Source organism: Tachyglossus aculeatus, chromosome 5 (assembly GCF_015852505.1).
Source record: "Tachyglossus aculeatus isolate mTacAcu1 chromosome 5, mTacAcu1.pri, whole genome shotgun sequence".
In the NCBI taxonomy this organism is placed as follows: domain Eukaryota; kingdom Metazoa; phylum Chordata; class Mammalia; order Monotremata; family Tachyglossidae; genus Tachyglossus; species Tachyglossus aculeatus.
Genome location: NC_052070.1, coordinates 37,083,785 through 37,192,595, shown reverse-complemented (window position 1 = coordinate 37,192,595; position 108,811 = coordinate 37,083,785). Strand labels below are relative to the sequence as shown.

General features: G+C 46.0%; 1 protein-coding gene across 6 annotated transcripts; it reads right to left on the bottom strand.

The window, feature by feature from the left end:
* Window positions 1-865: 865 nt before the first annotated feature.
* On the bottom strand, window positions 866-107,894 carry USP48 (ubiquitin specific peptidase 48). Of its 6 annotated transcripts, none has more exons than XM_038746147.1 (27): window positions 107,738-107,894; window positions 91,206-91,326; window positions 89,362-89,518; window positions 87,382-87,509; window positions 82,533-82,657; window positions 81,459-81,567; window positions 79,749-79,882; window positions 79,362-79,444; window positions 75,692-75,871; window positions 72,291-72,419; window positions 65,132-65,281; window positions 57,560-57,757; window positions 53,622-53,736; window positions 53,359-53,489; window positions 44,940-45,011; window positions 27,663-27,787; window positions 27,410-27,583; window positions 26,874-26,935; window positions 26,265-26,375; window positions 24,934-25,064; window positions 23,792-23,898; window positions 20,392-20,496; window positions 13,271-13,426; window positions 8,618-8,743; window positions 6,388-6,436; window positions 5,538-5,564; window positions 866-1,400 (listed from the first exon to the last, which is right to left on the bottom strand). In XM_038746147.1, exons 1-27 carry the CDS (start codon window positions 107,869-107,871, stop codon window positions 1,378-1,380), a joined length of 3,162 nt encoding a protein of 1,053 aa, XP_038602075.1. In that variant the 5' UTR covers window positions 107,872-107,894; the 3' UTR covers window positions 866-1,377. The 6 variants fall into 6 exon arrangements, 5 of the variants coding, with proteins under 5 accessions (XP_038602075.1, XP_038602078.1, XP_038602076.1 ...); XM_038746150.1 differs by having other exon boundaries at window positions 27,410-27,532; XM_038746148.1 differs by having other exon boundaries at window positions 72,291-72,416.
* Between the last annotated feature and the right edge of the window lie 917 nt (window positions 107,895-108,811).

The following is a 108,811-nucleotide window of genomic DNA, read 5'->3' as shown; positions in this document are numbered from 1 at the left end:
CTCCACCCCACAAAACCAAAACCCTGACCACAATACATCCCTTAAAGTAAAATCCCCACCGGACCAAAAGCTAGCATCCCACAGCTCTCAGAAACCACCCAGCCACACACTAGCATATACAATACACTCAATGGAGCAAACATTGTGATCAAGAAATACACTCCAGTCTGAAGTTACATTATTAAAAAAAAGAACAAACCCTTCGGTGTCCTTGTGAATACCGGTCAATGATCTGCCGCTAAAATAACCACACCATTGGTTTGAACGCCAAGATGGATAAAATTCCATTTCATTTGCGGGTTCCATACGGAGATTTCCAGTAACTTTTATTCGGTCTGAAGGAGTGGACCCTATCTGGTCATTGCAGACGACTGGCTCAGGAAATCCAGGATATTCCTTCAATGGACCCACGGGGGAAGTTGGTCATGGTGGAGGGAGGGACGGGGAGGAAAAGGGAGAAGGGAAAGCACTGTCTTGTGGTAGGTCACATATTATGCAAATACAACCCACCAAATCCCGACCTTTGTGAGGCAAATGTCAAGGTTAAGTAAGATCATCGGCCTTCAAAAACTTGATTTTCAGGGTACGACAGATTTCCGGGATCTTGGCAGTGGCATACTGGAGGAAGATGCTATCAAAAATTGTGAAAATTTCTAAAATCTATCGAACCGGAGAGCCTGCGGCCACTTAGAGTCGAAGCTTCTCCTAAGGTTTAAAAACAGTAAGTGGCCCCCGGGCGGCTAGAGTGGGGCTGGCCCCTTTCCTCTCTCTAGAAACTTATAACCACTGGCAGCTTTGGGGAGAGGTCTGCAATTGACCCTGGGGGGTGGTAAATAGTGTGAAAAAGCTAGACATGTCTTCACAATTACAAGTTGTTTACTCCCATGCTTTATTGAAAGTGTCCAAGTGGATCAAAGACAGATATTTGGAAGCAGGTGTATGCCTGGAAAAGGATCACTTTTTAAGACAGATCAGGATGTCATTTGCCTATGGGAAATACAAATCCTCTAGGGACGAATGCCTGCGATATGAAATCTGAGCAAGGAAATACAACAGAATCTTATTTCCTCCCTCGTCTAGAAAGTTCTGAATGTAAACATGATGTCCGGTTACTGCTACTAAACTTGTTCGGCCTTACATTTCATCTTTAAATATAAAACTGGAAACATTTTCCTTGAAGTTTGATGTCTTTCAGTGCAATCTGCTTTTATTTGACATAAGGCTTTTGGGGCAGTCACTTTTGATTGGATTTTGCTGCCTTCTGGAAGAGTCAAGCGACCATTTATTCTCATAGATCCACTTTGTCTTTAATGCCCTAGCATGTCAAACTCTTCTTCCCTTCTGGTCACTTCTTAGCGCATAGCAGGTTTCAAAACATTAATGTCCAAGTAGGCCAGTCCCTGGGGAAAAAAAAAAAAAAAAAATCCCAGAATAGAGTTTTAATGAGGCAGGACGGTTACTGTGCTTGGGGATTTTTTTTTTTAATGGTATTTGTTAAGCACTTACTATGTAGAAGACAATGAACTAAGCACTGGGGTAGATACAGGTTAATCAGGTTGGACACAGTCCCTGTCCCACGTATGGCTCACAGTCCTTAATCCCCATTGTACAGATGAGGTAACTGAGGCCCAGAGAAGTGAAGTGACTTGCCCAAGGCCACACAGCAGATAAGTCGCGGAGCCAGAATTAGAACCCAGGTCCTTCTGGTATTAAGCAAAGAGTTCCGATGGCCCGTCGTCAGCCCATTCACAGCCACCCAGAAGACAGTAAGATACAAGAAATCGCCAACTAAAGTTTGTGGGGAGCACATACCGGAGGAAAATGACATATATAATCTACCTACACTTCAGTAAACTTTGAATTCCACCCCACACAACCTCACCTGAAAGGGAGGGGAGCAGGGATTGGAACCTACTACTATAGGTGAGTGTGGAGCTGGCTTAAAAGGAAGCACTAAAATAACCACACCATTGGTTTGAACGCCAAGATGGATAAAATTCCATTTCATTTGCGGGTTCCATACGGAGATTTCCAGTAACTTTTATTCAGTCTGAAGGAGTGGACCCTATCTGGTCATTGCAGAAGACTGGCTCAGGAAATCCAGGATATTCCTTCAATGGACCCACGGGGGAAGCTGGTCATGGTGGAGGGAGGGACGGGGAGGAAAAGGGAGAAGAGAAAGCACAGGAGAAGGGGGGTAGCGCTAGCTGTTGGTGTCACGTCGATTTGCGTACCTCCTTGGTGGGGTACCCTTTTCTAGGCTCTTGGGAAGTACAGAAGCAGTGAGAACCAGCGTAGCCTAGCAGAAAGAGGATGAGCCTGAGAGTCAGAAGGATCTGGGTTCTAATCCTGGCTCTACCACTTGTCTGCTGTATATGTAACCTTGGACACATCACTTTACTTCTGCAGGCCTCAGTTCCCTCATCTGCAAAATGGGGATTCAACACCTATTCTCCTTCCTACTTAGTGTGCCCCATGTGGGCTTGTATCTACTCCAGCACTTTGTACACTGGTTGGCACATGATAAGCCCTTAAAATACCACTACTATTATTATTGTTGGTATCTCTCCCAAGTGCTTAGTACAGTGCTCTGCAGACAGTAAATAAATAAATTTATTTTATTTTGTTAGTATGGTTTTGTTCTGTCTCCCCCTTTTAGACTGTGAGCCCACTGTTGGGTAGGGACTGTCTCTATATGTTGCCAACTTGTACTTCCCGAGCGCTTAGTACAGTGCTCTGCACACAGTAAGCGCTCAATAAATACGACATTGATTGATTGATTAAGCACTCAACAAATACGACTGAATGAACAAAGAAATGACAAGTTTCCTGTCCACAAGGCGCCTCCACTCCTATAATGGAGAGTTATTAACTAAAATGACTGGTGAATGGAGCAGGCTCCTCGAGAACAGCGATCGATTCTAATTATTCTACCACCTTCTTCCAAGTGCTTAGTACAGTTTTTGGCACTCAGTAAGCGTTCAACACAAATATCATCAACTGACTGGATACGGAGCCATTTCCTTATTAGAAGAGATTGAAAAGAGTGAGAATTCTTCAACCTGGAAAGACGTAATAGTAATAACAGTATTTGTTAAGCGATTGCTATGTGCCAAGTACTGTTCTAAGCGCTGGGGTAGATACAAGGTGATCAGGTTGTCCCACGTGGGGCTCACAGTCTTAATCCCCATTTTACAGATGAGGTAACTGAGGCCCAAAGAAGTGAAGTGACTGGCCCAAAGTCACACAGCTGACAAGTGGCGGAGCCGGGATTCGAACCCACGAATTGAGAAGAGACAGGATTGATGTCCATAAGACCATGGAAGGCAAAGCCAGGGTGAACCCTGACTCGATGTTCAACCAAGCCCACAACTCCGGGGTGAGGGGAATCACCCACTGAAGCGTCAGTCAGGGGGAAAGTTCCAGAGAAGCAAAAGGAATCCTTGTTTCCAGGGTAAGTCGAGAGGGCAGAAAATATCGGCTAGCCAAATTCACCAACAAGCTGTCCAGAATGGCTCGCTAGAAGGGAACTTTAGAAACGTAAAGAGGAAAAATCGGGCTTGTGGAATGGCCCATCTCTACAAATGAGGTTTGATGTCAAAATAATAATAATAATGATGGCATTTGTTAAGCGCTTACTATGTGCTAAGCACTGCTCTAAGCGCTGGGGAGGATACAAGGTGATCAGATTGTCCCACGTGGGGCTCACAGTCTTCATCCCCCATTTTACAGATGAGGTAACTGAGGCCCAGAGAAGTGAAGTGACTTGCCCAAAGTCACACAGCTGACAATTGGTGGAGCTGGGATTTGAACCCATGACCTCTGACTCCCAAGCCTGTGCTCTTTCCACTGAGCCACGCTGCTTCTCGGGAGACCACCTCCCAACTCCTTCCAAGCATCGGAGTCGGTGGCAAATGGCCTGGAGGACACCGATCGGCCTGACCCAGGAATCCTGGAGGTTGGGATGTTCTGTTGCTCTGGCTCAGGATCACCTCGAGGGGCAAGAGGGCCCTGGGGCAATATACAATCGAGTGGCGTGCTCATAGGTGCTGCTCCTGCCCTTGACTCGAACCAACTGTCTTTATGGAGGACGTGGACGGAATCAGGAACCGAAATATCTCGGGCACTTTAGAAGGCAGAAATATGCCTCCAAGTGATGGAGATAAGCAAGGAAAATAGACTGTCAAAACAGGATGAAACTCAACGAGGGACAAGCACAAGTTAACAGGCCTAGGGAGAGAAAGCCAAGCAAGACGAATGACAGGATGGGGAAAGACTGCTAAGGTACAGCAGGAAACAACCTGGGAGGCTTTTTGATTCAGAGGCTGAAAATGAGTCAGCAACATAGTGTCATTATTGAAACGCCAGCATGGGCCCGGAAACTAGGAACAGAATTACGGTGCGTGCGGGGTTGGGGCGTGACCTCCCTCCTCCTCACCAGGCACCGACTGGGCTGGAGGTGCCGTGGGCCTCACGGTGAAAAGCTGGGTCACATTCTATGTGGCTTCATCAGGGGTGAAAGTAAAACCGAACTGGCCTTCGGCACGACCGCCACTATTCCGGTCCCGGTGGCGGCACCACCGAGGAACGGAAGGAGGGTCGGTGGGGGGGGTGTCCTTCCCCGTGCCCAGCCATCTCCTGCTCGTCCCCATCTCTCACCAGGACCACCCAGCCATCCAACTCCCCTTCCAGGAACGCCTGCTATTGTTTCCTGATCTATGGCTCTCGGCCGCCTTGTATCTGTGGTTTGCGGCGCTTCGGTTCCTTTGACCTGGCCACCCTTGGATTAGACCCGGATATTAGAGTGCTGGGTGGAAGGTGACAGAAATGACTGAAGCGATGGAAATTAGGTCCTGTATGAAAAAATTCAGGGAACAGCGATGGTTTAGCCCAGAGAAGAGGGTGCAAAGGGGCGACTGCCATCAAGCACATTACGACTCCTGAATAGCTGCTTGCTTGGTCCACTGGGGACCAAACCAGAGGAAATCGATTAACTCTGAATCATGGTTGGGCTTGAAGAAAATCTTCTCGAGGGGGATAAAACACTGGAGTAAATAACCAACGGTGGCTTGACGCTTCCAATTTTGAAAACAGGCAAATCAACAGTTTTGGAAGACTTATTCACCAGTCTGAAGGCAGAGGGTTGGAGCACAAGATCCTTCAAAAACCCCTTAAGGGTCCTTCCAACCATACTATTCTTCCATTTTATGACACCCAATAGCAAAAGGGAACATGGAGCCCAACAGGAAATGGTTAAGGAAAGGGGTCGCTAGCCCCTGCATTTTCCCCTTTCCCGTTGGACCAAAAGATTTCTTGAGGGACGGAAAGAAGGGTGCCTCCCCTAATATGCCTCACTGAGGGCACACATGCTCAGAGGAAAAAGATAATGCCAGAATAAAAATAAACTTAACTAAAATTCATTTTGATAATGAGATTTATATCAAATTGAATAAAAAAATCAAATTGTATACTTCACTTTAATACAAAATTACAGTAGGGTTTGAGTACACACAAGCGAAACAACAAATGCATCTTACCTTTAAATCCTTCTTCAGGCATACAAACTGAAAAAGAAGAAGAGTGAAAAGCCCTTCAAATACAGCAAATAAAAGTATGAGAGCCCCCTGTCTAGTGACCTGTTTTCGATAGGCTTTTTGACACTGTTCTCTTGTACCATCAATGAACTTCGAGAACTCTTTCCTGCCCAGTCCAGCCCACTCCTCATCGATATGAGTTACAATGGGGTGGGAATGGCAGGGGAGATATCCACGCGATCCAAACCATCGTGTCTGCACTGCAGGAGTGACTAGGGAAGACCTACTTCAGAGTCACTTGGGATGCTCCAAGGTCAGCGCTTTGAGGAAGGGCAGGAGGGAGGAGTGGGAGCCAGAAAATGGAACCTGCCTGTTGGATGATGGGGTGCCCCCGCACATGACTGCCCGCCGTTGAGTCCAGTCTTGTGATCAGCGGCATCATTTTCTGGTCAGAGAATGATTCTCTACCCAGAAATGATCCCGGAGAAGCTCCCCGGGATTCTTGGCTCCGGATGCCATTCCTCCAGTCTGACCCGTGAGGGTGCAGGGCATTTATGTGAAATCAACGCAGTGGCCGGCCTGGACGGGAAACCACTGGTAATCCTAAAGACCCACAGAACAAACTACGGGAATGGTCCCCGCTGTGAAGCATTCATTCGTTCAGTCCCATTTACTGAGCGCGGACTATGTGGGAGCCAAAGAACCACAGCCAAAGGTGGTGGCCAAGACCCTCAAGCCCGGCCTGGGAATAGTAGGGGGCCATAACTAGGTCATCTTTGCTCTACATAACCAGGGCGTCATCTCGATAGTTGATTAGACAACGAACACATTGGTGGCACACACTTCTTTTTACCTTGCATAACATCGTCCATTGCGGCATAATCAGCGATCGGTTCGTCAGCCTAGGAAACAAACCCAACACTACTTTTAGGCGAAGATGTGACAAAGTGACACATTTCCCCAGAGCTAAGACAGAGGTCTGCTGCCAAGGCCACTCATCTAATCGCTTAAATGGAGTTCTACAGAGGAAACAATACAATTTAGCTTGGCCCCTAATTCAAACAGGTGTTGTGAGCCTAAAATGAGAGAATCCTCCAGTAGAAAATCTGGAGAGAAAAGACGGCAGAATGAACTTTTTCCAAATCTGGATCCAAAGGGGATGGATGAGCTCATTGTCTTATTTCATAATCTCAGACAAAACCACATCCTTGGAGTTACTTTCTCTTCCACCAGAAATGCCAGTGAGGTTTAGAGAAGCTGCTGTCCCATGCCAAGTGCTCTGACTTTTGGACCACAGATCATCTTTCATCGACCTTTTAGCTAAAGGTATTGGAGGTGGGGAGGGGTAGGAAAGACCCTTGGGGAAATCTGTGGAATCTTAACATCAGCTTATTCCCAGATGGCAAATTTCTCTTTTCCTTTTAAAGTCCTGGTTAGTCACAATGATCATTTCTATCCTAAAACGGTTCATCGATCAAATCAGTTGTATTATTATTATTATTATTATTATTATTGTATTTGTTAAGTGCTTACTGTGTGCCAGGCACTGTACTAAGCTCTGGGGTGGATACAAGCAAATCGGGTAGGACACAGTCCCTGTCCCACATGGGGTTCACAATCTCAATCCCCATTTTACAGATGAGGTAACTGAGGCCCAGAGAGGTGAAGTGACTTCCCCAAGGTCACACAGCAGACAAGTGGTGGAGCCGGCATTAGAACTCATGACCTTATGACTCCCAAGCCTGCACTGTATCCACTACAGCATGCTGCTTCTCACTGAGTGCCTATTGTGCGCAGAGCACTGTACTGAACACCTGGGATAGTACACTGGCATTAGCAGACATGACTCCTGCCCTAGGGAGCTGGCAGTCTGGCAGGGGTGACAGACACTGAAATAGTTTACAAGTGGGAGAAAGAAGGGGAACAGGACAGGTAAGATAATTCTCGGGTATATGAGGTTAGTGCAGGAAGGCCATCGGAGGTTTGTGAGCACCTGGGTGCTGGAGTGGCAGGTGCGGGGGATGGACGGCGGGGATGTTCCCGGTGGAGATTAGGGGAAGGCCTCCTGGAGGAGATGGGCTGTCAGAAATTAAAGTAGGGCTGGGCACGTCCAAACCAAAAGCCTGGAATCTGATTAAGAAGTGATGCTGGGAAGGACCGGAGGGGATTATCTCCAGATGGCCGGCCCTCCAAGACCGGGCTAGGATTGGGGCCATCTGAAGAGCCCCCTGGGATGCACCCTCCAGACATCCCAGGAAGCCATGGTAGGAAAAGGTCCCTCCTCTCAATTTTCTAGTGCTTGCGGACTGTTTGAGGCCCCAGAAATGTGTCAGATCATCTTCAGCTGCACCGTGCCGGCACCAGTCCCCTCTTTTGGCTAACAAGAGCCAGGTTGGAGGCTGGGGCTACGAGACTCTGGGCAGGGAGCTCTCTTTAACCTCTGGGATCCCGGCTTCCCCTCGGTGGGGATCCCCCCAGTCGCCTCAGGAGGTGAAAAGTGCTCCTTCTCCCAGAGCTCCTCCAGCAGGGACGGCAGAGACCTGGCCACCCGAAGCGCTGGGTCTCCGGGAAGTCACTGCGGCCGCCCACCGGCCCCCTCCTCCTGCCAGAACGTGGGTTTCCCTGCACATTGGGGCCAGGGGGTGGTTGGGGAGGAAGGGGGAAGGGGTGTTCTCCCAACAACATGAGCCTGGACGGATGCAGGGTGGTGCCAGCACACAGCATCGCGCAAGGGGAGCGCTGCAACATAGGCGGTCTTCAACCCAGGGCTCTGAGGGGAAAGGTCCCCCACATATTGGAGAACTGGGTGGGCGGATTTACAAATTCTGCCCATCTGCCGGGGAAGCCCTCAGGGGACCTCCTGGTGCCTGCACCTGAAAAATACTCATCTAGAATTTCCATTTTGCATTAAATATGTTCTATCCTTTTGCATAAATACATTAAACCCATTAAATATGTCCCTTAATATAGCCAGCGTGACCCGGAGCAAGAACGTTATGACAACAGGCGAGGTTAGCCATTCTACTGAACACATTTATCATCTGGAGGAAATCTCCCACCCCAAGGAGAGCTCTGTTAGTTACCTTTAACAAAATGACCGATTCCGGAATGACGCCGAGGGTGCCGAGGGTTGCCGTGTCATCATTCAGGACCTTCCCATCGATAGACAGATTCTGGTCAAAAGGAGCCACCGAAAATGCATGCATGATCTGTGCCGATGGAATAAAACCAAGCTAAGTTTGGACAAGGCTTCAATATGATGAAAGCTGGGAATTTTCAGGGACATCCCATTATTTTCCAAAAGATGCACACCTCTGTTGGTAGTCCTACATTATGGATAACCATTCTGTTTTCTCCCAAGACTCTTCTAAGAGAGTGTGAAGCGTCACCCGGGCCCATTTCCTCATTTGCAGTACAGGGTCAATGTCTAGTGTTTGCCTGCATTTTACACAGGCATTTACATGCACGCTGCTCTTTACCACCGAAAGCATAAAACTAGATTATGGGTTATAGCAGTAGTAGTACGACTAGAAGTAGCAGCAGCATCGACTGAGTGCTCACTTGGTGTGATGCACTGTAGCGGGAGCTTGGGAAGTACAAAATAAAGAAGGGTCATGTTCCCTGCCCACACAAAGCTTACGTGGAGCTAGCTAGTGCTATAATTCTGCATGCAATCTAACTTACACAACCGAAAATTTACACAGCTGTATTAGGTGGAAAAATTCAATGACCTAGAATAGCCATCCAGACTGACTACAGCCTTATACATTTCATTTAAAGTATTTTGGTATTTAATCTGCATTTTACAGATGAGGAAGTTGACGCATTAGCGGAATGAAAAGACTAGTCCAAGGCCACACAGCAGGCGAGTGTTGGAGCTGGGATTAGAAGCCAGGATCCAGAGTCCCTCTTTTCACTAGGCCACTCTGCTTCTCCATATCACCACCAATGATCAGTAAGGGATTTATGAGGACAATTTCACTGTGTTTGTCTTTTCTAATATATTGTTTGGTAGGTATCTGAAACCTCTTGGTGACATAGTTTTAGATTTTCTTGGGGAAAAACCATCTTGAAAAATCCAAAAAATTTCCGATAAACAAGAGAGTGAAATGAGCTGGTCAAATTTCCTTCCATGGTCCTGAAGGAGAGCAAGGAAGCAAGTTAAATGGGGCAGTGGCTGGGATCCTGCGAGAATTTCAGAAATGCTCCATGCACCCCTGTTGACAATCCACGCATATGAAGGCGGCCTTTGCAAGCTCCCTGAAAACAACATCTTCCCAAACTGTTTCCTGGCCTTTCCGTTTCAGTCGGTTTAGATCGCAGTGATCCCTGAGAGAAAGACTGCGATAGAACTGTTTGTGAAAACATTTGTGGTGAGTTCATCCGAACAGCTGCTGTGTGTTGGAGCAGCTTTTCCCCGTAGGTGACGGGTTCACAGATGGGGAGGTTGGCTTGGCTGACTTGTTTCATCTTTCAAAATGGTAACTCCCCAAGTGAAAGAAGGCACTGCAGACTTTCTTCAGGTCTCCGCTCACAAGGGCTATTTTCATCCCTTCAGGTTTTTGCACCCCGAAAGGCGGCCGATTCTTTCAAAGATGGTAGGAGCGACTTCCCTGAAGGCTGACGATTCAATTATTATTCATGCATACTTAGTACTTACTGTGTAGAGCACCGTACTAAGCGCTTGGGAGAGTACAATACAACAATAAACAGATCCATTCCCCGCCTGCAGCGCCCTTACAGTCAGTAGTAAATTAATACTGAAGGGCTTTTTCTCAGAAAATGGAGTCCCCGAAGGGATTGTAGGATGCCCCATGATCACCCAGGCGCCGATGACCCATGGGGCAGAGTTACAATCTAACAGCCAGGCCCACTTCATTATGGCTATAATTTTTATTTTATTTTAACAAGGCAACGTGATTGAGGCTGAAGGGGACTCCAAAGAATGGATTTGCTGATTTAAGCGGGCGGTGGGGATAGAATGCCTGACTCCCCTCTGTACACAGAACAAGGGGGTTATGTGGACACCTTCCAGGACTTGGGGCGTGCTGACAATTGTACCTTCAGAGCTGGAGGTGGGCAGCTGCCCCACTCCTCTCCAAGAAGCCTTCAATGGGCCGGCAAGGAGCAACCTAAGGAGGAGGAGCAGCAAAGCCTACTGATGCTCAGGAAGTAATTCCCTCCTTTGAGTCCTCTTCAAGTGGAGAACAAGGAAGGAGAAAAAGCAGAGTCATTATCCTTCTACGGTCCCTGTGGGCTCCATAAATGACAATTCCTCAAAGGGGACTTTTGAAATCTTGCAGGGCTAAGCATCATTTTTTTCCCCCTATAGCCAACGTAATTATCAAGTTGAACTGAATAACACAATTAACAACCAAGTTGCAAACGGTGGAAATTCTCATACTTAACTCAGGAGGCTGAGATTAACCTCCCTCGGACTTTACAAGTACGAGAATGTCTTCGCTTCAACTTATTCATGATCTTTAAATAAACTATTGTAAGGCCGCTTTATAATTAATTCCTTTACAGCAAAACTTCCACCTGAGGTTTGTCATTAGTACTGGCAAACTGCTGTGTAATTGAGTACATTCTGAAAAGACCTGCACTCAAAGAACCCTTGGAATACAAAGCTCTTCAAAACGGATCCCTTCTGTTTTACTGCAAGGCAAGGTGTAGGAACATTGAGGTTTCCAAGCCTTACTTTCCCCCCCTCCAGCCCTCCCCATTAGACTGCAGCTGTTCCTACCATCTTTCTGGCCTCCACCTTCTTCCCAGCTCAGCTCCTCAGCCTCCCCCTAGACTATAGGCTCACCGTGGGCAGGGACCATGTCTGTTTATTGTTATATCTACCCCAGAGCTTAGTACAATGCCTGGCATATAATAATTGCTTAATAAATATAATAACAATAATAATCCTTATTGAGTCCAGGCCTGTGAGCCAGAGGACACGGGTTCTAATCCTGCCTCCGTCACTTGTCTGCTGTTTGACCTCGAGCAGGTCACTTCATTTCTTTGTGCCTCTGTTTCCTCAGTATTAAAATGGGGATTCGATACCTGATCTCCCTCCCCCTAAGGCTGGGAAGCCCATGTTGGGTAGGGACTATATCTGCCTGGATGATCTTGTGTTCAGTACAGTGCCTGAAACCTAGCAAGCACCTCACAAATACCACAAATATGATGTGGGTGCAGAACACAGCTTCTAGGGGTAAAGCTTAGTTTTTCTGAAAATAGCTTTTGCTATTTGGCCGATCAAAAACAAAAAACAACCCTGCCGCAGGACATAACAGAGAAAAGCAAAGTAGACATTCAACTTGGATTCATTTTAAATAGATACTAGTTAACGTATTACCCAGAAGGGCACTGACATCATGGGACTAGGATCAGATTGGCAATTAATAATACCTTGATTTAATAGCAAAGTGAAGCAGCGTGGCTCAGTGGAAAGAGACCGGGCTTGGGAGTCAGAGGTCATGGGTTCTAATCCTGACTCTGCCACTTAATAATAATAATAATAATGGCATTTATTAAGCATTTACTATGTGCAAAGCACTGTTATAAGCGCTGGGGAGGTTACAAGGTGATCAGGTTGTCCCACAGCGGGCTCACAGTCTGCATCCCCATTTTACGGATGCGGGAACTGAGGCCCAGAGAAGTGAAGTGACTTGCCCAAAGTCACACAGCTGACAAGTGGCGGAGCCGGGATTAGAACCCATGACCTCAGACTCTTGTATCTACCCCGGCGCTTAGAACAGTGCTTGACACATAGTAAGTGCTCGACAAATACCATCATCATCATCCACTGAGCTTTCCACAGGCAGGAAAATTATTTAGAAATGGAAAAACATTTGGCTCTTTCAACTAATTTTGTCAGGCAAAAACATCAAGCGCTCAGCGATTAACTAGACTTCGTCATAGGTATTTTTAATCTGCTTTCAAATTGGAGGCAAATTTATTTGAAGCTAGACTTAAATGCTGATCAAAAATAATGAACTCAAGTCACAGGGAAAAAGATGGCCAGACAATACTCCCGGTACTGGCTCAAACTGATAGACTAGGGGGACCCTCATGGGTTACTCAGGAATCAAAGCTTTAGCTAACGTCCTGAAAATCCTAAAACCACCGTTGGTATTCTATTTTCAATTCTTTACGGAAACATCTAGCTACTTTATAATGTCAGTTTTAGGTTTAGCAAGAGAGGAAATAACTGTGGCGTTTGTTACACACTTACTCCGTGCCAAGGACTGTACTAAGCGCTGGGGAAGATACAAGATATCAGGTCCCACATGGGGCTCACAGTCTAGGGAGAACAGGGATTGAATCCTTATTTTGCAGATGAGGGAACTGAGGCCCAGGAGTTAAATGACTTGCCCAAGGTCACTCGGCAGACAAGTGGCGGAGCCAGGATTAGAATCCAGGTCCTTTGACTCCCACGTCCATACTCTTTCCACTAGGCCATGCTGCTTCTCAATGAATCCTGTTGCAATTCTCTTTTTCACTTTTGCTTACCCTGGAACTTGCTCGAGGCCAACGAGAGACTTCCCACCAGCCACCAGATGGCCCAGGAAAACAATAAATAGGAATGACAATAATACACTGGATGAGTTTTAAAATACCCAAGGAAGGAGTCAAACAAATTGAACCGATGAATGCTATGAAATCCCCCGACATTAAGCAGTGTACATCTGAACACTTGTACAAGTACCGACGCTAAAGAAATGAACTCACACTCCCCTTACCTGGATTTTCAGTTCTTTTAGCGTCTGATTAGCTGAAACAAGCAGGGCTTTCTCACCCCGCACCTTCCTGTGCCGTGTGCTCCGACGAATGACCTGTTTTTGATAGACTAAGTAATTCTGATGGGATATCTTCTGCCGCTTTGCTCCCCCGTTGGCCTAGAGATGAGGAACAGAAGGCCATAATTTTTATTGTTGTTATTGTCGTGTTGATCAACTCTGCGGTACTGTATTGTCCCAAGCATTTAATACAGTGCTCTGCCCACGGTAAGCGCTCAGTACTACCGACTGACAGGTTTGTCTTGTGCCTCTCTCCCCGGGTGTCATATCTTTAGAGCCGTGCCCTCCCCAAAAAAGCTTGCTTAGCTGTCTGCTGTCTCCAGCGCTTGCCCCCCTGAACCTCAGGGTGCGGGACGATGGTTAGCAGGATCCAGCCCCAGCAGAGAGCCAGGTTGACGGGAGTGGAATGGGAAGAAGCAGGCGGGAGAGATGGAGTCATGCTGCAGTGTCCCTCCTCTCCGGGAAGGCACGAAGGGGTGTGTGTGAGACCAAGAAAGTGAGGGAGAAAGCACGTTCTCCGCTCGACCAGTGCCACTTTCCCTGAGAGAGCTCACCTCTTCTAACTACACGCGTGCTCTAAAATGACAGAAGACAAGTACGTTTATCAATTAATGAGACACAAAATTTGCCCCAATAATAATATAATATTTGTTAAGTGCTAATTATGTGTGAGACACTGTACTAAGCGCTGGGGTGGATACAAGTAAGCAGTCCCTGTCCCACTTGGGGCTCACAGTCTCAATCTCCCTTTTACAGACGAGGTAACTGAGGCCCAGAGAAGTGAAGTGACTTGTCCAAGGTCACAGAGCAGACAAGTGGCAGAGCCGAGAAGACTCCAATTGGGCAGGAAGTCTTCAGGGGAACATTCAGTACCGATTTCCTTCAGAAATGTACTATATTTCAAAGGTCTGAGTTTGGTTCTCTTTGATCCAGGGCGGTCGAAAAATGCATCTTGATGGCTTGGATGGCAAGGTGAACAGAGAATTAAGGGAGCACTGGGGTTATAAAAGCAAAATCAAATGTGCAGTGTGTGCAAGAGAGTAGGAGGTGCAGAATCCGTCAGGTAACCATCCCATTATAATTAGTAAAGTCAGAGAACTGAGAGATGGGAGAACTGGAAATTGGAGAAGATTCTAATGAGACCCACAGATATGAAATGAATGGTTGGAAAATGGTTAGAGAAGCAGCATGGCCTAGTGGATAGAGCACAGGCTTGGGAGTCAGAAGAGCCTGAGTTCATTCATTCATTCATTCATTCAATCATATTTATTAAGCGCTTACGGTGTGCAGAGCCCTGTACTAAGCGCTTGGGAAGTACAAGTTGGCAATGTATAGAGACAGTCCCTACCCAACAGCGGGCTCACAGTCTAGAAGGGGGAGACAGACAACAAAACATATTAACAAAATAAAATGAATAGAATAAATATGTACAAGTAAAATAGAGTAATAAATATGTACAAACATATATACATATATACAGGTGAGGGGGGAGGGGGAGGGGGAGGAGGGGGAGAGGGAGGATGGGCTCACAGTCTAGAAGGGGAGAGAAACAAGAAAACAAAACATGTGGACAGGTGTCAAGCCATCAGAATAAATAGAAGTAAAGCTAGATGCACATCTAACAAAATAAATAGAATAGTAAATATGTACAAGTAAAATAAATAGATTAATAAATCTGTACAAACATATACACAGGTGCTGTGGGGAGGGGAAGGAGGTAGGGCGGAGGGGGTGGGGAGGGGGAGAGGAAAGAGGGGGCTCAGTCTGGGAAGGCCTCCTGGAGGAGGTGAGCTCTCAGGAGGGCTTTGAAGAGACATGTGAGGACAGGGGAAGAGGCGGGACCCCTACATGTGAGGAGAAGGGAAGGGGGGACCCCAGCGTGTGAGGGGAGGGGAAGAGGGGTGACCCCTACATTATAGAAGAGAAGCAGCATGGCTCAATGGAAAGAGCATGGGCTTTGGAGTCAGAGTTCACAGGTTCAAATCCCAGCTCTGCCAAGGGTCAGCTGTGTGACTTTGGGCAAGTCACTTCACTTCTCTGGGCCTCAGTTCTCTCATCTGTAAAATGGGGGTTAAGAATGTGAGCCCTCTGTGGGACAACCTGATCACCTTGTAACCTCCCCAGTGCTTAGAACAGTGCTTTGCACATAGTAAGTGCTCAGTAAATACCTTTATTATTATTATTATTATTATTATTATTATTATTATGTGAGGAGAGGGGAAGAGGGAGGATCCCAGCATGTGAAGGGGGGAAGAGGAGGGACCCCTACATGTGAGGAGAGGGAAAGAGGTGGGACCCCAGCATGTGAGGAGAGGGGAAGAGGAGGGGCCCCTACATGTGAGGAAAGGGGAAGAGGGGGGACCCCAGCGTGTGAGGGGAGGGGAAGAGGGGGGACCCCTACATGTGAGGAGAGGGGAAGAGGGGGGACACCAGCCATTTGTCTGTTGTGTGACCTTGGGCAAGTCACTTCACTTCTCTGTGCCTCAGTTACCTCACCTGGAAAATGGGGATGAAAACTGGAAGCCCCATGTGGGACATGGTCTGTGACCAACCTATCCTGTATTTACCCCAGCGCTTAGTACAGTGCCTAGTACATAGTAAGCACTTAACAAATGCCATAAAAAAAGATCTATAAGGAAAGGGTTGAGCAATAGATTCCCTCATTGGGAGAAGAGTAGGCTCGGGGCAATTCCTCCCAGAAATCCAGGAATTAGTACCCGACTCAAAGTATTCACCAGCATGTGGAAGGCATTTCACAACTCCTGCCCTTGAACTTGTTCAGTAGAACGCAAATGGTTGCCCATCCACCTCCACATCCAATAAAACTCCTCACCACTGGCTTTAAAGCACTAAATCACCTTGCCCCCTCCCACCTCACCTTGCTACTCTCCTGCTGCAGCCCAGCCTGCATATTTTACTCCTCTAATGCTAACCTTCTCACTGTGCCTCGATTTCACCTATCTTGCCACTGACCTCTCGCACACATCCTGCCTCTGGCCTGAACGCCCTCCTTATATCTGACAGACAATTACAATTACTGTCCCTCTTTCTGAAGGCCCTTCTCCTCCAAGAGGCCTTTCCTGGCTAAGCCCCCCTTTCCTCTTCTCCCAGACCATTCTGCATCACCCTGACTTGCTCCCTTTGTTCTCCCCCACAGCACTTATGTACATATCTGTAATAAATTTATGTTAATGTCTGCCTCCCCCTCTCTAGACTGTAATCTCATTGCGGGCAGGGTATGTGCCTGTTTACTGTTGCACTATACCCTCCCAAGTGCTTACTACAGTGCTCTGCACCCAGTAAGCGCTCAATAAAGATTATGAATGAACCTTCTGCAAGATGAAAGCTACTCTCTAGGAGATTAACAAAACTGGAGTAGAACAGGCAGACTCATGAGATAATTCCTCCTTTAAAATTTATCCATAGTTGGGATTGATTAAAAGTCTAGTGGGGACCTCAACTATATGCTATTTGTTAAGTGTTTTTTCTGTGCCAAGCACTGTACAAAGCGCTGGGGTAGATACAGGATAATCAGGTTGGGCACAGTCCCTGTCCCGCAGGGGGCTTAGGTGGAGATCCAGTTCAGGTTTTGGAAAATGGACAGAAAGCTTGGGTTAAGTTCAAGAAGGAGTTGAGTGTATGAACTGGGAAATGGAGGGGGGCAATGAAGAGCTATTCTATTGGACCTTTCATCCTCCCTCAGCCTCACACTACTTACGTCCACATCTGTCATTTATTTATACTGACGTCTGTCTCCTGCTCTGGACTGTAAGCTCATTGTTGGCAGGGAATTTGTCCACCAACTCTGTTTTACTGTACTCTCCGAAGTGCTTAGTACAGTGCTCTGCACAGTAAGCACTCAGTAAATTGAAGGCACATCTCCTCTGCGAAGCTTTCCCTAAGTCCGCTTCTCATTCATTCAATCGTATTTATTGAGCGCTTACTGTGTGCAGAGCACTTTACTGTGTGCAGAGCACTGTGTGCAGAGCGCTTGGGAAGTACAAGTTGGCAACATCTAGAGACGGTCCCTACCCAACAGCGGGCTCACAGTCTACAAGGGGGAGACAGACAACAAAACGTATTAATAAAATAAATAGAATAGTAAATATGTACAAGTAAACTAAATAGAGTAATGAACATGTACAAATATATATACAGGTGCTGTGGGGAGGGGAAGGAGGTAAGGTGGTGGGGAGGGGGAGAGGAAGGAGGGAGCTCAGTCTGGGAAGTCCTCCTGGTAGAGGTGAGCTCTCAGTAGGGCACTCCCTACTCCCACTCCCTTCTGCACTGCTCTTACTTGCTCCTTCATTCATCCTCCCTCCAATCCCCACAGCACATATGTTTATATCTGTAATGTATTTATTTATCTATTTATTTATATTAACGTCTGTCTCCCCCTCTAGACTGTGAGCTGCTTGTGGGCGGGAATGTGCGTGCTTGTTTTACCGTACTCTATCAAGCACCTTAGTATGGTGCTTTGCACATAGTAAGCGTTCAATAAATACGGTCGAATGAATACAATGGATTGACTGATCACACATCAGCGGGAATTTAGACTACACATTAAAAGGTACTTTCTGAACTGTCAGGGTGGACACACTGGTACTAGGCCCAAAGATATATTTGCAGACTCATTCCTCGGAGATTTTCAGAGGGAAGTTTAGAGAGCTATTTTCTATGGATTCACGCAGAGGTTCGGAAATCTCTCCCCACCCGACAATGATCACTCTATTACCACCCCCAGTCCGCTGGGCAGAGGAGCTATTTTGGGGTCTTGGGGCCCGCACAGATACCTATAAAGGAACTACGTACAAAGACACCCTGGGGCATTCCAGCGATGGAGTGAAAGCAATACTGCAATTATCTGGAGCCTGCTTCCATCAACAAAATCGCTCTGATGATCATCTCTCTTTCTGCACCATCTCCAAGGCTAACACCAACTCACAGATGGCTTAGGGAAAGATGAAGTGCTCTGAAGGTGGAATGCTGGTACATTGAAAAGTACCTCAAGTGAGGTGGAAACCAAGAGAATTTATCATGCCTCTTTTGAATGTAGCTGAAAACTGCACGGTATTGGAAGCCTTCTGTATCCAGTACATCTGCACTAGACAACAGACTAAGCAGCTGCTCACTCTAACATGTATCCCCCCCCAACCCTTTCAGGAGGAAACTAACCATAATTAGTCTCCGTGCTGTATCATTAGCAGCAAAGGAAGGGAATGAATACATAATCCAAACGACAGTGCTAAACACCAACTTGAATGAAATTCTCTGAATTTGAAACATCTAGTCATTTGTGATCTACCTAAAATCAACACCTCCAGCTCTAAATCCACGTCCTATTTGTGAAACTTAAGTCTGACTGAATCTCGTATTAGCAGAGCCCATTCTAAGACCTCGGCTTCCTAGTGTTTGATGCCTTTTCACTGGCATCACCAGTGCACAAAACGGGAAAATTAGCCAACATGGAGTGGTTTCAACCCCAGGCTAGAAACAAAAGGGGAGAATTTGTTTCTTTCTTATAGATTATGTTAAAAATCTGAAGGAAACACCGGTAACCTTTGCGCTTTTCAAAAGTCATCTGAATAGAGTTTTAAAAATTAACTCGGAAAACTGGATCTGATCAAAGGGATCAACTGTACTTTAGCATTTCTGAATACCTTAAAATTCACCTCTTCCTCCCGTCTCTCCTGCTGCCAACCTCCTGCTCACGCCCTCCCTCCCTCCTTCCTGTCTGGAACTCCTTTCCCCTTCACACCTGCTCTCCCCATCTTCAGACCCGTGCTAATCACACCTCCTCCAGAAAGCCTTCCCTAACTAACCTCTCAGCCCCCCATCCTATTTCCCTCCCTTCTGCATTCATCACCAACACACTTGGATCCTTGCCCGGTTAAACCCCTGTGTATTCAACCCACCTCCACCCCGCCGTACTTGATAATAGTAACTGTGGTATTTGTTCAGCGTTTACTACATATCAAACACTGGTTTAAGCACTGAGAAAGATATAAAATAATGAGGGTTTCACACAGGGGTTCACAATCTACGTAGTAGGGGGAACAGGCATTGAACCTCCATTTTACAGATGAGGGAACTGAGGCTTGGATAAGTTAAGTAACTTGCCCAAGGTCACATGTGATGGATTCAGAACTGGAACCCACCCACATCCTTGGGCTCCCATGCCCGGGCTCTTTCCACTATTCATTTGTGATCTACTTAAAATCAACACCTCCAGCTCTAAATCCATGTCCTAAGTTTGACTGAATCTCATATTAGCAGATCCCATTCTAAGAACTCTGTTTCCTAGTGTTTGATGCCTTTTCACTGGCATCACCAGTGCACAAAATGGGAAAATTATGTACTTACGTACACGTATGTTCGTACACGTCTCTCTACAGAGTTGCTTCTCCCTACCTGTAGTGTAGTGCTTCTCCCCAGTTAGGCCGTAAGCATGCCTACTGACCCCGACAGTACTCTGTACAGTGTGCTGACACAATAAGCGCTCAATGAATACTGATTGACTGAGGGGGAAGTTGGGTTAAGGCAGCTACTTTTCCACATTTCAGATGGTAGAAGCCAGTAACAGATTTAGATATGGATGGAGCTGTGTGATCCTTAGCCTCAGTTAAGGTTCCAATCCCTCCAGTGCAGCGTGGCTTTCCTTATTCTAGACTGTGAGCCCATTGTTGGGTAGGGACCGTCTCTATATGTTGCCAACTTGTACTTCCAAGAGCTTAGTACAGGGCTCTGCACGCAGTAAGCGCTCAATAAATAAGACTGAATGAATGAATGAATGAATTCTCAGTGAGTATGGGTTTAATATAAGTAGAAATAAAGTTGATGTGATTCAAAGGCCCAAGGAGCTGGCAGACTGAGCATCACTTTATCACTCTCCTCTTCGTCGACGTGGTAATACCCAAGGCAACTGTTGTCCCCCAGTCCAGGACCATCCTCCTCGTCTCGGCCACCCTGAATGAATATCAAGTTAGCAACAGGACCTGATAAAAATCAGGCTGGGAAAACACGCAGTAGAATCTACAGAAGGAAGAGCAGGAATTAGTCCATACCTGGTTAAAATCTGGGTCTTTTTCCCCATCTGGTTTGGCTTCTTCTCTGTCTTCTTCAGTTTCCGAACTACTCACATTCAGTTCCGGCGCTGCTTCCTTCATTACCTGAAGGAAAATAGAGCCAAAGCAGAACATTCAATACCCACAGGGGAGGGAATCCCAGGAATGCACGCTATTAAGCTGAACAATCTGATTAGCCCTAGGAGCTGGGGAAGAAGAGGACAGAGAAGGCGGAGAGGAAGAGAAAGTGGAGAAGGAGGAGGAGACGAGTGGGACCTGCTCCCCCATCCCAAGTAGAGTGTGTTTTGTAACAGTCTAGAGATCAGATGGGGTTCTGTGTTTGTATCGATGATGCCACCAAGACTTAGAAATCTGCCAGACCCCAGGAACTTGAAAAATAACAAAAAAAAAGCAATCCAAAAATCCCCTTATTCCCCAAAAGCCAGAACCTTTTCTTAAAAGTTTCTCACTAAAAATCTGAGACTTCTTCCCAGAACCTAAAATCTCTACAGTCCTACAGGTTGAAGAGTGTCTAGTTTACTGATTTCCAAAATACGTGGCAGAGAAAAATGGAGTCCTCAGAGGTGCTTTGGGATGCCAAGGGCAATTAGCTAGCAAATGCAAAAATTAAAATGGGCTTTTCACATGACTTGACAATGGATATAGACCTTTTACTCTATCAGAATCTTTCAGCTCTTGGTGGTTAATTTTAGTATGTTTGAAATCTTTTTAATTGGCTGTCAATGTTCTCAAGAAATCTCCTTTGACAGAGAGCGTTCTGCTGTTCGGTCTGCTTACGCTTCAACAGGGAGGTAAGCCTGTCTTAGATGACAGGCACCTGGTGGGCAGAGAGCGTGTCTTTTGCTTCTCTTATACTTCCGAGCATTTATTACAATGCATCACACTCACGAGACGCTCAATAAAAACTCAGACCACTACTATCTTCCACCTTGTAAGAAAAGCAGAATGATATATAGATAGCTGAAGAAGAAAGGTGAGCACCTATGGCTAAAATGAAATGACATTTATAGATTTTCTCAATCCTAAGTGCTTTATTAAAATGGGCAAATAAAATGTTTGGATGGTTCTCATTAACTTTTACATAGTGATTTTCTCTTCGAAAGCTACACTACTGCTCTTTGAAAGCATTATTGCCAGAAGTTGCCTGAAGCAGCATGGCATAGTGGAGAAGCAGCACAGTGTAACGGATAGAGCATCTCTAACCCTGGCTCTGCCACATGTCTGCTGGGTGACCTTGGGCAAGTCACTTCACTTCTCTGTGCCTCAGTTACCTCATCTGTAAAATGGGGATTAAGACTGTGAGCCCCATGTAGGACATGGACTGTGCCCAATCTGATTACCTTTTATCTACCCCAGCGCTTAGAACAGTGCCTGAAACGTAGTAAGTGCTTAACAAATACCATAACATTATTTACACAATTTCTTACTGATAATTCACATTTATATGTACAACATAGTTCTCTCAAGTCGAATCTTGAACAAAATTTTAACGATAACATTTTATCGAATCCTGTCCCTTTAAAAAATGGATTTAGGAGATGACTGGTCCCAAAGATATGGTGGGAACCATCGGCCTGATAAGCCAAAAGCATTTTAATGCCAGCAACAAATTTTCATCCAACAATGGGCAAATCCCAGAACCTCAAGCTTGGGCTAATGATAATAATAATAATTCATTCATACATTCATTCAATCGTATTTATTGAGCGCTTACTGTGTGCAGAGCACTGTACTAAGCGCTTGGGAAGTACAAGTTGGTAATAACTGGTATATCTTAAGTCTGTCAGTCACTCGCATTTATTGAGCACTTACTGTGTGCTTGGGAGAGCACAATATAACAATATAACAAATTCCCTGCCTGCAGTAAACTTACAGTCTAGAATGCTTTAAGAGCTTACTATGTGCTAGGCACCAGACTAGGTTACATACAAGATAACTGGGTTGGACACAGTCCCTGTCCCACAGTCTTCATCCCCATTTTACAGATGAGAGAACTGAGACACAGAGAAGTGACTTGCCCAAGGTCACACAGCAGACAAGTGGCAGAGCTGGGACTAGAACCCAGGTCCTCTGACTCCAGGCTGTGGACAAAGTTGGGTGGATCCCACTTTAGTTTCTTTTCTCATGCTTCAACCCATCACTGCTAGACATGCAGTGAACTTAGAACTGATGCATATATAGAGGCCCATGGTAAAATCATTTGGTGTGAGAGAGAGGGTTTGAAATGGATGGTCCTTAAACAAGCCCGCAGTCCTCAATCTCAGCCCAATATTTCTACGGCGGGCAACCTTTCCCTCTCAGGTCACTTGTCCACTCCAAGATGGCTGGAACCCACTCCCCCTTCTTCTCTGAGGGAACAGTGGGACTTCTAGCCTGTGAGCCCGCTGTTGGGTAGGGACCGTCTCTATATGTTGCCAACTTGTACTTCCCAAGCGCTTAGTACAGTGCTCTGCACACAGTAAGCGCTCAATAAATACGATTGAATGAATGAATGAATTTACTCCTGTGCTCTGGAATTTATCGTTTAGCTCTCTGAATCCAGCAGCCGGACCTCAGCAACCGCTTAAGATGGTACAGGATTCTCCAGGAGTCGGGCCCCCGGGGCTCTCTAAGGCAGCGAAGGGTCTAGGGAGGCTTCTACAGGAACCTGGGCCGCTTGCTGGATGTATGCAACCCAGGCTGTCCGGGTGCTGAATTATGACAGCAGGATGACAAGTTCAGGGCTGCCTCGGGCAGAATGCAGCTAAAATCTAGTTGATACGGTGATGGAGATTGCAGGGGACCCAGAAATATGGTATCCCCCATATTTCAAAGTTATGTAGCGGTGTGGAGTTGGCTCACATCTGAAAGAAGACATTTGAGTCACTTTTCAAGACCTTTGTTTAACCTTTGCAAGGTCTCTAGATTGTAAAGTCCCTGTGGGCAGGGAACGTTTGTACCAACTCTGATGTACTGTACTCTCCTGAGCGCTTAGAACCATGGCTCTACACATAGTAAGCGCTCAATAAATACCACTGATCAGTTAAGTTCCAAACATACAACTCAACACAACTCAGCAGAGGAAAACAAACATCTGAATGAAATTCCTAAGCTTTGTCTCATCCGCTTCAGGTCACTGGCCCGTTCCAAGATGTCCCGCACCCACTCCCCCATGTTTTCTTTGGGTCTGAACTATTCCTGTACTCCAGAACTTATGTCATAACTCCCTGAATCCACCAGCAACACCTCTGCAACCACTTAAGGTGGCACAGGCTTACTCTTGCAATCTCTAATTACTGTTTCCCCCCAGGTTATCCCCATTGTTCCTCAAGAGGATAGTGCAAAGATCAATGCGAACTGAATAATCACTGGTCACAGCCAGGAGAGGGATCAGAAGTACCTTTTTATTATCCACAACTTTGTGTACATAGATGGTGGCTTGAGTGTACTCACGCAGGTCCCTCTGCTGCTGACACAATAGTCCTTCTCGGCACTCTGGACAGAGTTCTGAATTGTTTTGAGAAAGCATGTGATTAGAAGCTGAAGAATGACTGGTGATTCGTTTGAAAGCATTCAACACGATGCAGTCACAAATGTGATGTCATTCTCACAACGATTTTGAAAAGAACAAAAACCAAATCCCAGTAGTCTGAAAAACTGGGGGTAGTATTACTGCTTCTGAGGTATTAAACATCCCTTCGTGGCCAACAATGTTATGGTTGTTTATTAGTACATTAATAAATAAGCCAGCAGCCCCACAACGAGAGACTCGCCTCACGCTTCTACTAGGGTCCCGGTGGCCGAAATGCCTCTGGGAGGCCTTGAGGAGAGGAAGGGGCAGAGGGGTGGGGGAGATGTGAAGGGCACAAGTTCTTTTTCTCCCCTATCTGCTGGGCCTCCTGAATCCATTCTCCCTTCAGGTCCCATCAGCCTGCCATAGCTCAGCCACTGTTAGGGACCGGGCATTCCCTGAGAAAACATCTGTTGGTGAGTTCTAAACATGAGGAAGGGTACAACAATCATGGTCACCCCATGTCTCCACTTTCTTCCAGCCTTAGGTGAGGGGTGGGATAGGGAAGGGGAAGCACCCTTCCCCTCTTTCCTATGACAGTAGCATTCTCCAAGGTGGAAGGGAAAGTTGGGCAATACCCTAAGTACTATGACTGCTGAGATGCTTTGGCTAGCCACCTCTGACTGCTGTTTCTCCCATTATCCTTAAAGGGGGGAACTGTCTTTAATTTCAGAGCAAGTTCCCCAAGCATTGGGCAAATAGCAGAGGAGGAGCTCAATAAATACTGGAGCTGACGAACACGGCCCCAGGCTGAGCCCTGCCGAACCTTGACACCAATTATGCTCCATGGCACTGGCCTAGTGGAAATCCTAGTTCAGTCAGTTACGTCCTGATTTGTTTTGAAAGGGGCATTGCTCAAATAGTCCTTAAATTTAATTCTTTAATTCTAATGATTCTTTTTCCTTTTCTTCAAATCAATTTAGGCAAGTTACAGAAACCAAAGGAGGAGAGGGGAAAACAAACTCACTTACTAGGCTCAGAAGTGTACAGTGTTTTCGAGGGGCTTTTATCATCTGCTTCTGATTTGACGATTTTGATCACGTGATCCACGACAAATAATTTTTGCATCCTATCCCATTCATCGGGCCATATTAGAGCTATACTGTGCAAAGAAACACAACATGCCTCATGACACAGAAAAATGAAGAGCAACACACCTAAAACAAAGGCCTAGTCTCTAAAACAAGCAAAGCCACTCAATACACGAAATCCTGCTCGACTGTACGAAGTCCAGGAAACTGAGCTTCTAGGGATCTAAAATCACAATTCGATTTCCCAAGTTCCATGAACATTTTCAATAGGTACAGGCTTATCTTCAAGACTGCCCGAATCGTATTTCTAGGGCTGACTAGAAATCTCAGCATCGTCCCCGGTGGTGGGTCTGGGGTGGGCAGGAGGTCAACTGAGCAGCAATCTCTCCTAAATCATAGAATTATTTAGATTAGTTTCTTTAAAGTTCGAAGTGTGACAGCCTCTCGGATGGGTGATATCGGCTTTCTGCGAGCACACAGACCGAAGGCCCCCATCTGTTCATCTAGAGCAGATGTCAACCAACCCAAGGCCTGCCCCTTCTGTGTCGAACACTCTGGCCGCCTCGGCCCCTTAGAAGTGCTGTTCCAAGGGTACCTCCACCCTCGTATAATTGCACCTCCGCCCCAACTCTAGCTTGTTCCTGCTGCTTTTCACTTCTGGTCCTGCACGGCAAATGATGGCTACGAAATGAGGTGGCCAAGACTGAGCACGGAGGCTGTTGGCCCAGTTGGCCAGAGGTTTCGACAGCCACGAGAAGAAGTGTGGCCTGTACGTAAGGGTGAGGGGTCTGGTTCTAAGAATGAGGAGATGGTGGGCAGCTCATCACAAGAAGGAGCCGGGGCTTGGGTGGGAGTGGTTAGGGGATGGCAAGGTTTGAAAGGGAGAAGTCAGTCTAAGGAAGGGTTGGCTGGGTTGAGGAGCAAAAACAGAGGAGTGGAGGGGCTCGCTCAGTTTTCTTTAACTACCCAAGTTCTCAGAAAGAAACAGCCCACCCCACTAGCCAACATTTTGGCTAACTCTGGCTTGTATCCATCACAGGAGGGTAGCCAGGATTGGAGGGAGAGACCTAGTGAACCCCTCGGGGTGAGGCCATTACTCCTCCCGCAGTTCTTATGGCCCTGAAGATATAGAGACGTGAATCCCCGAAAAGAACAAACTGGAATCAGGCAATATCTGAAAATGTGGCCCACTGATAAGAAAAGAGGCTTGCAAAATCAACCCCACCAAGCACCACGCTAAGGAGCAAAACAAGTGAATGGGAGAAACTCACAGTTTAGAATCCTCTTTGGTCATGGAAGCAAAAGTAAACATAAGTCCTCCATGAGGACAGAGGAGAGCACTGTTTCCTATCGATGATACCGGGCTACATCTGGTAGGCCGTCTGCTCAAAAGGAATACGAGAAATGAATCAGAAAAGGTTTACTTCTGCAAATAAAAATCAGAGAGAAAAATCGGATAAAAAAAAAATCCAGATGATAAATTGAATGAACAGGGATAATTTGGAAAAAGAAAATGTGGAAAATATTCTAAAACCAGTGTTGGGAAATTTAGAAATAGCTTCAACTGCTGAACCACAGATTCAGAATTATCACTGAACTGGCTGGGGATGACTAGACTGTGAGCTCCTTGAAGGAAAGGATCGTGTCTACCAAATCCACTGTATTGTACCTCACCCCCCTCCTCCCCAAGTGTTTAGTACAGTGACCTGCACACAGAAAGTGCTCAACAGCTACCGCTGATTACTTTATAGTCACGCTGGTGAATAGATAGCGAAAACATTCAGTATTCAAAATGGTAAAATGAGGATAGTGTTCACATAGTGTTCACCTCTTTCCACTTCTGAAATGCCCAACCGAAAGTACACAAAAGAAAAATATACCTGACAAATTTCCTCCACTCTTCTACAAAAAACTGGGACACAATGTAGAGTACATTGGTCTCCTGAAAAATAGATTTCACATATGTTTCAATAATTTCAACACATAAATAAGATGAAAAAAATTCTCTGTAGTATCTGCTTCTTTCACAGCCATCCACCATATATTTCCATTTAAATATAATTTAATTCTAAAAACAACGCATTCTTTCGGGTAAGTACTGGAATGAAACGGCATCCATTTGAACTAATTGGTGTAGTTTTGCTAACAAAACTTCATGATACTGGCAAATGTGATGTTGACAATTTGTAACAACGGTAATCAAACCTAACTACAATCTCAAACACTGCATTTTACCCAAGAAATTTCAGAGGATTGCCATGGTGGAGGTGAAACTGCACAAGTTGAGAAACTCAGAGTGAAAATTAAGAGGATTTTATGATATCCTCACATATTTCATCGGAACATCCTTACAGAGGCTTTTTCCCTTCCTCCCCACAGCCAAGTGGTTCTCTCGTGATTTGCTAACTCTCTGTACCTGTGGCCAGCTACTAAGGCATGGTCTGCTTTTGTCCTGGAACAGGTTCTGGAGAGAAGCCTTCTGTTCATTTGCTATCATCTTATGTAAAGCTTCATTTTCTTCCCCCTCTCTTTCCAGAATCTGAACAAAAGTGAAAAGTTCAATTTCGTATATTTGCATCAAGCTCCATTCCTGTCAAAGAGCAAAGAGAAACTGATCCAGGAGAGTGAAGGAGTGAGGTAGTCTCACTTGCCAGTGGAGAGGTAAATACCTTGCATTGTGAACAGCACTCTTTATAATTGGGGAATTCAGGTGCCTTTGGAAAGTACTGTTTGAGTTTTCTCCAGGCTTCTTTAGAAACAACCCTTCTTTCATTTTCTGATATGCATAAATCACCTGCATGAAGAAGACCAGAACATTTTGGGTTTCAAGGAGAAACAGCCTGAAAGAAATACACCCGAGGAGCAGCAGAACAACCCATTTTTGCGAATTCCAAAACTGAAACTGAAAGAGAGAATTTATTGGGTCCCCCTTCAATTTTCTTTTTCTGAGTGTAAATCTCAATTGAGCTCGTAGATACAGCAGCTAAAGGAGCTAAACCCGGCATTCACTCTGGAGGCCTGAATACGGGGTTAGGATGTTGCTGGGATCGGTGGTGCTTCTGTCGGGGGAAAGATGGAGAGGGTGGAGGCCTCTTTTGACTGGACCCACTTCCCCTTCCACCCCAACTCCCATTCTCTGGTCCTGTACTGATCCAGAGCCCTCTTGGTTCTGAAGGCACCTTGAACATGGGCAACCTCAGTCACCTGTTTGGCCCACCTCCAAAACTGGCTGGCACCCCTTTTCCTGGGGCTCTGGGGTGCCTATCTCTAAAGCACCTATTGTCATAATAATAATAATAATGATAGCATTTATTAAGCGCTTACTATGTGCAAAGCACTGTTCTAAGGGCTGGGGAGGTTACAAGGTGATGAGGTTGTCCCACTGGGGGCTCACAGTCTTAATCCCCATTTTACAGATGGGGAAACTGAGGCCCAGAGAAGTTAAGTGACTTGCCCAAAGTCATACAGCTAAGTGGCGGACCCAGGATTTGAACCCATGACCTCGGACTCCAAAGCCCGGGCTCTTTCCACTGAGCCACGCTGCTTCTCTAAGCACTGTTCTTAGCGCTGGGGGGATACAAGGCGATCAGGCTGTCCCACGAGGGGCTCACAATCTTAATCCCCATTTTACAGATGAGGTAACTGAGGCACAGAGAAGTGAAGTGACTTGCCCAAAGTCACACAGCTGACAATTGGCGGAGCCACGATTTGAACCCACGACCTCTGACTCCAAAGCCTGTGCTCTTTCCACTGAGCCACGCTGAGTAAGCACATGAACCCTGAGGGTGTTTTACGACCTTGATCTTTGGCCTCTTATAAAATAGAAGCAGTGGGCACAGAGGTGCCAGGGCACCAACTGAAATGTCATAAACCCAAGAGTCACAGTGATGGTGGTTTCACACAGCGGCAAAGCCTTGACACTTCGGAGACAGCACACACGCAAACACCAACACACACACAAACAACACATACACACCCTTCATCCCTAGGGGCCAAGCCCAATACTCACCCGTGCATTTTCTACCAGCACTTAGTACAGTGCTCTGCACACAGTTAGCACTTAGCAACATGCTCATTTTCCCCCTCTCTCCCTTGCAAACTGACCCTTGTCAAAACCTAGAATGGCTCCATCTCTCAACCTTCAGACAGGGAATCCAGGCAGGGGAGAACTGTCTTTTTCTTTTCAACGGTATTTTTTTTAAGTGCTTACTATGTGCCAGGCACCATTCTAAGCTCTGGGGTAGGTACAAGCATATCAGGTGGGATAAGGTCTATGTCCCACATGGGGCTTGAAGTCTTAACTCCTATTTTACAGATGAGGTAAGGGAGGTAAAGAAGTGAAGTGACCTGCCCGAAGTCACACAGCAGACAAGTGACAGAGCAGGGATTAGAAACGAGGTCCTTCCAACTTCCAGGGCCTCACTGTATCCACTAGACCACACTGGTTTTCTATTTCATATTTTCTACAATCTCCCCAATTCCAATCCTTAAACCCCAAATGTGGAGCTATTCCTTTAATTCATTCATTCATTCAATCGTATTTATTGAGTGCTTACTGTGTGCAGAGCACTGCACTAAGCACTTGGGAAGGACAAGTTGGCAACATATAGAGACGGTCCCTACCCAACAATGGGCTCACAGTCTAGAAGGGAAAGACAGGCAACAAAACAAAACGTGTGGACAGGTGTCAAGTCATCAGAATTAATAGAAGTAAAGCTAGATGCACATCATTAACAAAATAAAAAGAATAGTAATTATGTACAAGTAAAATAGAGTAACAAATCTGTACAAACATATATACAGGTGCTGTGGGGAGGGGAAGGAGGTAGGGCGGGGGGGATGGGAGGGGGAGAAGAAAGAGGGGGCTCAGTCTGGGAAGGCCTCCTGGAGGAGGAGATCTCAGTAGGGCTTTGGAGGGAGGAAGAGAGCTAGCTTGGCAGATGTGTGGAGGGAGGGCATTCCAGGTCAGGGGGAGGATGTGGGCCGGGGGTCGACGACAAGACAGGCGAGAACGAGGTACAGTGAGGAGGTTAGTGGCAGAGAAGCGGAGGGTGCGGGCTGGGCTGGAGAAGGAAAGAAGGGAGGTGAGGTAGGAGGAGGCGAGGTGATGGAGAGCCTTGAAGCTGAGAGTGAGGAGTTTCTGCCCGATGCGTAGGTTGACTGGTAGCCCCTGGAGATTTTTGAGTAAGGGAGTAACATGCCCAGAGCGCTTCTGCACAAAGATGATCCGGGAAGCAGTGTGAAGTATAAAGTGGGGAGAGACAGGAGGATGGGAGATCAGAGAGGAGGCTGATGCAGTAATCCAGTCAGGATAGGATGAGAGATTGAACCAGCAGGGTAGCGGTTTGGATGGAGAGGAATGGGCGGATCTTGGCGATGTTGCGGAGGTGAGACCGGCAGGTTTTGGTGACGGATTGGATGTGAGGGGTGAACGAGAGAGCAGAGTCGAGGATGACACCAAGGTTGCGGGCTTGTGAGACGGGAAGGATGGTAGTGCCGTCTACAGTGATGGGAAAGTCAGGGAGAGAGGGCAGGGTTTGGGAGGGAAGATAAGGAATCCCAACGAGCCTAATGTCTTCAGGCTGCTGTTTTAGACCCATTTCCTCAGTGAGGGCAGAAAGCCACTGGACTTCGCCCTTAGGTATCCCCCAATTAATGTTGTAGATACATCCTTGGAAAAAAACAGAAAGAATCAACATCGGCAAAGATCCAATGTTACAAACACTCATTACACCCCACCCCAGAGCATGGGCTTTGGAGTCAGAGGTCATGGGTTCAGATCCCAACTCCGCCACTTGTCAGCTGTGTGACTTTGGGCAAGTCGCTTCACTTCTCTGGGCCTCAGTTCCCAAATCTGTAAAATGGGGATTAAGACTGTGAGTCCCCCGTGGGACAACCTGATCACCTTGCAACCTCCCAAGTGATTAGAACAGTGCTTTGCACATAGTAAGCGCTTAATAAATGCCATTATTATTGTTATTATTATCCATTAGAAGTAAAAATGATATACAAAAATGGAGGGGATGCTTTGGAAATGGGAACATGTTTAATCTACCAACTATTTGTTTAGCTCTTGTGGTGTGCAGAGCACCATACTAAGCGCTTGGGAAGTACAATTCGGCAACAGATAGAGATGATCTCTACCCAACAACGGGCTCACAGTCTAGAGGAGGGGACACAGACAACAAAACAAGTAGAAAGACATCAATAGCATCAGCATAAATAGAATTATAGATTTATACACATCATTAATAAAATAAATAGAATAATAAAGTCATAAACATATACATATACACGCAAGTGCTGTGGAGTGCAGAAGGGGTAGAGCACAGGGAAGGAGTCGGCGCGATGAGGAGAGGAGGAGCAGAGGAAAAGGGGGACTCAGTCTGGGAAGGCCTCCTGGAGGAGGTGAGCTCTCAGTAGGGCTTTGAAGGGAGGAAGAGAGCTATTTTGGCGAATGTGAGGAGGGAGGGCATTCCAGTCCAGAGGTAGGACGTGGGCCAGGGATCGACAGCGGGACAGGTAAGAATGTGGCACACTGAGGAGGTTAGCGGTGGCAGAGGAGCGGAGTGTGCGGACTGGGCTGTAGAAGAAGAGAAGGGAGGTGACGTAAGAGGGGGCAAGGAGATGGAGAGCTTTGAAGCCAATAGTGAGGAGTTTTTGCTTGATACGAAGGTTGACAGGCAACCACTGGAGATTATTGAGGAGAGGGCGTGACATGCCCAAAGCGTTTCTGTAGAAAGATAATGTGGGCAGCAGAGAGAAGTATAGACTGAAGTGGGGAGAGACAGGAGGTTGCAAGGTCAGAAAGGTAGCTGATGCAGTAATCCTGTCGGGTTCTTATCATCTTAAACTGCTGTACTACTTCCACCCTCACCAACTCTGAAATCCTTCTCTGACCATAACCTTCTCAACTGCCTTATTTCTCACACTCCCCCTCTCCGTAAATCTGTATTACTCCCCCACAGAGACCTCCGCTCTCTCGACCCCATCCATCTTTCTGAGCGCCTCACACCCCACCTCGCCTCCCTTTCTTCTCTACCCAATCTTGATGATCAGATTACTGCTCTCAACTTTACCCTCTCTACTCAGCTCAACTCGCTCGCTCCCCTTTCCCTTCGTCGCTCTCATACCACCAACCCACATCCCTGGATCACTGCCACGGTCCGCCTCCTTCGCTCTTATTCTCAAGCTGCTGAATGATGCTGGAGGAAGTCTAAACACAAGGCCAACCTTGTTCGCTTTAAATTTATCCTTTCTTGCCTTAACTCTGCCCTCTCCTCTGCCAGTTAAAACTATTTCTCTTCCCTTACTGACCCCATCCCCCATCACCCCCAACAGCTGTTCTGGACATTTAACATTTAACTCCCTCCTCAGGCCCCTTGTTCCTCCCCCTTCCCCATCGCTCACCCTCCACGATCTGGCCCCCTACTTCATTAGGAAAATTAACACCATCAGGTCTGAGCTTGCTAAAGTCAGGCAGGGATGATTTGTTTTTATTTTACCGTGCACCAGGCACTATACTAAACATTGGGGTAGATACAAGATAATCAGTCTATGTCCCACCCGGGGCTCAGTTAATTCCCATTTTACAGATGAAGTAACTGAGGCACAAAGTGGTTTGCCCCAGCTTACACAGAAGAGAAGTGGTGGAGCCGGGATTGTAATAATAATAATAATGATGATGATGATAGCATTTATTAAGCGCTTACTATGTGCAAAGCACTGTTCTAAGAGCTGGGGAGGTTAACAAGGTGATCAGGTTGTCCTACGGGGGGCTCACAGTCTTCATCCCCATTTTATAGAGGAGGTAACAGGCCCAGAGAAGTTAAGTGACTTGCCCAAAGTCACATAGCTGATAAGTGGTGGAGCCGGGATTTGAACCCATGACCCCTGACTCCAAAGCCTGGGCTCTTTCCACTGAGCCACGCTGCTTCTCACGTTGATCGGTTCATGCTGATCTCCAAATAAGGTTAGTTAAAATCCTTTCCACATCACTTAATATCCTACTCTCGTTTCTAGTTAATCTCACAGAAGATAAAGGAATTGCGCTCTGCAAGGTATTTGCATTTAATCAGCACCAGCAAAGAGGCTCTTTTTTTTACCTCCCTCTACCGGGCCCAAAGACTGTGTCTGATATAATTATGTTGCACCTACTCTGAGGATAGCAGAGCTTGGCACATAGTAAGTGCTTAATAAAAGCCACTTCTCTTATTATGAGCTTAGTGATATCAACGTGTCGTGCCCAACTTCAGCACACTTTAAAATTGCCAATTTCACCTTCAAATTTGCACAATGTTTTGCTTTTAATCTGCTTTTCGTTTTTGACCTCATGACTGCTTGATTTAATGGGCAGAATCTATAACCAGCACTGGGAGGTTGTATTGGGTTTATTAGCAATGTAAACCAACAGACGAACAAGTAGCAGGGCTCGCTGGCACTTTGGAGGGATTGCCCACGACTACCCAACAGCATGACCTAATGGTTACAGCGTGGTCCTGGGTTCTAATCCTGACTCTGCCACTTGTCTGTGTGACCTTGGGCAAGTCACTTCACTTTCTCTGGGTCTCAGTTACCTCATCTGAAAAGGGAGATTAATTCCTACTCCTTCCTACTTAGACGGTGAGTCCCACGTTGGACAGGGACTGGGCCCGACCTGCTTGTCTTGTAAGTGGCTGGCACATAGTAAGCATTTAAGAATTACCATTTTAAAAAAAAACAAGCAAACAAAAAAAATCACCTATAAGAAAACACTGTTAAAGAAAGGCAGGGCAACTTCATGGAAGGACCAAGTTACAATGGGTAATGTTATGAAATAACGGTATTACCCAGGGTAACATGGACTACACCTGAAAGCCTTCTTATTCTTCAGCATCATCATCAGTGGTATTTACTGAGCACTTACCATGTGCCAAGCATTGTACTAAGCACTTGGAAGAGTGCCATACAACAAAGTTGGTAGTTATGTTCCCTGTCCACAACAAGCGTAGTCTATAAAGGGGAAGGCAGACATTAATTTAAATATTCTTAAAAACTCTTCCCTCAATGTTCTTTTCTTCAAACTACTTCCACTTTTCAACCTTTTCATTGAACTCTCTCCTCCAGTTCCTTATTCTTCTTTTCAGTCCTTCTTAACACAACTCAGTGGCTAACTTCATTTTTAAGTGTACAAAAATCTACTCTGGCTTCTAACTCTTCCATACTCATATGCAGACAACTGGCCCCCACATTTTAAACCAATCGATGGCATAAACTGAGTGCAAAGCACTGTACTATATGCTTGGGAGAGTATTTTTCTTTGTCCTTTCCTTTTTCCTCTCCTCCTCCCCACCGCCCCCCGACCCTACTTCCTTCCCCTCCCCACAGCACTTGCATATATTTGTACAGATTTATTACTCTATTTAACTTGTACATATTTACTATTCTATTTACTTTGTTAATGATGTGCATATAGCAATAAGTCTATTTGTCCTGATGATTTTGACACCTGTCTACCTGTTTTTTCTTGTCTGTCTCCCCCTTCTAGACAGTGAGTCCATCGTTGGGTAGGGACCATCTCTATATGTTCCTGGCTTGTACTCCCCAAGTGCTTAGTACAGTGCTCTGCACACAGTAAGCGCTCAATAAATATGATTGAATGAATTATTATACTATAATAATGCTATATATAAACTATACTATTATACTATACCAATATACTAGCATACTATACTAATACTCTATAATAGCTATCTTAGAATAAAATAACCTTAGAATAATAATTTGTTAGGCACCTAATGAGTACCATGCATTGTAATAAGCACTGGGGTAGATACAAGACAATCCGGTTAGAACCTCTGGATTGTCAGGGCTTCTCAAGATCCTCTAACCAACCCCCTCTTCTAGGTTGGGCAACTCTTCCCAGAAAAGACAGCAATTAACCACTTTCTGCAAATTCTCCAGAGAGCTCCACAAATTCCTTTGGTGAGAATGAGATCAAGGCTTCATATCAGCACTTAGGAAGATGAATGTGTGTATTCAATTATTTATTTTGACCGCTCTAGTTGGAAATATTCTTTGGCTGGTTTCTCTGATGATAATGTAAGCTTCTTATTGGGGCAGAGGGCGAAGGGAAGAGACAGATCACTTCATATGCTATATTTCCCAAGCACCTAATTATTGTATCACCCCAGCAGGTACACAAAAAATTGTATCACTACTCTTCAAACTCCTTTCTACCCCAGTTAACTCTAAAGCCTTCTGATCCTGTCCCCACAGGAGAACAGCTTCTCATAAAATGTCACAGTAAGTGTTCCACCACATTAAGTGCTCAATAAATACCACTGATTGATTAGCTGACAGAACACTTGAAGACTGACATTTCTTATAGCTTTCTCTTCCCTTGGGCTGCAGGAGATGAGCTCTTTATGCATTGAATAAGGTCGGTTTCCTTTAACTCTGATTATCACCTCATCACTTCGGTTGCAAAACCTCGACTAGAACACGGAATTCTCTAAAAAGGTCTTGCCAATTTCATTTGATTTACATACCTTCATACCAAGTGTGGCTTTTTTAATACTCTTTTAACTACCCCATCACTTACTGCAACTGAGCTTTCAGCTAACGCTTTATTTTTGCTTTGCTCACTAAAAACAATATTTGGTTTTGTTCTCTGTCTCCCCCTTTCAGACTATGACCCCACTGTTGGGTAGGGACTGTCTCTATATGTTGCCAATTTGTACTTCCCAAGCGCTTAGTACAGTGCTCTGCACATAGTAAGCGCTCAATAAATACATGATGATGATGATGAATATCACTTTATATTTGTGCATTTTGGGCTTCCTTCTTAACAGATTAATCCTCTTGAACTTCTCCTACAATCTACATTTTCCCACATCTCTAACCTTAAAGCCTCATCCAGTTCTTCAAACCTTCCAGTTTGGTCAACGAGTTTATTTGAGGTTTTTTGTTGTTGTGTTTTTACAGTATTTGTTAAGCTATTACTATGTCCCAAGCACTGTACTGAGCACTGGGGAAGATCCATGTCCCACATGAGGCTCCCAGTCTTAATCCCCATTTTCCAGATGAGGTAACTGAGGCCCAGAGACATGAAGTGACTGGCCCAAGGTCACACAACAGCCAAGTAGCAGAGTCCGGATTAAAGCCCAGGTCCTCTGACTCTCAAGCCTGTGTTCTTTCCACTAGGCCACGTTGCTTCCTATTTTAGAGTGAGGGGGTCAATCCTCACGGGTTGTCACTTGATTTTCCACTCCTTACCGCCCATTTTGCCAACCTACAAGACCGTACACCTGGTTGCTCACCGTACTCAGAGAAGCAGCGTGGCTCAGTGGCAAGAGCCCGGCTTTGGAGTCAGAGGTCATGGGTTCAAATCCCGGCTCCGCCAACTGTCAGCTGTGTGACTTTGGGCAAGTCACTTCTCTGTGCCTCAGTTACCTCATCTGTAAAATGGGGATTAAAACTGTGAGCCCCCCGTGGGACAACCTGATCACCTTATAACCTCCTCAGCGCTTAGAACAGTGCTTTGCACATAGTAAGCCCTTAACAAATACCACCATCATCATTATTATTATTACTTGATCTAAACTGCACTTTCCCGTTTGCCACTCAGGACCAAATCGAAGGCTTACTACCCCAAACTATAATTTTTTTTGGCATTTGTTAAGCGCTTACTATGTGCCAAGCACTGTTCTAAGCGCTGAGGGACATACAAGGTAATCAGGTGGTCCCACATGGGGCTCACAGTCTTCATCCCCATTTTCCAGATGAGGTAACTGAGATACAGAGAAGTTAAGTGACTTGCCCAAAGTCATACAGCTGATAAGTGGCAGAGGTGGGATTAGAACCCATGACCTCTGACTCCCAAGCCCACGTTCTTTCCACTGAGCCATGGTGCTTCTCTATATATTCGTTAAATTGTTTCTACTTGATATATATCAGCATCAGCAGTGATATAGAAATCAATTTGATTAGACTAGCAGGATCAATTTTTTTCCTACAGTCGTGTTTACTTCTACCCACTACTCTGACTGCAAATCTGGTAATTGGAAGTTGGCTTTTCCTCCTTAACTAATAATAATAATAATAATAATAATAACAATGGCATTTGTTAAGCGCTTACTATGTGCAGAGCACTGTTCTAAGCGCTGGGGGGGATACAAGGTGATCAAGTTGTCCCACGTGGGGCTCACAGTCTTAATCCCCATTTTACAGATGAGGTAACTGAGGCTCAGAAGTTAAGTGACTTGCCCAAGGTCACAGAGCAGACATGTGGCGGAGTCGGGATTTGAACCCATGACCTGACTCCAAAGCTCGTGCTCTTTCCACTGAGCCACGCTGCTTCTCAAGACATTGTGCTACACTTGCCCCTCTAATTACCAAATCATTTCAAATATTAATCCCATCTCTCCTTTAAGATGATACCCACCCTCCCCAGCCTGGAGGAATTTTAGGAAAAAAAGGGTTTCTCCATGTGTTCTCAGCTAAGCCTTCTCTCTCAACTGGGAATCTTATCAGGTCAGGGATGTGAATATTTCAATAGCAAAGATTTATTTGTAGGATTATAGGAGTTTTAGGGTAATGCATAAAAATATTTCAAGGGTTTGGTGCTCAAACATCCTTTGAGATAGTCACGCCACGAATGCTGAATATTCTCAATCAACCATTCTTATGATAAAGTGCCAAGAACAGTCCCAAAATGGCAGATTAAACCCTCAAAATCCTTCCATTTCTTTTCTAAATGCATTCCTGAATTTACATAGAAACAGAATTTGCCACATTTCCCAGAAAATAATTCTGGAATGGTTTAAATCTGTGTAATTAATTCACATGTACTGAATTACGGAAGTATAATGGCATTTATTAAGCACTTACTATGTGCAAAGCACTGTTCTAAGCGCTGGGGAGGTTACAAGGTGATCAGGTTGTCCCACAGGGGGCTCACAGTCTTAATCCCCATTTTACAGATGAGGTAACTGAGGTACAGAGAAGTTAAGTGACTTACCCAAAGTCACACAGCTGACAAGTGGCGGAGCCGGGATTTGAACCCATTACCTCTGACTCCAAAGCCCGCGCTCTTTCCACTGAGCCACACTGCTTCTCTAAGTACTAGTGGGAAGCAGTTTGGCCTGCTGGACAGAGCACAGGCCTGGGAATCAGAAGGACCTGGGTTTTAATCCTGGCTCCGTCACTTTGCTGTGTGACCTTGGGCAAGTCACTTTACTTCTCTGTGCTTCAGTTACCCTCATCTGTAAAATAGAGATTAAGACTTTGAGCCATATGTGGGACAGGGACTGTGTCCAACACGATTATCTTGTATCTACATCAGTGCTTAGTATATTGTAAGCACTAAGTAAATACCATTAAAAAAAAAACAAACTTCAGAAGTTTTCAGAAGTGCTTGGGTCATTTCTCTGACTGCTCTTCAAGATGCAGAGCCAGAGGGAACTCTTGCAGCAGGAGCAAAGCAGAGCCTTGTTTGGCTCAAAGCTTTAGAAGTTCCCCCTTCTAGACTGTGAGCCCACTGTTGGGTAGCGACTGTCTCTATATGTTGCCAACTTGGACTTCCCAAGCGCTTAGTCCAGTGCTCTGCACACAGTAAGCGCTCAATAAATACAATTGAATGAATGAATGAATGAAGTCCTAGGTGTGTGCCCTGAGGAAGCAAAAGGAGAGAGAGAAGGCTCTCCTTTGCCTGGTTCTGGGATGGCAGAGGGACGACTAAGTCGCCTCCTTGATCTTCGCACCTTTCGCCCTGTTTCTGGTCCCGGTTTTTTATTTTTATTTTGCTCTTTTTGCTGTTTGCATTTTTCACCCCGTCTGACTCGCTACCTCTCTTTCCTAAGTCAGCTGCTGTTTATTTTTCTTCTCCCCTCTCCAGGAAGGGCACTGCGTCATGGGTAGCTTAAAGGGAGTTTCCACTCTAATGGAGAACCCAGTAGCCATCACAACATAAGTGTGCCCTGGTCCCCACACTTATGAGGGCGAGTCGGAGGAGAGGAAGCCAGGAGAGTCACTCTGTGGTGTTCCTTCCTGAGGGAGTCTAAATACTTCGCTGAGCCAGTTGGGAGAGAAGGACTCGGTGAGAAATGTGTGTGTTGGGGGGTGTCAGACAATTGGGGGAGAAGACCGCTGGCCATCTTCGAAGTGAGAGGTTGCGAGCTGTGTGCCTGCGAGAACAGGACTCGGGTGAAGTTTGTGCCGTGACCCTGAACAGACACAGGTAATCAGGTGGGAGCTGAGAATCAATCAATCAATCAATCAATCGTATTTATTGAGCGCTTACTATGTGCAGAGCACTGTACTAAGCGCTTGGGAAGTACAAATTGGCATCACATAGAGACAGTCCCTACCCAACAGTGGGCTCACAGTCTAAAAGGGGGAGACAGAGAACAGAACCAAACATACCAACAAAATAAAATAAGTAGGATAGAAATGTACAAGTAAAATAAATAAATAAATAAATAAATAAATAAATAAATAAATAGAGTAATAAATATGTACAACCATATATACATATATACAGGTGCTGTGGGGAAGGGAAGGAGGTAAGACGGGGGGATGGAGAGGGGGACGAGGGGGAGAGGAAAGAAGGGGCTCAGTCTGGGAAGGCCTCCTGGAGGAGGTGAGCTCTCAGCAGGGCCTTGAAGGGAGGAAGAGAGCTAGCTTGGCGGATGGGCAGAGGGAGGGCATTCCAGGCCCGGGGGATGACGTGGGCCGGGGGTCGATGGCGGGACAGGCGAGAGCGAGGTACGGTGAGGAGATTAGCGGCAGAGGAGCGGAGGGTGCGGGCTGGGCAGTAGAAGGAGAGAAGGGAGGTGAGGTAGGAGGGGGCGGAGAAGATCATGGGTGAGGGTTAGGGAGGTTTGGAATCCACTGGCTAGGAATCCGGGGGGAACTTGGTTGAAACTGGAACTGAGACGCCCCATGAGAAGAGGGGAAAGGATCAGAGGAACATGAGTCCTGGAATGCCTAAAGGAAAGTACAGAGGATCCTGGGAGGAGAGGAAGTATCAGATCTAGGGAAAGGTGTTTTCAACTGGAATTATGTTCATTGTTGGTAAATTAAGAAACCATTAAACACTGTTGAGATGTCAGGTCTTGGGATCTGCCTGCAAAGGGGGCTGAAGGTGAAGCTCTGGCTGACGGGGAGATATGACCTGAGAAACTGCAGGAGCAGGAGGGACCACTGCTCCTGTGAGCAGGCTAGCCCCCAAGTGTTCCCTTCGCCTTCGGGGAGGCACGTGAGCTTCAGGTGAAGAGAGGTGGCAGCAGTAGAAGGTCCAGGGTGCAAACAAAGCACCTTAGGTGATTAGAAATACATTTTCTTGGAAAAACTTAATCCCAGAACAGAATTTCAAGGATTTCTCACTCTTGCAGCAGGTATTAGTTTGACCTGAATTCACAACCAAGTTCTGGTATTTTACTTAGCCAAATTCACCTCACCAGTCTCCTACTACAACCCAGGACACACACCTTGCTCCTCTAACGCCAACCTACTTGCTGTGATTCAGTCTCATCCATCTCGGTGCTGACCTCTGGCCTGAAACGCCCTTCCTCTTCACATCCGACAATTACTCCCCCCCACCTTCAAAGCCTTATTGAAGGCCTATCTCCTCCAAGAGGCCTTCCCTGACTAAGCCCTCATTTCCTCTTCTCCCATCCCCTGCTGCATCTCCCTAATTTGCTCCCTTTATTCGCATCGCCCCTCCACGCCCTGCCCCTCAGCACTTATGCACATAACCATGATTCAATTATTTACTTATTTATATTAATGTCTGTCTCCCCCTCTACATTGTAAGTTCATTCTGGACAGGGAATGTGTCTGCTACATTGTTATACTGTACTCTCCCAAGTGCTCAGTACAGTGCTCTGCACACAGTAAGTGCTCTAAGAATATGATTAAATCAACCCATCCAAGATTATTAGCAACAGAAATGAATGCATTGTATTCATTCATTCAATCATATTGATTGAATGAATAGGAGGAGAATCATAGGAGAATCATAGGAAAAGCAGTGTGGCTCAGTGGAAAGAGCACAAGCTTTGGAGTCAGAGGTCATGGGTTCAAATCCCGGCTCCACCATCAATTGTGTGACTTTGGGCAAGACACTTCACTTCTCTGTGCCTCAGTGACCTCATCTGTAAAATGGGGATTAAAACTGTGAGGCCCCCATGGGACACCTTGATCACCTTGTAACCTCCCCAGCGCTTAGACCAGTGCTTTGCACATAGTAAGCGCTTAACAAATACCATTATTATTATTATTATTGAGCGCATACTGTGTGCAGAGCACTGTATGAAGTCCATTCAACCACAGGCTTTGATTCCTGTAACAGAGGATCACCTAAAATCACGCTTCAACATGCCAATGCATCAAAATGAGATTTCTAATTCGAACCCAACATTCCTTTCAACCAGTTGTCGGAATAATGGTGATCTGTTTTTCTTTCTAGGTATACCTGGTACTTGAAATAAAAAGTTTAAAACTAGATTGCTTTAATTTTTTTTACCCCGAGGCCAGTAAAACTTGCCCCAACCTGAGCTTCCTTTCCTTCTCTTGACTCACAGGAGGTACTAAGGGAATACAATTATCCTAAAAAGGTTAATTGGGAGATACCATTAACAATGGAATACAAATTGCGTTATCCCAGTGTTCTATATTTATGTGCTTGCAAAACGAAGTTATTTTTGATATCAAGCAAATATTTTTAATTAGTTTAATTCTCTGCCTTAAGGGTAGAAATAAACTCATACTTGAATGGTAATTTTAATAATCTGAAATTACACTGCAACACAGTAATCAAATTTTAGAACTGGCATAAATCCCAGTTACTCGGCTGGATTTCTAAATATCTCTTGACTTTGTTAACCACAATTAGTACGAGGCAATTCAGCCTTCAAATTGTGGGTAACACTTCAATTCTGCTCCAGTTGACTGGGAATTTTTAGAAAATGAAATTCTTCCACGATAGGCAAGAGTTCTAGCAGAATTTTCAAGAAAGCGATTATTTGTGACCTATTAATGACGAGAAAGAGGGAGTAAACACCACACTAACTCAATTCACCCAAGGCACAACTCAGCCCCAACACAAGAAACCTCCCCACGGAAAGGGAATGGAAGATCTGAGGTCGACCAGAAGGATGAGAAGCAAATTTTAAAATGTAAGCAGGGAGAGGGAGGAAGATTAATTTGAGTTCACTGAATAGCAGAAAAATCAGGCCATTATATAACCTGGAGGCATTTGTGCAAAAGTCCCACACAGATGTCTGAGAAGCCGATCCCCCATCTTTCTGACTCGCTCTGAAATGGAAGCACTGCCTATATTTTGAAAGCCTTGGTTTGGGAGAGCTGGTAGGAAACGTTGCACTCGACTTGGGTGCGAGAAGTAGCTAGAATCCCGCCTTGATTTCAAACCGGCAAAGAATCATGAAAAGACATGCAAAATTACAGGCTACGTAGAAGGTCAGGAAAATGATTCAAGGACTAAAAGGGCTGACTTTGAAGGAATTATTAAATGCTGAGCTGTTTATCTACATGAAAACCAAGATGAGGATGGGCCTGATCCAAAGGAATAATAATAATAATAATAATGGTATTTGTTAAGTGCCACTGTACTAAGGACTGGGGTGGATACAAGCAAATCAGGTTGGACACGGTCCCTGTCCCACCTGATGACAAAAGAGCAGCTATCATAAAAATAAATAACACTATCGATTTTCCAATCTTGACACACTGCAAAACACGAAAGTTGAATTAGAGTATTATAACACCATCAATCAATCATATTTATTGAGTGCTTACTGTGTGCAGAGCACCGTACTAAGTTCCGGGGTAGGTACAAAGTAATCAGGTTGGACAAAGTCCCTGTCCCGAATGGGGCTCACAGTCTTCATCCCCATTTTACAGACGAGGGAACTGAAGCACAGAGAAGAAATGACTTGCCCAAGGTCACACAGCAGGCAAGTGGCAGAGCCAGAATTAGAACCCAGATCCTTCTGACTCCCAAGCTCGTGCTCTATCCACTAGGTTAAACTGTTTCTTTTGGTGTGCCATATACTTGTTTAATACACAGGACAGCAGCTTTGGATGCTTCAGATAAACAATGCTACAGAAATGACAAGGCACGTCTTGAAAGAATTAGGAAAATTAAGCCACACAAACAGGAAACAGCAGAAGAGAGACCAGAATACAGAGCAGCGCATCTCTGGTCACTGAGAAGAAAGCATTGGCAGTGGTCTCTGGATTGGCATTTTCCCTCCCTGCCCCTCGCCCCAACCTCCTGCAGAAGATTCAGTGCTGGAACTCAAAATACGATGACCCAGTTGGCAAAAAAAAATCCAGTCCGAGAGATGAGTAGGTAAGGAAGTCACTCAAATGATCATTACCAAGAAGAGGTGCGGTCTAGCCACCTCATAAGGATGTACAATCATTTCAGGCAGGACACCTTCTATACCCTTTCTCTTTCTCTTAATCCCAGCTCCGCCACTTGTCTGCTGTGTGACCTTGGGCAAGTCACTATACTCCTCCGTGCCTCAGTTCCCTCATCTGTAAAATGGGGATGAAGACTGTGAGCCCCATGTGGGACAGGGACTGTGTCCAACCTGATTAGCTTGTATCTACCCCAGCGGTTAGAACAGTGCTCGACACAGAGTAAGCGCTTAACAAATACCATTACTATTATTATTGTTGTTTTTAGATGTGCCCATGTGACAGATGTGTAAGTTCTGGAGCAGAGGAGGTGGAAGCGGAAGGGAGGGAAGAGAGATGAAGGAGAGGAAGGAGAAGGGAGGTTGATGGGGGAGCAGTCGATAACCCCCTGTCAAAGAGAAGCAGCGTGGCTCAGTGGAAAGAGCCCGGGCTTTGGAGTCAGAGGTCATGGGTTCGAATCCTGACTCCACCACATGTCAGCTGTGTGATCTTGGGCAAGTCACTTAACTTCTCTGGGCCTCAGTTACCTCATCTGTAAAATGGGGATGAAGACTGTGAGCCCCACGTGGGACAACCTGATCACCCTGTATCCTCCCCAGTGCTTAGAACAGTGTTTTGCACATAGTAAGCGCTTAACAAATGCCATTATTATCATTAAAGAGAGCAGGAATCCCTGATTGGCTGGATGTGACCAACTGGGGCAACTGATAAGAGCAGAATAGGTAGCTTTCTCCTACCTCAAGATTAAGTAGCCTTGTCATCGGGGATCAGAGAGAGGGAGAGATAATGGATGAGAAGGAAGAGAGACAGGTTTCCCCCAAGTCCCAGACAGTCAGCTTTCAGGGAACTTGGCAATTATCCACACTTCTTTATCCAAAAGACCCTTACTTCCAATTAGATTATGTTTCAGAGGTAGGTTCTGTCCATGATTTCAATGGAAGTTATAATCTCTGAAGCCAAGTGTGGCGGACATGTTGGTGGGGACTAGAGTTAAAACAAGGGGTCGTTAACTATGAGTCTTAAAGTGGGAAAAGAAGTCAATTTAAAAACAAGGCTACTGGTAAGTCACCCCACAGATATCAATGAGCCCCATTTGTGATTAATTCAGCAATGGGGTGGCAAAAAGGTTAGAGAACAAATCCTCTGCAATCTAGGACAAGAGACAGGAATAGACATGGAACAAAATACTGCACAAAAACAAAAAAAAAAAAACAAATATCAGGGAGGAAAAAAGACTCTCTCTCTCTCTTTATTTTTTTCTTTTTGTTTGCTTAAGTGTGGTCCGCGGGGAGGAAATTAAAACAATTAAATATCAAACAAAATGGAGGTGCCAGAAGTAAACAGAAGGAAGGAGTGAACAAGCCTAGCAAACAACTAGCAGTCTATTTAGAACACTCCAGGCTCCAGGAGTCAAGACAAATGACTTTAGACAACGTTTGGCAAAACTCAGGTTTAAACAGTGTTGGTTTTTTTCCAAGGTAGAGCAATCAGACCACCAAAGTTTTAAGCTTTCAGCTTACCGTGTGGACACAGAATGTCTTCATTGAAATTCAATTCTTCCTCCTCATCTTTTCTTTCTTCTTTTGATTCATCTGACAAGCACACAAACAAAATTGAACTGATCACTGCCTGAGAAGCTTTTTTGCGGCATGTAGTCTGTTTAGTCACAGCAGTGACGCCCCTTGTCAAATCACTGCACAATTTTACACTTTTTAACACCAAGAGCTTCTCTTTCAAATGTTTGCTTTTCTTCCGGCAAAGTTTAGGCAATACATAAGAAGTACATACATACATCTTTTACAAAACAACAAACTGCTTAGCCAGTTATCCAGGGAAAGGAAAGAAAATACCACTCTGAATTTGTGAAAAACCTAAATGGAGATAGATGTGCTTTGAACAAAAATTATTACTTTATGTCTCTCATTTGTTCTGAAGGCTAGGGCTGTAAGAAGTTCAGTCGGATCTGTCATAACTCTTGCATTCAATATACAATGAGCATCACCTATGATAGTGCTTAGAACAGTGCTTGGCAATCAATCAATCAATCATATTTATTGAGCGCTTACTATGTGCAGAGCACTGTACTAAGTGCTTGGGAAGTACAAATTGGCAACACACAGAGACAGTCCCTACCCAACAGTGGGCTCACAGTCTAAAAGGGGGAGACAGAGAACAAAACCAAACATACCAACAAAATAAAATAAATAGGATAGAAATGTACAAGTAAGATAAATAAATAAATAAATAAATAAATAGAGTAATAAATATGTACAACCATATATACATATATACAGGTGCTGTGGGGAAGGGAAGGAGGTAAGACGGGGGATGGAGAGGGGGACGAGGGGGAGAGGAAGGAAGGGGCTCAGTCTGGGAAGGCCTCCTGGAGGAGGTGAGCTCTCAGCAGGGCCTTGAAGGGAGGAAGAGAGCTAGCTTGGCGGAGGGGCAGAGGGAGGGCATTCCAGGCCCAGGGGATGACGTGGGCCGGGGGTCGATGGCGGGACAGGCGAGAGCGAGGTACAGTGAGGAGATTAGCGGTGGAGGAGCGGTGAATGCGGGCTGGGCAGTAGAAGGAGAGAAGGGAGGTGAGGTAGGAGGGGGCGAGGTGATGGACAGCCTTGAAGCCCAGGGTGAGGAGTTTCTGCCTGATGCGCAGATTGATTGGTAGCCATTGGAGGTTTTTGAGGAGGGGAGTAATATGTCCAGAGCGTTTCTGGACAAAGATAATCCGGGCAGCAGCATGAAGTATGGATTGAAGTGGAGAGAGACACGAGGATGGGAGATCAGAGAGAAGGCTGGTGCAGTAGTCCAGACGGGATAGGATGAGAGCTTGAATGAGCAGGGTAGCGGTTTGGATGGAGAGGAAAGGGCGGATCTTGGCAATGTTCCGGAGCTGAGACCGGCAGGTTTTGGTGACGGCTTGGATGTGAGGGGTGAATGAGAGAGCGGAGTCGAGGATAACACCAAAGTTGCGGGCTTGTGAGACGGGAAGGATGGTAGTGCCGTCAACAGAGATGGGAAAGTCAGGGAGAGGACAAGGTTTGGGAGGGAAGACAAGGAGCTCAGTCTTCAGTCTTCTCATGTTGAGCTTTAGATGGTGGGCAGACATCCAGATGGAGATGTCCTGAAGGCAGGAGGAAATGCGAGCCTGGAGGGAGGGGGAGAGAGCAGGGGCAGAGATGTAGATCTGGGTGTCATCAGCGTAGAGATGATAGTTGAAGCCGTGGGAGCGAATGAAGTCACCAAGGGAGTGAGTGTAGATTGAGAACAGAAGGGGTAACACACTTAATACCATCTTCATCATCATAATAGTAATGAAAATTGTGGTATTTGTTAAGTGCTTATCATCATCATCATCATCATAATAGTAATGATAATTGTGGTATTTGTTAAGCACTTACTATGTGCCAAGCACTGTTCTAAGTGCTGGAGTAGATACAAGGTAATAAGGCTGGACACAGTCCCTGTCCCACATGGGGCTTACAGTCTTAATCCCCAGTTCACAGATGAGGTAACTGAGGCCCAGAGAAGTGAAGTGACTTGCCCAACGTCACACAGCACATGCAGCAGAGCTGGGATTAGAACCCACATCCTCTGACTCCAGGGCTGTGCTCTATCCACTATCCCATGCTGCTTCTGGACACACAACACTGTACTAAGTGTTAGGGAAAGTACAATACAACGGAGTTGAGTAGAAGGCAATGGAAGAACTGGGGAAATGTCTCACAATATTGTGTTTGTCTGGATATACCACAATGTAGAAAGGCACAGGGGAGCACATGCACATTAGACGCAGGAGTTCTTTAACATGGGCTCCTTCAAGATCACAACCCAATCAATGGTATTTTTTTTTCCAATCAATGGTATTTATTGAGCATTTACTGTCTACAGAGGACCCTACTAAGCACTTGGTAGAGTACAATATAATAGAGTTGGAGCCATGTTCCCTAGCCATAAGGAGCTTATGGTGTAGATGGGGAGGCAGGTATGAAAGTAAATGGCAGTTACGGACTTTGGGTTTGTTGCTGGGGTGAATATCAAGTGCTTAAAGGGTACAGATGCAAGTGTGCAGGTGATGCAGAAGGGACAACGAGGAGGGAAAATGAGGGTGTAGTTGGGGAATACCTCTTGCAGGAGATGTGATTTTAATGTGGCTTTGAAGGTGGGGAGAGTGCTGGTCTGTCATATGTGAAGACTAAGGGAGTCCCAAGCCAAGAGGAGGATGTGAGCCTGGGGTGGGTGGTGAGATAAATGAGAATAAAGTTCAGTGACCAGGATGGGGGTTAGAGGAGTGAACCACGTGGGCTGGTTTGCAGTAGGTGGTCAGTGCAGTGAGGTAGGATGGGGAGAACTGATTGACTGCCTTATATCTGTTAAGGAATTTCTGGTTGATATGGAAGTTGACAAGCAACCACTGGAGGTTTCCGAGGAGTGAGATGAAGACTGAGCTTCCTTTTCATTTCTTTTGTTGTCGTTTTTAAGAAAAACTATCCACAAAACAAAGTGGAGTGTGGATTGGAGGGGAAGAGAAAGGAGGCTGGAAGGTCAGAAAGGAGGCTGATGCAGAAGTGGAAAAGTGCTTGGATCAATGTGGAAGCAGTTTGGGTAGAGAGGAAGGAGTGGATTTTAGAGATGTTTTGAAGATAGAACCAACAGGATTTGGTGGCAGGCTGAATATGTGGGTTGAATGAGATGCATCAATAATTATGTCAAGGTTATGGGCTTGTGAGGCAGGAAGAATGGTGGTGGTGTCTATTGTCTAAAAGGTAGAGTTCTGTTTTAGATATCTTAAGTGTGAGGTGTCGATGGGACATCCAGGTACAGATGTCCTGCAGGTAGGAAGAGCTTTGAAACTGCAGAGAAGGAGAGAGGTAAGGGCTGGAGAGGTAGATTTGAGAATTATCAGCATGGAGATGAGTTGAAGCCGTGGAAGTGAATGAGTTCTATAAAGGGAGTGGGTATAGATGGATGCGAATAGACTAGGGGAGGATGTGGAGGCAGAGGGTGTACACAACTAGCTCGAGAAGTCTGGAAAATAATGGTAGAAGAGAGATGGGGTAATACCTGGAGGCAAGGGAGGTTTTCCTTAGGGTAGAGGATTCAAGGACATGTGGGGAAGGAGCCACTGGAGAGTCAGAAGTTGAAGATGGAGGCCAACGAGGGTAGAAGGGAGGGGACAAGAGTTTTAATAAAGTATGAAGGGGTGGGGTCAGAGGTGGAGGGATTAGATGTCAAGATATTTCCCCTTGCTGATACTCTGGGAAGGACGGGAGAGTCGAAGAGGGACAGGAGGAGGATGGGACTGGCAGGGCTCAGGTAAGATTTGAGAGAGATCGTGTTTGACACTCACTTATCAATGAAATAGGTGGCAAGGTCATTAAGAGTAAGAGATAAGGGGGGTGGGGGCAGGAGTTTGAGGAAGGAGTTAGAAATTTGAAACAGCTGGTACAGACAATGGGCAATGGATTCAATAAGGATGAAGAAGTACACTTTCCAGGCAGAGGTAAAGCAAGTGAGAATAAATTTGAGATAGCTGAGGTCGGCCTGGTGTCTAGGTTTGCAGTTTGAGTACAAGAACCAAGGAAGCAGACTATGGAGGTGATGAAGGATTGAGGGGCGGTGGTGATATGGGATCTCCAGTGAGGCAGGGGAGCAAGGGAGTTCAGTGGAGAGCACAGTACTGAGGGTGTGGATTTGTTTGTCAAGAGACGACAGAGTTGGTATGGAGACCAAATTGGGCATGATGACTTTGGAAAATTGGAACAGGCTGAGAGAACAGATATCCCTGCAGGGGCTGGGGCGGGGGAGCGAAAGCATATGAGGAAATTGTAGTGGAATAGAGAATTTCAGAGCTGATGAAATTAGAAATTGTGCAGAGACTTGAGAGGACAGCAAGGATGAGTCCAAGCTGGTGAGGTGGAGTGTTGAGAAGAGGAAGTGGGCAGCAGAAAGGTCACTGGAAACACTCACGTGGATATTAATGTCCCTGGGTATCAGTGTAGGGATGGGGTAAGGGAAAAGGAATATGAGAAAGAGATGAAAATGGTTCAGAAACGTAGAAGTCGGGCCTGGGGTTGGAAGATGACAGTGAGGAGAAATTGGAGTGAGTGGTAGGGGCTGATGATATGGGTTTCAACAGAAGGGAAACAGAGGGATGGGGAAGAGGGATGGAACCCTTGCTTTACAGAGGCCTGGGGAAGGAGTGAGAACATTTTTAACAAGAAAACCGTTAAGCTAAGGCAAGTTGGAGGAAAGTGAACACAGGCAGGAGGGAGTCTTATCTTGTAACCCTCCGTTTCTCCCAGCCTCTCCCTATGCCCACCCCACCACCCTCACTTCCAGGAGGTTCAGCACTGACTGGGGGTGTCAATCACTCATTCTTTCTCCCCTTTCACATTCCTCTCAAGAGGAAAGCAATGGTTTTCAAGGAGGTGATGTATTTGAAAATTCCAATCACATGCCCTTCTAATTATCTTCCCCTTTCCTCTTGCTTTGCTCTCATTTGCTGCCTTCCCTTTATCTCTGCCTTAAACTCCTCCCTCTCCCCTCCCTGTTTTTCTTGCTCTGGAGTTGCTTGCCTGTTCCCAGTGGCAGCCATTTTGGGAAGCTCATTCCCACAGCCCTCAGGTATTGTACAGGAAAATTTCAGTCAGATTTTTTTTGGAGTTGGTGGGGGGGGGGGGGGGGGGGGCAATCCTTTTGTGCATCATGTCAAGATGTTAACAGTAGTCTGCCACATCATTAACTTGAATTAAACACTTCTCGCTAGTCATTTACACGGTTCATCATTTCCCATTACAGAGCCCGAGTGGAGTATTTATTACATTAGGAGCCACTGAAATAATCATTTCAGATTTTGTAACAGAGATTTACTCATGTAAAAACTCCCTGTCCTTTACCCATTCAGTTCTGGCTCACTGATTTCTGGCTCCAGAACTTATTTTAACTGCAGCGGGGCCAACAGGAACAGAAAAATCAGTAAGTATACTGAAAAAGATTTCCAAAAGCACAATCTCCATCCACAGTTACTCAGCTTTTTGTTCACGTTTCTACATTCCAACAGAACTTTTGAAATACACTTCTTTCAGAAAGCGCTCCTGAAAACGAGAAAAGGACCTCTTGCATAGGCTTAAAGGTTAGGTCCAGTGTTCAAATATCCAGTCTTCATAATGAGCAGCTCCTACCAAAAACATTATTGAAATGGACCTTTTTACTGGATCTTGAAGATTTCCCAATATGAAGTCTATCAAAAGCGTCAGTGTTTTAGAGGGGCGTACAGAATGTTAAATCTAACAAGAAGGGAAAATCTGTGGTGAACAGGAGACAGCTCAATGATCTGGTTGACAGGGAAAATAAATAAAATCGTGACAAGAATGCTTGCGAAAACGGAAAGATAAAGCCCACTTTACATAGACGGCTCAGGGGGTGGAAAAATGTCATCTTGAAATATAAAAAGAATTACAAGATGACTCCCGGAGTACCACCGAAATGTACATTAAGGAAGTAGACTCAAGGAACAAGAATGTACATATATTAACAATGCACCAGTTAAGCACTAGGAAAGTGGGAGAAAATAATCAGCCTCTGGCGTAAATGGGAAGAAAATTCAAGTTTAATCTCATATTGAGCCTTTAAAATGAACAATGTTGTGAGACCATTTTAACTCTGAAGAAGTCCTAACTCTCAGCATTCCAGCAACCTTAAAACTAAAAGGTTCTTTGAGTCCTAAAATGGGCCAATCATATTGTTTAGTACAGTGCTCTGCACACTGTACGCGCTCAATAAATATGATTGCTTGATATTTTTCAGGAGGCCTCATCAAAATAATTTGCAGTACAAGAAAGTTAACAAAAATCCATTTTTTAAAAAGTGACAAAAATTATTGGAGTTGACCTTCCTGTTACTTAAAGGGAGAAATTCTTAATTGTAGAAAGTGACTAGCCTTTGGACTCCTATGTTTCTAGGTTAATGAGAGCTTCTCCTGATGCACGGTGAGGGCTCAACTACCCAAATTATAAAATCAACTTACAACTACCGTATTTTGATCGAATTACAGTTGAAATGCAAAAAGGAAAGTTTCTCCTTTGGTTTAAAATGCCTCCCCTTGGTGGCCCGGCTTGCCATCTGAAAGCCTGTGTCCAGTCTTTTATTTGGAACCCCCAATTTACTTCCTTTCGGGGAGACTCACTGAACACCCTGCGTCACTAACTTTTAGGATGATCGGCCCCTCTTTCTTAGCTTCACCCCATGAGGGATCAGGGGCATATTTGGAGGGAGACCGGGGGCTCAATAAAAGAGGAAAATGAGTTAATTTTACAATAGAAGCCAGGCCTTCTTCGGCCATCCTGCCTATTATCTCGGTCTCTTACTAGCTGCTAGCACAATCTCTAGTTACCTGACACTTTTTTTTATGGCGTTGGTTTGTTATTTGTTAATGGTATTTGTTGAGTGCTATGTGTCAGGCACTGCACTAAGCCCTGGGGAAGAAATGAATGAATCAGTCAGTCCCTCATATTTACTGAGTGCTTTCTATGTGCAGAGCACTATGCTAAGCACTTGGGAGAGTACAATATAACAACAAAAGAACACATTCCCTGTCCACAATGATCTTATTATCTAGAGGGGGAGACAGACATTAATATAAATAAATGACAGCTATGTACATAAGTGCTGTGGGGCTGGGAGGGGGATAAAGGGAGTAAGTCAGGGTGATGCAGAAGGGAGTGGGAGAAGAGGAAAGGAGGGCTTAATCAGGGAAGGCCTCTTGGAGGAGATGTGCCTCCAATAAGGCTTTGAAAGTGGGGGAAGCCTTGAACGGGGCGGGAGAGATGGGGGGGGATCAGGTTGGATAGAGTCCATGTCCCCCTTAGGGCTCAAAGTCTTAATCTCCATTTTACAGATGAAGTAACAGGCACAGAGAAGTGAAGTGACTTGCCCAAGGTCACACAGCAGACAAGTGGCTGAGCCAGAATTAGAACCCAGGTCTTCCAACTCCCAGGCCCAGGCTCTTTCCACTAGGTCATGGTGCTTCTTGTGGCCTGAAAAAACTCGGTACGGTTCACCTCAGAGGCAGGTGTCAAGGTTCAGCGGCAAGCTGATAGCAGAAGAAAAGGTCATAGGAATATGTGTGTTCAGACCTTTCCCTCCCTTGGAAAAAAGTTGTAGCTTTCCTTGGCACCGAGAACAGCTACTTTACTTGGAAAGCACAGCCTTGGGATGGTTTTCTGGAAAGTGGAGAAATACTGAAAAGGCATTCAAAACAGCGTGAAGAGAAGCAGCGTGGCCTACGAGAAAACATAAGCCTGCACACAGTAAGAGCTCAATAAATACGATTGAATCTTACCGCCTTCCCTTCCCCACAGCACCTGTACATATGTCTATATGTTATTACTCTATTTATTTATCTATTTTACTTGTACATATCTATTCTATTTATTTTATTTTGTTAGTATGTTTGGTTTTGTTCTCTGTCTCCCCCTTTTAGACCGTGAGCCCACTGTTGGGTAGGGACTGTCTCTATATGTTGCCAACTTGTACTTCCAAGCGCTTAGTACAGTGCTGTGCACACAGTAAGCGCTCAATAAATACGATTGATTGATTGGATGTCAAAAGAACCTAGGTTCTAATCCTGGCCCTGACACTTACCTGCTTTGTGCCCTTGGGCAAGTCACTTCACTTCTCCGTGCCCCAGTTACCTCCTCTGTAAAATGGGGATTAAGACATGTGGGACAGGGATTGTATCCATCCCGATTTGCTTGTATTTACCCCAGCAGTTAGTACAGTGCCTGGTACATAGTAAGCGCTTAAATAAAATAATGATAATGACCATCATTACTGTTATTAATATTACTAGCAGGGAGTTAAGATAGATTTAAGCATTTTAGAACTCTACTGCCTAAATATGACCACACAGAAACCGTACACAGTATATAACGTTACCTTTATTTAGGGTATCACCATTCATTTTCCCATTACTTTGGTCTATTTCACCATCTTGTTCATCTAACTGTTCCAGAGCTAGTTGTCGCCAACTCCGTAAGGAAGATTTCCCTACCCAAAATCCTTCATTGCTGTGGAAAAAGCCCAGAAGAGATGAACTTACATCTTCTGAAATCAACATGCTATAAATCACATGCAAAAGTAAAGATGGCCAAAGATTAGTAACAGCTATTTGAAATGGTTTAGGAAGCCTTCTCACATACCTCTTTACTGTAACTTTTAACAAATTTGTAACAATTTTATAGTCTTCATTTAACTGATTCTTCAATCGCAATACTCGACATCGTTCTACCACACAGTCCTTGCAAAGTGCTTTAACTAAGGGACAAACAAAAACAATGACAGACACTCCTTCAACTACAAAATCACTTTAGGACAACTGATACTCAATTTCACATTATTAGCAAATAGAAATTATGGAAGCATAATCCCGAATTTCCTCAACCTGAAAACCTCCATGACATATTATTCGTACACAATAAAAAAACATGTGGACAGGTTTGCTTACAAACAATCTTTGGCTTTAAATGGATTTTTACTTTAGAGTGCAACAAGAAGCATTCCAGACCCCAATGTAGAGCGTCTGGCATTTTAGGACATGAAGTTTCATGTCATTTTTTATTTAGATGAGGCTTCCCCCATCTGTTACAGATGAACAATTGAGTAAGTGTGTGTAAGACAACAGCATAAGTTTAAAGGCGACATACGATCTCTCTGCTCCTTGAGGGCAGGGATTGTGTCCATTAACTCCATTGTACTGCGCTCGCCCAAGTGCTTAGTACTCAAGATATACCCTTCCTTGACAGATTGGCATTCATATAGATTGACACTGAATTGTACTATTCCTAGAAGCAGCGTGGCTTAGTGGAGAGAGCACGGGCCCGGGAGTTAGAAGGCCGTGGGTTCTAATCCCGGCTCCGACACATGTCTGCTGTGTGGCCTTGAGCAATCACAACTTCTCTGGGCCTCAGTTACCTCATCTGTAAAATGGGGATTAAGAGTGTGAGCCCAATGTGGGAGAAGGACTGTGTCCAACCTGATTAACTTGTATCTCCCCCACGATTAGAATAGTGCTTGACACATAGCAAGCTCCTAACTTATTACCATTACCATTATTATTATTTATTATTATCATTATTATTATCATTATCCATGCTGTTAGCAGACATTCAAGGACCGGACTATTCTGAAGGGCAAAGAGCAAAAGGGATGACTGTTGAAACTTCTCCCCATTGTGAAACAAGAATTGGTTTTCATCATCATCATCATCAATCGTATTTATTGAGCGCTTACTATGTGCAGAGCACTGTACTGAGCACTTGGGAAGTACAAATTGGCAACATATAGAGACAGTCCCTACCCAACAGTGGGCTCACAGTCTAAAAGGGGGAGACAGAGAACAAAACCAAACATACTAACAAAATTAAATAAATAGAATAGATATGTACAAGTAAAATAAATAAATAAATAAATAGAGTAAAAAATATGTACAAACATATATACATATATACAAACAAAGGTTCTCCTGATTGGCTGAGAAATTATTACAGAATACGGGGGCTGTCCAGACAGGAGCTAGGAAATAGAACACTCTCAGCTTCCCGATAAAATTGCTGATGTTTTCAAAGCATCAAGGTCTTAAGATACATTAGTGTTCTGACCCCACCACTGGGGCAGATGCCTTAATGCTTCCTGCTCTCAGGGAAGGGACTTGGTCACTTGGCAATTTCTTTTACTGGTTCTGGGAAGCAGAAGACCAGGATTCTAGTTCTCGTTCTGCATTTATTCATATTAAAGTCCATCTCCCCCTTTACACTGTAAGCTCGTTATGGGCAGGGAATGGATCTGCTCATTCTTTTGTACCCTACTCTCCCAAGAGCTTAGTATGGTGCTCTGCACATAGTAAGTGTTCAATAAATGTGATTGATTGGGACTATGCCTCCAGTGGGAAGGGAGATTTCTGATTGATGGACCACCAGGGCGTTCTGTGAGGAGGAGCAGCCCAGAAAAAAAGAGCTGACCAACTGGGCAGCAAAGACTTCAGCATTTATTAAGGCTACAAACAGCCTGCTGGATCATGATACTTGGGCACCGCATTGGAACTCTGCTGCGGTCACTTAGACCATACACGGATTCAACACATACAAAACCCCACGGGGTCACTTGGCTGCCGGCTGCTCGCCTCCTTCCTCTTTGCACCCCGCGCCCCAGCGAGATGCTGAGAGAAGGGAAGAGACTTTGAGTAGCTCTGTGCAAAGCGCTAGCACTCGACTCAGTGGGAAGCAGTGTGGCATAGAACAGCAAAGGCCTAGTCAGAGGACCTGGGTTCTAATCCCACCTCTGCCACTTACCTGCTGTGTGACCCTGGGCAAGTCACTTCACTTCCTCCGTGCCTCAGTTACCTCAGTTGTAAAATGGGGATTAAAACTGAGAGCCCCACGTGGGATATGGACTGTGTCCAACCTTATATAATAATAATAATGGTATTTGCTAAGTGCTTACTATGTGCTGGGCACTGTACTAAGCGCTGGGGTGGATACAAGCAAATCAGGTTAGACACAGTTCTTGTCCCGCATAGGTCTCACAATCTTAATCCCCATTTTCCAGATGAGGTAACTGAGGCACAGAAACGAGAAATGACTTGCCCAAGGCAACACAGCAGACAAGTGGCAGAGCCAGGATTAGAACCTGTGACCTTCTGATTCCCAGGCCTGTGCTCTATCCACTAGGCCATGCTGCTTTGTATCTACCCCAGTGTCTAGTATCTAGAAGATGCTCGACAAATATCTTAGAAAAACCAAAAGCATCCCACTTCCTCAGTCCTACAGACTCAGGCCTGAAACTCATCCAGTTTTCCCCACAGGATATTTCGCCACCACACGAAGGACTATCCAAATTTACTGAAAAGGAAGCCATTTAATCCCTTCTCATTCAATCAATCAGTCAAATTCACTTAGTACTCTCTGTGTGCAGAGCACTAAACTAAGTGCTTGGGAGAATTCAAAATAGCAGAGTTGGTAAGCATGTCCCCCGCCCACAAGGAGTTTACAGTCCAGAGGGGGAGACAGACATTAAAATAAATTATGGAAATGTACATAAGTGCTGTGGGAAAAATGCAGAAGGGAGAGGGAGTAGAGAAAGTGAGGGTTTAGTCGGGGAAGGCTTTTTGGGGGAGATGTCATTTTAATGCGGTTTTGAAGGTGGGGAGAGTGGTGGTCTTCTATGTATGAAAGGGGATTGAATCCCAGACCAGAGGCAAGATGTAGGGAAGGGGCCTGTGGTGAGACAGATGTGATCAAGTTACGGCAAGTACGCTGCTGTTAGAGGAGTAAAGTGACCGTGCTAGGCTGTAGTGGGAAATCAGTAAGGTAAGATAGGCCAGAGAAAGGTGACTGAGTGCTTTAACGTCAATGAACAGGAGTTCCCGTTTGATCCAAAGGTGGACAGGCAACCACTGGAGGTTCTTGTGGAGTAGGGAAATGAGGAATGAACTTTTTTTTGGAAAAATGATCCGGGCAGCAGAGTGAAACATGGACTAGAGTAAGGAGGGGTGAAGCAGGGAAGTCAGCAAGAAGGCTGCTGCAGTAATCAAAGAGGGACAGGATGAGGACTTGGATTAAGGTGGTAGCAAGTTTGGATGGAGCAGAAAGGGTGGAGTTCTGCACTTCTTCATATTAATGTCCATCTCCCCCTCTACACTGTAAGCTCAATGCTGCGAAGGTTGAACCGACAGAATCTGGTGACAGATTACGTAGGATGGATGAAAAAGATGAGTCAAGGATAATGGTGACGCTGTCCACAGTGATGGGAAAGTCAGGGGGAGGGTAGAGTTTTGGTGGGAAGATGATCAAATCCTCCTGCTGCAAAGGCAGCCTTTGAGAGAGAGAAAAAAAATGTTCAAAGGCAAGTGATGGCAGAAGGATCATGTGCCAGATGTCAGGCACGTCTAACTGTAAAGTTAAGATGTATTCAGTTAATTGGTGAAAAGGCAAAGTTTAGGAAAGTGAAATGGCAAGTCAGGGGTCAGAAGAAAGCCACAAAGGAAGGAGCGGAAGAATGGTTCAATCTTGGACGAATGCTCGTTTTTCTAAACGCAGGATACTAAAATTTTTCTTATGTAGCCAACACAGCCCCTGGTTACCATTAAGCCTCGGCCCCCCTCCGTATCTGCTGTAGAAAATGTCGGCCGCATATTCCGATATTCTCTTCATAATGGAGATTTTGTCCGGGTGTAGTTTGTCATGGGAACACAGGCAAGCATGGTTGTCGATGGGCTTTGTTGGTGTAGATTCGTCCAGCCATTTCTGCAGCCACTCAAGAGACACAAATTCATATGGCTCTGGAAAAAAAATACAAAAGAAACAAGCCTATGTATTTTTGTTATTTTATCATTCTGAACGGCCCCATTCATTTTTCACAAACATAATAAAAAATCTTTGGATTTATTCTGCGCTTACTATGTGCCCCACACTGTGTTCAGCACCGTGGCCAAGATGAGATCAGATCGGAAGCATTCCCTGTCCCCAACATGGGGCTCACGCTCTAAGAGGGAGGAAAAGCAGGGATCTTACCCCCATTTTATAGCTCAGGAAACCGAATCACAGAGAGGTTAAGTGACTTGCCCAAGGTCACCCAGCAGGCCAATGGCAGAGGTGAGAGTGGAGCCCAAGTCTCCTGACTCCCAGTTCTGTGCTCTTTCCACTAGGCCACATTATTCTCTAACTCTACAGAGAAAAACAAAGTTGAGGGGAGAAGGGGCTTCATTCCTGGAAAGTAATGTTACTGGGTACAACTTTTAGAGCTGTATTTAACATGAATACAACTGAATTCAAGGTGCTCAGGTACTGCAGAAAAACTCCTCACCACACCCATGAAAGTTTTACTAATCCCATTCTATCGGACAGCCAAAGGCAGATGAAGTCATTTACTGAATGCCATAGCCCAGTTTTCTGCAATATCCCAAAATGTACCCAGTCATGTTAAAATAATAGAACACACGATGCCTCTGGTAAGCATCTCCTAACCAACACAAGTTAAATCTGCTGCACTTTTAGAATCAGAACTTGGGGTTTGTTTTCCGCCACTTTAAATGAGAGGCTGAGCTAGCTGGCACTATCGAGATTTTTTTTCAGTTAGAGAACATTCCTCTTGTTTAATGAAGCATTTTCTCCGGTTCCAAGGCCAAAACTTTTAGATAACCCTTTTAGAATAAGAACTAAAAAGTGAGATACAGTTAAACGAAATTGGTTTCTCAAGCTAAACCGAAGGTTGGCTAATTTCAAACTAAATAATCTTCTTTCAGGGCAAGAGTTAACTGAGAGGAAGGCGTACAAAGACTGATATTGCCGGGAACATCTGCGCTCTTCTACTGACATCTAATGGATGAATGCTGATGGTTAGTTTGCTTTGGCCGACTTAGTACTCATCTGGACGGCATTAGTTTAATAGCCTAATTCCTATTGTAAAGACCCGAAAGTGGTTTCTGAGAGCAAAATTCAGATATTCAATCACTCCTAGGAACGCCACAGCTGTGGCCCATGAAATTGATCGACATGATCCCCACCATTGGAAGTTTCTGGGAAATCATTTTCACAATCAGCAAGGGGGGAATGCATGCAGGAATTCTGGGTGTCCAGTCCCCTTATCTTCAAATCCATACTGGGGGTGAGGGAAGGAAAGGATGGGGGAAATGGGGGAAGGAAGTTGTTGGAATCAAAGACTGGAGAGGGACCATGGGCTCTCCCAAGGGTTTGGGGGTAGGACAAGGTGAATGCACAGCTCTTAACGTGCCTCAAGGCCAGAAATGTTTCCGACCATGTTGGCAGAAGTCCCTCTGCATGAGGCCCTTCTCCCCCACTACCCGTCTCCCCGCATCCCATTGGTGATAAGGCCAGGGTGACACCAAAGATCAAGTACTCCCTCCATCTGCCCCCAAAGAGGAAATACTCAGTGGCTTTGGATCCTCTAGCCATTAACATTCTGGTAAAACCACCAGGGGAGACTGCCTGCCCATTCCTCTTCTGGTTTTAATGGCCATTACAATACAAATGGCTAAGAGAAGCAGTGTGGCCTAATGGAAAGAGCATGGGCCTGGGAGTTGGAAGGACCTGGGTGCTAATTCTGGTTCTGCTTCTTGTCTGCTCTGTGACCCTGGGCAGCGTGTTTCTTCCCTAGGTCTCACTAACCTCAACTGCAAAATGGGGATTAAGACGGTGAGTCCCATGTGGGACACGGACCCTGCCCAATCTGATTAGCTTGTTTCTAGCCCAGTGCTTAGTACAGTGCCTGACACGCGGTAAATGCTTAAATACCACAAAAAATAAAACAAAAATTTGCTCATACCAAAAGAGATGAGCTCTGAAAGATGGAAGCCATGTCAGGAGTTGCCCAGAGCAGAGTAGCCATACTTCTGTCAATTTTTCTATTGTAGAATACCCAGGTCAACAGAGTCAGGTAAACAGAATAGCCAGGGATTGTTTATGAGTTTCCTGTTCTGTTCCCCCACTCTAGACTCTTGGCTCACTGTGGGTAGGGCATGTGTCTGTATCCAGTACAGTGCTATGCACATGGTAAGTGCTCAAAAAATACCACTGATGGATTGACTGGGTTCAATTCCTCAATGAATTAAGAACCCTTACACAGCTGCTTCTCCTCTCAAAGTCGCATCTCTGCAAGGACTAAAAATTCTTTCCTAATGATAAACTGTCCATTCTTTGAGGAAGAAAGTGTTTCGGTTTCCACTGCATGACACTGCACTGCACCCAGCAAGCTACGAATAAACGCTTCTGGAGCTGAAGTCAGTTAGCATTTATTTAGTTAGGGAATGAGGAGATCTTCTCCTCGATCATGAGATCTATTTCTGCATCACAGCAGAGAGTGCCTGCCACGGACAGGTCCTCGAGGGCAACTTCGATTGCGTTTGACTTTGAATTCTAGCATTAGTCCCAATTCATTCATTCATTCAGTCGTATTTATTGAGCGCTTACTGCGTGCAGAGCACTATAAGTGCTTGGGAAGTACAAATCGGCAACATAGAGAGACAGTCCCTACCCAACAATGGGCCACAGTCTAGAAGGTTTCCATGGAAATTTGGCACTATTGCTTGCTGGTGTGACCTTGGGCACGTCACGTAACTTCTCTAAGCCTCAGTTTTCTCAACTGTAAAATGGGAATTCAATACCCATTCTCCCTCCTACTTAGACTGTGAGCCCCAAGCAGGACAGAGACTGTGCCCAACTTGATTAACCCCAGCACTTAGAAGAGTGCTTGTCACATAGTAAGCGCATAATGAATGGAATTAAAAAGTTTTTAACAATTCAAGTCATGCAAAATTCAGGAATGCAAGCTTCAAAAATATTTATACAAGCAATCTGTTACTTTTATTCCAAGATATTTGGGTTTTTATGCTTACACAGATTTTTTTAAAAGGGCCAATTTCTCCAATAAGATAGCCAGTCCAAAATGATCCCACTGAGTTATTTCAAAAAAGTTTTCTTGGGAAATGGACATTTTTTTAAAAACTGGTATTTTTTAAGAACTTACTACAGGCCAGTATTCCACTAAGTGCTAGGGCAGGTACAAGTTAATCAGGCTGGCCACAATTCCTTGCCCCACAAAGCGCTCACAGTCGTAATCCCCATTATGCAGATGTGGAAACTGAGGCACAGAGACATTAAGTGATTTTCCCACCATCACCCAGCAGTCAAGTGGCAGGGCCAGGATTAGAACCCAGGTCCGATGACTCGCAGGCCCATGCACCTTCACTAGACCACACTGCTTCAAAGTTTAGTTTAAAAGTCGGGTGCTTCGGTTTTCAGGAGCACCTATGAAAGGAGGGGCCGAGTAGTTTTAAAAAACGATGCTACAAACTGAAATTGGATTTAGGGGAGCTAAAGTAAAATCTGACTACTAAATCTCTGGCTAATCAGTAGCTTTGTCATTGTAAAACTATGTTAGTTATATTTCTAGCTGGAAGGAGAGAGTGGGTGGTCTAGTGAAAAGAGCACAAGGCTGGGAGTCAAAGAACCTGGGTTTTAGTCCCAGTTAAAGCTTGGGCATGTTGCCCAGCCGCTCCCCACATATTTCCTCATCTGTAAATTGTGAAGGATAAAATCAGTCTCGCCCTCCTTTTACAGGGATGTTGTGAGGACGAACATGAGATTACATGAAAGTGCTCTGGGAAATCTAAAATGCGCTACAGAAAGTCAAAGAAATAGTCAAATTTCTCATTCTTCTCATCAGACTGTTTGCAAAAGGAGACAACTTTAAAGAGTTCCATTCTGGTATTTTTACAAATGTTCAGATAAACCATGCTATGAAACATTTAACCGATGGATGATTCCATATGATAAATAATTCACAAACATTTAGCCATGTACATTCACTTAAAGCCTACACATTTTATCCAAGCATTTTCACAAGTGTCCCTTAGATTTTTTTTTAAATCAGAAAATATCAAAGGAGAGATTAGCTCCTTCAAACTAAATGCAAGTCACTGATTGAACAGGGAACAATGTTGCGGTTTCTTTTTGGAAATAACACGTGTCTGCTACGTGACGCTGGGCATGTCACGTAACTTCTCTGTGACTCAGCCACCTCTTCTGTAAAATGGGGATTAAGTCCAGTCCTTCTTACTTCAACTGTGAGTCTGATGTAGGATAAGGACTATGTCCAACCTGATTAACTTGTATCTACTCCAGCGCTTAAAACAGTGCTTGGCATATACAAGTGCTTAATAAGCACCATAATTATTATTAGTAGTAGTATTATTAAGCAGTTAGCAAAGTATGAAAGAATCATGGAACACATTCCCTGTCGCAAGGATCTTATAGTCTAGTGGGGGAGATAAACATCATTATAGAAACGGCAATCGGAATAAATGAATGTACACTTGATTATATTTACAGATCAAAAACTCTGACCAAGATATCAACATTTAAATGCTCGAGTGGCTGTTGGGTTGATACAACTCTGGAAGCGGGGAATTATTTGAAGAGAGCTTGCTGGAAGCAGTGGGATTTTAGGACGGTTTTGAGCTGTGGTCCGGTGGATTAAGGAGGTGGAAGCTCAGGCCAGGGGAACAGCGTGACCGAGAAGAGTAGAGCGGAGTGGAGTGAAAAGGTTACTTTCAGATGAACAAACGGAGTAAACTGGGGAGTACTGGGTGAAGATGGCCTTGAAGCTAGTCATGGGAAGCTTTTGTCGCTTGAGGAAGGAAACAGAAGCAGACGGGATTTCTGAGCAGGGGAGAGATGTGTGCCGAGCAACGCTTCAAGATGATCTGACCAGCAGTGTGTAGTACAGATGAGGTTGTGGGGGTGGTGGGGAAGAAGCTGGAGGCAGGGAAATCGGTGACAATCATCTAGCCGGGGCGTGACAAGTGCTCAAATTGGGGTTGGTAATTCTGGGTGAATTTGGAAGATGCCACGTAGGCATTTGGCAATAGATTGAAAGTGAGAAGGGAAAGACAGGGAGAAGTTTAGAAAGGCAAGGAAGTTGTGGCTCCTGTGGGACCCGGAGGATGAGGGTTGGAAAGGTAGGAGGAGGAGCAGGAAGGAGAAGAGTGGGCTTAGGTGTATGTGTGTAGGGGGCACCGGAGGAGATGAGTAGTTCTATTTTATGTGTTCCATTAGAGATATCTTAGAGGCAAGAAGATGGATGCATGGAGTTGTCGGTTAGATGCGAGGTCAGGATGAAGAGAGATAGATGTGGGAGTCATCCATATAACAACGGAAGCTGAAGCCAGATGATGGGAATGAGCTCCCAGAGGGACAGGGTGTACAGAGCAAGAAGAGAAAGAGAACAGAGCGCTGAGGGTCATCCAGTTACAGGATGTGAGGAGGAAAAGGAGCTGGCAATTAAAAGGAGGAGAGGTCAGTGAGAACCAAGTTAGTACCGTGTCACCGAGCCCGAGGTCTAAGAATGTTTCAAGGGAGGAGGAGTGGTTTGCGGGTCGAAGGCAACTGAGAATTAGGACAAGAGAGAGCCTGCTGAACCTGGAGGGCTATAAGGAGGCCTTTGGAGGCCCCATATGACCTTCGAAAGGGTGGGCTCTGTCCTTTTGCTGGTGAGATCAAAGGCCATTTCAGAAACCAAAGACAAACAACAGCGAAACGAGACGCAGACAACTTCTTCAGATCTGGGAAGCTAAATGATGGAAAATTATTGAGAATAACTACGGGCTGTAATACGTTTTTGGAATTTGGGGCAAATCATATCACATTCTGTATCCTTTTAGACTAGAGACCCGGGGCAGGGGGTTAGGGTTAGGGGGTGCACAGGCGGTGCTATCCTCGTAACCACAGAAATAAAATTCTGGATTTTTAAGGTAAAATACAAGTAGAAGTGGTGTGACCCAGTGGAAAGAGCGTGGGCCTGGGAGTCAGAGGGCCTGGGTTCTAGTCCCGGTTCTGCCACTTGTCTGCTGTGTGACCTTGGGCAAGTCACTTTACTTCTCTGTGCCTCAGTTACTTCATCTGTAAAATGGGGCTTGAGATCGTGAGCCCCATGTAGGACTGGGACTGTGTCGAACCTGATTTCCTTGTATCTACCGCAGCGCTTAGTACAGTGCCTGGCACATAGTAAGCGCTTAACAAATACTATAATTAACTTTTCTGTGCCTCAGTTCCCTCATCTGCAAAACGGGGATTCAATCCCCATTCTCGCTCCTAGACTGTCAGCCCCATGTGGGACCTGGTTATCTTGTATCTATCCCAGCGCTTAGTACGGTGCTTGGCACACAGTAAGCATTTAACAAATACCATAATTATTACTATCAAAATATCAGACAAAATTTCTTCTATGATCACTATTGCACTGGATTCGTTCTACTTGACTCATTCAGCTACTGGGACAACTGAAAGATCTGGCTCAGCTTTCTTAGGTCATCCATGGATCTCAGAAACACCAGTTGTCTCGACCAATAACGGATTTTTTTTTTCAACTGCCCATCCAGAGACACAGATAGCTCTAGAAACTCATTCAAACCAAAACCTCCAGTCATCGCTATAAACGGGGGTAATTTTAAAAATCTCACTTCTCAAATACAACATGATCGGATCTTTGGAGAAGTTCGCTATCGAGAGCTACATCATTAATTGGAACACATCGTTCCCACTATATTTCTAACTGGTGCCATACAGATATCATCAGAGTGAAAGGCAAAAAACAAAGCTTCCATCCAATGTGAAAGTCAAAATGTTCCCCAACCATGATTTTTTTTAAAGAACAGCTCTTCAGAAAAGGAGGCAGCTTAAAAATACCAATTATCTGCAAAAGGAAGAGCTAAAATGCTCAGAGCCTTGAACAGGCGAAGCTTTCAAAGCAAGAATCCATAAAATGTCAGAGGGGTACTCCTTGGCATGAATGTTTAGTCATCTCCAAAACGAACCCCCTGGCTATCCTTCACAATGGTGCTTTTGTTTCCTCTGACCACAATGAGGCTCAGTAAAGGCCGAACCAGTCATATTAAGGTTCACCTGCAGTACACCTACAGTATGCTAAGTAAGACTTTTGGTAGGCAGAGAATAATATTCTTTGGGAAATACCAGCGGTCAATACCAACGAGGTCTCGACTGCCTTTTCTGAGCTAGCAAAAGACAGCAGGTTGTAATCAGGAAATAAAGGAGGAAATATGTTTAGTTCATACTCAAAATTTCTGATCTTAAAAACAACAGTGAACTACTACAGTGCACTACCAGAACATCTTACAGACCAGCTCCGGCAGGTAACCTTTGGTAGAGCTCCTTCACCTCTTCATGTTTGGCTTTGCCTTTATCCACACTTTGTTTGCGCATTTCTGCCATTTCAATACACCACTCTTCAAACTTACAATTATCACGTTCCACCAGCTCCTGGAGGAAAGCTACAAGAGAGGTGGGGGGGGAAAAGAATTTGATTCTCACTCAAACACCCAAGGAAAAGAAAAATCTTAGTGAATACTTTAAAGTTCTTTCAAAGAAGGGAGCCATATAAATTCATGATCACAATACTGGCGGTCTTCATTTTCTTCTTAGCAATTAACGCCTCCGAAGGCTGGAAGAGAGTTAGAGAGTGGCAGCATCGACTACTGAGCGATTGCCACTAAGACAATCAGAAGGAGCTGGACCGTTCTTACAAATAGTCGGGGGCGTGAGGCAGCTGCCCTCACCACAGGGTCGCAAGGTCTTTCTGTCAGTCAGACATGGTAGTGGGCCAAAGATTTCCCGCCAACTCCCCCAGGGCAACAAGCACCCTGCCTAGATGCTTAGAAGCGGGGAGGTGACAGTCTGTCACAGACTGCCTGTCACTTGATTGTGCAAATTCCCCTTTTCTTCCAACCTCCTATAAGTGGCCTACAGTTGTCTATCACCGCTCTGGGTTCCTGAGGTTACTTGCTCGTCTCTGTGGTCCGGAAGCACAAGGGATAAATAGTCACTAGAATCTGGGAGAATACTTGTAGTGCTTGATAGGCACTGTACTTCACACTGGGGAAGATACTACATAATCAGGTTGGACACTGTCCCTGTCCCACAGGGAGCTCCCGGTCTTAATCCCCATTTTACGGATGAGGAAGCTGAGGTAGAAGGGAAGTGACCTTGCCCAAGGTCAGGCAGCAGACAAGTGGAAGTACTGAGGGTAGAATCCAGGTCCTCTGGCTTCCAGGACCTTGCTCTTTCCATCAGACCTCCCCATCGCCTTACCTCCTTCCCCTTCCCCACAGCACCAGTAGATGTTTGTACAGATTTATAGTTTACTTGTCCCCATCGCCTTACCTCCTTCCCCTTTCCCACAGCACCTGTCTGTTTGTACAGATTTATATTTTACTTGTCCATATTTACTATTCGATTTATTTTATTTGGTTAACATGTTTTGTTGTTCATCTCCCCCTTCTAGACTGTGAGCCCACTGTTGGGTAGGGACCATCTTTATGTGTGGCCAACTTGGACTTCCCAAGCGCTTAGTCCGGTGCTCTGCACACAGTTAAGTGCTCAATAAATACAATTGAATGAATGAGGCCTGCTGAGGCCTTGGGGGGCTACGGGGAGGACGTCGGGGGTCCTGGGGGAACGGCTTAGAGCTGATGGGGGCCAGCTCTCCTAATTCTATTTATGTTATTTTGTTAATATGTTTTGTCTTGCTGTCTGCCTCCCCCTTCTAGACTGTGAGCCCGCTGTTGGGTAGGGACCGTCTCTATATGTTGCCAACTTGGACTTCCCAAGCGCTTAGTACAGTGCTCTGCACACAGTAAGCGCTCAATAAATACGATTGAATGAATGAATGAATCAGACTGCAATGTCCAAGTCACACCAAAGACTGTTAAACCAGCCCGGTCTGTTGTCTAATGATCCCATTGGCCACACAACAGCAGTACAGACCCAAGATCAGGCAGCAAGTGGGGTGGGAAGCAGGGAAATATTTCTGGCATTTATGCACTTCGTTTGTGCCAAAGCACTGTGCTAGGCAGTCCTAGAGTGGATACAGATCATCAGACTGTCCCTATCTCATACGGGGCTCACCATTTAAGTGGAAGGGAGAGCAGGTATCATCTCCATTTAACAGGGGACGGTGAGGCTCAGAGTGGTTAAATGACCTGCAGGAGGTCACAAAGGTGGGCAGGGGCAAAGCTGGAACTGGAATCCCGGTCTCTCAGATTCTAGGCCCTGCTTCTCCCTACTCTCTCAATGTTTTTCTCCAATCTCCACGGCCTCCTACTAGCTGAGCCTTCTCTGTGCCTCAATTCCTTCTCTCTAAATGTGGATATTCCACGTCTCCTGGCAGACAGGGAAAAGGGCTGAAGGTCTGGGTGAGGACTCCACATATTTTAATTTTCCCTTTCACTACCTACAAGCTGCTTCTGTTTCTGAACCCCTTCTCATGGCCATGACTTTGCTCACCATTTGTCTGCTGTGTGACCTCGGGCAAGTCACTTTACTTCCCTGTGCCTAGTTCCCTCATCTGTAAAATGGGGAATAAGACTGTGAGCCTCACATGGGACAGGGACTATGCCCAACCCAATTATCTTGTATCTACTCCAGCGCTTAGAACAGTGCCTGGCACACAGTAAGCGCTTAACAAATACCATAAGTATTATTATTATTTTTGAGAGTCTCACTCAACAACAGCGTACACACTGGATTCAGGTAAGAAAGGGGGAAAGGCAAGGCAAGATAGTCTTCTTTTAGAGATCCTTGGGGTTCTGTGGCTGTCAATGAAACTAGCCCCAGCCTCAGAAGGAGACAGTAGAGGAAACTATAAGTTCTCCTCTAGTTCTCCACAAGAGGAGGAGGATGAGGAGGACATTCATTCCTGGGGGCCCCCTTCCTGAGGGAAGACTAACTGAATTAGTCTGTGCTCCACCTAGATCACAGCCAATTACAGGAAAGGGGTGGCAGTGGGGGCTGATAGTGAGTTGGGAGAGAAGCCCCTCAGCCATTTTGGGCCTGAGAAGGTTTAGGCTAGGCCCCTAGAAGGGCAGAGGATGCAGAAGGACATCTGAGCTGTGATGCCAGTGAGCCCAATGTTGGGTAGGGACTGTCTCTATATGTTGCCAATTTGTACTTCCCAAGCGCTTAGTACAGTGCTCTGCACATAGTAAGCGCTCAATAAATACGATTGATGATGATGATGCCAGGAGATCTAGATGATTTGGGGCCTGGAGACAAGGATCCCAGAGAAGTAGGCTCCTACCCTGAGAGGGGAGATGTGACCGTTGAGGGTCACCAGCAGCTTGGTTCAGTGGAAAGAGCACGGGCTTGGGAGTCAGAGATCATGGGTTCTAATCCCGGCTCCGCCACTTGTCAGCTGTGTGACTTTGGGCCAGTCACTTCACTTCTCTGTGCCTCAGTTATCTCGTCTGTAAAATGGGGATTAAGACTGTGAGCCCCCCGTGGGACAACCTGATCACCTTGTAACCACCCCAGCGCTTAGAACAGTGCTTTACACATAGTAAGTGCTTAATAAATGCCATCATTATTATTATTACCCTGGCCTCCCGAGTTTCTTAAGAGAAGTTTCCACAGAGGGTGGAACTGGATGCGGGGACATCCTGAGGGAAGAGAGGTAAGGACCAGGAGAATCGGTGCAACAGGACACCTGCAGTTGGGAACAAAGTGTCCTGGGAAAAGGGGGAAATGTGTTCCCGAAAGGGAGAGATGGCTTGGATCGGGATTCTTTTTGGTTTGGTGTCTGAGTAAGGCACATCTAATGCTTGTATATCTTGTATTAAAAATGCCCTCAGCTCTCTAACCTTTGCGTCTATCCACAGTACGGGCCAGAGAAGGTCCTGGTGCTGGGAGGCGCATTTGTTTAGCTTGGAGGTTGAGGGAAGGAGAGGTGTCTGGCTAGATGCCCCCCGGCCCCCACCAGACTGTAAGCTCGTGTGGGCAGGGAATGTGTCCGTTTCTTATTATACTGTACTCTCCCAAGCGCTTAGTACAGTGCTCTGCACACGGTAAGTGCTCAATAAATAAAAGTGAATGAATGAACAGACCTGCCACCTTAAGAGATACAGTGTGGCCTAGTGGAAAGAGCACGGGCTTAGGAGGCAGAGGACCTGGGTTCTATTTCTGGCTCTGCCACCTTCCTGTTTTGTGACCTTGGACAAGTCATTCACTCCTCTGGCCTCAGTTTCTTCCTCTGTAAAATGAGGATCCAATACCAGATCTACCCCTACTTAGACTGTGAGTCTCACATAGGACAGAGACTGCATGTAACCCGATTAGTTTTTATCTACCCCAGAGCTTACAACAGTGCTTGATACATAATAAGCGCTTAAATACCATAGTTAGGCACCGAATGATCCCCTTGACTTCAGGGCAGCACCCACTTGGTGGTGGTGGTTGTGGCCAAAGGGCAGCAGGAAGGGGACGTACTAGGAAAAGAATCCCAATCCTGCACGCCCTTGGAAGGGAACAACTGGAAAGCTTCAGGACCCAATGGACATTATAACAAGTCTGGTCTCCTGTAAGTGACACCGGGGCTATTTTGGCCAGGATTTAGGGCTGAGGGTCTTCAGGACATCCCAGTCCTGGCCTGATCCAGAAAGGGCGATTTCTAGGGAAGTGGGGCTCCCCTGCTCCTGATTGGCTTGGTGAAGGGGCCAGACTCTGGTCTTCAGATTCTTCCATCCCACCGCTTCACTCTCTAAAAGAGACGCTCAGGAACGGGGCCCTGGGTGGCCAGGGATGACGGTCACCACCCAGAAAAGAGGGGTTCATTGGGAGCCCCTGGGATAGTGAGCTGGGGAGCCAGGCTTCTGGCATTGAGTGGGACCGTGCAGCCTGACGCAGCAGGGTGCCTCCCAGAAATGAGGGCTAGAGGCACCTTGTTTCATACAGTGCTTTCCTCCCTGGACCGGTCAGTGGTTGTCATGGGGTACTTTTTAACGTTCAGACAGTATAAGGGGATAAATCGTCTGCCCAAACCTGCTCAGATGCCCAACTGACTGCCTGGTGAAGCTACGATGTTCCCTTGCCTAGGCAGTAAGCTCCTTGTGGGCAAGGAATGAGTCTACCTACTCTGCTGCGTTATACTCTCTCCAATTCTACTATAGTGCTCTGCACACAGTAAGCCCTCAATAAATAATCACTGGTATTTATTGAGCGCTTACTATGTTCAGAGCACCTTACTAAGCACCTGCGAGAGTGCAAAATAACTGAGTTGGTAGACACATTCCCTGCCCACAATGAGCTTACAGTACGGAGAGGGAATACTGATAATTAACTGATTTGCCTGTATTTGCTCTGCCACTTTCCTGTTCTAGTTTGTCTAATTTAGCAGGTGGCAACGGCACAATTTTTTTTGCTGCAGCTGCACTTTTCTCGTTTTTTGCAAGGAAGTCGAGTCCCTGTCTTACTAAGCCACCCTGAGCGTCACACTCAAAGAGGCCTCAGAAAGACTCGGTTCTGTGACCCTGGCGGGTCCCAGCTCTCCCCACCAACCATCTCGCAGAGCGTGCCACTGGGCATAAGGGGGTAAGGCGAGATGGTGAGTTGATTGATTTCAAACCATCGCCACTTACGCAGAGAAACAACTTCTGTGTGTGGCCCGCTGGCGGCAAAACATGCCTCTCCCCACTTTACTGGTGTCTGAGCCAAGATCACCCCAAATGGCACAGGGGCCCGAAGGCACTCCCACAGACACAGTGAAAGAAAATCTCATTCCCAGGGTGACAATGACCCCCACGGATATAATCTGCCCAACAGCAGCGTCACCTTGGAACTGGAGGGGAACACTTATGTGCACAAGGGCTTAGAACACTGCTTTGCACATAGTAAGTGCTTAACAAACACCATCATTATTATCAAGGGCATCACTGCCCCGCTTTAAGTGCCAACGTCCTCACTGGGCATGTCGCTCCTTACCTCCTTAAAATTTCCCTCCCTGCCTCGCCTACAGCAGCTGCTGCCCACTTCCTTGGACAGGTCAACCCCTCTCTTTCCCTACCTCCCCTTCTTAGGAAGGTTCCCCAAAAAGAAACGAAGAACTAAGAAGAGGAGAATAAATAACTCACAGAAACTCCTGAGTAAGACTGTGAGCCCCACGTGGGACAGGGACTGTGTCCAACCTGAGTAGCTTGTATCTACCCCAGAGCTTATAAAAGTGCCTGACACATAGCAAGCACTTAAATATTATGAATTAAAAAAAACCCATCTTCCATCCTACCTATTTCCCTTCTGCTTTTACTTTGTTTAAACTCATGACATTTTTTTCCACAGAACAATCTTAAACTCATGACCATGGTGAAATGAGTTTTCCCCACACCATCCACAATGCCCTCAGCTGAAGTGAGGCAGAGATAAAATTAGCTCTGACAAACATTTCCCCCTTTTCCTTCTAGTGTCGTCCTCTAGACTATAAGCTCATTATGGGCAGGGAACTTGTCTACCAATTCTGTTATGTTGTACTCTCTCAAACACTTAGTACAGTGCCCTGCAGAGAATAAGTGCTTAATAAATACCACTGATGCTGATGATGGAGGGTGGGGCAGAGCAAACATTAACCTTCATAAATGTGGTCAGTCTAATTACCAAATTAGAAAACTATCCTTTTTGAAGACTTTCAGTAAACTTAACCATTCAGCCTTCCTTTCATGAGCATATGAGCATTTCCTATTGTCACATGCATACTGCACATGAACATATATGCTGTTAGGTGTCAGGGCTTCTTGAACATTCTGGAGAGATGTACTTATATTTGATAACTAAATAAACTGATAAATAAACTCTATTTATTTATTTATTTACTTATTTTACTTGTACATATCTATTCTATTTATTTATTCTATTTATTTTATTTTGTTAGTATGTTTGGTTTTGTTCTGTCTCCCCCTTTTAGACTGTGAGCCCACTATTGGGTAGGGACTGTCTCTATATGTTGCCAACTTGTACTTCCTAAGCGCTTAGTACAGTGCTCTGCACACAGTAAGCGCTCAATAAATACGATTGATGATAAAGTCCTCCTAAAATTCTCCCATTAAATACTAGTATGAAGAGAAACACAAGAAATACTATTGATTGATAGCTCTGCTCTAAAGGTTTTGGATCCCTCACTAAATTTCCAAAGGTTATAAACACGATCTTCGTCACGGAGGATTTTTCCGTTTTTAAAAATGGAACACCCCATGAATCGTAGCCTAGTTTTTAAAGCAACTTGGTCAGATGAGGTCCAGATGGTCCCGTGGAATGGGGCCAGAATTCTATTGCCTCACAGAACTTGCTGTGAATTAAGGTTGGCTGGTTCCCCTAAGCTTTCCAAAGTATCTCTTCCCCAAAAGCCTACTCCAGGTCACAAGCGAGCAAGCACCTAGTTTCCATCCACCTTTTTCTAAAGTCCTTGGAGGGAACATTTTTAACTCTTCCCTCCATGATGGCAATTTCACTAGTTTTGCTTACCTGGTACTTGAACTGCCACACTGGGCTTTTCCTGGGTCTGTAGTCTGTACACCAACATGTACGCATTTCGTGAGCAGTGAGTTCCTTTCCCACATTTCGGTTTACGAGTCTGTGATTTAGAAGGCTCTGCTGATGTAGCCAAAAAAATTAAATAAATTAAAAAAAGAGTTACGGTGGAATGTCTGCTTGTGATTTTTTCATTGGGACTACAATCTTAAATATTTCTTAATCCACACAAACTCCCTCATAAAACACCTAGTCCACACAATCCTAAACATGCAGATTTCCTACATTTCCCCGATGATGTTTATTTGCAAACCTACAACCACTTTTTTTTTAATAAATACATATGAAAACTTTTGAAATGAGTAGCTGCTTCTTCGTGGGACTCCAAAGAATCGGTCGGAATCAGTGCAGCAAATGGTACAGACCACTGAAGACAACTAAATCTAAAGGCTAATACAGAGAAGCAGTGTGGCTCAGTGGAAAGAGCACAGGCTTTGGAGTCAGGGGTCATGGGTTCGAATTCCGGCTCCGCCAATTGTCAGCTGTGTGACTTTGGGCAAGTCACTTAACTTCCCTGGGCCTCAATTCCCTCATCTTTAAAATGGGGATTAAGACTGTGAGTCCCACGTGGGACAACCTGATCACCCTGTAACCTACCCAGCGCTTAGAACGGTGATTTACACATAGTAAGTGCTCAATAAATGCCATTATTATTATTTAAGAGGACAGTTTAAAGAAGAAATGTTATTTATGACTGATGCAGAGAGGATCCTGGTGATTTCTAGGGACCCAATGATTGCTGGTGGCAACGGATACCTGATGTGAAAAAGGCTTATCAGGAACCAGAAAAGCTTTTTCCTGCTGAGCAGCGAGGATACGAAGACCCTTCAACATTTCAAAGGATATGTACACTTGAAGTAGCCTGTCAACAAAAATTGCCCTTCCTTTGCCGTCAGCCAGTATCTAGCAGAGTCCAGGCTGGCAGAAGAAGGCAGAGTAGCCTAGTCGATACAGCACAGGTCTGCAAGTCAGAAGGACATGGGTTCTAATCCCAGCTCTGCCCCTTGTCCGCTGTGAGCGCGTCACTTACTTCTCTGTGCCTCGGTTCCTTCATCTGTAAAATGGGGATTAAGACAGTGAGCCCTATGTGAAACAGGGACTGTGTTCAACCTGATGATCCTGTATCTAACCCCAGCGCTTAGTACAATGCCTGGCACACAGTAAGAGCTTAGTACGATAAAAACAAAATTTTGGCTAGCCAAATCAGCAGCACGGAGAAAGGTGATACTGAGTTCATAGCGACAGCCATTTACAGGTGAAGATATGAGTTCTAACAAGAAAATTTAAAAAAAGCATCCCATAGAGAATGCTAGGCAAACACTTTATAACTTTCTATCTCCACTGGGTTTAAGCCACAGGACGAGTGATTTGGGTTGGCGCCGGGAAATCCTTTTTTGGACAACTGGGCTTGGTTTTCTGAAATCTCCCTTTCTGGAATGACTGAGGTGGAGTTCTGCCTGGGTCGAATGAACTTGACATATTTTCCAATCCTACGATCTTAATTTGGACAATGACACGAAAGAAGTTAAGGAAAGTAGTTTAAAGTAGTCCAACTGGACTACTGCATCAGCCTCCTCTCTGATCTCCCATCCTCCTGTCTCTCCCCACTTCAGTCTATACTTCCAACTGCTGCCTGGATTATCTTTGTGCAAAAACGCTCTGGGCATGTTACTCCCCTCCTCAAAAATCTCCAGTGGCTGCCTGTCAACCTACAAATCAGGCAAAAACTCCTCACTCTCGGCCTCAAGGTTGTCCATCACCTCGACCCCTTCTACCTCACCTCGACCCCTTCTACCTCACCTCCCTTCTCTCCTTCTCCAGCCCAGCCTGCACCCTCTACTCCTCTGCCACTAACCTCCTCACTCTACCTCGTTCTCGCCAGTCCCGCCGTCGACCCCCGGCCCACATCCTCCCCCTGGCCTGAAATGCCCTCCCTCCGCATATCCGCCAAGCTAGCTCTCTTCCTCCCTTCAAAGCCCTACTGAGAGCTCACCTCCTCCAGGAGGCTTTCCCAGATTGAGCCCTTTTTCCTCTCCTCCTCCCCATCCCCCGCGCCCTACCTCCTTCCCCTCCCCACAGCACTTGTATATATTTGTACAAATTTATTACTCTATTTTACTTGTACATATTTACTATTCTATTTATTTTGTTAATGATGTGCATATGGCTTTAATTCTATTTGTTCTGACGATTTTGACACCTGTCTACATGTTTTGTTGTCTGTCTCTCCCTTCTAGACTGTGAGTCCGTTGTTGGTTAGGAACCGTCTCGACTTGTACTTCCCAAGTGCTTAGTACAGTGCTCTGCACACAGTAAGCGTTCAATAAATACAATTGAATGAATGAATGAATGAAAAGCTTAGAAGCTATGATATTTTACGAATGCCCGAAGACACAATTCTTATTTGGAACCCTCCCCCAACTTTGAGTCCCAAAGAACCAAGTCTTTATTGCCCATAAAATTTGTGGTAATAACCACAAATTAAATTGCTTGGTAAATTGCTGGGGGTCAATTGCCCCCTCTAGACCATAAGCTCTTTGCAGGCAGGGAAAATGTCTACCAGCTAATTTTCTATACACTCCAAAGTGCTCAGAACAGTGGCTAACTGTTAGAATTAGAACTGATTAATATGAAAAGCCACTTGTTCACCTAAGTCTGACAACAGGAAAGCAATCAATGGTCTTTTATTGAGCACTTACTGTGTGCAGAGTAAGGTACTAAGCACTTAAGTCAATTCTGGCTGTGACTCCTCTCTAAACCATCATACGGATCCTGCCTGTTCAGTTTATATGCTTAGTACAATGCTCTGCACACAGCAAGCACTTAAATACTACTGATTGACTGATTTAAACCAACAGAAGACTCCACTACAGAAAGCAATCTGCTTCTGGTCAGAAGTTGAAGATGCTTCAAAGACAGCATCAGCTAGTGACAAAACCACAGTTGTGGGAATTAATAATGATGGCATTTATTAAGCGCTTACTATGTTCAAAGCACTGTTCTAAGTAATGGGGAGGTTACAAGGTGATCAGGTTGTCCCACGGGGGGGCTCACAGTCCTAATCCCCATTTTACAGATGAGGTAACTGAGGCACAGAGAAGTTAAGTGACTTGCCCAAAGTCACACAGCTGACAACTGGCGGTGCTGGGATCTCAACCCATGACCTCTGACTCTAAAGCCCGTGCTCTTTCCACTGAGCCACGCTGCTCAAGAGATGTAACCATCTAGTTGCCCGGAGTGTTTTACAAAGCGGCTCTGATTGACTAGGAACCATTTTGGTGGGGAGGAAAAGAAAGTGTATTTTAAAAAGGGCACTCACAACTTAAAGGTTTTACCTAGATCTTCCTCAATCCCTAGTTGCAATTTCTTCCCCTCCATCTTTTCTATGTCTTCGTCGTTAAACTTGTACCATTCGCCGGTCTGGGGGTCTTTCACGTGAGCGATGTAGTGGCCGGAGTACGCGCTTACCCCTCGGTGGATGAGTACCGCGCTGAGTTCATAAACGTGGCCACCTGCTAAAACATTTCACAAACAACGGGCGGCAAGTTAATTAGCACAACCCACCCAATTGGATTCATTTTTACGGAAAGACGGGGGGCTGGCCAACTTCTCCGAAACGTCGCCTAGAAGCCATCCACCTTGGTCGGCCCCCGGGAAAATAACGACGAATGCCTGACCGGCGGATTGAGCCGCCCGGCAGCAAGTGCTGAACAGCCATTCTTATTCCTGGGGTCACTTCAGACCCCAGTTCGGTTTGAAGCAGCTGGGGTCAACCTGGGAGTGCCAATAAGAATCACAATTACGGTTTTTCTTAAGTGCTTACTATGTACCAAGCGCTGTTCTAAGCCCTGGGGAAAAATACAATTCATGAGGTTAGACACAGTCCCTTTCCCACAAGGGGTTCACATCTCAATCCCCATTTTACAGACGACCTAACAGACACAGAGAAGCAAAGTGACTTGCACAAGGCCACACAGCAGACAACTGGAGGAGCGGGGATTAGAACCCATGCCCGTCTGACTCCCAGGTTCACGCTCTATCCACTAGGCCACACTACTTCTAAACCGGGTTATGCCCTGCTTCTAATCCTAGCACCGCCACTTGTCAGTTTTGTGTGCCCTTGGACAAGACGCTTCAACTTCTTTGTGGCTTAGTTCCCTCATCCGCAAAATGGGGATTCAATATCAGTTGTCCCTCCTACAGAGACTGTGAATCCCATGTGGGACCTGATGATCTAGTACCGACCCCAGTGTTTAGAATAGTGCTTTGACACCCAGTAAGTGCTTTACGAATACCATTGTTATTATTACTACAGGCGGGCCGATTCCCTCCATGTTCCTTCGGTCCTGGTCCCGTTCCGTTGTCTCCTCCGTGCCCCATCATTTTTTCCTTCTTTCCTTAAACTAATCCTAGTGATGTCATCAGGGAACACGGCTCACTCCAGCCTGACCGTCGTTCCCACCCCCACACTCAGGCCTCAGTCTAAGGGAAAGGGGAGAGGAGATGCAGGGAAGGATGGAAGCAGCAGCCCGTCCTGCGGGGGAGGCGAGGGGGAGGTCGGCCACAGCTCCGTCACCTTGCCCTCTCCTCTCACGTCCCCGCCTGTTATCGAGGGCTGGGCAACAGGGAATGTGTCCAACTGGATTATCTTGTATATATCCCAGCGGTTAGGACAGAACCTGACACATTGCAACCACCTAACAAATAACATTACAAAATAAATCAATTAGTGATTGAAAAGGAAAAAAAAGGGAAGGGCAATGTAGCAGTAGCTGCTCCCAGGGCAAAATCCCTGTGATGCAAACAGGGGGATGGAAGGAAGGGGCGGCAGGGAGAGACGCTTGGAACAAGGGAGACACGGAAAGGGCATGAGAATGGGAGGGAGAGGTGAGAGATCTGCAGTCATTTTTACTTGCCTGTAGGGTTTGGCTAGCCCACCGAGGCAGGTACTGGAAAAGAACCCCACTAACTGCACGGAAGTCTATGAGAAAATGCACCCCACTCCAACACAACCCTCCCGCTACAGATACAAATGCCAGTGCTTTTGAGGGGCATGCCTACACTATGATTTAACTCTTCAAATAATAATATTAATAACCGTGGTACTTGTTACGCACTTAACGTGTGCCAGGCACCGTATTAAGCACTGGGGTGGATACAAGCAAATTGCGTTGGGCAGTCCCTGTCCCGCAAGGAGCTCGGTCAATCTCTGAGGCAGAGAAGTGAAGTTACTTGCCCAAGGCCGTACAACAGACAAGGGGCAGAGCCAGGATTAGAACCCATGACCTTCTGACTCCAGACCCGTGCTCTATCCACCACGCCATGATCTTGGCTGCAGCTCTGAATTCTGTTGAGTAATCATGAAGTTTTAGTTCCCCATTTTTCTTGATTAGTGACACTGTGATGCCACACTACACAATTTTATACAATGTTTTCTACTAGATGCCCCACCAAAATGAATCTTCTCAGGTTCATATTGCAGATGACCAAAACATTTGAGCTCCATTTTCCCCAAGGAAAATTTTTAGGAGGGAAAAGTGAGTGGCTTGGACACGTCTGCAAGGTTTAACAACTCAATGAGAGCGGCTTATCCCGGGTCTAGGGATTCAGGGGCTGCAAGAGAGTAAGGGAGAGCCTTTAGGAATTGGCCCCGTGGGCTGGTCAGCCCGGTATTTGGTCTCTGACAGTGGTGGTCACAAAGGATGCTTGGTTGTCCTGCTGTCCTCCTTGTATGCATCTTCACGGGAAGATCTAACATCCCAAACTTCTTTCACCTGGGACCTTTCATCTAAGAATCTATGTTCTTTCTTTCTTGGGCTTCAAATTTGAGTCTTCTTAAATACACCACAAGCTCTTTGTGGGCAGAGAATGTTGTCTACCACCTCTTTTAGAATACACTCTGCCCAGCACTTAGTACAGTGCTCTGCACACAGGAAATGCTCAATAAATATGATTTTTTTCTAGAATCCCATTATGGAAGTTTCTGTCTTTGACTTTCTAGGCCCCACAGGAACCGACTGCTTTTTCTGCTGGGCTAGCTTTTCCAAGCTTACCATCAGCACTGTGGAGCACTTGGTTTCAACCTGCTACTTCTGTCATGTCTATCAACTGTGCTATATTGTATTCTCCCAAGCACTTAGTACTGTGCTCTGCCCACAGTAAGCACTCAATAAATACAATTAATACATTGTCAGCTAATGTCCCTACTTCTATCCACCCCAGTGGGTACTAGGCTTGACCATTACACATTCTTCTCCTTTAAGAAACTCCACCCAATGGTAAGACCAAATAACAGCTACATTAGGGAACAGAATTACGAGAAAATAGAGTGTGGGCACACAGATCCAAAAGACCATTTCAATAACCGCTTGGGTGATAGAGCCTAGCCAGGAGTCCAGGGAACTTTTCAACCACTCAACTTTTAACCCCATCAAGTTCCAGCCAGCACACTGAATGGCTTAAATTCTGATGACCAAATCTACGGAAAACCAAACCTAAATTGTTGTGATGAAAAATAACCAACAGTTCCTCAATCTCGCCTGTCTCGCTGCCAATTCCTGGCTCAAGTCTTGCCTCTGGCCTGGAATGCCCTCCCTCCTCAAAACTGACAGATAATTTCTCTCCCCGCCTTCTACACCTTATTGAAAGCACATCTCTTCCAAGAGGCCTTCCCAGACTAAGCCCCACTTTTCCTCATCTCCCACTCCCTTCTGGGGTCGCCCTGACTTGCTCCCTTTGCGCTTCCCCTCTCCCAGCCCCACAGCACTTATGTACATAGCTGTCATTTTATTTATTTGAATTGATGTCTGTCTCCCCCATCCTAGACTGTAAGTCCTTTGTGGGGAGGGAATGTGACTGATTATTACTGTATTGCATTCTCCCAAGCGCTTAGTACAGTGCTCTGCAAACAGTAAGGGCTCAATAAATATGACTGAATCAGCAAAAGACAGGCCCTGGGTTATTGTCCAACTTAATTACTACTATACATTTGAGGGTAAAGATTACCTTTATGTTCCATATAAGGCTCCATATCCAGCAGTTCTGAGAAGCCAATGTAAGTATTTAGCTTTTTCTTATGTCCAGTTTGTCTATCCAAGGAGAAAAGGATATATTTTCAATATACATCAAGAAAACATTCAGGATACTCAGCCATGTCAATCTAAATCTGACACTTTCAGATTCACGGTTTTAGTCGCTGGGATAACTTAAGATTCCCAACAGCTTTTATGCTTCACACTTAATCATAACGAATATTCGGGAACAATATTAGGAATCTAAATACTGGCCTTCACTACATTCCTCCCATCTCACCCCCCTCAGGGTATTTAATTTGAAATGTCATCGGGGAACAGTTTTGCACATTGTAACAATTTAAAAATATTTTTCACTTACCTATCAAACACAAACCGCATTAGCTGCAAGTTAAGTGTGCAAGGAAGGCTGAGTAATCGAATCTTCCTTGTTGCATTTTGTTTGCTTTGGCAATTTTCACAAAAATATCGATTGTCTCCTTCTAATTTTTCTTCCTGACCAGGAGATGAAAACACAAGACGGACAAAACAGGGTCACTGGCTTCTATTTCAAAGTTAAATCAAAGAAAGCAAAGGTCTTGGCTGTGTTTAACAGAATTTTATTTTGAATGATGGATTTCATCCAAGCTACTATGCAACGACTTTCTACGAACGATTTAAAAAAATGTCCCTGCACAGTTGTAAAGCTCTTTATAAGCAGAGGGCAGGAGTAGGAAATTAAGGAGATGTAAAACTGTGTTACGAAGTCATGGTTATATCATTAGGGAAACTAGAGGCAATTAAAAACTTTATAGACAGAGCAGTAATAAAGAGGTGACAAGTGCTGTACAATTTTCAAAAGTGCTTTAAAGCCATGTACAAAAATATGGTCTCCTGTTAGTGGAGCATTTCTTTCACGAGTAACTGACTCAATTCAACTGTCCCTCTAGGACCGTACATTTGTTGTGGGCAGAGAACTTGACTACCAACTCTGTTGCACTCTCCCAGACGCTTACTACAGTGCTCTGCACACAATAAGCAGAAGTGTGTAGTAAAGGCTGAAGTGGGGAGTGGACGGGGGGAAGCAGGGGGACCAGGGATGCTGAGAGAGTAGTTAAGTTGTGGAACGTGACAAGAATGAATGATTATCACCTCCAAACAGCTGCTGAATGGTGAGTTGACATGGGCAACCAAAAACAGGGTGACTGAAAAAGCTTCGGGGGGTGGGAGATGACAATCAGCCTCGGCCCACGGCTCTGAGGAGACAAGGGGCTCCTTCTGAGCAGAAGCGCTGTTCTCATGAACAGGGACCGTCAGGTAGAACTCTTCTCTCGGCGAGCCTTCAGTGTATGTGGGACGGCCTTAGCGTGAATGGGGAAGTAGAGCCTGGCGGTCACATTTGTGGCCTAGTGGCTAAAGCACAGGCCTGGGTTCTAATTCTGGCTCTGCCACTTTGCTGTGAGACCTTGGGCAAATCATTTCTCATTGCCTCAGTTCTCTCATCTGGAAAATGGGGATTAAGACTGTTAGCCCCATGTGGGCCATGGACTGTGTCCAAGTTGATTAACTTGCTTCTACCCCAGCACTGAGAATAGTGCCTGGCACATAGCAAGCACTTGAATTTAATAACAAGAAAACAAAAACAGGGCAAACCTACTGGTAAAGCACCGTTCCCTAGCCTGGTTTGATATACACTTACACAGGGGTGGGTGGAAAGGGTAGCCACCTCAGGACGTGTTTTAAGCAGGTCGTTCTGATTAGAGATGTACATATAAAAATGATGAGGGAGTCATTTTACCTCAGCAACCATTAACAAGGTCTTCCATTTACAGGATTACATGAACAGCACAAGCAAGATTTCTAAAAACCCGTGCGCTGCACTGAGCCCTCCTTTGGCAGGTCAGGTTTGAGTCTGGGCACTCATATGGCATTTCTGGGTGTGAATTTTCTTACCTGTAAAATGCAGATAGAGTCAGCTGCCCTATTTCAGAGAGGCTGGGTTAACAGGAGCTTAACTAAACCCGCTTTTCAAAAAGGCACTATGCCTGTTAGCAGGCAAGAAATGTTAAGTGGCTTGTGGGACTCCCGATACCTTAAGAAATTCAGTGATGCAGTCTGTTAACTGCTTGTGTCCTTGGATATTTAACTCCAGTTCGTAGAATTTGGATACAAGTTTAGACTCTCGCCCACACTGGTTACAGCTGTTTAGTAATAAAAAGAGAGAGAGAGAAAGCAAATTGAAATCAGACAGCAAGGTGCCCGAACTATCATGGCTACATTTGTACCAAACTGAGGATAGGGAGGAACAGCCCAAGCTGGAAAGATACATGTGTACGGGTCAGCTGAGAAGGAAAGGCACACAAGCTAACTTCGGTCATTCTGTAGTGTTTTTGCCAGCCTCTCTAACAGTCACATATTAACCCGAGAAGGGTTTTCAAATGCACTATTTTTAAAGGTTCTGCGTGGCAATTTCTAAATCGTACCCTCTTTGAGTCCTAGCAGGGAGAGAAAAGTCACTGAAACAGTTTCCTCCACGACGCCTCCTCTGATTAACTCTTCTTTTCCCCACTTCCTCTTTTTTCTTCATCACCTACGCACTTACCTCTTTGCCCTTTGAGCACCTGACAGTCAACTCACCCACAGCCCCACAGCCTCTTTGCACATTTCTGTAACTTTTTATATTAATATCTCTTGCCCCCTCTAGACTATAAGCTCCTGGGGGATAGGGAACTTGTCTACCAATTCTGTTGTACTGTACTCTCCCCAGCACTCGGTGCAGTGCTGTGCACAGGGTAAGTGCTCAATAAACTCCTCTGATTGATCGAAGAGTTAAATAACTTATTTCATGGTTCATAAAAATGTTTCTTTCCTCCGTGAGACTTGGCGCTCCTTAAGAGCAGGGATAATTTCTAGTAACTCCACTGTACTCTCCCAAGTGCCTAGTCTAGTGTTCTGAGCACAGTAACCACTCATATAATTTTGATTGATTGGCTACTGCAAAGTATGAAGAAAAACTGTGGAGTTGGTATACAATCAAGGCAAGCACCTCTATTCCATCTCAACAGCCTTCTCAAAAGGAGCCTGCAAGACTTTAGGACAGAGAAAATTCTCGGTCCGTATGCAAAGCCAAATGAATTTTTAAAACCCCACAAAACCCAACACTTACACGGTGACATATGCATACTCGCCACAAAACTGCTGCTGGACTATGTTCCGGACATCTGGATTCTTTTGTTTGGACAGAGTATCCTCCAACAGGGACATAAAGAGCTTGGAAAATTCTTGGGCATCCTAAACACAAACAGGTTTGCTTAGAGAAATGCGAGACCCCCTCCCCCCAAAAATTTTGGCTCTGAGTGAACTATTAAAATTGCAACGACAAATATCCCGAAGCTCTCATTTTGAATAAATTTGCATTAAACAGAAACTCCTCGGCACCGGCTTGGAGGCACTCGACCAGCTCTTCCCCTTCTACCTCACTTCGCTGACTTCCTACTGAAACGCAGCCCGCACACTTCACTCCTATTCACTGTACCTCGATCTTGCCTATCTCATCACGGGCCCCCTTGCCCTCATCCTCCCTCTGGAAGACCATCACTCTCCCCACCTTCAAAGCCCTCCTCAATTTACATCTTCTCCAAGGGGCCTTGCCTGACTAAGCCCTCATTTCCCCCTAATCATCCTCACTTATGAGTCTCCTAAGCACTTGATATTCACCCCGACCCCTAAGCACTCAATATTCACCTTACCCTCAACCCCACTGTACTTCTATACATATCCCTAAACTTTGCCCTTTCCCCTATCCCTAATCTATTTGAATACTCGTCTCCTCCTCTAGACTCTAAGCTCCTTGTGGGCAAGGATTGTGTCCACTGCATTAGTCTCTCAAGCGCTTAGTGGGGTGCTCTGAACACAATAAGCCCTCAAATACCACCGGCTGATGGGCTTACTGGGATGGTGAGTTAAAACGGAATATAGTCAAATGACTCCTGCCTACAATGTGTACTGTGTCAGCCATTCGCTGCGTAATCCCAGTCCACTTCCCACTCCTTGCAGACGGAAACTGGAGCTGCTTTCTCCGGTCACCCAGCCGACCTAGCCATACTCAGGCCCACCTGCTCTTTCTGGGTTCCTCCGGCCTGACAGACATGAGCTCTAAATCTCCTCTGTATCCTCCAGGCTGAGCGGGAGAGAGAACTTTACAGACTACTCATTACAGACAGTCCAAACTGTGACAACAATCGTTCAGTGGCATTTATTGAACACTTATTGTGTGTAGAGCACCGCACTAAGCACTTGGGAGAGTACAGCACAACAGAGTTGGTAGGCATGTTGACCGCCCAAGAGGGATTTAGTCTAGAGGCTCACGCTGCAGAAGACCATAAGACATGCCACTATGAAGGCACAGCAATAATAATAATTATGGTATTTGTTAAGCGCTTACTATGTGCCAAGCACTATTTTAAGCGCTGGGGTACATACAGGGTAATCACGTTGTCCCACATGGGGCTCACACTTTTAATCCCTATTTTACCGATGAGGTAACTGAGGCATGGAGAAATTACGGCCCAGTCCTTGCTTTCTGAGAAGCAGCTTCGGAGAAGCAGCGTGACTCAGTGGAAATAGCACGGGCTTTGGAGTCAGAGGTCATGGGTTCGAAACCCGGCTCCACCACTTGTCAGCTGTGTGACTTTGGGCAAGTCACTTAACTTCTCTGTGCCTCAGTTACCTCATCTGTAAAATGGGGATGAAGACTGTGAGCCCCACATGGGGCAACCTGATCACCTTGTATCCCCTCCAGCGCTTAGAACAGTGCTTTGCACATAATAAGCACTTAATAAATGCCATTATTATTATTATTATTATTATTCTGACAGTGGCAAAGAAGTGCCTGGAAGGCTGACGTGATAGTTTCCTTTCTCGATAGCCACTCGGTTGTTGAGAAGCCGCATGGGCTAGTGGAAAGAGCACACACGGGCCTGGGAGCTGGAGGACCGGGTTCTAATCTCGACTCTGCCGCTTGCCTGTTGTGTGATCTTGGGCTTCTTGGTATTTCCATTTCCTCATCTGGAAAATGGGGGCTCAATGCCTGTTCTCTCTCCCACTCAAGACTGTTAGTTCCATGCGGGCTAGGGTTTGTGACCAACTTGATTATTCTATATCTACCCCAGAGCTTAGTCCAGCAACTGGCACGCAGTAAGCACTTACCAAATACCACCATCATTACTGTTACTATTCAGAGCTAGGTTAATCTCTTTACGATTTTCCTCTATGCCCCTAACTGTCCTGTTGGTATTGCATTATGGACCTCTGGTTGTGTGCTGGCCAAAATGCTAAATGGACCAAGTCAGGTGGTAATGCACTCATTAATAATAATAACATCTGTTAAGCACTTACTATGCTTAACAAATGCCATTTTTGCAGAGAAGCGGCGTTAGTGGAAAGAACATGGGCTTGGGAGTCAGAGGACATGGGTTCTAATCCTGGCTCAGCTGCTTGTCTGCTGTGTGACCTTGGGCAAGCCACTTAAATTCTCTGTGCCTCAGTTACCTCATCTGCAAATGGGGATTAAGACTGTGTGCCCCAAGTGGGACAGTCTGATTATCTTGTATCTATCCCGGTGCTTACAACAGTGCTTGGCACATAGAAAGTGCTTAACATCATAAAAAATAATAAATAATAATAGCAATTATTATTATGGTATTTGTTAAGCACTTAACACAATACCACAAAATAAAAAATTATTATTATTTTATTATTATTATGGTATTTTTTAAGCACTTACTATGTGCCAAGCACTGTTCTAAGCACTGGGGTAGATACAAGGTAATCAGATTGTTCCATCTGGGGCTCACAGTCATTCATTCATTCATTCAATCGTATTTATTGAGCGCTTACTGTGTGCTGAGCACTGTACTAAGTGCTTGTAAACCCCAGTCTTAACCCCTATTTGTCAGATAAGGGAACTGAGGCACCGAGAAGTGAAGTAACTTGCCCAAGGTCATACAGCAGACAAGTGGCAGATCTGGGATTAAAACATAGTAAGCGCTCAATAAATATGATTGAATGAACGAAAACCCAAGTTCTTCTGATCTCCAGGCCTGTGCTCTACCCGCTGAACAAAAAGGCGCTTTCTATGTTTTTAATTTACCACCTTCAAGATTCAGAGGCTGTGGGATCTAGTGAACGATACTTCCACACTGCCCCAATCTACGCCCTTTGTGATTTGTGAACACTTCAAACATGTTCCCTCTCAGAATAAGTCTCTGTAAGTGGGGTACGATTATATTTTGTTCTGATGACTTGACACCTGTCCACATGTTTTGTTTTGTTGTCTGTCTCCCCCTTCTAGACTGTGAGCCCTTTGTTGGGTAGGGACCGTCTCTATATGTTGCCAACTTGGCCTTCCCAAGCGCTTAGTACAGGGCTCTGCATACAGTAAGTGCTCAATAAATACAAATGAATGAATGACACAAACTGGCCAAATACTTTGTAGTACAACTGCATCTGCATCTCCAGACCTGATCTCTCTCTCTCCCTCTCTCTCCTTCTCTGTAGTCTTGTACTTCCTCCTGTCTTCAGGATATCTCTGCTTGGATATCCCATCGACACCTCAAACTTAACATGTCCAAATCTAAACTCCTCACCTTCCCACCCAAACCCTGTCCTCCCCGAGACTTTTCAATCACTGAAGACGGCATCACCCTTCTCCCTGTCTCACAAGTCCATAACTGTCACTGTCCGACTCATCGCTCCTCATTCAATCAGTGTTATTAATTGAGCGCTTACTGTGTGCCAGCCACTGTACTAAGTGCTTGGGAGAGTACAATACAACAGAGCTGGTGGACATATTCCCCGAGCACGAGCTTATTCAACCTGTCACTAAATCTCGTCACTTCTACCACCACAACACTGCTAAAATAATGCCCTTTTCTCTCCACCCACACCGCTACTATGCTGATCCACCTATCCCACCTTGATTACTGCGTCAGCCTCCTCACTGACCTCCCTGCCTCCTGTATCTCCCCACTCCAGTCTATATTCATTCTGCTGCCCATACCATTTTTCAAGATAAATTAAAATAATAAAAAAAATGTTCAGTCCATGTCTCCCCTCCTCAAGAACCTCCAATAGTTACCCATCCACTTCTGCATCAAAGAGAAACTCCTTACCATCGGCTTTAGAGAAGCAGCGTGGCTCAATGGAAAGAGCCCGGGCTTTGGAGGCAGAGGTCAGGGGTTCAAATCCCAGCTCTGCCAATTGTCAGCTGTGTGACTTTGGGCAAGTCACTTCACTTCTCTGTGCCTCAGTTACCTCATCTTTAAAATGGGGATAAAGACTGTGAGCCCCATGTGGGACAACCTGATCACTTTGCAACCTCCCCAGCAGCTTAGAACAGTGCTTTGCACATAGTAAGCACTTAATAAATGCCATTATTATTATTATTATTTAAAGCACTCCATCACCTTGTCCCCTCCTACATTACCTCGCTGCTCTCCTGCTACAACCCAGCCTACACACTTGACTCCTCTAATGCCAATCTCCTCACTTCACCTCAATCTAGTCCACCTCAAAACCTTGCCCACGTCCTGCCTGCGGCCTGGAGCTTCCTCCCTCGTCATATCAAACGGAAAAATTACTTTCCCCACCTCCAAATCCTTAATAAAATCACGTCTCCATGAGCCCTTCCCCAACTAAGCCCTCATTTCCCCTACTCCCTCTTCCATTGTGTCACCCTGCACTTGGATTTATACACTTTATTCACCTTACCCTCAGCCCCACAGCACTTGTGTACATATCCACAATTTATTTATATTGACGTCTGTCTCCCCCTCTAGATTGTAAGCTCCTCATGGGCAGGAATATTTTGTCTACCAAATCTGTTAAGGTGTACTCTCCCAAGCACAGAACGCAGTAAATGCTCAAAAAATGATTGACTAATACAACTCTCTAGGTGTTTGAGCATCTAGTTCCAACTCTAGTTCCATAAAAAAAAATATATAAATATATATTACCTGCTGCTGTCCCGTATCCAAGCCTAAAGCTTTAACAAATCCTGATGGATCAATATAACGTCGGTTACTGTTTTGCAACAATGCAAATAAGTACTGGAGATGCTCACAGATGGACTGCGGCTCATAATCTGTGGAACATAAATATACGAGTTGCACAGTCAACATGGATGAATTTTTCACTCTAGATGAACTATCCATAATCTATCAAATGCAATATCCTCAGCTGTTGAGGCAGCATCACTTGTGACAATGGCTGCCTGGAATCATGACGTCATCTGTTCATCACAGTTTACAGAGAAAGAGCTTAGAATACCCCAAGTCAGTAGTAATATCGCCTTTTAAATGCACTTGTCGCTAATTTATAATGAACTTATTAACTGTCTCAAGTGAGCTAAGCCCCTTTGAGGGCGAGGGGGAGGGGGTGTCAAGACAAACGCCAACTGTGGTCTCCTGCCAACACATTTTCAGCAGTCAAGAGTATGGAGGGGTTTAAATCTTTCCGAATCACTCTACTTTCAAATGAAGTGATGCTCCACTTTCTAAAACACCACGTGGTCATAAATGAGCTAGAATGTGTTAGTGCACTACATCTCAAACAAACAGAATGCAAAGGATTCGAGGTGTAAAAACTCATGCTTAGAACATGATCCCAGACAAGAGCTGTACAGATTTGCATGATGCAAAAATTTTACACGCTTTACAATTGTTTTTCTCCAACTGGGAGTTAGAAGGTATTTCCAGGGAGGCATCTCCAGACAGTAGTTTGGGGTTTGGCCCATCTAAACTGTTCCCTACAAGAACGAAGTGACCAGGCCCCTCCCGTCTCACAGAGCTCACCCCCCTCTCTCCCTCTCTCTTCCATCTTTTGGGTCGGTTGTGAAGTCAAGAATGCTACCTGAATATGTCTTTTGGGTTTTTGTTCTTTTTTTTAATGGAGGGGTGATGCGCAATATCGTGGCATGGGATGGAAAAGTCTGAATTACTGCCACTAAGTAGAGAAGCACTGTGGCCTAGTGGCTTGGGAGTCAGAGGACATGAGTTCTAATCCCAGCTCTGCCACTTGTCTGCTGTGTGATCTTGGGGAAGTCACTTAACTTCTCTGTGCCTCAGTTACCTCATCTGAAAAATGGGAATTAGGACTATGAGCCCCACGTGGGACAACCTAATTACCTTGGATTTACCCCAGTACTTAGAACAGTGCTTGGCACATAAGCGCTTAACAAACACCAAAATTATTAATTATTGTTCTTACTATCAGTAATATGGGAGTGTCTTTTAAGATAAAAATCCATGGCTTCTCGACTAATGGTCAAAGGCTTAGGTGAAGCAATTCCTCAAGAAAAAGACTTTTTTGAGATTTCACCGTTGGAGTTCTCAGGTGAGGGATTATAATGCTGCATTTTTCTATCCATGTTTTCAAGTTTGTTCCCTTACCTCTCTTCTGTGTGGTTCCCTTTTCTGCCTAAGGGGAAGAAGGGGATGCTGTGAATTTTAGCAGTGAAGGCCAGGGAAGGGGGGGCCTGCCATTTTCAGGTGGAAATGGCTAGTCCCTTTCCTCTTCCACCCTCAAAATGGCAACAGCCCTCCCCCAGGCCTCCACACCCCGGACGACCCTGCTGCTTCACAACACGTCCATGAGGCCTGGGCAGCGAGAGGCTGCTGGGGGAGGTCAAGTGACAGGCCCGCTGAGGTGGACCCCTCAAGTGACTTGGGGCAGGCGGTCAAAACCCAAGAAGAACTCAAGCATTTTTGAATGCGTTATCAATTTACCGACTTTTAATAACATAAATAATAATAATAATTGTGGTACTGGAACTAATGTCCCCATGTTGATCTGAGGAAACACTCTATTGAAAGAGGGAAAAGGAACCGGACCCCACTGCAATGGGGTGATCACATCTCTAAAAGCCACTAGACGCCCCAGGTGACTTTATTCAGGGCAGCAATTAGATCGCCCATGGGCCACTTTCCTTTACATACCTTTGTCTTCTTTAATGCCGTCCCCCATCATGAAGTCACTACACGTGCTCGGACAGAGGTACAGAGCCTGCCGCAGCTCCAAGTTGAGAAACCACACCTGAAGGAAGGTGTTCACGTAGCAGGTCGCCCCCAGGTTTGTCAGGCCCACAAATGTGTTCTATTTAAATGGGGAAAAGAAAAACAAAAATCTCAGCTGGAAATCAGGCGCTGGTGAAGAACTTCTCCATCATGGCATCAATGTTCAGATTTTTATCAGTTTCAGACTGCTTGAGAAAACAAAAAATTATAAAACGAAAATGGGATGCCATTTGAAGAACTTTCCCCCTCCCGAACTTTCCCCCTCCCGAATTGGGATTTTAAAAAAAAATTATCCCCAGCTATGAGGTGGCAAAAAGCTTTTATCTCTTTCCCATCCTCAGATCATCTCTTTATTCATCAATGTTTACTCTGGCTAAAGAGAAATACAGAAAGTGATAGTTTCACTAGCCAATTCCCTTACTGGGCCACAACCAAATGAACTGCACTGAAAGTACCTCAAAACATTTTTGGAGTTTCAAGAGACTTCTACTTGGAGTCCACATTTTCTTACGTTTAAAAAAGGAAGCTGCATGAGAGACCGTGCCAGCTCTTCAAATTCACAAAACCAGCGCTTCGATTCATATTCACTAGCCCATACTTCAGTACTACCAATACTACATTTGCAGTATTAGACCAGATAAGCATGAAGCCGTTTTCTGTATCAATGGTAGTAATTTCCACCTACAGATAAGCTCTGATCATCTGACCCTGCAAGGTCCAAGATAATCCTTAAGACTCGTGCCTGCTCCATTCCTACTAGCTGGGAAGCAATTCCACGCTACCACAGCCTCAGAGCGAACTAGGTTTGCATTTTTATCCTACTGATTTGGAGAAAAGTCGAGGTCAGTAGTACGAAGGAAGCATCACATTGATTGCATTATCCTGAACTGAAGTTGGCCTTCTGAAATTGGGATGACCTACGCATCTGAGAAGCAACAGGTTTTTAATGCCTTTGATTCAGTTTAGGTGACATTTTATTCCTTTGCCATAAATTCTACCGCATATTTTTTTCACGACAACAACAGACTTTTGATTCAGGAGAAAATTTGAGACATTTCTGTTTGTTAATACAGCCGCTGAAGTCTGGGATCGGGGGTCTCGATGTACGAGTGGGCCGTAAAGCCACTGCAACTGATGGAAAATGCCCGAAAGGGGATGGTACATTTTTACGAGCCTCTCGCTTGCTCCTGCACTGCCACCCTTCAGGGCAACGCTTCCATCGTCGACCAACTTGGGAAAGAGGCTGGTGAGTCTCTCACACCTGCTTCCGCTAAGGACCGTGCTCCTTTTATCAAAGTGGAAAACTAAGTGGCTATTTCTGAGAGTACTGGAATTCCGCTTTAGTTTTTGCACCTTTATCATGTCGTTCGCTTTAATGTAGCAGAGCCAAGGGAAACTCTGCTGTTACAGGAGAGACATAACGGTCCACGCGAGCCTGACAGGAAGACATTATTTCATTAGAGCATGGCTTCTCGGTCATTACCTCTTCTGCGTGAAACTATCAGTGAGTTATGATGCATGCGAGACTGCCTGATGGGTAATGGCAAAATTAGGATAAGCTGAAAAAGCGAGTTGAGGTCTAAACTAACACGTACTAATCTAGTACATCAGCCACGTTACGGGAAACGGCTGATTTCCCTAAATTGCTTCTCGAGATCATATGAGGTTCTGTAACTTTAAGGTAACGAGGCAGAGTATATGACATCCAGTAAATCCCATCAACACAAACCGTTAAATACAGAGAGAGACGGAGTCCCTTTTTTTACCTTTTTCCTCCGTTCGGAGTTTGGATCGTCGATGTTGTGAAAGCTATTTTCATCTATCTCTCCTAACCAGACATGTTCGCCAATCCCAACCAAGCAATTTGGGTTCCCTTTACAGTTTCTTCTACAAAGAAAAGAAGATTTAGGAAATGACATTAAAGACAGGGCTCTGGATGAACTTTCTGGGATTCTGTATTTGAGAAAAAAGCAAGTGGAAGTAAACAAAGGGATTTCAGCCCAAGTTGACCCCATACCAGACTGTTCTTCTACCACTCCAAAAATCTGCATCTATAGTCAGACCATTATAGCTCCCTTAGCCTGGGAAGGTGGGTTCACAATTGCCAATCACAGATAGCCACTGGTCTTTCTTTTGCAGAAAAGGATCACTTTAAGGACTCTCTGCATTACTCACAACTTCTTTAGAGGGAGTACAATTGGTTTTTGTTGTCAAGCTGAAAAGCCCTGGAGCCTGAAGTTTAGAGTCCACCTGGACTTATGCTTATCCTTTCAGTTTCAAGGTGGAGGTTCATCAATTTGAGATGTGGTGGTTGTTCGGTTCACCTGCTTTGATCGGCTGCTACCATTTTCATCGACGGCAAACAGAGCACCCAAGAGCAAAGACCGTGGAGCCATAAGAGAAGCAGCGCGGCTCAGTGGAAAGAGCCCGGGCTTGGGAGTCGGAGGTCATGGGTTCTAATCCAGGCTCCGCCACTTGTCAGCTGTGTGACTTCGGGCAAGTCACTTAACCTCTATGCCTCAGTTTCCTCATCAGTAAAATGGGGATTAAGACTGTGAGCCCCATGTGGGACAACCTTGATTACCTTGTATCCCCCCAGCGCTTAGAGCAGTGCTTGGCACATAGTAAGCACTTAAATGCCAACATTATTATTATTATAACGTAAAAACAGGTGTTCGCCATGGAAATGTGGCTGGGGACTCGAGAGTTGTATGGTGGGGTATTCCGCTCCCACAGTTTGATCAGTTATCTATTAGGTTCAATTCATTCATTCAATTGCATTTATTGAGTGCTTACTGTATGCAGAGCACTATACTGTTCAATTCCAGAACCAATGTCGATGTTACATCTAAACTTGCAAGGGAAGTTCCAGGCAACATTCAAAAATCCCACCTCGCTCCCTTGGACTTCCCTGCTCCCCTCCCCAAACTCACTGCCCCAATTTTCTGATGTCCCCGGTTTCTCAGTTTTCTTTCTCTTTTTTTAAGTGTGAGTCCTCACACTCACTCCCCTCTACACCCCTCTGCAAGCCAACACAGGACCCACCCACCCCCACTGCCCCCAGGGACCCATTTCGTGTTTTTCTTATTTAAATGGTGGGGATAGCTACCCCTTCCCCGACCTCACTCCGCAGCCCAGCCTCAGCTGCCTAGTTGGGACCAGGAAGGAGCAGCAGAGGCCTGGGGGGAAGGTCAAGGGCAGGGGTGACTGGGGGGCAAAGGGCAAGGATGGGCTGGCAGCTTAGTTTGAATAGAGGAAAGGCCAGGTTAGTTCTGGGGTCAATAAATTCAATTGAATGAATGAATGCGGGAGGCTGCCACTGACCGCTGCACTGAGTCTCCCAAAAGAATGGAAATCCCCTGAGGGGGAGGGAGGGGAGGTACTTACCTGCACTGCCCAGGGGTAGAGAGGGTGCAACCTGTGGGCCCAGACGGGCAGGGTGCTGCCATCTGGGCTTTGCTTGCCCAGGTTGTGTTATAGGGCCAAGCTGCTCCCTCGCAAACAATAAAGACCGTAAACCCCTGTGTGGAAAGGGTCTTCAATAATAATGATAATAATAATGGCATTTGTTAAGCGCTATGTGCCAAGCACTGTTCTAAGCGCTGGGAGGGATACAAGGTGATCAGATTGTCCCACGTGGGGCTCACAGTCATCTTCCCCCATTTTACAGATGAGGTAACTGGCTCCGAGAAGTTAAGTGACTTGCCCAAGGTCACACAGCAGACGTGGTGGAGCTGGGATTCGAACCCATGACCCCTGACTCCAAAGCCCGTGCTCTTTTCCACTGAGCCATGCTGCTTCTCAAGCCCTAGCACCTAGCTTTCACCAAGATTTATTTACACATTAGCTCTCTAAGCTCCACACATTGAGCAGGGAACAGGTACTGTCCTCTCCCAAGCGCTCTGCACACAGTAAGTGCTCAATAAATACCATTGATTGATTCACATTTCTTTAAAAGCCTCTCGGGATGGATTTTCGGGCGCCTTCTAAGGATGCCAACTATGGGAGGAAAACAGGTGATTATTTGAGGGTTCTCACAAAGGGGGACAAAACGGGCAGCCAGGACCCAGGAGTCCAGGAGAGATGTGGCCACAGAAGAAAGCAGGAAAGCCGTGTTGTCGGCAGCTGTAGAGGTTTAGGGCTGGGATATGTTTGTATGTATTTATTACTCTATTTATTTATTTTATTTGTACATATTTATTCTATTTTATTTTGTTAATATACTTTGTTTTGTTGTCTGTCTCCCCCTTCTAGACTGTGAGCCTGCTGTTGGGTAGGGACAGTCTCTATACGTTGCCAACTTGTACTTCCCAAGCGCTTAGTACAGTGCTCTGCACACAGTAAGCGCTCAATAAATACGACTGAATGAATGAATGAATGAAAGTTTCCTCTCCCCACCCAAGGCTTCTTAAACTCCAACAACTGCTTTCGGCCTTTCCGGACTAATCCCTTTATTTCCCCTAGCCACCCTCCCCTGGGCTGCAGACCCCTTAAGCCCTTGGATTCTCACCCCAATCAATCACTGCTACTTACTGAGCGCTTACTCTGTCAGTCGCAGTTACTGAGTGCTTACTGTGTGCAGGGCACTGAACTAAGCACTTGGGAGAGTACAATATAACATTATGAGACACGTTCCCTGCCCACAACAAGCTTAGTGTTGAGGGGAGATGGACGGTGATATAAATTACGGATATGTATGTAAATGCTGTGGGGCTGGGGTGATGAATAAATGGAGCAAGTCAGGGTGTCATGGAAAGGAGATAAGAATAGGAAAAGAAGGTTTAGTCTGGGAAGGCCTCTTGGAAATGTACCTTCAATAAGGCTTTGAAGGGGGGAGAGTCATTGTGTGTCCATGCAAGGAGGGAAGGCTGAGAAGGGAAGGCTGTCGGGGAGGAGGGGTGGGAGCGGCACAGGGGTGGAGATGGGTTGGATGGGAGTTGACATTTACTGAGCACTTACTATGTGTAGAGCACTGTACTAAGCACTTGGCAGAGTACACTAGCATGGAGTTGGTAGACATTTTCCCAGCCCACAGTGAATGATGTCCGTGGTTTTGTCAGACCCCTCCAAGCCTGGCCCTCCATGACTTCAAGAAAGCCCGCATGGTCCTATAAAACCCTTCCAAAACTGGTCCACAATGACTTTGAGATCAAGCGATCGTTTTTACTGAATGCTTACTGTGTGCAGAACGCTGTACTAAGTGCTTGGGAAAGTACACTCTAACAGAGTTGGTTAGAGTGACCTGCACGGTCTTGTCAGACCCTCCCAAGCCTGGCCCATGATGACTTGGCCAACCCCCCGCACCCTGCCATAAGCTTTGGAGGTGACTTCAACCCAGTCTTCAGGATATTCTCAACCACTTCGTTGTGGGCAGGGAACGTGTCTAATCCCGGCTCTGCCACTTGTCTGCTCTGTGACCTGGGGCAAGTCAACTCACTTCTCTGGGCCTCAGTTACCTCAACTGCAAAATGGGGATTGAGACTGTGAGCCCCAAGTGGGACATGGAATGCGTTCAACCTGAATACCTTGTATCTACCGTGGTGCTTAGTACAATGCCTGGCACATTGTAAGTGCTTAGCAAATACCATAAGAATATGGAAGTTGTCCATGGTGGAACCCTCCGGCAAGTCCTCCTGCAGGCGTTCAGGCCAACGGCTAACCTAAAAACGGTGGGGCCCGAACCTCAGTTTGCTCTTCACTTCACGTCTGCTGTGTGACCTTGGGCAAGTCACTTAACTTCTCTGAGCCTCAGTTACCTCATCTGTAAAAATGGGGATTAAGACTGTGAGCCCCACGTGGGACAACTTGATCACATTGTATCCCCCCAGCGCTTAGAACAGTGCTTTGCACATAGTAAGCGCTTAACAAAATGTCATTAAAAAAAAAATACTAGGCAATCTTTCCAATCCACCACTGGCGTAAGCCTCACTCCGATTATTCTCTAGTCTCCGCACTGCTGGCCCTGCCCAACTAGACGCTGAGCAAATGCCAATTGGATGCTCCCTTAAATTCGGAAATTTCAGCCCTTCTAATTCACCTGCCAGACTCAAATGCTTCTTTTTTAAAAAAAAAAAATAGTATTCGTTAAGCACTTAGTGTTCGAAGCACTGAGGTAGATACAAGTTAAACAGGTTGGACACAGTCCCTATCTTGCAAGGGGCTTGCAGTCTAAGTAGGAGGGAGAAACAGAACTGAGGCACAGAGAAATTAAGCGACTTATCCAAGGTCACAAAGCAAGCAATTGGCAGAACTGGAATTAGCAACCAGGTCCTCTCTCTCCCGGGACCGGGCTCTTTCCACTAGGCTGTGCTGCTTTGGACCTGTCTTTTCTGCAATGGCAACAGCGACTTTGAAAACAAGTTTTGAGGTCACGGGTATTAAATCTTGCACGTGCGGGTGGAACTGTTAGGTGCCCAGTGCCTGGACAATAGCCCTGTGTCCACCCAACACACGTGCACACTACGGAATGCGGGCATTAAAATTCAGCAATGCCAGGACAGCACTGAAAGGTTACAACGGGCGACTGCTGGGCTACAAACCATTAGAAAAGAAGCGTGCCCTAGTGAAAACAGCTTGGGCCTGGGAGTCCGAGGTCCTGGGTTCTAATTCTGGCTCTGCCACCTGCCTGTTGTGTGATCTTACGTAAGTCACTTAACTTCTCTGTACCTCAGTTTTCTCACCTGAAAAATGGGGATGGCATAGCTGGTCTCCCTCGTACTTAGACTGTAAACTTCAGGTGTGACAGGGACTTGGTCTAATCTGCCTATATTGTATCTACCTTAGTGCTTACTTCAGTGCTTGGCACATAGTACATGCTTAATACTATCATTATTATCATTAACAGGAGAGGTCATTTTTATAGGAGACACCAACGACCTTAACAAGTAAATGCACTTCGATCCGTGCTCTTTATTCACTCCTCTCTCAGCCCATGGCACTTATGTATATAGCTGTAATTTACTAATTTAGATTAATATCTCCCCCCTAAACTGCAAGCGCGTGGGCAGGAAGCGGGTCTACCGACTCCATTATGTTGTACTCTCCACAGTGCTTAGTACAGTGCTCTGCACACAGGAAGCACTCAATAAATAGGACTGTTTGAAAATGCTGTCAGACACACGAAGTAATCATTTACACCGACCTCACAATCTAAGTGGGAGGGGGAAAAAGGAGAACTGAGGCACAGAGAAGTTAAGTGACTAGCTCAAGGTCACACAGCAAGCATTTGGCAGAGCCAGGATTAGAACCCAGGTCCTCTGACTCCGAGGCCCAGGCTCTTTCCACAGGGCCACGCTGTTTCTAGCCCTTCTTGGGGGAGCACTTGGGTCGCTCACTGTTCCCCCGTGGGTCAATACCTTCCAGTCACACAGCTGGCAATTGGTGGAGCAGGGATTTGAACCCATGACCTCTGACTCCGAAGCCCTTGCTCTTTTCCACTGAGCCACGCTGCTTATGGTATTTGTTAAGCGCTTACTATGTGCCAGGCACTGTACTAAGCACTGGGGTGTTTGCAAGCAAATGAGGTTGGATGCAGCCCCTGTCCCACATGGAGCTCACAGTCTTAGTACAGTGTTCTGCACACAGTAAGCGCTGCATAAATATGAATGATTCATTGAAATACCCCGATTATGGTTATTTTTTACCATTAAGCGCTTATTGTGTGCAGAGCACTGCATTATGTGCTTGGGAAAGTACCATAAAAGAGCGTTGGTAGATGCTAACCCTGACCCCAAGGAGCTTGCCAGTCTACTGGAGTGCGTACGAAGATAACAAATAGACATTTTCTTTTCCCAAACATATCAGAGGATGTTTTTAGGTCACAATGTTTTCGTGCTAACATAAACGAAAACCCAACGGTCAGAGTAAGCATTGTACTAGGAGCTTGGGAGAGCACGGTGATTTAGAAGACACAATCTCTGCTGCCGAGGAGTTTACAGCTCAACTCCATGTCCCGTTATGTGCTGGATCAAAGTGACACTTTGGGAATCAGTGTGGCCTAATGGAAAGAGCATGGGACTGGGAGTCGGAGGACCTGGGTTCTAATCCCAGCTCCATCACTTGCTTTGTACATATTTATTACTCTATTTATTTATTTTACTTGTACATATCTATTCTATTTATTTTATTTGGTTAGTATGTTTGATTTTGTTCTCCGTCTCCCCCTTTTAGACTGTGAGCCCACTGTTGGGTAGGAACTGTCTCTATATGTTGCCAACTTGTACTTCCCAAGCACTTAGTACAGTGCTCTGCACACAGTAAGTGCTCAATAAATACGATTGATTGATTGACTGATTGCTCTGTGACCTTGGGCAAGTCACCTGGGAAGCAGCATGGCGTAGTGGATAGAACACAGGCCTGGGAATCAAAGTCATGGGTTCTAATTCCGCTTGTCTGCTGTGTGGCCTTGGGCAAGACGCTTAACTTCCCTGTGCCTCGCTTACCTCATCTGTAAAATGGGGATTAAGACTGTGCGCTCCATGTGGGGCAGGGGCTGCATCCAACCTCATTTGCTTGCAAACACCCCAGTGCTTAGTACAGTGCCTAGCAAATAGTAAGCACTTGACAAATACCATCGTTATTATTATCACTTAATTTTCTGGGCCTCCATTTCCTCAACTGTAAAATGAGGATTTTGAAAAATGCCTGTTCTCCCGTCCACTTAGACTGTGAGCCCCATATAGGACAGGTACTATGCCCCTGATCTGATTAACAGTGCTTAGAACAGTGCTTTGCACATAGTAAGCGCTTAACAAATGCCATTATTATTATTATTATTATTATTAACATGTATCTGTCCTAGCACTTAGCATGCTTTGTGACCTTGGGCGAGTCACGACTTTTCTGTGCCTCAGTTATCTCTTCTGTAAAACGGGAATTGAGACTGTGAGCCCCATTTGGGACAGGGATTGTATCCAACCTGATTGGCTTGTTTCTAACCCAGCACTTAGAGTAGTACTTTACACATAGTAAGAGCTTAACAAATGTCATTATCATTATTACAAGAGGAGGCCAACATTAAAATAAGGAAAACAAAGCCCCCGGATGACCTTTAAGGAGCAGGGGCTGTGATCCTGGCTCCTTTTTCTCCCAGAAGCTCGGTGGGTAGAGCAACAGGCGGGCCTCAACAAAGACCCAACTGAATGCTGTCAAGTCCATGAGGGCCACTGCACTAATATATGGTAGAGGGAATTACGCATCAATATGGTTCTCAGGTATAAAATGTCTATTCTGTAGGTGGAGAAAAAAGGCATAAATAAATAAAAAAAACAAGAGACCTCTACACGTTCTCTGAGCTCTTTTGGTTAAAAGCGGTGTCTTTCCTGAGGAAAGTTTTCCAGACCACAGAGTGGGCTGCTCATTGTCGCTCCAGGGGTGGGGGAACCCAAGAAATCAAGCTTCAAAGAGGATCAACACCTCTGCCAATCATCTTTTCCCTGAGGACTGGGCCTCAGCACATAGATCTGCCCAAGAAATTAGTGGGAGGGTTGGCCTCAGCCCCTCTATGTCAAACCATCAATCTATGGAATGTACTGAACACTTCCCCGGGTGCAGAATACTGTAGTAATGCTTGCACTTGAATTTGCACCCTTTATTCACTCCGCCTTCAGTTCCTCAGCCATTATTTTTATCATCGGTCTCCCCATCTTGACGGTAAGCTCACTGTGGGCGGGGAACAAGTCTACCGACTCCACTGTCCTGTATTAATAATAATAATAATAATAATAATAATAATAATAATAATGGTATTTGTTTAAGCTCTATGTGCCAAGCACTGTTCTAAGTACTGGGGGGAGGTGGGAATACAAGGCAATGAGATCATCCCACGTGGGGCTCACAGTCTTAAATCGACATTTTACAGATGAGGGAACTAAGTTAAGTGACTTGCCCAAAGTCACACAGCAGACAAGTGGAGGAGCAGGGATTAGACCCCATGACCTCTGACTCCCAAGCCTGTGCTCTAGCCACTGAGCCACGCTGCTTCTCTATTCTGTACTTCTGTACTCTCCCAAGTGCTTAGTACAATGTTCTGCGCACCGTGAGCACTCAAAACCACTGATTGATTGACTGCGAGAGTACAATACAGTTGTTTGGCACGATCCCTCCTAGAACACCCGCTACCAAATGGGCACAGGTCTGATCAGAGATTTGAAAAATAAGAAGCTCAGGAGTACTTGGAAAGAGCACGGGCTTGGGAGTCGGAGGTCATGGGTTCAAATCCCGACTCCGCCGCTTGCAAGCTGTGTGACTTTGGGCAAGTTACTTAACTTCTCTGTGCCTCAGTTACCTCATCTGTAAAATGGGGATGAAGACTGTGAGCCCCATGTGGGACAACCTGATCACCTTGTGTCTTCCCCAGTGCTTTGCACATGGTAAGCGCTTAACAAATGTCATCATTATTATTATTACTTCGGAGTTCAAAGAAAGTCTGGAAAAACATCCCACTGGAAAGTCGCCTCCATTTTAACTGTGAGCCCACTGTTGGGTAGGGACCGTCTCTATATGTTGCCAACTTGTACTTCCCAAGAGCTTAGTACAGTGCTCTGCACACAGTAAGCGCTCAATAAATATGATTGATTGACTGATTTTAATAATCAGGCTTTAAAGCTCAACCACTGCGCCGTGCCCATTTAAACGTGCACGCCAAAAACATAAAATAAAAAAAGGGCGCTTCAGCGCTCGGTTGTTTTGGGCCACCATGAAGCTTAAGGAATAGACCCCAAAGTGGTTGTGGCCTCCCCGCTGGCCCAATGCTAAGGTGGCCCGTCTGTAGACCGTAAGGCTCCTGGAGGCAGGGATCACTTCTACCAATTCTGTTGTATTGTACTCTTCCAAGTGCTTAGCACAGAGCTCTCAGCACATAGTAAGCCCTCAATAAATACCCCCGACGACGCTCAGCACACAGTAGGCACACAACAGACCTCCTCCCTTGACTGACTGACCGGTCACCATGACAAGGGGGCTCAGAGGGGGCTCCATCCCTCATCCCCCACCAAGCTGTGGCCTGGGCTCAGGGGCTACAATCTCAGGGCCCAAGGACTCTCCGCCCAGAGAGCCCTGCCCCACCGCAACTTCAAAAATCCATCCCACCCCCAACCTGATTTCCCGTATCCACCCCAGAGCTCAGAACAGTGCCTGACACACAGTAACAAATACCACAATTATTATTAAAGATAATTGGGTTGGATGCAGCCCCTGTCTCACACAGGGCTCACAGTCTTAATCCCTATTTTCAGATGGGGTAACTGAGGCATAGAGAAGTGAAATGACTTGCCCAAGATCACACTGGAGACAAACGGTGGAACTGGGATGAGAATCCAGGTCCCTGTGATTCCCAAGCCAATGCCCTCTCATCTAGGCAGTGCTGCTTCCCTCTTCCCCAATTCCTGCTGCCAAAGAAGTCTGGAGCCGATTGACACAGGACATGGCAAGGGCGCGTCGGCTTTCCCCACCCGTTCAGGCTAGAACATCATCAGGGAATCAGGGGACAGCGGTCCAACCACGCGAGCCCGTCTGGATGGAGCGGGCCGTGGTGGCCGAAGAAAATCAGGGCCCTGGCCGCCCCCCCGGCATGAGTGCCCGAGGAGCTGGAACAGGTGACTGCTCGTGTGGGAGGTTTCCTCAGCCGGGTCTTCAGGCTGAACCCAACTCCCCTGAATAGGACAATGGAGGGAGTAGCCCCTTCAATGTCACCAGGAACAAGAAACAAGTGCAGATTGAACCCATTCCCTCTCATTTTATGAAAACTCTGGCCCCTTCCCTCCTCCCCTCAACTTCCATCTTCAAACGCTTACTCTCCACTGGTTCCTTCCCCTCTGCCTTCAAACATGCCCACGTCTCTCCCATCCTAAAAAAACCCTCTCTTGACCCCACTGCCCCTTCTAGTTATCACCCTGTCTCCTACCCTTCCTTTCCAAACTCTTAGAACGAATCGTCTACACGCATTGCCTCAAATTCCTCAACTCCAACTCTCTCCTAGACCCCCTCCACTCTGGCTTCCATACCCTACACTCCACCAAAACTGCCCTCTCAAAGGTCACCAATGACCTCCTTCTTGCCAAATCCAATGGTACTCTATTCTAATCCTCCTCGACCTCTCAGCTGCCTTCGACACTGTGGATCACCCCCTTCTCCTAAATACGCTATCTAACCAATCTTGGCTTCACAGACTCCATCCTCTCCTGGTTCACCTCATCTCTCTGGCCATTCATTCTCAGTCTCCTTTGTGGGCTCCTCCCTCCCTCTTCCATCCCCTTACTGTACGGATTCCTCAAGGGTCAGTTCTTGATCCCCTTCCGTTCTCTATCTACACTCACTCCCTCAGGGAACTCATTCACTCCCACGGTTTCAACTATCATCTCTACGCTGATGACACCCAAACCTACATCTCCGCCCCTGCTCTCTCCCCCTCTCTCCAGGGTCGCATCTCCTCCTGCCTTCAGGACATCTCCATCTGGACGTCTGCCCGCTCTCTAAAACTCAACATGTCTAAGACTGAGCTCCTTGTTTTCCCTCCCAAACCCTGTCCTCTCCCCTACTTTCCCATCACTGTAGACGGCACAAGGGAGAAGAGCCCTACTGAGAGCTCACCTCCTCCAGGAGGCCTTCCCAGACTGAGCCCCCACTCCTTCCTCTCCCCCTCTCCATCCCCCTGCCCTACTCCTTCCCCTCCCCACAGCACCTGTATATATGTTTGTACAGTTTTATTACTCTATTTATTTTACTTGTACACATTTACTATTCTATTTATTTTGCTAATGACGTGCATCTAGCTTTACTTCTATTTGTTCTGATGACTTGACACCTGTCCACATGTTTTGTTTTGTTGTCTGTCTCCCCCTTCTAGACTGTGAGCCCGTTATTGGGTAGGGACCGTCTCTATATGTTGCCAACTTGTACTTCCCAAGTGCTTAGTACAGTGCTCTGCACAAAGTAAGTGCTCAATAAATACGACTGAATGAATGAATGAACAAGCCTGGAGCTTTGGTGTCATCCTTGACTCCGCTCTCTCATTCACCCCACACACCCAACCCGTCACCACACCTGCCGGTCTCACCTCCACAACATCGCCAAGATCCACCATTTCCTCTCCATCCAAATTTCTGGTTCAATCTCGCATCCTATCCCGACTGGATTACTGCATCAGCCTCCTTTCTGATCACCTATCTTCCTATCTCTACCGGCTTCAATCTATACTTCACTCCGCTGCCCGGATTATCTCTGATGCCCTGGGCATGTCACTCCCCTCCTCAGAAATCTCCAGTGGTTGCCTATCAACCTTCAAAGCAAGCAAAAATTCCTCACTCTCGTTTTCAAAACTCTCCATTACTTCGCCCCCTCCTACCTCACCTCCCTTCTCTCCTTCTCCAGCCCAGCCCGCACCCTCCTCTCCTCTGCCGCTAACCTTCTCACTGTCCTGCCGCCGACCCCCAGCTAAACTGATCCAAGCATGTGGATACTGACTTGCACCCTCACTGATCTCCCTTCCTCCTGTCCAGTCCATACTTCACTCTGCTGCCCGGATCATTTTTCTGACAAACTATTCAGCCCACATCTCCCCACTTCTCAAGAACCTGCAGCGGTTTCCCACGCAGCGCTGCATCCAGCAGAAGAGCCTTTCCATCAGCCTTAAGGCCCTCAATCAGCACCCTCCTGCCTCTCCAACCGTGCCAATCTCCTATTACCACCCATCCTGCACTCATCGCTCTTCTAATGCCAACCTACCCTAACTCCAGCTCGCCTAGCCCAGGCCTTCCCCCTGGCCTGAAACTCCTCCCCCGTCATATCCAACAGTCCACCAATCTTCCCAGCTTCAAAGTACTCCTAAAAATCACGCCCCCCGAAAAGCCTTCCCTAAGCCCTTACTTTCTCCTATCCGCCCTTTCTTCTGCGTCACGCCACGCACTTGTCTGTGTACCCCTTAAGCACTCTGATACGCATCCCAGCCCCACAGCAGTTATGTACACATCCTTACATTCTATCATTTCTCCAATCTATCTCCCCCTCCAGACTGTAAATTCCGTGCGGGCAGGGACCTTTCTGCCCACACTTCTAGGCAAGTAGAAAAGCACCACGAGAAGCAGCATGGCTCCGTGGAAAGAGCACGGGCTTTGGATTCAGAGGTTGTGGGTTCAAATTCTGGCTCCGCCATGTCTGCGGTGTGACCTTGGGCAAGCCACTTAACTTCTCAGACCCTCAGTTACCTCATCTGTAAAATGGGAATGATGACTGTGAGCCCCGCGCCGGACAGCCTGATCACCTTGTATCCCCCAGCGCTTAGAACACATAGTAAGTGCTTAACAAATGCCATTATTATTATTATTATTAAGTACTCTTACTGTACTGTACTTTCCCAAGTGCTCAGTAGCATTCTGCACACAGCAAGCGTTCAAATGCCACTGACTGATTAATAAGTGGAGGAGAAGGGCAGAGGGAAGGGAAAAGAAGAGGAAGCCTCCGTGTCCGCCACCTCGTCTCTGTGCCCCCTCCACCCACACACGAGGCATCTCCCGCCTGCCTCCCCCTCACCCCCCAATCGTACACTCCACAAGACCACCACAGGACCACAGGACCACTCCACAGGATCAATAAATACGATTGATGACCACCCAAGCCCCACCGCTGCAGCCGTGACTCCGGGCTACCAATCCTCACTCGCGCCTGACTCTCACCCACTCCCCGAAACCCCAGCTCTGATTTGGGCTGCTCGGGCCCCGGGCACTCGAGTCGCAGCTGGCAAGGGCCAAGAGGTAGAGCTGCCTTCTTGGCTCCTCCTAAGTCTTTCAGATAAAAGGCCGGGGTGGGCTGGTGAGGCTCCCCTTCCTGCCCAAGAGAGGGGCAAAACCAATGGTGCCACTCCACTGAGTGCACACCTGGCAATCAGTGGTACGTACTGAGGGCTTACCGTGTGCACGGCACTGTGCCAAGCGCTTGGGAGAGTACGATGCAGAGTTGGCAGTCACTATCCCTGCCCATAAGGAGCTTACAGTTTACAGGGGGAGACGCACATTAAAATAAAATTACATAGAGGGAAAGTGGCAGAGAATAAGGATAGATACACAAGCACAGTACGGTGAATACCAAGTGCTTAAGGGGTACAGACCCAACTACCAAGATCCACGTGGGAAAGGGACTGTGTCCAACCCAATTTGCCTGTGTCCACCCCAGCGCTAATAATAATAATAATAATAATAATAATAATAATGGTATTTGTTAAGTGCTTACTATGTGCAAAGCACTGTTCTAAGCGCTGGGGGTTACAAGGTAATCAGGTTGTCTCACGGGGGGGCTCACAGCTTTACTCCACATTTTACAGATGGGGTAACTGAGGCCCAGAGAAGTGAAGCGACTTGCCCAAAGTCACACAGCTGACAAGTGGCAGAGTGGGATTTGAACCCATGACCTCTGACTCCAAAGCCCGGGCTCTTTCCACTGAACCACGCTGCTTCTCTGCTTCTTCCACTTGTGGGTTCCTCACCGGAAGACCTGCTGGGAGGGCCCTCGCTGTGCGGGACACCTGGATTAGGAGAATGTGCTCACCCAGGCGCCCCGATCCAAGGGGGGAATGGGGTCCCGCCTGGAGCCACAGCCCAGTCTGCAGATGCCTCCAGGAATGCGGGACACGGTGGGGCGCATTTCAACTCACTTCAGCGGGGAAGCAACATGGCCTAGTGGATACAGCCCAGGCCTGGAGTCCGAAGGACCCGGGTTCTAATTCTGGCTCCGCCACTTGTCTGCTGTGTGACCTTGGGCAAAGTCACTTCACTTCTCTGTGCCTAAGTTACTTCCACTGTAAAATGGGTATTAATACTGTGAGCCCCATGGGGAGAGGGATTTGCCCAACCTTCATTCAACTATATTTACTGAGCACTTACTGCGTGCAGAGTACTAAACGCTTGGGAAAGTACAATACACCAACAGTGACATTCCCTGTCCACAATGAGATTACAGTCTGGAGGGGGGGGGGGATTACAGTCATCAGTACAAATAAATAAAATGCTGTGGGCCTGGGAGGGGGGAAGAGCAAAGGGAGCAAGTCAGGGCGACGAAGAAGGGAGTGGGAGATGAGGAAAAGTGGGGATTAGTCTGGGAGAAGGAGAAAAGTGAAATGAGGTAAGAGGGGACAAGGTGATGGACTGCATTAAACCAATGGTGAAGAGTTTTAGTTTGATTTGGCAGAGGATGGGCAAGCCCTGGAGTTTTTTGGGGAGCAGGGCGATGTGCCCTGAATTATTAGAGAAACAGCGTGGCTCAGTGGGAAGAGTATGGGCTTGGGAGCCAGAGGTCATGGGTTCTAATCCCGCCTCCGCCACCTGTCAGCTGTGGGACTTTGGGCAAGTCACTTAACTTCTCTGGGTTTCACTGACCACATCTGTAAAATGAGGATTAAGACTGTGAGCCCCTCGTGGGACAACCTGATCACCTTGTATCCCCACCCAGCGCTTAGGACAGTACTTCGCACATAGTAGGCACTTAACAAATGCCATTACTAATCAAATAATTAGCTTGTACCTAGCCCAGCACTTAGAAAAGTGCTTGACACATAAGCACTTCATAAATACCACCTTTATCACTAATAACTCGGAGGACAGAGTCAAGGAGGCCCCATGCTCACTTAACTCCCTCACATTCCGCTTCCTTCATGCCCCCTAAAGTACTGATGCCCGTCTGCGCTCTCTGGCAGGGAGCGATTCCCTCCTCTCTGAGGGCTGGGAGCACATCTTCTCCTCCTCAGAAAACTCCTCTGACATGGATAGAGTAAGAGAGGAGACACAAATCAATCAATCCATCACCTTTACTGAGCACTTTTCCTGTACAGCGCTTGGGAGTGTACAATGGAGTTAGGAGACAGAATCCCTGCCCTCGAGGAGTTTACAATCCAGGAGAGGAAACAGACTCTGATATCAACTGCAGACTGGAGGAGGTGAAGGAGATATGAACGTAAATGCTGTGGGGGGTGGGTGTCTAACAACTCTATATTGTACTCTCCCGAGAGCTTAGTACAGTGTCCTGCATACAGCAAGTACTCAATGAATAAAGCACTCAAATTCCACTGACTGACTGGGTTGTGGGCACTTAAGTGCTGGGGGGCCGCACTGGCCAGAGGGAGGATTAAGATGGGTAGATGAGTAAATCCGGGAAAGCCACCTAGAAGAGGTGTGATTTCCGGGGGGCTTCGAAAACGAGTGGTTCCGGGGTCGTGAGGTGGAGGAGCAAGAGGCCGGTGAGGGTGGCTCAGTTTGCAGCAGCAGGAGGCCGGGATCCCCGGGTCCTACCTGCCCACGGACCCGGGGAGGCAGGAGGGGATGGGGAGGGAAAGCCTCTGGAAAAAGGAAGGAAGGGAAGGAAGGAGGGAGAAGGGAAGGAAAGAAAAGGAGACTAAAGGGGAGGAAAGGAAAGGAGAGGAAAGGAGAGAAGAGGGAAGGGGAAGGAGAAGGCGAGGAAAAGAAAGGAAAAGAAACTAAAGGAGAGAAAAGGGAAGGGAAGGACAGGAAATGAGAGGAAAGAGAAGGATAGAAAAGAAAAAAGGAGTGAAAGGAAAAGGGAAGGAGAAGTGGAGGAAAGGAAAGAAAAGAAGAGAAAAGGGAAGAAGTGAAGAAAAGAAGAGAAAAGGGAAGAAGTGAAGGAAAGGAAAGAAAGGAAAAGAAGAGAAAGGGGAAGGGAAGAGAAGGGAAGAAGAGAAGAGGGAGGAAAAGGGGAAGAAGGGGAGGAAAGAAAATTAAAGGAGAGAAAAGGGAAAGCAAGGAAAGGAGAGAAAAGGAAAGGAGAGAAAAGAAAAAACAAGAGAAAGAAAAAGGGAAGGAGAAGTGGAGGAAATTAAAGGAGAGAAAAGGGAAGTGAAGGCAAGGAAAGAAGAGAAGGGGGAAGGAGAAGGGGAGGAAAGGAAAGAAAAGTAAAACAAGAAGAGAAAGGAAAGGAAGGAAAGAAAAGAAGGGAAGAGGGAAGGAGAGGGGGAGGAAAGGAAAGTAAAAAAGAAGAGAAAGGAAAAGGGAAGGAGAAGTGGAGAAAAGAAAAGGAGAGAAAAGGGAAGAAGTGGAGGAAAGAAAAGGAGAGAAAAGGGAAGGAAGTGATGGAAAGAAAAGGAAAGAAAGGAAAAGAAGAGAAAGGGAAAGGAAAGGAAGGGAAGGGGAAGGAAAAGAAAGGAAAAAGGGTCAGGGGGAGTCGGCGGGCGGGGCAGGGCAACGAGGAGGTTGCGGAGGGAGGCGAGGGCCGCCGGAGGAGGGGCTCCGCGCCTCGGGGGCTGGGGGTCCGGGGGGCCGGGGGGCCGGGGGCTGGGGGTCCGGAGTCCGGGGTCCCTTACCTGCAGACTCCCCGTACGCAGGGCTCCAGCCGGATGCGGTAGGCCGCCTCGATGTGCTCCTGCGCCACCTCCTCGGGCCGCACCGTGTCCGCCCAGCGCCAGGCCGCCTTCTCCAGCTGCAGCCGCGGGGCCATGGCCGGGGGATGGGGGGCGGATCCCCGACGGATCCCCCGAGGGATCCCCAAGGGATCCCCAAGGGACGGAGGGGGGATCCCCAAGGGATGGAGGGGGGACCCGGGAACCAAGGAGGGATGGGTGGATGGCTGGGGGAGCCGGGCCTGCTCCTGCTAGGCCAAGGCCGCCGGGACCGGTCCTGCCCACACCTGCCAGCAAGGGGGGAAAGGCCACTGCCCCGCCGCTCACCTGCCCCCCTCCTCCTCCTCCCCTTTCTCTTTCTCCTCCTCTTCCTCCTCCTCTTTCCTCTTCCTCCTCCTCCCTTCCTCCTCCTCCTCCTCCTCCTCCTGCAGAGCGCAGGGCTGAACCCAGCCCGGTCGTTGGGAATGGCCTCCTCGCCCAAGCGCATGCGCCTACCCGGCAGCCTCAGCGCCTTGGCCAAACCCCGGAACTTCCGCGCGCTAGGCCTCACTTAGAATTACAATAAGACTAATAATCGTCATAATTAATATATATATCTATATATATTATATTATATATTATATATATTTATATATTATATATAATATATTATATATATGTATATATATAATGGCATTTATTAAGCGCTTACTATGTGCAAAGCACTGTTAATCATGGTATTTATTAAGCGCTTACTACGTGCCAAGCACCGTTCTAAGCCCCGGGGAGGTTACAAGGTGATCAGGTTGTCCCACGGGGGAGGGGGGACTCACAGCCTTCATCCCCATTTTACGGATGAGGTCACTGAGGCACAGAGAAGTGAAGTGACTAACCCAAAGTCACACCGCTGATAACAATAATAATGATAATGGTGGTGTTTATTAAGCGCTTACTATGCGCAAAACACTGTTCTAAGCGCTGGGGATGGGGGGTTACAAGGTCATCAAGCTGTCCATGGGGGGCTCACAGTCTTCATCCCCATTTTACGGATGAGGCAAC

What these genes read in the sequence shown, in the direction of transcription:
- USP48 (XM_038746147.1), bottom strand. Translation starts at nt 107,871, where the DNA reads ATGGCCCCGCGGCTGCAGCTGGAGAAGGCGGCCTGGCGCTGGGCGGAC. An exon ending in ATGCGGTTTGTGTTTGATAG is followed by an intron (nt 79,445 to 79,748) that starts GTAAGTGAAAAA and finishes CTCCTTGGATAG; the next exon opens with ACAAACTGGACATAAGAAAA. An exon ending in GCCTTATATGGAACATAAAG is followed by an intron (nt 75,872 to 79,361) that starts GTAATCTTTACC and finishes GAAATGTTTTAG; the next exon opens with CAGGTGGCCACGTTTATGAA.